This window comes from Eretmochelys imbricata, chromosome 1, assembly GCF_965152235.1.
Source record: "Eretmochelys imbricata isolate rEreImb1 chromosome 1, rEreImb1.hap1, whole genome shotgun sequence".
Lineage (NCBI taxonomy): Eukaryota > Metazoa > Chordata > Testudines > Cheloniidae > Eretmochelys > Eretmochelys imbricata.
Genome location: NC_135572.1, coordinates 220,948,064 through 221,077,899, shown reverse-complemented (window position 1 = coordinate 221,077,899; position 129,836 = coordinate 220,948,064). Strand labels below are relative to the sequence as shown.

General features: G+C 46.8%; 1 protein-coding gene across 1 annotated transcript; it reads left to right on the top strand.

Moving 5' to 3' along the window:
• The first annotated feature begins 16,493 nt into the window (after positions 1–16,493).
• On the top strand, positions 16,494–88,167 carry LOC144269313 (scavenger receptor cysteine-rich type 1 protein M130-like). Its single transcript, XM_077824958.1, has 17 exons — positions 16,494–16,613; positions 16,836–16,873; positions 18,301–18,392; positions 21,904–22,218; positions 37,180–37,494; positions 52,930–53,244; positions 53,821–54,132; positions 58,067–58,384; positions 68,691–69,005; positions 69,989–70,303; positions 73,299–73,364; positions 74,990–75,127; positions 81,862–81,957; positions 82,970–83,041; positions 84,110–84,199; positions 86,697–86,849; positions 87,799–88,167. Exons 1-17 carry the CDS (start codon positions 16,494–16,496, stop codon positions 87,921–87,923), a joined length of 3,195 nt encoding a protein of 1,064 aa, XP_077681084.1. The 3' UTR covers positions 87,924–88,167.
• The last annotated feature ends 41,669 nt before the right edge of the window (positions 88,168–129,836 follow it).

The window sequence follows — 129,836 nt, the reverse complement described above, 5'->3', positions numbered from 1 at the left end:
AACTTGTCACAAGGAACACTCCCTAGGCAATGCTCTCCTCCTCCTTTGGGATGGGGACCTCCTTTACAGCATCCCTTCCTTGCCCCTGAAAAGTCCCACTGAAAATAAAAAAAGACAGAGCACCCATCATTTTGATCACTTCTACGTGGCTCAGACAGACCTAGTATCCTTACCTCTCACAGATGGCAATGTGCCCATCATTCCCTCTCCCACTCACTCCTCGTCTCGTCCCCCTAGAAGCTCTAACAGCCTTTCACCATCTAGTAGAGGGATACTCAAATGTAAAATTGCAGAACTACTAACTGTGGTTTCTAACCTCATTTAAATGTGCTTCTGCACCAAATGACTGGAGGATAGCTAACATGACGCCCATTTTTAAAAAGGGCTACAGAGGTGATCCCAGCAATTATAGGCCAGTAAGCCTGATTTCAGTACCACACAAACTAGTTGAAACTATAGTAAGAAACAGAATTGTCAGACACATAGATGAACATAATATGTTGGGGAAGAGTCAACATGGTTTTTGTAAAGGGAAATCGTGCCTCACCAATCTACTAGAATTCTTTGAGGGGGTTAACAAATATGTGGACAAGGGGGAATCCAGTGGATATAGTGTACTTTGATTTCCATAAAACCGTTGACAAGATCCCTCACCAGAGGCTTGTAAGCTGTCATGGAATAAGAGGGAAGGTCCTTTCATGGATTGACGGCTGGTTAAAAGATAGGGAACAAAGGGTAGGAATAGATGGCCAGTTTTCAGAATGAAGGGAGGTAAATAGTGCTGTCCTCCATGGGTCAGTACCGGGACCCAGTCCTATTCAAAATATTCAGAAATGATCTGGAAAAAGGGGTAAATAGTGAGGTGGCAAAATTTGCAGATGATACAAAACTACTTACGATTGTTAAGTCCAAAGCAGACTGCGAAGAGCTACAAAGGGATCTCACAAAACTGGGTGACTTAACAACAAAATGCAGTTGAAATTTAATGTTGATAAATGCAAAGTAATGCACATTGGAAAACATAATCCTGACTATACAAATAAAATGATGGGGTCTAAATTGGCTGTTACCACTCAAGAAAGAGACCTTGGAGTCATTGTGGATAGTTCTCTGAAAAATACCCACTCAACATGCAGCAGTAGTCAAAAAAGTGAACAGAATGTTGGGATTCAATAAGAAAGGGATAGATAATAAGAAAGAAATATCATCTTGCCTCTCTAGAAATCCATGATATGCCTGCATCTTGAATAGTGCATGCAGATGTGTTCGCCCCATCTCAAAAAAGATATATTGGAATTGGCAAAGGTTCAGAAAAGGGCAACAAAAATGATTAGGGTTATGGAACAACTTCCATATGAGGAGAAATTACTAAGATTGGGACTTTTCATCTTGGAAAAGAGATGACTAAGGGAGGATATGATAGAAGTTTATAAAATCAAGACTTGTGTGGAGAAAGTAAATAAGAAAGTGTTATTTACTCCTACTTATAACACAAGAACGAGGCATCACCAAATGAAATTAACTAGCAGTACACTTAAAGCAAACAAAAGGAAATATTTCTTCACACAACACACAGTCAACCTATGGAACTCTTTGCCAGAGGATGTTGTGAAGGCCAAGACTACAACAGAGTTCAAAAAAGAACAAGATAAATTCATGGAGGATAGGTCCATTAATGACTATTATCCAGGATGGGCAGGGATGGTATCCTGATCCTCTGTTTGCGAGAAGCTGTAAATAGGGACGGGGGATGGATCATTTGATGATTATGTGTTCTGTTCATTTGCTCTGGCATTTGGCCATGTTTTGTAAAATAGGATACTGGGCTAGATGGACATTTGGTCTGACCCAGTATAGCCATTCTTACGTTCTCAGTGCTGCCACACCCAATCACCAGATGGTTCCTCAAGTATATTTTAAACCTCTTTCCACAAACCTGGCTTCCCACTCCCACATGGGACTTAAAAAAGCTACTGAAAGGACTGACCACTCTTCCCTTTGAACCTGTGCCCCACTGTTTGCTTACTTACCTCTCAGTGAAAACGGGATTTCTGACAGTGATTACTTTCTCCAGGAGAATAAGAGAAACAGCAGCTCTGATGGCACAACTCCCCTGTATGGTATTCTTTCAGGACAAGGTTACACTCAGACAATATCCAAAATTCATTCCGAAGGTAATGTCCCCATTTCACATGAACTATTTGATTCACCTTCCAACCTTCTACCTCAAGCCTCACAGAGATAACAGAGAGGCTATATTACATACCATAGATGCCTTCTACCCAGACAGAACAAAGGCCTTCAGGAAATCCTCTCCATTTCATGTTTTGTAAGATACAAGATCCAAGGGTTCAGAAATGTCGGCCAAAAGACTTTTCAAGTGGGTCTCAAACTGCGTCTGGGAATCACAGTTTCATCGGACTAGAAAGGACCTCAAGAGATCATCTAGTCCAGTCCCCTGCACTCATGGCAGGATTAAGTATTATCTCGACCATCCCTGACAGGTGTTTGTCTAACTTGCTCTTAAAAATCTCCAAAGATGGAGACTCCACATCCTCCATAGGCAATTTATTCCAGTGCTTACCCACCCTGACAGTTAGGAAGTTTTCCCTAATGTCCAACCTAAACCTCCCTTGCTGCAATTTAAGCCCATTGCTTCTTGTCCTATCCTCAGAGGTTAAGAAGAAAAATGTTTCTCCCTCCTCCTTGTAACAACCTTTTCTCAACTTGAAAACTATCATGTCCCCTCTCAGTCTTCTCTTTTCCAGACTAACCAAACCCAGTTTTTTCAATCTTCCCTCAGATCATGTTTTCTAGACCTTTCATCATTTTTGTTGCTCTTCTCTGGACTTTCTCCAATTTGTCCACATCTTTCCTGAAATGTGGAGCCCAGAATTGGACACAGTATTCCAGTTCAGGCTTAATCAGTGTGGAGTAGTGTGGAAGAATTTCTTCTCATGTCCTGCTTACAACACTCCTGCTAATACATCCCAGAATGATGTTTGCTTTTTTTGCAACAGTGTTACACTGTTGACTCATATTTAGCTTGTGGTCCACTATGACGCCCAGATCCCTTTCCACAGTACTCCTTCCTAAGCAGTCATTTCCCGTGTTGTATGTCTGCAACTGATTGTTCCCTCCTAAGTGGAGTACTCTGCATTTGTCCTTAATGAATTTCATCCTATTTACTTCAGACCATTTCTCCAGTTCGTCGAGATCATTTTGAATTATAATCCTATCCTCCAAATCATTTGCAACCCCTTCCAGGTTGGTATCATCCAAAAAATTAATAAGTGTACTCTCTATGCCATTATCTAATCATTGATAAAGATATTGAACAGAATCCGACCCAGAACTGATCCCTGCGGTACCCCACTCATTATGCCTTTCCAGCATGACTGTGAACCACTGATAACTACTATCTGGGAAAGCTTTTCCAACAAGTTATGCACCCACCTTATAGTAGCTGCATCTAGGTTGCATTTCACTAGTTTGTTTATGAGAAGGTCATGTGAGACAGTATAAAAAGCTTTACTAAAGTCAAGATATACCACATCTACCATTTCCCCTCTATTCACAAGGCTTGCTACCCTGTCAAAGAAAGCAATCAGGCTGGTCTGACAAGATTTGTTCTTGACAAATGCATTCTGATTGTTACTTATCAACTTACTGTCTTCTAGATGTTTTCAAATTGATTGCTTAATTATTTGCTCTATTATCTTTCCGGGTACAGAAGTTAAGGTGACTGATCTGTAATTCCACAAGTTGTTCTTTTTTTCCTTTTTATAGATTGGCACTTTATTTGCCCTTTCCCAGTCTTCTGGAATCTCTCCCATCTTTCATGTGTTTTGGAAGATAATCGCTAATGGCTCAGATATCTCCTCAGTCAGCCCCTTGAGTAGTATAGGACACATGTCATCAGGCCCTGGTTACTGGAAGACATCTCACGTGTCTACGTAATTTTTAACCTGTCCTTTCCCTATTTTAGCCTCTGATCCTACCTCATTTTCATGGCCATTCACTATGTTAGATGTCCAATCACCACCAACCTTTATGAAAACCGAAACAAAGGTCATTAAGCATTTCTGCCATTGCCACATTTTCTGTGATTGTTTTTTCCCCCTCACTGAGTAACGGGCCTACCCTGTCCTTGGTCGTCTTCTTGCTTCTAATGTATTTGTAGTATGTTTTCTTGTTACCTTTTATGTCTCTAGCAGGTTTAATCTCATTTTGTGCCTTGGCCTTTCTAATTTTGTCCCTACATACTTGTGTTATTTGGTTACATTCATCCTTTGTAATTTGATCTAATTTCTACTTTTTGTAGGACTCTTTTTTGATTTTTAGATCATTGAAAATCTGCTGGTTAAGCCAGGATGGTCTCTTGCCATACTTCCGATCCTTCCTACGCAGTGGGATAGTTTGCTCTTGGGCCCTGACTAATGTCTCTTTGAAATACTGCCAACTGTCTTCAATTGTTTTCCCCTTAGACTTGCTTCCCATGGGATCTTCCCTACCAACTCCTTGAGTTTGCTAAAGTCTGCCCTCTTGAAATCCATTGTCTTTATTTTGCTGTTCTCTCTTCTACCATTCCTTAGAATCATATGGCCCACCTTGATTATCATACACATTTTAAAGAGAGTGGTCACTTTGGATGGGCTTTCACCAGCAGGAGAGTGAGTTTGTGTGTGGGGGGGCGAAGGGTGAGAAAACCTGGATTTGTGCTGGAAATGGCCCACCTTGATGATCACTTTAGATAAGCTATTACCAGCAGGAGAGTGGGGTGGGAGGAGGTATTGTTTCATGGTCTCTGTGTATATAATGTCTTCTATAGTTTCCACAGTATGCATCCGATGAAGTGAGCTGTAGCTCACGAAAGCTCATGCTCAAATAAATTGGTTAGTCTCTAAGGTGCCAGAAGTACTCCTTTTCTTTTTACCATTTCATGATCACTTTCACCCAAGCTGCCTTCCACATTCAAATTCTCAGCCAGGTCCTCCCTATTTGTCAAAAGCAAATCTAGAACAGCCTCTCCCCTAGTAGTTTTCTCCACCTTCTGAAATAAAGAATTGTCTCCAGTACATTGCAAGAACTTGTTGGATAATCTGTGCTCTGCTGGGTTCTTTTCCCAACATGTCTGAGTAGTTCAAGTCCCCCATCACCACCAAGTCCTGTGCTTTGGATGATTTTGTTCGTTGTTTAAAAAATGCCTCATCAACCTCTTCTTCCATTTTTAATGTATAAAGCAGCAGCTCCTGCCTTTTTCCCCTGTCTCTCCTTCCTGAGCCAGCTGTACCCTTCCACACCAATATTCCAGCCATGCGTGTCATAGTTGTGTTAATTTACTAGCAATTCGAGTTCTTCCTGCTTTTTCCCCATGATGCTCGCATTAGTATGCAGACATCTGAGATACTGATTTGATGCCCTGCCCCCCGAGTTCTGTCTTGTCTCTCCCTTATCCCTGCTATAACAGCCCATGTTCCCCCTAAATTCTGACTGTTCCCCCAGGTGTCCTTGTTTTTGACTTTTCTGTAAGCTTTGGTCACCTCCCCTCTTTCAACCTAATTTAAAGCCCTCCTCACTAGGTTAGCCTGTCTGTATTCAAATATGCTCTTCCACTCCCTCGATAGGTGGACCCCATCTCTGCTTAGCAGCCCTTCCTCCTGGAACAGCATCCTGTGGTCAAGGAAGCAGCAGCCCTCCTGGCAACACCATCTTCGCAGCCAGGCATTCACCTCCAGGATGTATCTGTCTCTGTCTGGGGCTCTACCCTTGACCAGAAATATCGAAGAGAACACCACCTGTGCTCCCAACTCCTTCACGCTTACTCCCACAGCCCTGTAGTCACTTCTGATCTGCTGAGAGTCATACCTGGCAATCATTACTGTCCACATGGATGAGTAGTGTTAGGATATAGATATTCAGGCCTGTCTGTAAAGGCCTATACTCTAAGAATGTAGGTGTATTCTTATCACTTGGCTAGTTATAGAGGTATAAAAGAAAGAATCAAAGTCACTGTCTGCCGGTGTAAGAGCCTTCTCTTACTGTGACAGTCTGAGGCCCTGTTCTTTGGCTAGGGACTTTGGCTAAGCAACAGAGGCAGCCATAAGCTGTGAAGTGAACGGTCACATCCTCACATTCCAAACTAGTCACATTGAAAGAAGGTGCTATTGGGCTGTTAGGAATACACTCCTGTCCTGGTAATGCCTATCGCCTCCAGAGAAAGGGAAGTGCCTAGAAGATGTAAAAGGAAACTTAGTTTGATAGCATCCTGTCTGGCAAGAACTCACTTATCAATAGCTGGGATGTGAAATCCTCACTTCTGTATTGTTTTGTCATTATAGTTCCCACTTTACTATTGTTTGTCTGTATAATCTCTGTCTGGTTCTGTGATTGTTTCTGTCTGCTGTATAATTAATTTTGCTGGGTGTAAACTAATTAAGGTGGTGGGATATAATTGTTACATAATCATGTTACAATATGTTAGGACTGGTTAGCTAAATTTCAGGGAAATGACTGGTTAAGAATGATTGGTTAAGCTAAGCAGAATTCAAGTTTTACTGTATAGTCTGCAGTCAATCAGGAAGTGGGTGGGTGTGTGGGTGGGGGAAATGGGAACAGGGAATGAGGATGGGGAAATTGGAGTCAAGTTTGGCTAAGGGCAGGAATGGGAACAGGGACACAGGTGTATGGCTCTGTGGTGTCAGAGATGGGATGGGGGACACTAAGGAAGGAAACTGGAATCATGCTTGCTGGAAGTTCACCCCAATAAACATTGAATTGTTTGCACCTTTGGACTTCGGGTATTGTTGCTCTCTGTTCATGTGAGAAGGCCCAGGGAAGTAAGTGGGTGAAGGAGTAAGCCTCCTAACAAGTAGCATGGCGTAGTAATCAGAGGGCCAGATGATCCTCAACAATCCCTTCATAACGTCTTGGATATGGGCCCCTGGCAGACAACATATCTCCCAGGAGGCCATGTTAGGGCAACAGATGGGTGCTGCTGTCCCCCTCAGAAGAGAATCACCAACCATCACTACCCTACATTTCCTCCTGGGAGTGGTGGCTGTGATCCTCCCATTCTTGGGGGTACATGGCTTCTGTTCCTCCACCTTTGTGGGTGATTCCTCATCGCTCGTTGCCAGGGCAGCATATTGGTTTTTCATCAGCATGGTGGGTGGGTTGGGAGTAGGGGTGGAGCACTGCCTGCTGCCAGAAGTAATCAGCAGCCAGTGTCCTCCCTGTGACTGAGTCATATCCTTGTCCCCCGGTGGTGTGACAGCAGTCCTCTGTATCTGGATAGCTTCCTCAGCCTTGGATGTCTCCATGTGAATACTCTCAAGGAAATCCACGTGGGCTCGGATGCTCCTCAGCCAAGCCTCCTCCTCTTATAGCTCTCCCACCTGCTTCCTGAGAGATTCCACCACCAGGCACCTTTCACACTGGATGGTCTCTCCAGCCTGGCTTTCTGTGAGTGGGAAATGCAGGCCACAGTCTCTGCAAATCCACCCCAGGATCTGGATAGAAGCTCCCATGGTTAGGTTGTCTGTCTGGCTACAGGCGCAGGTGGAGGAGATAGGAGCAGCATTGGCACTGGTGATACGGCCCTTCCTAACCATAACGATGACATTACATCTCCCTCCCATTAACTCCCTCTCAAACTCCCCTGTTTGCAGTCCCCTATTCACTTCCAAGTTTGCAATAGGACCCCTCTGGATACTATTCATAAACAGTCCACAAGGTTTATCTTCTCATCTCTCTCCTTCTTCAAGAATGTCCCTGTCTTAGAGATCTGCAGAGTGGCAACAATTGGTGTCAGTCCACACCTTCGCAGAACTCCATGCGATCGCTGGAGACTCTGCCTCCGATGTCATTTTCAGCTTCACAGAACTATCATCTGTAACTGACCCGACTCCGAAGTTTCAGCCCCCCACATGGGGACTGCTTGGGAGTCACCTACAGTGAAACACCCATCGGGAGACTATTCAAAGAAGAAGTTACTCACCTTGTTCAGTAACAATGTCTCTTTGAGATGTGTGTCCATGTAATGGGGCACACGCCGTGCCCCTCTGGTTCAGCCCTGCTCTACCTCTTCTCAGAGACTCAGGCAGGACCGTCCTTAGGCTTATGCCCCATACATGGCTCAGTAGGGCACCCGAAAATTTGGGGCACCCTTGGATCTTAGCGTCCACCCTTCCGCCTCTTCCTATCACTGTTCTGACCCTTCCTGCAGTATCCCACAGCTAGCTGCTGCAGCTTGGTGAGTCTTCCTCCTGAGGGGATCTAGTACTTAAAAGTGAAAAAGTCTTCCAGCCTGCCAGACCTCCTTTAGCGCAACATTGAAACTGTTAAAGAGCCGTTCAAGTGGTAATGAAGCCATTTAACAGCCATTTGCCAACCCCCAGGTATATACTGTCAGTTTCTGAATTTACTGACAAAAACAGTTGGGCATTACTGTAATGTTGACTCAGAACATGTTAGTCTACAGGACCTTAGTTTAAAAGTTGCTTTAAAAATATTTTATTAGTGTGTTGCTGAAGATGAGAAAATCACATCTATAAAAAAAATCCTTGCATAGATTTTTAGATGCACAGACTGAGTATTCATCTTTAGGCTTAAATGCTTGGATTTTCAGACAGAGCATTTTTAATAAAAATCTTTCAAAAGACCACCCTATTTCTAAAATACACAATTTTAATTTTAATGACTATAGTACAAAACACTGCTTCCCAAGTCTTCCTGTCCTTTCTGTCCACCTCTTCTGCCTTCGTCCTCCTGTTGAAGAGAGCCTTTAAAGGGACAACACCCCTTTCCTACCAGATAGCTGGACAACTGAGTCTCCCTTTCTTTACTTCGGACTATTTGATGAACTAGTTTTAAGAGAACCTTCTAGCAAAATCAGTACCTTATTAAGATATAAAATCCTTTGTTATGCCTAAAATCTTTGGAAACACATTTTTTAAAGTTGGTGACATTTCATAAACATGTCTATGGTTATGGAGATCACACAAAGTAAATTAGTGTTCCCTTTTTTGAAAAGCAATGAACATTGTTATGAACACACTAAACTTCTGTGACTGATTAATTTAAAATAATGTCTTTGTTTCAGTGAGTTAAATATGTAGCAATCTGGAATGATTAGTTTATGAAGGCTTAGGAGTACATTTAAATGATAAAATCAGCTTAGAAATACTGATTAAGAAAATGTAAAACCGAGAAGAGCTGCATCATGTATTCCATAATATTTAATGTTGTATTCAGCAGGGCAGCTGACTTGCCCTTACTACAGAGTTTTTGCAGATAAATCTCTGACAAACTTCAAGGTATATCAAAAAACCCAGGACTGACATTTTTTACTCCCAAATTTAGTGTTTTTATTTAGGTACTTTCTGCATATCCAGGCTTCACCTTCTGGCATGCAGTGGCAAACATGCTCCATTTTCTTTCAAAAGAAATTGCAGAAGAGTGTTTTTTTTTTTCCAGTGTCATTTGCTTCATTTGGGTTCAGGGATTTGGCTGGAAGGAGGTGAGCAGGGAGGGAGAGGGAAGAGAGGAGGGAGACAGTGGGGAGAGGGTGAGGCCTGGCTGGAATGGGGGGGCAGGGCCTCGAGCAGAGCAGGGGTGGAGTATTGGTGGGGCCACAGGCAGAAGAGGGGGGCTGGGGAGCTAGCCTCCCCAAGTGGCAGCTTCACTCACTACCCATGACAGCAGGTAAGAGCGGGTTGGCTCCCGCACACCCAGCGCGCACTGCAGTCTCCTTAGGCAGGGACCGTATTCACAGAGCCGAATGCGTCAGCATTCTGCAGGAGGGAGAGTGTACGGGGGTCTCTGTGAGGAACTGTGACTCTCTGCTGCTTTGAGGTGGGCCGGGCGGCTTGTATCCTTTGCTGCCTCGTTCCTCCTCACCCTGGGCTGTGAGCCCAGGCTGCCGTTGGGCATAGGGGCACCAGTTTAATAATACTGCGTAGGGCCCCATAAATCCTAAGGACAGCCCTGAATTCAGGGACACTTCAGGCTGGTGCAACACCCATGCTCTTTATTTGTGATCATGTCCCCACTACCCCTTTCCAACTATTTACAGACTTTTTACAACAGCTTGCCCATCACAGGCCTGGCCAGCAACAGACTAGGAGACTCCCACCTCAGTCTGAGGCTGACCTTCCCCTCCTGGTCTCCACCGTTCAGCTCTCACTTCCCCCCAGCCTTGTAGCTCCTGATAACGAGGCTGGCAGGTGTGGTCAGTTACCAGGTAAGCATCAAGCTATCTACCCAGCCCCAATCCAATAACCCTGATTGGGGCTGGAGTGGCAGGAGCTGATTAAGGTCTCTCTAGCAGCACCCTGCCACAGTCCCTCTGGGTGCTCCACAACCCACCCTCCTCCCCTCTATTTCAGAGTTCTTGTCAATGACTCTGCGGTCGAGAAGGAACTGAGGACAGTTACCCCACGCGTGCTGACTAGCCTCGTGGTGCAGCACGAGGAGAGACAGCACGTGTGCGGGCCCAATGGACACTGCTACTGATGTTCTCCGATCAGCAGTGCAGAGATGCAAGCACACCTACAGTGGAGCACGCAAAGGGACACATCTCGAAGAACCATCCTTACTGCACAAGATGAGTAACTGCTTATTGCATAGGATACAGCGATTATAAGTGCATGCATCACTTTACAAGCATTTCATAAAGTCAAAACACAAAACACATTTCTATGTGGCCTAAGACCCTGTTGCATAGGCTCAAGGACATCAGCTGCAAGTGGATGAGGCCTGAGGCCAGGACAAGCTGGTCTAACTTGAGGGCCCTGAGCTGGGACCCAGGAAAGTGGGTGGGCCTGGGTTCCCCTACCAACCCCCTGACAGATCTGAGATCCGAGAGGGTTTTCAGGTTCCTGAGCAGCAGCAACAGACTGACAGCCCCACTGAGCTGAGGCAGCTGGTTCCACACCCTGCTTGGCCAGGTGGGACACTGTTGGACTGACACACTGACTCCCAGTGCCCAGTTTCCATTCAGACCCTATTGTGGGCATCCCACATTTATGCTCCAGGAGCTCACAGGCATGTGATATTTCCTCTTTTACACCATTCCAAGCTAGTGAGATCATTGCTGTAACTGGTAATGAGAGCTTGGGGTGGGCACTGGCGTTTAACAGTCTGCAATGCCCCCAGGGCTCTAGTGTCGATTGTCAGACTCTGGTTGCAGGCAGTCAGGCCTGTTGGTTGGAGTGGTGGTCGAAGCTGGATGTAGGGTTGGCACCGGGCTAAAGGCAGCGCTTTTGAAACCAGGATCTGGGGACAGGCTGTGGGTCAGAACCCATGTCAGAGTCCATAGACAAGCCAAATCAGTGTCAGAGTCAGAGTGCAGATGCAGGCCAAGGGCTGAAGCCAGATTGGAGTCACTCCCAGGGTCTGAAGGCAGAAGCAGGGCTGGAGCAGGTCAGTAACAAGGCTGGAGCAAAAGGTCAGAATAAGGCGCAGACAAGGCTCAAGTGAGCTGGAGCAAGGCTGGGACACGACCAGGAATCAGATCAAGGGCAGGCTGGAAGCCTAGGGACCCATCTGTGACACGGTGAGGCATCAGGAGGTTCCTGGCCAGGTAGGGCTGTTTCACAGACTAACTTGCAGCTCTGGCAGGGTCAGGGAAATACTTGGGCCTGGGGATCATCTGACCCATGGCCTGCTCAGGGATAGGCTGCTGCAGCATGCCTGAGGGCTGGATCACTGATGCACTGGGGATGGGTGGGTGTAAGCCTACCCACATCTAAAGGCAGCTCCCCTCAGCCTAGACATTGAATAATTGCACCCAGTCATCGAATAATTTCAGGGGTCAACAAATGAAAATCAGGGATGGGAGTGAGGGTCACAGATATAAGATCAGGGATCCAGAGGGGAACACTGAGCAGAGAACCCCAGACAGCGCCCACTGCTCCTCAAAGGCATCCAGGGAAGCAGTGGACACTTCCCAGAGGAACTCTGCCCTGAGATGTGTCTTGAGGGATGTTTGGAAATAGGCCTCACAGAAGCAGAGCACCCCCTTCTGTCCAGCTTCCTGGTGAATGGCCACCTTGGCCAGCGCCAGGCGGAGATTGACAAGGAGGTCTGACGATTTTCTTGGGCCAAGGATGGGGTGCATAAATAACAAGGTGTGGGGGAAAATTCAGCCAGAATCAGAAGAGGAAGTTCTGGAGGAGCCAGAAGAGGGGCTGTGAACTGGCACACTCAATATAAATGTTAATCGGGGTCTCCCTCACGGGAAAACAATCAGGTTTTGGGGGTAGTTGTAAACCGCGCCAGGTACTCGCCCGTGTTCATGGCTCCATGAAGGAGGCACCAACTAATATACCCACCTCGCTGTGGGACCAGGGTGAAATACAGACTGACCCACCAGGGTTCCCCACCCTCCTTGGGTGATAGGAGGACCCATTGTGACACTGCACCCCACCCCATATTTTTGTAGTGATATTGCTAGGAGATGATTATGACATAATTATAATGTATTTAATGCAAAACAGGTCATGTGAGATGTCATTGGAAAAGTTATGATTTGCTAATATGATTATCCTATTTGTATGCATGTATATTGACTATGTATCTGTATTTCAAATGTAGTTACACCTTAATAACGCCCACTTGACAAGATGCTTTCAATCTAGATAGTGGGTGGGGAAGGATTAGGGATGGGCCATTAGGAAAAAACAATAGGCCTTAGGAGAAGCTTATCCCCCACCTGGTGAGCCTTCCTGTGAGTGCTACAGACAGCCTGTAAGTAATGGCTGCTATGACTCTATAAGGACCACAAGTATCTAGACTCCATCTTGAGATGTCATTATTTTTCCAAGACTGGTTTGGGAACCCAGGGTTCCTGCCATATACAAAAGCTACATAAGGCAGGGAGTGACATCATCTGGTGTTCTTCGTTCCCCACACAAGAAGACTCCTGGTAACACCTGAAGAACAAAGGCTGAACTGTGGAAAGTGCTGGACCCAGGCTAAAGGGATTTTTACCCTGTGAATGAAACACCTGGGATTAAAAGCTGTAAAGCAAGGGCAGCTTGCCCATTAAGAAACTACAGCCTGATTGTATAATCTCTTAGGGTGGGAATCTGCTATTCATATCCAATCTATTTGTCATATTAAGCTTAGTCTGTGTTTTTTGTTTATTTGCTAGGTAATCTGCTTTAATTTATTTGCTATTGCTGATAATCACTTAAAATCTATCTTTTGTAGTTAATAAATTTGTTTTTGCATTATCGAAACCAGTGAGTTGGAGTGAAGTGTTTGGGAATCATAACTCAGGGGCAAAGGCTGTTGCATATTCCTCTCCACTTTGAGGGAGGAAGCGAATTTTATGAGCTTATGCTATACAGTTCCCAGTGCAGGGTAAGAAGGTATAATTTTGGGTTTATACTCCAGAGAGGGTGTGTGCGTGAGGAGCTTGAAGTTGCCTCAGGTGTAGCATTCCTATGCAGGGGCTGGTCAGAGAGCCTGCATGTAACTGTAGCTGAGTGTGTCTCTACCTGTATGTATGCTCGTGAAAGTGAAGGCTGGAAGGCTTTGCACCTTGTCATGGAAGTACAGTGTGAGAGGGTGCCCAGGCTGGTGGGTCAGAGGGATCAGTGATACTCCAGTTCCAGATGGAACCCTGGGGGGAACCCGTCACACCCACCACTTGGTGTCAAGGCAGGACACAAGGGTGAGGAAATGAAGGGTGAGGAGCATGAGTGCATAGTTGTCTTCTGGGTGCTGCTCAGAGACAGATTAGTTGCATATCTCACAGCCATCTCACATGGTACATAGGGGGTGGCCTGGGATGCTCGCGGGCCAGGGGGCCAGTGGTAAGGTCCTAAGGGCCATGGGTGAGGGGCAGAAATGGAGAAACCTTCCACAGGACCCACTCAAGGAAAACACAAGAGGTGGGTGGTAGGGCTGCTGGCGCCTCATGGAGCACGCAATGAGAAATGTGTGGGGTGGAGAACCCCATGCGCGGTGGAGCACCTTAGGGGTCCACCCAGTCCATCCGGTCATAGTCCAGGGGATCCTGGTTGCACCAGCTGGGACCCTCCTCCAGTGTCCCAAGGGGCACTCTGCCACCTGCACACCTAGGTAGTGACTTTGTAGCAGCGGCGGCCATGGACCTGGTTGCAAAGAATAGCTTCTAGGTCCTGAGGAGGTCCTGGAAAAAGACAAACAACTCAGAGAGGTCTCGCGGGAGAACCCTTAGGTGGAGATAGAAGAGCTGTCAATTGTATGGGAGATCTCAGAGGGGTCAGACAAAGGCATGCACTAGCATGCTCTATGCTGGACTACCTGCACCAGAAGGGAATCTGTGCAGGGCCTGAGGTGGAAGAAATGGACCTGACTGTGGAGGAAGAGCAGACCCGGTCTTCCCTTCTCCGGGGAGAGGCTCAAGACACCTGGAGAGACCCAGCGCAACCCTGGCCAGAAGAACTCCAAGATTTTTTTCTGCAGACCAGCCAGGGTGCCCAGGATGGGGTCAGGATATTGAGCCTGTTCCAGAGCATGGACAGGATCAGCTGGTTGAGCACCAGTGACCTCTCCTGTAGGGAAATGCACCGGAAAAATTCCCCACACCTCCGCAAACTGTCAGCCCCCCTGGTTTTGAGAGCAACCCTGTTCTCAAATGTGGAGGGATCAGTGTGGGAAAGATAAATTCCAGATAGATCAGTGGACCTGCTCTGCACCAAATGGCCTGCGGTGAGTCAGTGCAGCTGAGTGAGAAGCCTTGGTCTGGCTGTGGGTTTGCCTCACATTGATACTGAATGCTCAACTCAGAGGCGGGTCAGGCTGTTCTGGGCTTTAGGAGCAGAGGCGGTGCACCAACGGGAGTGTGTGCCCCAGGAAGCCACTGAGAATGCTTTCCTACATTGCCCTCTCATCATGGCCCCTGTTCCCAGAGGGGGAGGGCAGGATCATGATCATGTTCCCCTGTACTGTACTGAGGTTGATAGTTCCATTCCAGCAGGAAAGATCCTGCTGCTTCAGCCTCCCAGCTGGGCTGGGGAGCACAACACAGCCAGGCCTGAGCCAAACTGAGAGCTACTGGCACCATGTGTCCCCTCCCTGCACTACACCATGATTGAGAGAGAACTGGGACTGACTCCCTGCTGACAAGTGCGAGTCCTGGAGACCAGCCCCCTCCAGATTCCTGGCCAGGAGTTTGGAACTACCAAATAAGAGATGGACTCAGAAGTTCCAGCTCGGCTCTTGTACTGAGCCCTACACCTGGTGGGAGTTTCTTATGCAGTGAAATCACTGAAGGATTACGGGGTGATGGTGACACAGGGAGAGGATCTGCCCCCTCCAGCCTCAGTTACTCCCCCATGAGCAGCAGAGACCAAAAATGAGGAGTCAAGCATAGGAACGTCTCAGGGGTCACAATGAAGGTGGTGCTGCTGCGTTCCCACAGCCTCCTCCACCCTGGCCCTCCTGCGCTGTGAGTGTTGGGGAGATGGTCCAGTTCTCCTTTCTGTGGTCTGCACCTTCAAATGGGAGGAGTTTCCCTGCCTTCCTCACAGATTGAGCAGGCTGGGAGCAAAGCACGGACCCCACACTGTGCCTGTCTCTCATGGGGACTCCATACTGATCCCTTTGGTGTTTTCCATACTGTGAAATAAACCGAGACTAACAGGGCCTTTGGGAAAGCTTCTTCTCTATCGGGGGGGGGGAGCAAATCAAGGCAAGTAGTAAAATATATCACAGTACAGGAGTAAATAGGAAATTGAAACAACAGGAAATGGTACAGCACCCAGTCACAGGGACAGAAGCAAAATTTGTATTACTCCCTCCACCCCCAACATACACACATGCATTCTCTATGTGGGGCAAAGCCAAGACACTTCCTGGTTTAAGTCATACCCTAAACTCAGTGCAAGTCATGAAGCCCAGTAGCAGGACCCTATGGATATTCTGTGCTTTCTGGCAGTGGGATTTAGGAGGTCTCAGGACTTCTCCCCAGACTTCTAACCCCAGATCAGTAGTGTCACAGGGTGCAGTCTGGCACAGGCCCCCGTGGTGTGGAAATGTGGCCATCCTGCCTCTGTTTCCCCTCTGTCAGTTCCCTAAGTTCTTACACCCCAGAGGGGGCAGTTAAGGTCCCCTGCCTTGGGGCAGTTACACCACTGAAATGTATCCCCTTCTTCACCTTCACAGCAGAGATCTCCCACCTGCTTCATCAAGCCCCTCCCAGCTACACAGGGGCAGGACCTCACCACCCCACATGGCCCTTTCTGAGGTCTCCACAGCTACTCCTCATGTCCAGACTTCTGATCCCGTCCTCTCACCTCCCAGCCACAGGGTCGCCTGCCCCACTCCTCGGGCTTCTGCTCCAGCTTCCCTCGGGTAGGGAGCTCTGCTGGCCCCACTCCAGACACGAGACTCTGAGCAAAGATCTGCCCCAGGACTTTCCCAGCCCCTTCCCCGCCACTCGCTGGGCAACAATCCCTGCCTGGCTGTTTCTGTCTTGCTCGTGGGATCAGCCACGTGACATGGTCACCCCCAAGGAGCTGCAGGACCCACCCAGGACACCTGTTCTGAAGGGGACGGCCTTGGAGCAGCTGTCACAGCACCGCCAGCTCTGGCAAACTGCTCCTGGTGATGGGATTTTGGTGCGGTGGGGCCCAGTCTCCAGATAACAAGAGAAGCTCCAATCAGCTAATGACTTTGAGCCTTTGATTGGCTACCTGCCTCACTTGTCCACCTCCTGGGGCAGAAAAACCAATCAGAGCTGTTGCAAGGAGAGCTCACCCCCTCTCCCAGTAACATTGCCAGCACCTTCTTCCATTATCAGTCAGTTCTTCAATTCTCTGACCTGTGTTCTGGTTATTCAGGGTCAGGGGCTGCACTGTGCTGTACTGGCCCTGGCATGGTGAGCCGCTGACAAGGACTGTAGTTAAGGCAGAGCTGGGGTAGCTGCCGCATGGTTCCTGGTCTTTGCCGCTCTCTGGATGGGTGAGAGAGAACTTCCTGTGCTGAGTCAGAGTTCTCGCCGCTCACCAAGATGGCTTCTGGCTGGGGAAATGCCATGTTGTTCATTGCCAAGGAGCTCACACTGTGGCAGTTTGGCCTTCCTGAGGTAGGGGCCGCAAAGTGCCAGAGATGCCTGCGTTAGAGCTGTTTCCTGCAAGGCCGCCTTTCTGTTTGGTACCACAATTGCTGCAATGGGCTGATTTCAGATTCCATTCTAAATGCCTCTGTTAGGCCTGTTCTAACACACACCTACACGTGGCTCTTTCAGGCTGGATTTTACCTTTGATTGCCCCCTCCCCCAGCTGCTTTTCCACTCAATGTCGGCTATGTTGTTTTCCTGGTTAACTTGCTGCTGTCTCCTGGGAAGCTCGTGTCCTAAGGCCAAAGTGCTGCTCTTCACTGTAGAGAAGAGACGGGTTTCAGCTGCATGGACTATTGTGGAGATTCTGTATTCAGACAGATGGAAATGGCCAGGACCCTGCGATTCTCTCTTGCTCCCAGACTGACTAATGCAGCCTGTGCTGCCTGGAGTTACCACACAGGGCAGTCCTAGCACTGGCCTGGGCAGAGAGTCCTGGAGTGGGTTGCTACCTACACTATGGTATGCGAGATGGTCACTCAGAACCTAGTCAGTCAGTGTTAAGAACAAGCTCTGACACGGTGAATGGGAAGCCCTCTGAGACTCTGCTGCCACTGATGGTCACCACTGAAGAAGGAAGCTCCATGACACACTCCTACCACTAATGTACCACTGCCATTCAGGAAGCCCTGAGCAGTCTGGATTCCACAAAGGGAGCAGGGGTTGGTCCCTTCTCCTTTGGATACAGCTGACCCCAGTGGTAACATCCCAACTCTGTGGTTTTAGTGGCCTAGCTACAATTGGACACACACAGCTCTGAGGGGTTCAATTTTAGAGGTTTCTTTTTTTCCACATTTGTTTTCATAATTAGTTTGTCAAATTAGCAGCATTCTAGGCTCTAGAGTTATTTAACTAATCAGACAGAATCATTTTTCACAGAGTTCTGCCCTGCACCAAGGAGGGCAGTTACATGATGATCCGAGACTGAAGCAAAGATGACATCAGAAGCGGACTCGTCACTCATATATGGTAAGAGCTGGAGTTTTAGAATTGTATTGGATGTTTTAGTGGCATAAAAATTTAGATAAACTCTCTGATAATGTCTAAAAAGGTGAATATTGTTTCTATTGGTTCCTTCTGGCAGCTGATGCCAGCATCTGAATCTACATATTTCCCTGCCACTGCTTTGTTGTCACTTGTCAGACACAGAGGAGCCCTGGCAGAGTGTTTCCGTGCTGGCTGTGCAGTGTCAGGAGGGGACGGCAGGTCCGTCTGGCAATGAAGGGACATCTCTCCACTCAGCTGCTTTGGCTTCTCCTCTTTCTTCAGGACACCAGGGGTAAGTGCCTGCTTTATTTCACTGGATGAGCTGGACAGACGAGAAGTAGGAAGAAAGTTTTAATCCACTAGAAATAGTGTTTTATTCCAGAAGTCAGTGAAGCAAATGGAAAGCAGGCAGTTTGGGTTAAAGTAAATTTGTGTTTCTGATTATCTCCCATTGGTTATTCTGAGAGAGGAGGTTTATATATTTGCAATAATCATAGATTTGGCCCTGTCACAATCTGTGTGCTTTATAAAATACCCCAGTCTTGTAGCACTGTGAGCCCAGAGTTGCTTTTAGTGAACTAATGGCTTCAGTGCTTAGAAATTCCTGATAACTAATCAGAAGAAAAGCAGAGTGGGCTTCTATATTATGACTTCCAGCCTCATCGCCCGTCCAGCTCTGTGCCTGTGTATGGAACCTGTGAATAATTCCAGATATACACTCCATGCCATTTAAAATAACACCGCTGTCCTGTGTGCATCAAACGTGCCGGGCCAACTTCAGCAGGGTTTGAATGATGCACTTCTCAGGACACTGAACTGTTCAGTAACAGCCTATTTCTGTGAGTTGCTGCAGTCTGAGACGCTGCTGTTCTGTAGCTGCAGTGTGAACAGGTCGAAGCTAAAGATGAAAGTCAGATTTTAGAAACCTCAAATATTTAGCTAGAGACAAACTGCGGTACCACAGCTGGTAGGTAGAGATCGCAGATAGCTCTGCAACGTCTCTGTGCCTCGGAGGTTAGGTGCTGAGGAGTCCGGAGCAAGGACATTTTCTGAAGTGGGGGTTTGTACCTGAACTTCCCAAGAAATTCACACGGAATTAGCTGGAGTTTGATCTCATGATAAAACTGACCTTTACCAGAGTGAAAACGCAGAGAATTCCACTGGGATTACTGGGTAACCAAATCTCCATGGCATGCGCCATGTGAAACCATGGGGCCCTATTCTCCCTGCAGGGTGGAGTGATTCCCATTACCTACAATGGGTGGAACTCGTACCCTGCAGGGAGAGAAGGTGGCCCTGGACTCCATTGGTCAAAAGTCTGGTCAGAGTAATAATAGAGGCTGGTTTCGACCTTCCTTTTCTTGTCTTTAAATTTGACTCCATGTGGAACAGGAATGTCCCTATCACACTTGTGTCCAGTTAAAAGCTCATAACCCAACAGACCATGAGAATGTTTATCAGCTGGATTTAAAAGCAGCTTAGAATGGCTGCTGAACTCCTTGCCACCCTTCCTCAATAATGGGGCACTTTACAATTCTACAAATGGACACCTACGAACGGGCTGGATTCTGATTCCACCCAAAAATTTCACAGTGGTGAAAACGACACTCCAGCAGGTTAACGTTTTCATCTTTGATTGTCAAAACTTTTGGAAAACAAAAAAAATTGCAGCAGAACACAAATGGTTTTGTGAAATCGTTGCCCATCTTTCCTCCTGCCATTGCTGAGCCCTCTGTGACAGGAGCAGTCCCAGGGAGGCCAGTGTAGTCAGTGGGACAACTCCTGGGAGTTCCACAATCTGGACTTAAATAAAAAAGAGTCTCAAGGAGGGAGGGGACTCAAATACAGCCAGGGACTACAGCACAAAGGGATTTAAAAACAACAGGGACATCTTAAAATCAACCCATCACTCTATAGGAGCTAATGTACATTATAAGCTCCCTTCCAACAAAACAGTTAAATACGAACTTAACATTAAGTACATGAGTTAGTTCCCTGTGACGAACAGCCCTTGCTGGTTCAAGGCCATAAAGAGCACAGGGCAGATGTAACATGATGGTGGCTGCAGAAATCAGAGCGCAAACACGCTGCAGTGGATATGCCCTTCTGGGAAAGGCACTAAGAGGAAATAATAATAATTAACCCCCAGTCACTGCTGTGGTGAGGACACCAAGGAATACGAGTCCACAGTCTCTGCCCCTGTGTAACTTACAGATGGTTCTATGGTGAAAACCCTGCACTGGGAATCTGGCGATTAGTGTCGGGTTTTGACTCTGCCACAGATATAGTGTGTGACCTTGGGGAATCTCATTTCATTTCTCACTGCCTCAGGTTCCCTTTTTGTGAAAAAGGGAACAATACCTACCTGTGTGATTGAGGGTGGAGAGATAATGTGGGGATAAAATTCACCAGACAGAAAAAAATGTTAAATAAATGAAAATGAACAAAGTAAACTCTTTTGTCCCAAGCCCAACACGTGGGTTCCCGCAGAGTGGGGAAGGGTCGGAAGAGACATCAAATTTCTTAATCTTACTCAGTGTCACAGAATGAATCCCCTCAACAAAAGGGATGTGGAGGTGGGTCCAGAGCTCCTGGACTTCCCATAATAGTCACTATGCTCTGGGGAAGGGGTTTGTTTTCACCATGAGATTATATGGAACAGTGTCCCCCCCCCACCACCACACACACACAGCTCCCCATCAATATACAGCTGTAATTGCAGCTAGTGGGAGCCCTCTGCTCTGAGGGTCCTGATGTCCCCTGACTCCCAGGATGGAGTTACAGCCCCTGTTACTGGAGAGGGAATGTGCTTTATGAAAACAGAGTATAAAATACTCATCACAGATAAATCTGCAGTTACATTTTGTAACCAGCAGGTAAATGCAGATGGGGAAAAACATTTTTTTCTAATTCCTTATGAGAAAGATTTGTAGCAAGCGGGAGGGGACAGTTCTGGGAGGAGCAGTGACCGGGTCAGAGGAGGAAGGCAAGTAGCAGTGAGTGGCAGAGGACTGCATAGGGGGCCATGACACTGAATGGGCAGAGCAGCAAGTCTGAGGGGAGGGGGAGCAGGATAGTGGGATATGTCTGGCTCTCCATGTTATGTTCACAGCAGAAACACAGAGAAGTTAGATAAACATATGAAATACTCTTTCTGGAAGGTTGCAACGTAATGTGACTCTATTATTTAGAATGCAGAACCCTCACACACAAGAACCCCAAAACAGAGAGAGACAAAGCAGGCTGCTCAACAAGTCAGAGAGGCACAACTTACCCCACCTAGGTTTAGGTGGGCTCTCTGCAGTCTGTCTGCTGAAGGCCCGGACTGCCGCTTCCTTACAAAGTGCTTGGTTCCTAGCCTGCAAACAGGACCAGGAAGTCCCTTAATCTTAAAGTGGCAGCAGGTTGTCATTTTAACAGTTTTCAATACACCACACTCCTTTCCAGGCAGGAGAGGTTGCTGGAGATGTTTGGAGGAGCTGGTGCCAGGGAGAGGTGGGGTGGGGGAACATGTTTTCAAGTGAGTGGTGGGGGAGGAGGGTCAAAGGAAGGAGGTGATGGGTTGGTGAGGGAGGGAAGGATTCTTTGAGGGCACTGCTGCTGTGAAACACACAGCAGTGACGCTGCTCAGCCAACACCAGCCTAGAGAGCTCTGAGGGGAGGAGATACCTCATGCTGCCTCCCCAGTGACAAGCCTGACTGGGGGATCAGGGAGTAAAGCCCAGGGCCCTTGTGTGATACTGTCCAAGACAGAGGGGATGGGCTCTGCGCTGTCTGCAACTCTGCTCTTTGTCTCTTTGAAGGTGCTGATGAGCTGAGGCTGGTGAATGGAAGCAGCCCCTGTGCTGGGAGAGTGGAGGTTAAACACCAGGATCAGTGGGGGACGGTGTGTGATGATAACTGGGACATGGAAGATGCTGAGGTGGTTTGTAAGCAGATGGGATGTGGATCTGCTGTCAGTGCCCATGGCCGGTCTTATTTTGGAGAAGGATCTGGACCTACTTGGCTGACTGTAATTGATTGTGATGGTGACGAATCAGCTCTCTGGGACTGCAGACATAGCGGATGGGGTAAAATCACCTGCTATCATTATTACGATACTGGAGTGATCTGCTCAGGTAAGAACTCGGTCAACCTGCCCCTGTAGGAACCTCCCCATAAGGGAGAGGGCACTGAACCCAAAGTGTGTGACATTCCTGGTGACTCAGAGCTGGAGGGTGCCCTGCACTGAGGTCTGTGTGGAGCTGACCAGTCTCTCCCTGAGCTCCCCTGGGCAGACTGGGGATGAGCAGGCTGTGCCATCCTCTGGGCAGGTCAGGCAGCTGTCATGGAGTAAGGATGAGGTGGGGGGCATCCCCAGTAACAGGTCTGTGCTGGTAGGTGCCTGTGTATGGAAGCCCAGTGTCTCCCCAGGGCAGCAGCAGCAGCAGCTGTGACCCTGCCTGTGGCTGCGGGAGCTGGGATAGGAGCCAGAGGGGTGAATGCTGTGGAGTTTCCCCAGAGTTCCCTGAGGCAACAGGGGAGGAGCCCTGAGCCTGACCCTGGCAAGAGGGAGAGGCCAAAACAGCTGGGGGTAGGTGCTGAGGGCAAAAACTGGCTACACTGTGCCACATGGCTATCCTCCTTCCCCGAATCCCCCCACAGGGTCAGGCAGAAAACTCCCACACGGTGTGTAGCTCTTTGTTCCGCAGCCTGCCTGGCAGCCTTTCCATCAAGGGTGAGGTAGATTTACCCCCCAGGGTAATGTCGTGGAGACTGCACCTGAATCCCTCTGCACTCTGCATCTGGGAAATAAATGTGTAGGTATAACCTGGCTTCATCAAAGCTTGTGCTGTTAAAATGGCTGTGTTTGCACACAGGTCTAAAGAGAGTGAGTACGGCCTGGTCTACACTAGGGGGGAATCGATCTAAGATACGCAACTTCAGCTACGAGAATAGCGTAGCTGAAGTCGACGTATCTTAGATCAACTTAGAATCACTTACTTCGCGTCCTCGCAGCACGGGATCGACGGCTGCCGCTGCTCCCCCGTCGACTCCGCTTCCGCCTCTCGCCGTCGTGGAGTTCTGGAGTTGACGGCAGAGCGATCGGGGATCGATTTATCGCGTCTACACTAGACACAATAAATCGATCCCCGATAGATTGATCACTACCCGCCGATCTGGCGAGTAGTGTAGACGTGGCCTAATGCACTCTTAAAACAGATCTGACACAATTAATACTAAGCCTTGGTCTACACTACAGAGTTAGGTTGATGTAAGGCCAATTTCGCCAACCTAATTCCATAAGCGTCTACACTAAAATGTAGCTCCTGCCAGCGTAACTTGCCTACTGCACCGACATAATAACTCCACCTCCATGAGAGGTGTAGCACTTAGGTCGATGTAGTTAGGTCTACGCAGTGTCAGTGTGGACACTGCATTGCTTACATTGACTGTTGCTGCCTTTCTGAAGCTGTCCCACAATGCTCCACACTGACAGTTAAATTGATGAACGCATGGGTGGTGGGTATGGCAGGCCAGGGGAAGCTGAGCTTCCCCAAATAGCCAGGCAGGGGCCCACCCATGCTACACCCCAAACCCCCTCCTGCTTCCTGCCACTTCCCCCTCGCCTCAGTCCAGGGGGGTTGCTTCTCTTCCCCAAGGGGGCTAGGGCTTGGGCGTCCCGGCCTGAGGCCCAGGACTCGGGGCAGGTGGGGCCCCTAGTGCTCAAGTGCGGATGCGCACCACCAACACAAGGAGCGTACTGTGGACACACAAAAGCGATATAGTTACTGTGGCGGTTAGATATTCACATAACTTAGGTCAACTACATTTTGTACTGTAGACTTGTCCTCAGTGTAGGACATTGGTCGCTGCAGCTGTCTGAACAGTGACAACACCTCTTTGTTCTGATTAGCTCAGTTTGCATCTCTCTGCAAATCCCTGATCACCACCATTGGTGAAGTCACATTTGATCACTGGGGTCAGTGCTTTGTGTGTCACCCCTCACACCCTGCCACTCACTGACTATCCTCAGTGACAGGATCCCCAGAAACTGTGAGGGAGGTAACCCCTCCCCTGTGCCCTCTTGGCCCTGTGTCAGAACACAGGGGTCACAGTCACCATCAGCCCCCTCCTTTCCCTCAGAAATATGCCTATCACAGTGGGGGCCTCCTCAATAGGTCCGAAAGTGGAGTAACTCTCAGCACATGGAGACGCATTGGTTCTCATCTCAGTCCTGTGCCAGGTTCAGCACAGGTGCATGGATTTACCGGGGCCGAGGTGAAGGGTCTCTCTCTGGGTTTCATTCTGGGTTTCCCGTGTGCAGTGAGCTCTGCAGCTTCAGTGTCTCAGCTGAGATGTAACTGACTGAGCTGCACCATCCTTATTTCCACTGTTTCTATACCTGAAATGCACAAGTGCAGAGAGGAGCTCCTTTGCGTAATGGAAGGAGCCAAAATTGGAGCCTGGCAGCCACACCCCCATTCTCTGCTATGCCTGTAAGCAGCTGCAGCTCTGTGCTTGTAAATCCTGAACATCTGGGCTTATTCTTCCTGCTTGGAGGATTTGGGGAGTATCCAGAGGGTACCAAGGAACTCGACCGGCTGTCTGGGAATTAGGCACAAGCATTTTCAGGGTAAATGCTGAATAAACGTGAAATGGAAACCTACTTGTCTGAGAAACCCTCATTCCATCCATCCTGTTCCAGTGTACCTCCTGTAACTCATCTTGGTACCGAAGCGACCAACGAGCCACATGTACCGATGTCCCCCCACAGTTATTATTGACAATTATTTACCTCAGGAATAAAGAATCGTTGCCCTGAGCTTACAGAAAAAGACATTTACACTAAAGGAAAAGATTCCTTGGCATTTTAAGTTCCCTGCATGAATGCTCAGTGTGTGGCCTTCATTTTGGGACTTTATCACACAATGGTACCACATTTGGTTCTTGGTAGATTGAGAGCTCTGCTCCCCAGACACAGCTGCTGTAAAGTTGCCCTGAGTCTGTGCTAGGGCAATGTTCACATGTACTAGCCTGCACAATGACCCTCCCCATCCCTGACAAGCACTGGCTGGATGTTGAAAGGCCCCACTTTACTAGTCAATAATCAGCTCAGTTGCTTTGCCACTTTCCCTCTCTCCCACCTCTCCTGTCTCTCCCATGGCTTTCACAACCTGCACCCACACAAAACCTATCTGGCCAATTACCTGTACTGCACCAAGGGAAATGCATCACAATTCCCTTCATCTACACACCAGGCAGCAACCCCTGTACACACCAGGAGTACAGGAGGGGAGCAGAGAGGCCAACACGCAGCATGGCGTTGTTAGATATTGTTATTGAATAGGATCCCTGTACACAAGCTTTGCACTTCTCTTTAGAGCAGCCTCATGGTTTGTCCGGTTTACACCATCCATTTACATCCAGGCTCTCATCTGGAAATAAGCACAGTATGGATTTTGCTAACAGCTCCCTTCTGGAGAGTGCCTCTCATCTCACAGAGCCAGCTGGTCTAGCTTCAACTACACCTATGTTTCACTGGCAACAATCAGCTTAGAGGTGGCAAGTGGGTGGAGTTGACTAGCGGTGATGTGTAAGGCCCACTTTACACCACAGTTACACTGGTGCAGTTGCCTACATAAAGCACTATGGAGGACAGAGACCTCTGTATGCACATAGACCTGCAGTCACTGCTAGAGTTGAACATTTCTCACACTATTTATTGTCACTGGTGCTCTCAGAGAGAGGAGGCCGTTGTTCATTCATTCAATGAAGGCCAGACTCTCCTTACTGCCTGTGGACAGACAAAAAGAAAAGGAGTACTTGTGGCACCTTAGAGACTAACCAATTTATTTGAGCATAAGCTTTCGTGAGCTACAGCTCACTTCATCGGATGCATACTGTGGAAACTGCAGAAGACATTATATACACAGAGAACATGAAACAGTACCTCCTCCCACCCCACTCTCCTGCTGGTAATAGCTTATCTAAAGTGATCACTCTCCTTACAATGTGTATGATAATCAAGTTGGGCCATTTCCAGCACAAATCCAGGTTTTCTCACCCTCTCCCCCCCAAAAAAACTCACTCTCCTGCTGGTAATAGCCCATCCAAAGTGACCACTCTCTTTACAATGTGTATGATAATCAAGGTGGGCCATTTCCAGCACAAATCCAGGTTTTCTTGCCCCCCCCTCCAAAAACCACACACACAAACTCACTCTCCTGCTGGTAATAGTTTATCCAAAGTGACCACTCTCCTTACAATGTGTATGAAAATCAAGGTGGGCCATTTCCAGCACAAATCCAGGTTTTCTAACCCCCCCCCCCAAAACACACACACACAAACTCACTCTCCTGCTGGTAATAGCTTATCCAAAGTGACCACTCTCCCTACAATGTGCATGATAATCAAGGTGGGCCATTTCCAGCACAAATCCAAGTTTTCTCACCCCCCCACCCCCATACACACACAAACTCACTCTCCTGCTGGTAATAGCTCATCCAAAGTGACCACTCTCCCTACAATGTGCATGATAATCAAGGTGGGCCATTTCCAGCACAAATCCAGGTTTTCTCCTCCCCCGCCCCCATCACACACACGCACACACACAAACTCAGACTAACACGGCTGTTACTCTGAAACCTGTGGACAGACAGTTTCGCATGTCAGTGACTGTGGAATTAAGTTAAAATTCACTAACAAAAATCCTCATTAATGCACCTAGTGGGAGATGAAGGCAGTCTGTGTTTTTAATGATGGGTTTAGCTAGGTTCCTGGGGCTCTGTATGCTAGTACCTCAGGGAGAGACACTGTACCTGGGAATCAGGGGTCAGACTCAGAGTGTGTGAGGCAACCAAGAGGGAGAGCGGAGAGACATTATTTAGAGTGATAGGTGCCGTGTCAGGTTGGGCAGGATAGCAGTTGTGTCTGGGTGGCCACCAGCCCCCTGCTCAGAGGAGGGGCCATGTCTGAGAGAAAGGAGCGGGGCAGAGTCAAGTGACTGACAAGAGAAAGCCTGGGAACACGTGCTAGTCTGACCATTAGGAAGTGAGATGCCCAGCACTGGAGAGAGGAGAAGCCAATTTGGAGCAGTCTGGAGACAGCTATGGAAAGGTCAGGACTGGCTGTGTGGTGAGTCCCAGACCTGCATGCAGGGTCCCCCCGAGAACTGGCCTCAGGGGAGCAACAACCCTCAGCCTGGGCCTTTCCCTCTTCAAGGCGACTCCTCGGTTAAAGAGTTTTGTTGTGAATATTCCCCACCCAGCCAGGCTGAATTAGCGCTTCATCTACCCACCACCACACGGCAAACTTTGCTCTGATTGAGAGTCCACACTGCCTGCATGCTGCGAGTTTGGTCTGAGCACTAGGGTAGGAGACTAAAGTTAGGATTTTTAGTAGTGTTATTGCAATGTGCACCTTGAGCCCTGCACCCCTTTGTGATGAGGGGAAATCCCGGGAGCAGAAGCAGCCTGACTCCTGCAAGAAGAGGATGCCTGAGAGCAGCGATCATCAGCCCCCGTCCAGAGACTGAGGAGTTTAGATTCATGGGAAACTAATGGGTACTATCAGCATGGGCACCAGTGATCCTGAGAGCAGTATTTTACCATGTTATGGTATATTTACTTCCTGTTTAATATAACTATTGTGTTGAATATATTATATGTGTCTGCTTTATTTCTTGGGAGTCTCTAACTATCTGGCAAGTAAGTAGGGGTTACCCTCTGGTTAGAATTTTCCTTCTAACTGCCCTGGGACCCTGCTAGGAAGGAGTGAAGAGGGTGGAAGCACTGCCAAATAAATTCATATGGAAAGAAAATAAGGAAGTTGCACCCTGCTGAGCTGGAGATGAGAATCAAAAGAATCCAGGCTTGGCCATCAAAACCTGTAAGGAGATTGGTGATAAAGGAGGTATTTGGGTGGATGGGGGTGCTACATAAGGATGAATGGGTTATAAGAGGATTTATACAGGGTAGGTGGTCCCTGTGGATAGGCTAGGACAGCTACCCTGGACCAGAGTAGGTGAGCCCAATCCAGCCAATTAAAGAGAGCTGGGCTTCAGCTGGCTCTGTAAAGGGCTGCTCGTAGGCAGTTTGGGAAGGTGGACTGAGACAGGCTGCATCCTGAGGAGGGGAAAACACACCAGAATGGAGTTAGCTCCTGTGGTGTATCCCTGCAACAAAGGGGCTAGGGGCTTAGGGAAGCAGCTAGGGGTCAAGAAGGGAGCAGAGCTGACTGAAGCTGGGAAGGTTCCAGGAGCAGCAGTGCCAGAGACCCCTGTGTGGGGTGGCCCTGAGACCAAGGTATGGGGAAAATGTTTGGTTTTTTTTGTATTGGTTTGCTAATCTCTGTTTTAAAATAACAAAACAAAACAAAAAATCCCATAACACCCCCACAACCTTGCAAAAGACTGGGTTTGGCAGTGCATTCTTTGGAGCTGGGGGAGAAGCATGACTGGGTGAAAAGGGTGTAAAGGGGCTGTGAAATTTAACAGGTGTGTGGTTCTTTCTGGGGACTACACTGAATATTTGAGTGTAGGACAGATGTAGGGTTGTGAGTATAGGCTGTTCAGTACCGTTCACCTAAAAACAAGTTGTATCTTAACAAAGAATATGCATTTGCTTCAGTGATACTCTCAGTCATGTACCCTATTCCCTGAGTGATATTTTCAAAGGCAAAGTGTGCATGTTTGTCCTATGACTATATTGGATCACAGCTCAAAGAGGGGAGTGTTAATGTTGCATGTGTGTGCGCACCTTAACGTTGTGTTTTCAGAGGTTTGAGTTTATTGAACTCAGTATTCTGGAAGAGCACAAGATACCTCTGGTCAACCTTACCCCTGCACTAATGAAGGTTCCTGTCAGTGAATTTCTTAATTTTTGGTTTTTTTAACAAATGAGAAGTATTTGTTGTCAGAGTCGGTGGTCATTTAGACACTTGTAGTTCTCACCTAGGTTTGCAGTTGATATGAACTGTAGCTAGGTAATGACAAAAAGACCTAACTTTTATATAGCCCTTTTCATCAGTAGATCACAAAAAGCTTTACCTCACTATCCTGTTATTCAGATGGGAAACTGAGGCACAGAGCAGTAAAGGGATTTGCTCAAGGACACTTAGAAGTACAGAGGCAGAGCTAGGAATAGTTGCAGTCCAGGGGTCTCTATACTAGGCCACATAGGAGCACTGAGGAATCACCAAGCAACCATCTGCCTTTGTACCTTTTGTCACAATGGAATGGGGATATTGGTTGTGCTTTGAAATGTGTGCAATGGGTATTTGCTAAGAGGGTCAGTAAGAAAAATTCCATCTATCCCAAAAGCTTGAAAGTCATTTATTACGTGGCTGTTACAGTAACTTCTACACCCCCTGCCCCACCAGTCTCTGTAAAATTTAGCCCTCCTCAACATGTCCAGCTCCCCCTCCCCTTCCTATCCCAGTAAGCCATTAGTTGGCACTCTAGAAGCCATTAACATGTAAGAAGTTGTTCCTTGATGTCTCCTGCCCTGTGCTGCTGCATAAACATATCACAGCTGCAGATCACTGGAGGGCTCCACTCTACCTTGGTTATGGAGCCTGAGCTACACACTGAGCTGGGCCCCCCATTCCCCTTACTCACCTGGGACTCCTTCCCCAGCCATGCCCCAGGCCAATCCACTCCAACTCCCTCCAAACTGCCTCTCCCTGCACCCACACAATAATGACAGGTACATTCACTAATCATTTCCTATATTTTAGAGGTGGACCAATTAAAGTGGAACAATTTCAACAGGAGACATTGAGAGCATTCCAGCCTGGAATAGTTCATGGCCTGGTGATTAGCATACTCACCTGTGGGTCAGGGATAGAGTACCTGAATTGAAGCCCCTGCTCCTGAGTCAGGATTCAAACCAGTGTCTCCCGTATCCCAGAGAAGTACCCTAATCATTGGACTAAACATTACAAGGGGGAGCACACACAGTTTCTGTATGACCCACAATGGACTCTTCTGATTTGTGACAAGTTCCAAACAGTTTCAGGGCTGAATCAAATGTTTTTTTCTGATTTTTTTGGTTTGCTGTCTGAAGCAAGACAATTACTGTCCTGGCTGTAGCTAGGAAACACGAGAGGGATGGAGGCTGTGATGAGGATCGGTGTGGAGGTGGAGAGGCTGAGTGGGTGTGACACTCATAACGTCCCAATGCCAGGAGGCAAGGGCCTCACTGGTATCAGGTAATGAGTTTCAGATGGCCTGACCAGTTCAGTGTCCCCCAATTCACTGAGGTCATAATCTGTGTCTGAGAGGTGGCATGTACAATATTGGAAAACTAATAAGTCACTGATATTCTTACACATTGTATGTAAGAAGTGTGTACGAGGGTTATGAGTACAGGCTGGAATAATGACTAAAGTGTGTTTTAAACCGGGCATGTCAGGGGGAGTTGGCAAACAGGTCTGCCAAAGGAATGTGTTTGCTTCTTTGACCAGCCTGGTCATCAGGTAGAGATGAAAAAGGTCAATTTGCATATTAGGAAAACAAAACTATCAAGCTCCAAGTTGGGGAGGAGACATCATGTCATCTACACACAGGAGGCGAGAGAAGCTTGGTCTGAGTTTTACTTAGAGTACATTGCAAAGGTTTACTGGGCTATACAACAGGGGAGCTGAACCTCAAGCAATAAGCAATTGAATCAACTGATCGTATATAATATTATGTACCGTATTACTATATTATGAAAGTGTATTGAGTAAGATCTTCCATGAAAGCCTATGCCACACATAATATCATCATGGCATCTATGTATTATAACTATATTAAGAATTATGGCTTCTCAGTGATATTGTGATTTAAAGTGTGTGTCCAAATAAAAGGTTTCTCCTAGGAAGGAGGGAAGGCAACTATCTACCTGTCCCCAGTGAAATTAAGCAAAGAGTCCCCCAAAACAAGGGAAGCTCTATTTGCATAGAATCAGCAGGGGGATGGGAAGTCCACAGGAAGGGAAGAACAGCGTAAGGTCATCCTACCTCTGGAAACAAGATCATTGAACTTTGGAAGATATATGCAAGAACAGAAACCATAGTTGCCATCCATCACTAGACAAACACAAGACAACAGTTGAAATTTGACCCAAGTGAAAACTAGACAATGGTTAGGCTGTTGGGGTACTGAGAGCACAATCTGTCATGCTGACCATGTACTCCCCTGTCTGTCTCCATCTGTTTCTTGTCCTTTACTTAGATTGTAAGTTCTTTGGGGCAGAGACTTTCTCTTCTGTGTTTGTATAACGCCTAGCACAATGGAGTCCTGGACCATGAGTAGGGCTCCCAGGTGCTATGATACTACTATTAATGTGCCTAGTATGATAAGTGCCTGTTGGATTTTACACAATATCTGTGAGACCCAGGTTGAAATCCTAGAGGATGGATGGGGGCAGGAACTGAATAACACTTCTCAAAATTATGGGAAGCCAGAGAGGGCCCCCCTGAAAAATGATCCAAGTGATTAAGGGAAGAGAGTGGGGGTGCCTTGTGCTTCTGCTAGGATGCCACAGGAAGTTGTAGCTAATGAACACTCTGTGAGCAAGGAAAGGAGTTTTGGTTTGATTACATTCTGAATTAATAGCATGGGGTGGGAGGTATTATGCCATTTATGGGCTGAGCTCTACCAGATTAAGGTTTTCAGACAAAATGGTAGCCAACAGAGGAGAGCAATAAAAATGATTAAAGGTCTAGAAAACATCAGCTAACAGGAAAGATGGAAAAAATGGGCTGGTTTAGTCTGGAGAAGAGAAGACTGATGTGGGGACATCCTAACATTCTTCGAGTACATAAAAGGCTGCTATAAATAGGAGGGCACTAAATTTGTTCTCCTTAACAACTGAGGATGGGGCTAGAAGTAAAAGGATTAAATTGAAGCAAGAGAGATTTAGATTAGACATTGGGGAAAACTTCCTAACCGTCAGACTTGTTAAGCAGCAGAACCAATTACCTAGGGAGGTTGTGGAATCTCTGTCGTTGGAGGTTTTTAAGAAAGGGCCAGACAAACATCTGTTGGGGTGGTCTAGATAATACTTAAGCTATGTCTACACTGCAGACCTTACAGCGGCACAGCCGTAAGGTATCCTGTATAGCCGCTCTATGCTGATGGGAGAGATCTCTTCTGACCGCATAATTAAACGAGCCCTAACAAGTGGCAGTAGCTATGTCAGTGGGAGAGCGTCTCCCGCCGGCACAGCTCTGTTCATACCGGCGCTTTTGTCAGTGAAACTTTTGTCAGTTGGGGGTGGTTGGTTTTTTTTCACACCCCTGCCCGACAAATGCTTCACTGACAAATGTGCCAATGTAGACATAGGTTTAGTCCTACCTTGGTGCAGGGGACTGGATTAGATGACCTATTAGGTCCATTCCAGTCCTACACTTCTATCATTCTATGGAAATAAACTCAATAAATTCATCAAAAAAAGTTACTGTCTCTCTAAGGGGTGTGAATTTTTCACAGCCATGACCCATGTAGCTAGGGCGACCTAAGTTTTAGGAGTAGACCAGGCCAAAGGAATGTGGTGCAAACTGAAAAACTTGTGTATTGAGGGAGAGCCCCACCAAGAAGTATTCACTCCTGAAGGTGATGCATCAGAAAGTGTTCTGCGTCCCCATCTCCTGTGGGATTGAATGCAGTGGGAAGGAACTGTGATAAGGTTGTTTGGAATTGTGCTCTCAGTATGGTGCATTCTCCATAGTTTGCAGGACATTGGAGCATTGGGGTTCAGTGCTTGGTTTTTGCAGCAAAAGGTGCTTTATCACAGTTATTTGCCTCTGCATTGTCTGCATCGTGTCCCTCCCAAGGGCTGTGCGCTCCATTCTGAGCTTTTGTGCATGCTCCAGGAAACCTTTCCAGCTGCTTTCAGGGCCATCTATTGGGATTAACTGTATGATCATGGAACAGATCATCTACAGGTTTTTCTTATTTTTCTTGAGATCTGACAGCCTCTCTGCACGCTACGACTCCCCTCTTCACACAGTTACAAGTGCACAGGGAAATAAGAAAAAGCACAGTCATTTATGGTCCCATTCCTCATCGTCTCCATGCCAACAATGATAAAATGTTCTTGTTCCCATAATGTCGGAAGGACTTTCCCATCTTCTCTTCCAACTCCATGGTTTCCTTTGAGATAGTAAGATATTCCCCCATTTATTTCCCATTCTACAGACCTTCTGTACTTTAGCTGAGTGGTGCACACACGTGTGTGGGGAGGAGGGGACAGGCTTTGTGTAGGGGAGTTTTTTAAAATTTGTATGGTTTGGACCTGTTGGGGGCTGGATGGATGTGTCTTTTCTTTTCTAGGGTGAGTGGAGGAGTGGCAGGAGCAGGTTAGTGACTGCTTGTGCCCTTCTGCAGGCTTTACTGACTACAGCTGAGTAAATCATTGATTTTTTTCAGTTCAGTGCCCAAACCAAAAAAACTGAAAAAAGAACTGATTCATTTAGAGCCCAAACTGAATGTTTTGGTTTTTTCTTGCAGAAACAAAGCATAAAAAAACTTTCTGATCTAATGAAAGATTTGAAATACGATTTTAAAAAGACATTTAAAAAGGAACAAATTTGGGTGGGAAGGGGAGAAATTTCAGTTATTCATTCAGCTGTACTCAGGACGGCTTGTAGAGAGGCACGTGCAGTTACTAACCTGCTGGAGCTCGTTCGCTGACTCAGTACCAGATTCAGAGCCACCTCACTTTCATTTTCTCTGACAGTGCCCTGTAGACGTCTGCATTCTGGTGACTCTTATCCAGAGGGAACTGTACACGCTTGTCTCCAGACAGGCCAATCAAGTCTTGGGCCTCTACATGGGTCCACGTGGAAGCAGGGGGGCCATGGTTGCTATGAGAATGTGAACTCACCTGGTACCGAAAGGAGGCGCTCCTGGCTGCCAGCCAGCATTTAACCAGAGAGGGTACATCTGGTCAAGATGACCCCAGAGCTGTGGAGAGAAAACAGGCACAAAGCAGGTTGATCCAGGTATGAAGCAATGCAGTATGGGACACTAGCTGGGGGACTGTCAGCAGCATTAGCATTAGGAATTATTTCACAGTAATCTTACAATGAACAAACTGTGAAGTGGAGCTACTCCTTCTCCAATGAGGATTAGTTACGGCAACCTAAGATGCCAAATAAATTGCTCTGAGAACAGGGTTCATGTGGACACAAGGTATTTAAGGCGAGCTAATTAAAGTTAATATGAGGTAACATCCCCTGTAGACAAACAATAAAGGTTAATTGAGAAGGGCTTCACACTGGAACCGGTGTTCCATGTGTCAGGCTCTGTTGGCGTGAGGCCGACACGTGAGATCCTAATTCCAAGCAGTTGGAGCAGCTCTGTTATCTGGCATCATGCGGAACATTCCCCTGCTTCCTTCCCACTAGTACTGTATCTAGTCTGTTCTAGACTATCTTCAATCACAGTGACTCGGTCACTTCCCCTTTGTGTCTATCCCACTCTACTCCTTCCACTGCTGGGGACTTATTCCTCCTCTCTTCTTTTTGCTTTTCCCTTCTGTACTCTCAGCCATTATTTTAGTATTTTCAGATAATATGAATTATGAAGCTCCTCCCCTCCTTGTTCTCATCTCTGTGCACAGGGCCGGATTAAACTTTTGTGGGCCCAGGGCCAAACATATTTGTGGGACCCCATGGGAGCAATGGAACATGGTGCGGGGGGGTTGGTCCCCAGAATGAGGGGCTGGCCAGGGGCAATGGGGCATGGCAGAGGCGGCCCCGCTCCACCCAGCCCAGTGCGAGGGCACTATTTACAACCTGGCAATTGCCAGACACACAATGACCCATCCAGCTCTGTGCTGCCAGCATAACCCTTCCCCTCAGGCGTGGGTCCATGCTGTGTCACCCCCACCCTCTGCTGAATACCGGAAAACCCTCCTGATTCCCTATGGCCAGAACCCCTCCCCAGGCCTGCTATGCCCAGCATCCCCCCCCAGACCCTGCCACAAACGCACAGCACCCTGCACACCACAACCCTTGACCAGTGCCCTCCTGCCCACAGCCTCACCACAACTGCCCAGCACCCCACACAGAACCCCCACTCCCTAATGCCCCAACATGTAGAGACCTTCCCTGGCCCCTCACAGACCAGCACCCACCCAGACCCTCCAGAGACCCACTCCCCCATGCTCTGCCTCCCGGCCGCACTCACCAACCTTGCTGGGAGGCGACTGTGTCTGCCGGGCTGAACCACCAGTGCAGCCAGAGCTGGTGCCGGGGTGGGGAATCACTCTGGCCCCTTGGGAGTGGTGCGATCAGCCAGGCCAGGGCCTGCCCTGGCCGGGCTCCCTCAGGACTCTGCCAAGCCCCCCACACTGTCCCCCCTCCAGCTGGCTGAGACTGGCCAGGCTTCTGCACCAGTCCCAGGCAGCTCAGCTCCAGGGAGATATATGTGGGGCCCCACAGGTGGTAAGAAGCAAAGACTGCCTGGAGCTGGAGGTGCACTGCGGTCCGGCCAGGAGACAGAGAGAAGCCGGTGGGTGGGGACAGGGGGTGGAGAGGAGCCCTCGGTGGGCAGGCCCGGGGGAGGTTCTGTAATTCTCCAATGTACTGCTTGTGTCACTTGTGATCGTATACGGAACTCTACTTCTCTCTTCTGCAAGTTCTCTCCCAATGGAGCTTTCCTGCAGGACCTAGTTACCCCAGGTTCTTCCAGCCCCAGAACCAGATGAACACACACACACATTAACAGAGCATGTCTGAGAGGACCAGGTTAATCAGCACTCCGAAGCTGACCCCTTATATGTCCCTGGACACAGGAGACTGGGTCGAGCAGCACCTCCAAGCTGTCACCCTCCTATGCCATGGGCACCGCACTGGAATAGAGTATGCCCGAGCAGGCTGGGTTGAGCAGCACTTTCAATCTCCCACCCTTATATGCCCCTGGACTCAGCAGGCTGGGTCAAGCAGCACTTCCAAGCTGCCATCCTCATATGTCCCAGGTTCAGCACATCCCTATCCCCACTTTCACGTGACAATTGTTCTGGTAGTAACTCACTTGATGAGCAAACCCCACAGGATTTTTGGGTGCTGCAGGGATCTTTAGCTTAGGTCAGAGGAGTGTTGCTGCACAGTGAATGAGGAAGCCAAAAAACCACCAATGTGGGGGGTGAGGAGTGGGAGAAGAGGAAGAGAGAGAGAGCGAAGCAACCAGCTTAACCATGAACATTATTTATTGCCAGGTAATAACCATAGGGGAGCCAAACAAACCAGTGATAATATTAAATCTAACTTAAATTTGATTATAAAAGTCACGTTTAGAAAACTGTAACTGATCACACAAGTCAGGGTCAGAAGGCTATCCCGAGAGAGAGAGAGCTGGGTTCTTACCAATCCATGAAGCTTGAATTGATTGGGGTTCCCAAGTGATGGTGGTAACTGAGGGTCCGGATTGCTGGAGACAGGCAGAGCCCCCAGCACGATCAGTCAGGAGAAGATGACGTCCCAGTGAAACTGTTCTGATGCCTGTATCCAACATCTTCATCACTGACTTCAGCGTGGGTAGGGGGGTTTATAGGGAAACAACAATGGTTCAAGGGAGTACACTAGATTTGTTTATGGGTAAACTGATGGCTCAAGGGAATATACCAAAGTTGTTGTGTTCAGGCTAGACAATAGGGACTGCTCATTCCTGGCTGTGGGCGGCGTTCCTTGTAGGAAGCTCACAATGCAATTAGGGAGCTTCAGTATTTTGGATACCAAGAACGGATTTATTATTAGAATTGGTCTGATAATTTCTGAGCTGGGTGTGTGCAGGCGTGGGTTCATTAACATCTGGAGCAGAGATCCCCCATCATTTCTTCTGATCGGTTTTGGTTCAAGCAGAGGCTGCAGGAGAAGGTCTTTCATGAGTCAGACAGGCTGAGTACTGCACCCTGATTCCCCAAGAACACAGAGGTGACAGGTAACAACAGGAACTGGCATATGGAGTAAAGGGCTCCTGCTTATTTAACAATGTCTTTGCTCTTGAGAGAAGAAGGTTCCCTTCATTTCATCCCCAGGAAGGCCTGGGGAAGGTTATGGGATGTCAGTATAACCAACACTCACTGATGGATGCGTTGACTCTCTAGGTCGTATTGAGGTCCGGCTGGTTGGAGGGGACACTGCCTGCTCAGGACGTGTTGAAGTCAAACATGGACAAATGTGGGAGACAGTCTGTGATTCACACTTGGATTTCAACACCGCTTCTGTTATCTGCAATGAATTAGGGTGTGGACAGGCTGTAGCCACCTTGGGAGCAGCTCACTTCGGAGAAGGTCATGATCTGATCTGGAAGGAAGAGTTTCAGTGCATGGGGAATGAGTCTCTCCTTCAGAAATGTCCCAGAATGTCCTGTCCTAACGACACATGCTCCCACGCTAATGATATCGGCATATTGTGCTCAGGTAAGAATTCAAACTGATGAACCACTAGCTGAGCCCCTCAGTCTCTTTTCTCTCACATCCACATATCCCTAATGTAAACCCACATCCCAGAAAACTTTGCATTTTTGAAAGTTGCTCCAAAGGATTCCTGTCTGCTACAGAGGGTGGCTCCACTCTTCCACGACCCGGGGGAGCCAAGAAGAGATAGTGGGAAACCCCATTATCTCTCTCATATTCCTCTCTATTTCAAGTGTCTCCAGTAAATGGGGACAGTTCTATTTACCTTTCTCCTGATATAAGGATAGGGTCCCAGCAGAGCTCTGATTTCCCTTATCCTCCACTAGGGATGCATGTTCTCCACTGCTGAGCACTCTCCTCCCTACTCAGATACATCTGTAAGGGGCAGGGTCTAGTGGTCAGAGCACAGAACCAGACACCGGGAAACAGGGGTTTTATTTCCAGTTCTGGTTCTGTATTCAATAATGCCTTGTGCCCCAGTTTCCCCATTTGTGAAACAACAATTAATTTCCTACCTCACAGAGTGGCTGTGAGGCTTAACTTCACTTGTGTTTGTAAAGTGCTTTCAGGCACTTAAATACATAGTGCTATGTAGGGGCCAGGTGTTATTATTTTAAAACTTTCTTGATGGAATTGGAGCAGTTGTGGCCACTTTTATGTTATTGCCCTGCAATGGGGGCTTGCTTTGTGCCACCCATTCATACAGATCTGATTATTAGATACTAGCTGAAAACCCACGCTATGGCATGGGTGTAATTTGTAAAGTCCTGTGAAGCAAGAGTGGCTGCTGGAAGAAAATATTAAGCAAAAAAACATAGAAAGAATATGAATGCAAAACATGTACATTGTCAAATTGCAATGTAGGCACATGTCACTGCTTTGTCTCATATCATCTAACCCAGATATACCCACCTCCCTCCCAGTTGTTTTTTTTAAATTACTTAGGACAGTTAATGTTTTCACGGAATTTTGAACCACCCGTTTCATTTTTGTTGAAAGCATGCAGCCATTTTCATTCTGAGGCAGACATCAATTGAAAGACAAGTGCTTGACAACTTGAGCGCCTGACAGCTCTCTCTGATTTGAAAATGAGACTTACTTATTACCAAGGTGCCTTTCACCAAGCTGAGTCTATCAATGTATCAATACTGTATTTATTGCTAATTAAGTTGTCACCCTGGTCTCTTTTTGGACTTTTTAACTGCCCTCTATTCCCCTGCCAGTGTGTGTGTGTGTGTGATAATTTCAGGTTGAAAAGTTAACCTTGTAATGCACACACAAAACACCCCTCTCCCTGGCTGCTCAGCTGGAGACTGCAATTGCCCTCTTCTCACCCCTGAGTTGGGAAACTGCCCTTCATTTCCTCTTCACCCATCGCAACACTTCCCTGCCTCCTGCTGCCCTGGGACACCACCTAGGACCCAGCTACATCACTTCCCTGACTCCCCCACTCCCCTGCCTCTGCGGCAAGCGGGCTTCTCTTCTGCCTGGGTCCCAGCAGGAACAGTTTCCCAACTTTGCCCTCCCCTGTCTCTTGCTGCCCCAGGACCCTCTCTCTGCTCTAGGGACATACACGAAGGCAGGGCTCAGTGGCAGGGCAGGTCTGTGTCCTCAGCCCTGAAGCTCTCGCACAGAGCTTGGTCCAGCCCTGAAAACTGGAGTGTTAGAGGAGCTTCTTGTGTCATCACAGCAGCTCCTCTGATGCTTTTGTAGGCAGCCAAATCCCATTACTCCCAATCAGCTTGTGAGATCTGGAAACATGGCAAGACTGCCTTCCCCGACTGCTTGGAGGGGACTCCCCACCTCCACCACCAACCCAAGGCTGGGGATCTGCCACCTAATCCCCTTCATTTGTCACTCCCATTGCTGTCTTCTGCAGCCCCCTCAGCCTCCCTGCACTTCACATCCCCCTACGTCCCTCTCAACCTCTCTTCCACCTCCACCTCCAGCTGCCCTCTGCCACCCACGTCCCTCTGCCCCCCGCAGCCTTCCTCCTGCCCCACATCCTTCTCCATGCCATTCCACTAAAACCCATAAATCTGCCTCCTGTCATCCCCCGCCTGGTTCCCTGCTCCCTGAACTCACCCCCCGCAGCTTTCACAGGGCCTTTGCTGCTCCTGGAACACGTTTATCCCCCTCAGCCATAGAAGAGCAGCCATGTTTCCTGTGGGCTTCAGTCTCATTGAAAACAGTGGTAGGTGGTAGCCAACTTTACTCAGGGTGCCCTCACTCTCACATGCCAACAGACTGTAGGCAGATGGCGGCATCTCGCTGGTTCAGCCCTACTGACAGTGACAGGCGATGGCACCATTTGGAATAAGGGAAATTCAGAGTTGGAAGTGGCTTATAACTTAAAAGTTGGATGGCAAGTGACCGTGAATGCCAGTGATGAATGAATCTGGTGATATTCTGAAGCAGAGGAGCTCTCAGCCAGGCTTGTAGCTTCTCCCCGCATTTCATGCTGACTCAGCACACATCCCAGGCTTCAGAGGGACACAGAGTGACATTCCTGGGATCTTCTCATATGGGTAACAAAGGTCACCTTCTTGTCAGGGCCAGGATTTTCTCAGAACACAAATCTAAATGGATGAGCTAAAAGAAGGGCGGGGCCACCTAGCGAGGTGCCTTTCCCAACATCACTGCAAATGGCAGAGCCTGGAAAGGATCTGCACTGCCCACTAGCCTGCCTGTGAAACACACCATGGGCCAAAAGCCCAGTCCACGGCAGCCAGCAGGATAGCCTGTCACTGTGTCAATGAGGAGATCTGGCTGGCTGGCCATGATTATGCTGCCAGGTTGGGTATTAGGATGGGCTGGGGGAAATGGAAAACAGAGAGGTCTTTTTCCTGAAAAGGGAAGTCCTGGAGAGAGGAAGCCAGGATTGGAGAGGGGCTGCCTTTCTGTATAGGGTGGGGTTGCCACCTCCAAGGCACAGAAAAACTGTCCCATCTGTTGGCAGGCCCAGATCCCAGGGGCGGTGTGGCTGGTCTGTGGGCAGGACCAAGTCCCAGGTCTAGGGGCAGCATGGGGAGAGGCTCAGTGCTCAGAAAGTTATGGGAGGTTTGGTGGGATTTGGGGTTGGGAGTGTGGCACTGCTCTCCCATTGACTGGTGTCCGCCTTGGCACACTGCACACATGCAGATCAGGATGAGTGTGCCAGCCGGGAGGCCATTGTGTGTTTCCAGCTATGACATGCTGTCAGGGTTCCTTCCCCACTTTGAACTCTAGGGTACAGATGTGGGGACCCACATGAAAGACCCCCTAAGCTTATTTCTACCAGCTTAGGTTAAAACTTCCCCAAGGCACAAAGTCTTTGTCCTTGGATTAGGTAAAATGCTGCCACCACCAAGTGATTTAACAAACAATCAGGGAAAGGACCACTTGGAGTTCCTATTTCCCCAAAATATCCCACCAAACCCTTACACCCCCTTTCCTGGGGGGGGGGGGGTTGAGAATAAACAAGATGAGCACAGACCAGCCTTGGATTTTTAAAACCCAAAAACCCCAATCAGATTCTTAAAAAAACCAAAAAACAAAAAACACCCAGAACTTTATTAGAAGAACAAAAAAAATAAGAGAACAACTCTGTAAGATCAGAATGGAAGATAATCTTACAGGCAGTCAGATTCAAAACATAGAGAATCCCTCTAGGCCAAACCTTAAGTTACAAAAAGACACAAAAACAGGAATACACATTTCCTCCAGCACAGCGAATTTCACAAGCCAAAACAAAGACAACCTAATGCATTTTCTAGCTAGATTACTTACTAACTTTACAGGAGTGGAGGGCTTGCACCTTTGTCTGTCTGTTCCCGGTAAAGGTATCACACAGACCGACAAAAGCCTCCTCTCCCCCCTCCAGATTTGAAAGTATCTTGTCCCGTCATTGGTCATTTTTGGGTCAGGTGCCAGCCAGGTTACCTGAACTTCTTAACCCTTTACAGGTAAAAGGACTTTGCCTCTGGCCAGGAGGGATTTTATAGCACTGAATACAGAAAGGTGGTTACCCTTTATATTTATGACACACGCATAGCTGCAATTCTGAGATCACTGCATGCCCAGGTGCATTTGTACACGGCTTTGAAATCCTGGCAACACCAACCCCTCCCCTGCCCCCAGCCAATAACACCTTTGGACCAGCAACTGGCAAGTCCACAGTAAAACTAGCCAGGCTACTGAAAAACCAGCCAGGTAGTATAAGGCTGGTGGCGGGAAGAGAGGGAGACCTCAGCCCCATGGTGCTCATTCCTACAAATTTCTTGCTGTGAGCTTCTAGTGATGATAAAGCTTTCACCTCCCCATGCCCCTTCCCTCTTTATCTCTTCAATGGTGTGTTGAACTCACTTTGGGTCTGATCCAGAAGTGGCAGCTGAGGGTGCTCAGCCTCTCACAGGATCCACTCAGCACCTTGTGGGATTATGCCCTGTACTTGGGGTCCCTCCCTTGCTGAACTCAACACTCTGGAGGTACCCAGGGTATCATTGGGTAACCTTAACTCTGCATTAATTGTTTTTTTACCATTTAATTCCACTCAAACTCTGCTCTGAATTCCCAATTTTACCCACAATCTCAGAACAGCTCTACAACTTGGGGCAGGGAGATAGTCACCAGTGTTTGCTTTTTAACTGTCCTCAGAAAGCCCCAGCTTGAGCACTGTTGAGTTGACTGAAGCAGTTCACAATTCTTAGAGTTTCTGTTTCAGTGCCACCAATGGAAGCCCCAAGCAGCTCTTCACCAAGGGATCCTCCTGGAGCTGGCAATAACCATGGGGCTTATCTGCTCTCCAGCTGCAGTCACTGCATTAGGTGTGGCTGTACTGAATGGTGGAGGAATACGCTGGAGTAGCTTGGGAGAGCTGTGGTTGTAATATGAGGAGATCTGGGGATTAGTTTGAGGAACATCAGAGAGCTGTGAATGTGATATGAGGAGAATTGGGCTTGAGTGCTCGCTTGTGTGTTATCAAAGGAAAGATGGGCATATGGCCCTTGAGGTTGCAGTCGGCATCATTTGTGTAGGCTGTGTCAGGAGCAGGGCACAGGGTTCATCTTGCCATGGGTACTGTCAGTAGTGAGTTGGGACATGAGAGCTGGGTGTGGATTTAATGATGGGTGGGGGAAAGTATATGTTTAGGTGATATCTTGTGTTGATGTGTCAATGGGTGGTAAAAGGGCGCTTGTTATATTTTGCAAGTGTGGTATGCTCTCGGGGGGCAGGCTCAGTGTTTGAGCATAGGGAAAGTGCAGGTAGTGCCTGTCTATTACAATGAACAGGCAGAGTGCGAGTGTGTGTTATGGGTGTTGTGAGGCATTGCTTGAAGATAGCAGAGTTAACACTGAATGGGTGTTTGTCTGAATTCTGTGTTTCCTGGTGTTCAGAAGTTTGAGTTTTGCTGAATCCAAAGTTCTGGAAGCGCATGTGCTATCAACAGGCAACCTTAACTCTGCATTAACAAAGATTGTTGCCATTTAATTTCCTAGTTTTTTAAACTGAAAGAGAAATGTTTGTTGGTAGGAGTCAATGATATTTAAACAGTTGTAGTTCTCACCTAGGTTTGCAGCTGATAGACTACTGCGACGAATAATCTAAAGACGTAGTTTTTATATAGAGCTTTTCATGAGTAGCTCTCAAAGTACTTACATCATTATCCACATTTCACAGATGGGAAACTGAGGCAGAGAGCAGTGAAGTATCTTCAAAGAATCATAGAAATGTGGGGCTGGAAGAGACCTGGAGAGGTTATCAAGTTCAGCCCCCTGCACTGGGCCAGGACCAGTTCAATCTAGCCAGAAGTTTATCCATCCTGTTCTTAACTTCCAGTGATGTGGATTCTACAACCTCCCTTGGCAGCCTGTTCTAGAACGAACCTAAACTACCCTTCCAGTTAGGATGTTTCTCCTAATATCTAACATAAATCTCCCTTGCTGCAGGTTGAGACCATTACTTTTTGTCCTACCTTCAGTGGACAGGAAGAAAAAATCACCCTGGTTCTCTGTGTAACAGCACTTAGTATATTTGAAGACTGATATCATGTCTCCCCTAAGTCTTCTTTTCTGAAGACTAAACATGCCAAGTTTTTTTTTTAACTTCTCCTCATAGGTCAGGTTTTCTGGACCATCTCCAAATTTGTCTGTATCTTTTCTAAAGTGTGGCACCCAGAATTGGACACAGAACTCCAGCTGAGGCTTCACCAGTGCCCCGTAGAGCAGGACAGTTACCTCCGGTGTCTTACATATGACGCTCCTGTTAATTAATACACACCAGAATGATACTAGCATTTTCAAAATTGCATCACACTGTTGAATCATATTCAATTTGTGATCTACAGTTACTCCAGATATATTTCAGCAGTACAGTTATGCCCCTTTTTGAAGTCATGCATTTGAATTTTCCTTTGTAAGTGTAGTACTTTGCCCTTTTCTTTATTGAATTTCATCTTGTTTTCAAACCTGCTCTGCAACTTGTCAAGGTCATATTGAATTCTAATCCTGTCCTCCAAGTGCTTTCGATCCCTCCCAGCAAATTTTATAAGCTTCTTCTCCATTCCATTATCCAAGTCATTAATGAAAATATTGAATAGTACCAGACCCAGGACTGACCCCCATGGCACCCCACTAGATACACATTCCTAGTTTGACAGCAAAACACTGGTGTCATAAATATAAAGGGAAGGGTAAACCCCTTTGAAATCCCTCCTGGCCAGGGGAAAGCTCCTCTCACCTGTAAAGGGTTAAGAAGCTAAAGGTAACCTCGCTGGCACCTGACCAAAATGACCAATGAGGAGACAAGATACTTTCAAAAGCTGGGAGGAGGGAGAGAAACAAAGGGTCTGTGTCTGTCTGTATGCTGGTCTTGGCCGGGGATAGACCAGGAATGGAGTCTTAGAACTTTTAGTAAGTTATCTAGCTAGGTATGTGTTAGATTATGATTTCTTTAAATGGCTGAGAAAAGAATTGTACTGAATAGAATAACTATTTCTGTCTGTGTATCTTTTTTGTAACTTAAGGTTTTGCCTAGAGGGGTTCTCTATGTTTTTTAATCTAATTACCCTGTAAGATATCTACCATCCTGATTTTACAGGGGGGATTTCTTTATTTCTATTTACTTCTATTTTTTATTAAAAGTCTTCTTGTAAGAAAACTGAATGCTTTTTCATTGTTCTCAGATCCAAGGGTTTGGGTCTGTGGTCACCTATGCAAATTGGTGAGGCTTTTTATCCAACATTTCCCAGGAAAGGGGGGGTGCAAGTGTTGGGAGGATTGTTCATTGTTCTTAAGATCCAAGGGTCTGGGTCTGTAGTCACCTAGGCAAATTGGTGAGGCTTTTTACCAAACCTTGTCCAGGAAGTGGGGTGCAAGGTTTTGGGAAGTATTTTATGGGGGAAAGACGCGTCCAAACAGCTCTTCCCCAGTAACCAGTATTAGTTTGGTGGTGGTAGCGGCCAGTCCAAGGACAACGGGTGGAATATTTTGTACCTTGGGGAAGTTTTGACCTAAGCTGGTAAAGATAAGCTTAGGAGGTTTTTCATGCAGGTCCCCACATCTGTACCCTAGAGTTCAGAGTGGGGGAGGAACCTTGACAACTGGTGACTCCTGTTTGAGTATGTGTTTTTTAACCAGTTGTGCACCCACCTTATAGTAATTTCATCTAGATCATATTTCTCTAATTTGTTTATGAGAATGCCATGTGCCACTATATCAAAAGCCTAACTAAAATCAAGATATCTCCCATTTACTACTTCAGCCCTATCCATAAGGCCAGTAGCCCTGTCAAAGAAGGACATTAGGTTGGTATGGCATGATTTGTTTTTGACAAATACGTGCTGGCTTTTCCTCATAATCCCATTATACTGTAGGTGCTTACAAATTGATTGTTTAATAATTTGTTCCTTTTGGGTATTGAAGTTAAACTGACAGGGTCATCTTTATTCCAGCCTTTATAGATAGGTACTTGCCCTTCTACAGTCCTCTGGGACTTCACCTGTCCTCAGTGAGTTCTCAAAGATAATTGCTAACAGTTCCACCAGTGCTTCAGCTAGATCCTTAAGTATCTTTGTGTGACAATCAGGGTCCAGACACCCCAAGGGGAGAACAGGGGTCTGAAACCCAAAGAATAAGCAGTTGAAAGAACTGATTGTATACAGTATTATTGTATTATAACAGTGTATTGGGTAAGACACAAAAAATAGAGACATGCTGGTTATGGATATTATTGTGTGAGGTAGATACAGAATGTGAGTAGAGTTATGTCTGTGTGATGGAAATATGTTTCTAAAATATATTTTGGGGACAGATTTGATAAGCAAGTTTGTCCTAGACAAAGGGTGTTGTTTTGCCTGTGTCTCCAATGTAAACTGAACAAGCTGATGCCAGAGACCATGGAAATTACTTTACATATGAAGTGGGGTTTTTACCCATGAAAGCTTATGCCCAAATAAATCTGTTGGTCTTTAAGGTGCCACGGGACTCCTCATTGTTTAAGAGGGGAATGGGAAGTCACCAGTAAAATTTCATCTCCTTTGCTATTTGACTCTATCTGGGGAGGCACTTCAGACTAACACATTTCAAAAGTTTACTAGAGTATACAAAGAAGGGGAGAGAACTCCTTAGTTACCCATCATTTAGCAGGCAAAGGGGACAGCACCCTCCAATTCCGTGAATGTTGGATCCTCCTGCCAGAAGGCTTGGAGATGCTGGTAGCTTGATGTGAGAATGATGTTGAGGCAAAAATCATAGTTTGCTAAAGTAAAGACTCTGGCATGTAGGAACTGAAACAAGTCTCATAGAATATCAGGGTTGGAAGGGACCTCAGGCGATCATCTAGTCCAACCCCCTGCTCAAAGCAGGACCAATCCCCAACTAAATCATCCCAGCCAGGGCTTTGTCAAGCCTGACCTTTAAAAATATCTAAGGAAGGAGATTCCACCACCTCCCCAACAAACTGTTGCATTCTCTAAGTAGCTCTTCTCTAATTAACAAAAGAACCAATGGGAAGGTTAGAACTTTTTAAAATTGAAAAAAGACTCCCCTTTTGTTTGTCTGTCTGTCTGTTCTCCTGGGGAGAGGCAGACAGGGCAGAGCTCTTCATTTATCACAGCTCCAAAGCACACTTTCTAAATATTTTTTTTTTTTATAAATTTTCTTTGGATAAAGCACACAGCCCATAATAGCCTCTAATAGGCTAATAATTTCTGCAGCAACAGCCAATAACAATGCATTATTTTTTATTAGCAAAATATTTCTAGTTATAACAATGATAAAGCTTATGTGTTAGAGGCACCTAAAACCAAGGTTGGTTGCCCAAACATTTTTTTTCTATTTTTACAGTACATTTTTTTTTTTTTATTTTATTCTTCCATTTTGATTAGAAAAACTGCAAGCATGTAGCTATTTGGCCTTGCCTCTCAGGGTTGCAAACTATTGTTAGCTTTGTGATGTTTGGGATTCAGCTGGCAGTGGTTGAACGTACAAAATGACTGACTCCAGTGCTTTCCAATTGTGGGGTACATGCAGGAATGTCAAATACAAGGCTACAGGCTAGTGTGTGTACTGTATCTCTGGGGACAGTAGATTTAGTAATTTCTGTGAGGCTTGCATTCCTTCCCCCTCATTGTTAATGTTAATTGTGTTTGAGTATTTGGTCAGCGTTAACCTGTTTAGTAAAGATTAAAGCAAAATAGGCATTAAACACCTCAGCCTTCTTCATATCATCCCTTATTAGCTCTTCTTTGCACTAATTAGAGGACCTGTACTTTACTTCAGCTTTCTCTTACTCTCTAATGTATTTAGAGAACTTCTTCATATTGTCTTTTTTATGTCCCTTGCTGGGTGTAACTCGTATTGTGCTTTAGCCTCTCTGATTTAGTCCCTACATGCTGGTGCTGTGGTTTTGTGCTCATCCTTAGCAACTGCTTCACATTTCCACTTTATGTATGATTCCTTTTTGATTTTCAGTCCTTAAAAGAGCTCCTGTGGAGCCATATTGGTCTCTTACGATTCTTTCTGTTTTTCCTTCACCTCAGGATTGTTTGCAGTTGTGTCTTTAATATTAAGAAATTGTCAGGTCTCCTGACCTCCTTTTTCCCTAAGATTTTCTTCCCATGGCACCTTATCTACCAGTTCACTCTGTTTGTTAAAGTCTGTTGTTTTTTTTTTAAGTCCATTTTCCTTTTTCTGTTCTTTCACACCTTCCTTTCCTTAGAATCATGAAAGCTATCATTTCTTGGTCACTTTCACCCAAGTTGCCTTCCACCTTCAGATTCACTAACAATTCCTCCCTCTTGGTCAGAATCTAGTCTCAAATGTCGGTCCCTCTGATTACTTCCTCTACTTTTATGGAACAAAAAGTTTTCCCCAACACATTCCAAGAACTGATTGAACATTTAGTGTTTTGCCTTATTACTTTTCCAACAGATGTCTGGGTAGATAAACTCCCCTGTTACTGTCAGGTCTTGTGTCTTGAATATTTCTGTTTGTTGTAGAAATGTCTCTGTGACGTTGCACTCCATATATTTTATGGAAATATGCTAATGAGTGTGACTACAATGTAACTGGAATGTGCTTTATGCAAAAGGTCTCTTGCAAAGTATCATTACAAAGTTTATAATCTACTGAGTTTCATCCTATTTGTATGTATGTATACTTCTTGTTTCTAAAACTAAAAATATGAAGTATAACTCTGAAGTCCTATTGTAATTATGCAAAGTGTGGGCCATTAATGGTGGCTTGGAATTTTGATGGCTCCCATTAACTAGGACAATTGACTGTAGATGGTTCTGTTTACCTGCAAGCCTCCACTGCATATGTGCGGGCCAGGCCTAAAAGAATGGAGGAGCACTTGCAGGACATGTGAATATGTCACATAATATTGGAATCCATCTTTTACCTGGTGCTTTTCCATTTAGAAGGAAGGGTGGGAATCCAGAGAGAGATAAAGGATTCCCGTCTTGTGCCAAAGATATAAAAGGGGGTGGAATAGAACAAAAGGTGACTGCCAGTCATGAGAAATCCCCTAGTTACCACCTGAGCTGGAACTAACAAGGATTCTACCAGGGGAAAGGATTGGGCACAGACTAGAAAGGAGTCTAGTCTGTGAAAGAAGCTTATTGGAACATCTCTAAGGGTGAGATTTACCTATATTCAGTTTCTTAATGTATTAGGCTTAGACTTGTGTGTTTTCATAGAATAATAGAATATCAGGGTTGGAAGGGACCTCAGAAGGTCATCTAGTCCAACCCCCTGCTCAAAGCAGGGCCAATCCCCAATTTTTGCCCAAGATCCCTAAATGGCCCCCTCAAGGATTGAACTCACAACCCTGGATTTAGCAGGCCAATGCTCAAACCACTGAGCTATCCTTCCCCCCCCTAGTTTTGTTTTATTTTATTTTGCTTGGTAACTTACTTTGTTATGTCTGTTATTACTTGAAACCACTTAAATCCTGCTTGTTGTACTTAATACAATCATTTTTGTTTATTAATGAACCCAGAGTAAGTGATTAATACCTGGGGGAGCAAACAGCTGGGCATATCACTCTATCAGTGTTATAGAGGGCGGACAATTTATGAATTTACCCTGTATAAGCTTTATACAGAGTAAAAGGGATTTATTTGGGGTTTGGATCCCACTGGGAACTGGATGTCTGGAAGCTAGAGACAGGAGTACTTGCTGAGCTATTTTCAGTTTAGTCTTCATCTTTGGGGGCGTGGTTAAGACCCTGGGTCTGCGTTGCAGCAGGCTAGTGTGTCTGGCCCAAAAAGACAAGGTTCTAAAGTCCCAAGCTGGCAAAGAAAACTGGCTCAGAGGTACTTTCAGCACATCAGGTGACAGTCCCAAGGGGGTCTCTGTGACCGAACCCATCACAGCCTCCTCCACTCCTTCTCCTGGTTGGGTGGTCAATGGTAGATGTCTACCATGACATCACCCCTGTTTTTCCCTCTTTGATCTTTGCCCAGCGGCTTTCCGCTGGTCTGCCTCTCACCGTCTTCGGGGTCTCAGCACTTCAGACTTGCCCAAGGTCAGCCAGCAGGCCAGTGGCAGAGCTGGGGATAGTCCCAGTCCAGTGTTTTTTCCACGATGCCACAAGGTTGCTATGTGATTCCTCAGTGCTCCTCCCCATCCTGTACATTTTCTTACAATACAATGGAGATAATTGTGGACCCTGAAATCAACTATACAACCACCAAGGTGTAAGGCTCCCCTAGATTGCAGCACACACACACGGAAGGGGAGAATTCATGACTGATGTGCCTTACTTCAACCCCCCCACACCTTTTTCTGCTACCCTTCCTAATTTGCAACCCGTCCTGTCTTCTCCCCTCCTCCTCCAATCCTCAGTTTCTCCCCCTCAGAGCCCCCCCACAACTTCTTCTCTCCCCTACCACCCATTCCCATTTGTTTTCCTCCCCATAATAAACACATCCAGGGTTGATAAAAATCAATGGTTTTAAAAAACAACGCTCCCCCAAAATGGATTTTTTTGATAAAAAGGTTTTTTCCTCAAAAAAGCATCTCAAGACAGTTTTAATTAAGATGCATTATAGCTCAAAGATATTTATCATGGAATAGGGATTATAAACTCTAAATCTATAGTATGAGACAATATATTCATGTAATGTTTAAGAAAAGATTTGTAAATGAGTTCCTGTAGTTCATGGATTAGGGACCCAAATTTATGGGGTTCCAGGGGCTTCTGTATAGATTATTTAGGTTAATCTTTCTATCTACCCAATGGGACTCAGTGCTCAGTCTAGAAGATACCATCAGAGATGCTGAGTTTTGCACTTCTCAAACTGTGGATTTGTGTTTCCAGAGGTAACATGCTTGTTAACAGCAAAAATGTTTTTAAATGGATAATATAGAGAGGTGAGAAAAAACAGACCTCAACCCTATTGTCCCTCTGCAAATTTGTGTACAGAGTCAATCCCTAACCTCTCTCTAAAAGTGCAAAGTTTCCAAAAGTTCAATGAATAGAAGCTTGTTGGGGGTGGAATAGATCTGGACAAGGAGAAGAAGTCTGGAGATAAATGTGAGAAGGGAGGGACAGTCAGTAGAAACAAAACTGAAACTGTTTGAGCAGCATATTCCAGTAGTCTTGAGGTCTTTCTGAGTGTAGCGTTCATAGATTTGAGATCTACCATACCATTCTCTCACTAGAAGGGGAAACCTATAATGGCAGCAGGCCCTAAAAGAGATCCAGTTTGGGAATAAGAACCATTCAAGAAATATGTTTGCTGCTGATCTTTTAAAGAAAGTCACACCAGTGAAATGGTGGAAGTCACTTAAGCACTTGGATTCAGAGACTGTTGAATTGATAATCTCACTTTTAACAGCAGTAGCTTCTTCTGCCGGAGTAGAAAGAATATTTTCTTCCTTTGGACTAATTCATTCCAAATTGACAAATTGTTTGGGACCTAAAAACAAGCTTTCCTGCTTTTTTCCTTTTCCAGATTATGAACAAACAGGAAAATGAAGGTGAAGACGACTGAGTTAGCTGCAGAAGCCAATATTTTAAGTTTATCATGTTGACCTGGCTGACATAGTTGATTTAATTTTTTTTTAATATTTCATTTAACTGTTTTAGTTAAAAACAATTTTAACAAAAACAAACCTGATTTTAAAAAACTTGAATGTTTAACTAAATTTAAAAATTCATATGCTTGTTTTGTTAGATTATGTTTGTTGTTGAAGAAAAAAAATCCAGAATACATACAGTTGTTGTTTTTAGTTAACTAAAACAATTTAAATGTCTGCCTGGTGATGTTCTCCTCCTAATACAGCATGGCAAGAAAATCCTCCAAATATTAATGATTAAATTGTTGAACTGGAGATAGTTCACCTCCCAATGACTTCATAAATATCTGCTTCAATTACCTTTGGTAAATGAAACACAGTCCAAACAATCATTCATTTTCTGATATAGCTGTAAAACTCATCTGAAAAGTTTTCAAAATAAATCACTTTAAAAATGTATCGTGTATACCTTCTAAAAATGAAACCTATATCTATCTCTGAGTTGTGAAGAATATGTATTAACGTTATAACAACCAACAAGAATGCACTTTTATGTAGAAATCCATGATTAAATTGAGTCTTCCTGACTACTGATTTAAATCAAATCCACCCTGAGCACATCCCTAGCTGCAAACACAAACATTTCCCTCTGTCAGCACATACTCTTGCACCCCTGATCACCCTACCCCTCTCAGTCAGCATTCCCATTTGGAAGTTGTTTTCTTTCAAAAGCAGTTTCAGCACATTCTGAATATTTTGCTGCACTCAGATTATGTTTGCACCAAACAAAATTCCCCTTTGAGAGAGACCAATTGGAGCAATAAACCTGTTTTTTTTTAACATCAATTTTTTTTTTCTGGGCTGGAGTTGTACTCATGGTGCCAGGGGTGGGGGTGCCTAGCTGTAAAGGCCACAATTTTCCCTCAAAGCCACCCACATCTCATGCTGGATTGTCGGGTTTCCAGAGAGCTATCCTCTCTCACTGCACATGCTCAGTGGAGTCCGTTAGATGTGTGTGTAGGTGCACAATCCTTCGCAAGCCCCTAACTGGAGAAGCAGGCTCGTTTTGAAATAACATCTGAATTTGATTTCCCCCAAAGGCTGGTGGATGACATATCCTCTGTTGGGGGTAACCCTCAAGTGTCTGAGACCCTGGTGCAGTGATCTGAGCCTTGGTTTGATCTCTACCTGTGTGCAAAAATAAAATGCCAGAATCTGTCAACTTTAAGACAAGCTGGGTTTCTTTTTCCTGATAGTTGTATCTGGGAAACCCCTTGGTAAAATGGTCCCAAATTTTGATTACTAATACAACCCTGTGCTCCTATGTGAAATACCGCATTTCAATACAATTCAATCAATCAGGCAGACATTAGAGCACTTAGAAAAATTTAGCTTTGAAGGAAAGCTGGTCTCAACCTTAACTGTTGCAGAGCTGTCACTGAGCTAGAATATCACCACTGTGTATTTTGTCCCCAGTCAGACCCCTGAGTGCAAAGGTTCTGATTCAGTAAGCTTCCAATAACCTAGGACTCAGCACCCTTGAGAACCCCAGTTTCTTCACATGGGATTTGTGTGATAACTTAGGGGCATCCGCTCCAGACTCCTGACCAGCACTCTGGAACCACCAAAGCAGAGACTGGCCTCAGCCAAAGACAATCTGTCCCAGGCATGACCCTGACCCCAGAGTGGTACATGCCGGGGCAGAGTTTGGTGGGTGCTGTGTGACCCCTCACAAAGGGCAGACATGGGCAATAATGCCTGCTCTGTAAGAACCTGATTATCTTGTCTGAACATCCTGATTTACAAAGTGCCCAGTAAACTGAGAAATAATTATTAATTAATTATCCCTGGTCACTCTGGCTCCCTTGTCACATCTCTGTAGGCAATTGTGTAAGAGAAATGTCCCTCTGATCTCCCTTCTCCTTCTTCTCAGGGTATGCTGGGTACAGGCTGGCAAACGGCAGCACAGAGTGTTCAGGGAGAGTGGAGCTTCGCCACGGAGGTGCCTGGGGAACCCTCTGTGACTCCCAGTGGGATTTACAGGCTGCCCACACCCTCTGCCAGCAGTTTGACTGTGGATTTGCCCTGTCGATGCCAGCAGGGCAGCTCTTTGGCACAGGAGATGGGCCTGTCTGGAACGGCACATTTGGCTGTGAGAGGAACGAATCCTGCCTGAGGGACTGTCCTGTTACTGCGCTGGGCACAACTGAGTGTCCCCCTGGGAGTGAAGCCAGTGTGGTGTGTTCAGGTGAGCAGCTGCCAGGGGAAAGAAAAGAATTGGGGATTGGGGAACATGCATCCGATGAAGTGAGCTGTAGCTCACGAAGCTTATGCTCAAATAAATTTGTTAGTCTCTAAGGTGCCACAAGTACTCCTGTTCTTTTTGCGGATACAGACTAACAGCTGCTACTCTGAATCCTCAGCCAGATCTTCACAGTGTGACAATCTGCCAAGCTCCATTGGGCTCAGTGAGGCTATGCTGATTTACACCAGGTGGGGACCTGGCCCATAAATTGGCACCCTGTCCCTGCACCAGCCAAGTCTGCTGGAACTGATCCCTCAGTGAAATGCTTGTGGTGCCTTGAGTATGGAATGTACCAAGGAAGCCAAATTCTGGTCCCTGGTCCTCCGTTCGAACTAACAGCTGTGGATCAAGTATAAGTTTGTGCATGTGCTGGTGTACAATAGTCCCATAACCCCCACAGAGTAACTGCCAGCATTGATCACGAGGAACAATCCCTTCCTGTTCCCCACTCCCCTCCCTGTCGTTGCCATTAACACTGATCACTGCACCTCCTCGACACTCACTTTCCCTTGTGCTCAGGGTGCCCAGGCGGCAGGTTGGTGAACGGCACCGAGTGCTCTGGGAGAGTGGAGATCCGACATGGAGACACATGGGGAAGCCTCTGTGCCTCCCACTGGGATTTGCAAGATGCCAACGTCCTCTGCCATCAGCTGAACTGTGGATATGCTGAATCGATCCAGGGAGGAGCCCATTTTGGGGAAGGGAGGGGAACCGTATGGAGCGACACTTTTCATTGTGAAGGGACTGAACCCTGTCTGTGGGATTGTTCTCGCATGGCCCTGGGCAACCCAGCCTGCTCCCCCAGAGACACAGCCAGGGTTACTTGCTCAGGTACGTTTAATATAGACGTGTATATGTTAGTTACAATGCAATGTACTGCCCAGATTAGGATCTTCATGAGTAGTCCCATTGACTACAGTACTCAAGGTAAGTAGGGGTATCGGAGTGTTGCTCTCTTTGTTTAAGTTCCCCAGATCAGAGACGCTTCCGGGTGCGGGGAGGGGTGGTGAGGTGGATCCTAGCACTACGCTAGAGTGAACCGGAGAGAATGGCTCTGTGCTATAAACCTGGGGTTTGTGATTCACTGATTCCCTCAGTCCCAGCAGGGCTGATTCAGCCCTTCATCAGGTTGAGGTTGGCGTTGCAGAAGCAACCTATACGCAGAGATCTCTTTCATGCTGTGGGCCCATTACAATCCCATTTCACTCTCTGGAAAAGTAAGTGTTTGCCCTGGTGTTCCTGGCCAAAATGCTTCCCCGTTGCCCATCCTCGGTTGTATGCTGGTGGGCTGCAGCCCTCACCTACAGAGCTTGCTCAGTGGGTGTGTATGATTGTAGATCGTTAATGCCCCACAGCACTTCATAGAAATAGTCATCTCTTTGTGAAAGATCCCGGTTTTCAGGAAAGTGTTCAGATGGCTCCAGAGCTTGGCTTCTGAGCCAGCTGGGAACTTTCACAAAGATCCTGCTCTTAGTGAGAGCAGCTGGCGCTTTGATGAAGATCCTCTTCTACACTGCAACACAAACACTGCAGGGGTCCTTTTCCCTGCAGGCTTCTCCAAAGATCTTCAAAGGCTTCCCCATGCCACACCAGAGAACTGCCATAGCTGATAGATGGCAAGTCATCTGATGGCTATCCATAGTAGCTTTGGCCCAGATTTTTACAGCTCTTTTGCTGTTGCTCCATTCAGTATGGCAATGCCTAACTGGTTTAAGAGCCTACATTTCATTTTCAGTAAGAATTTAGGCACTTAGCAGCCTTTATCAGTGAGATCAATAGGAGTCACATCCCTGAGTGACATAACCATGCCAACCTTACCCCCAGTGTAGACAACAATAGAAGAATTCTTCCATTGATCTAGCTACCACCACTTGGAAAGATGGATTATCTACAGCAATCGTGAAACTCCTTCTGTCAGTGAAGGAAGCATCTACACTACAGCGACATAGCTGCAGTGATGTTCTGTGTCACTGTAGTGCCCACAGTGCAGACATGGCCTTAGTGAAACAAACATTTAATGCACACAGAAAACACTGTAAATAGTATTTGGAATACCATGAATAGCTTTTAAACAAAAGCTATTAGACAGTAAATCTTCCGGTTCTCCTTATACAGACTTTCCCCCTTTTGTTTCTCTTACGACTTAACATGTTCTATACTCCAGCATACACATCCAAACACATTCCCCACTGATCTTCTCTTAGAGATGATTTCTCAGTGTGGTTGTAATATGTAGTGGGTCTTCAGAGCTTGAGAAATGGCAGTACCTCAGCTGTTTCAAACACTTCAGAACTCGGTGAGCAACAAAACAGTCTGAGGATCTTAGCAGCTAGCAGCGCTCCAGACCTAGGCTTGGGTTAAGAGTTGACTGGGTGTCTCAGTTGCTGGTGAAACAGAAATCTGTAGCCTGTATTCAATGTGGTACCAGGATTGGAAGCAGCCTCTACAATATCTGTTCCCTGGATCTCTGTAAGGCTCTCACTCCATAGAGCAGTCTTCTCCCCATCAGCCCAGCTAAATCAGGCAAGAATTCACAAATCCTCACCTCACCAAGTGCTGTCCCGTTCTCTCTCTTTAACTGAGACAGAATCCCAATTTAGAGCAGTCAGCTGATAGCTAAATGTAAATTCCATAGTCTCTGTGGTCTCCACAGCAACAAATACTGCCCCAGCTCTCCCTCTACGTCCACAGACCACACCATGGTGCACCAAACATTATCCCAATGGAGGGCTTCCTTAGAAAATAGAGGACATAGCACTGCTCTGTATCCACGGTGGTACAGGGGTTGGGATCAGCCCTCACAGCAGACATCTCTCAGTGCTGCATCTTTCAGCCACTGAGTCCACAGGTCTGTCTTCGACACGGTATACATTAAAAAGCTGAGTTGACCCAGCTACGTCACTCAGGGGTATGAAAAATCCACACCCCTGACTGAAACAGTTAAGCCAACCTACCCCTTCCCCAGTGTAGACAGCACTAGGTAGACAGAAGAATTCTTCTGTCAAGCTCGCTACCACCTCTCAGGGAGGTGGATGAACTATAGCAATGGGAGAACCCCTCCGGTCGGCATAGGTAGGGTCTACACTGAAGGGCTACAGAGGTACAGCTGCAGCTGTGCCCTTGAAGCCTTTCAAGCGTATAAAAGCCCTTCAACTCCTGTATTTATAACCTTCCCCCACCCCCTTTGCACTCTAGCTCTGCCCTCAGAGGGTGACTAGGGTGTGACCTGCCAGGTGGGTTGCCCATAATGTAACAGAGGCTGTCAGGGTTCCCTCCCCACTCTGAACTCTAGGCTACAGATGTGGGGACCTGCATGAAAGACCCCCTAAGCTTATTTCTACCATATTAGGTTAAAAACTTCCGCAAGGCACAAATCCTTCCTTGTCCTTGGATGGTATTGCTGCCACCACCAAGTAAGTTAGACAAAGATTCAGGAAAAGAACCACTTGGAGTTCCTGTTTCCCTAAATTATTCCCCCAAGCCCCTTCACCCCCTTTCCTGGGGAGGCTTGAGAATAATCTACGAACCAAATAGGTAAACCAGATTCTTAAAAATCAGAACTTTATTATAAAGAAAATAAAGTAAAAGAAGCACCTCTGTAAAATCAGGATGGAAGGTAACTGTTCAGGGTAATCAGATTCAAAACACAGAGGATTCCCCCTAGGCAAATCTTTAAAGTTACAAAAAATCAGGGATAAACCTCCCTCTTAGCACAGGGAAAATTCACAAGCTAAAAACAAAAGATAATCTAACATGCCTTGCCTTATTTACTTACTCTTTTTGTAATATTGAGACTCTTTTTAGGATGATTTTAGGAGAAGGAGTTTTCTGACCTGATGCTTCTCTGCTTCCCCAGGGAACACACAAACAAAGAGCACAAACAAAGCCTTCCCCCCTCCCCCAGATTTGAAAGTATCTTCTTTCCCCATTGGTCCTTTTGGTCCGGTGCCAACCAGGTTATTTGCGCTTCTTAACCCCTTACAGGTAAGGAGGAATTCTAGGCTACCCTTAGCTTTATGGTTATGACAGAGGCCCAGAGTATCCAGCTAAAATCTATGCCCCCTCCCCACCGCATCTTTTCCTTACTGTTAGAGAAATTAAGTCAAATGCTGCAGTACAAGAAATGTGGGTCATACGGACACAGAGATTCTGTGCAGGAAGTAAAGGGAGATTACACTGGGCCCAATTCTTACTAACCCTAAGGGCTCTTTACACCTTCTCAGAGTACAGGAGCCTTAATGTGAGACTCAGACCATACATAATTTGAATAAAAAACAGAGTAGTTGAATCCCTGTCTTAAGTGCAATATTAATTTCATCTTTAAATATAGAGTCACTACTGTCCTCTGTATGTATATTCTTATAACTCAATATATTTAGGAAGATCTGATTGGTTTACAGATCATATTTTGGGAGCACTTTGGCTTCTTTGAAATGTAAGGTACCAGATACACTGTATAAATTTCCAATGATCTAATCACCAGATAGGGTCTTGGCTTCTCCCACAGGGAACTTCAACACCTTTAAGTGCTCACAGTGGACAGTTTTAAAATGAAAAAAAACTTTCCCTCCATCACTACCTGCATTTCTGAGTAGAGAGACAAATGAAACCCTTGAGAGAGGTTGTTCCCTGTATCACTGTACAGCGGTGAGGGTTACCTTCCACTCAGCACAGAAACCTGTGTTTCACATCACACCTGTGTATTATTTCTAATGCAGTACCAGCAGGGAGTGTTATTCAGCATTTTGTGTCTCTGTGAGCCAAGGTCGTTCTGAGGCGCTCAGACTGTTGAATGGAGAGAACCGATGCAGTGGGACAGTCGAGATTTCCCTCCATGGAGTGTGGAGCAGAGTCCTGGATGACCAGTGGGACATGAACGATGCCAGCGTGGTCTGCAGACAGCTCCAGTGCGGAGTCGCTGAGAAAGCTTATAACGCCCCTATGTCTGAGCGAGGAACGGGCCCTGTGGGGCTAAAAAGTGTCCGATGTGGAGGAAATGAGACTCGCCTGACTCTCTGTGACAGCTTCATGTCTGAGACAGCTCAGGCAGGAATTGCTGAGGATGTCGGTGTCATTTGCTCAGGTGACTTAGTGTGAAAATCTTATAAATATCCTGTCCTTGTTCAATGGGAACATGACCCACCTCAGGGCCTCCACCCCACCTTGTGCTGTGATCGCAGCAGTCCTTGAAATGATGTGGATCTGAGGTTCAAACTGTGACCCGTTTATAGTAAAAATATAATATATGCAGAAAAGAGCATAGCCATGTTACAGGGTTAATGTACTATAACAACTTCCCTCCCTCTTTTATATTTTTATGTAATACAGCTGTTCAAAAAATTTCATCAAAACTTCTTTCCTGTGAAAAATGTTCATAAGAAAATTACAAATTTTAACAAAAAATCTGTTTTCATTGAAAATGTTCAGATATCTGTTGAAAAACTTGGGCTGTCGATTAACCACAGTTAACTCACATTTAACTCAAAAAATTAATCAAAATAAAAAAAAAATCATGATTAATTGCAGTTTTAATCGCATGGTTAAACAATAGAATACCAATTGAAATGTATTAAATATTTTTGGATGCTTTTCTATTTTTAAAAATATATTTATTTCAGTAACACAGAATAGAAAGTATACAGTACTCACTTTATATTATTTTTATTACAAATATTTGCACTGTAAAAATGATAAAAGAAATAGTATTTTTCAATTCACCTCATCCAAGTACTATAGTGTAATCTCTTTATTGTCAAACTGCAACTTATAAATGTAGATTTTTTTTTTTACATAATTGCACTCAAAAATAAAACATTAAACTTTAGTGCCTACAAGTCCACTCAGTCCTACTTTTTGTTCAGCCAATCATAAGAGAAACAAGTTTGTTTACATTTACAGGAGATAATGCAGCCTGCTTCTTATTTAAAATGTCACCTGAAAATGAGAACAGGCATTTGCATGGCACTTTTGTAGCCAGCATTGCAAGGTATTTACATGCCAGATATGCTAAACATTTATATGCCTCTTCATGCTTCGGTCACCGTTCCAGAGGACATGCTTCCATGATGATGACGCTCGTTAAAAAATATTGAGTTAATTAAATTTGTGACTGAACTCCTTGGGGGAGAATTGTATGTCCCCTGCTCTGTTTTACCTGTGTTCTGCCATATAGTTCATGTTATAGCAGTCTCAGATGATGACCCAACACATGTTGTTCATTTTAAGAACATTTTCACTGCAGATTTGACAAAATGCAAAGAAGGTACCAATATGAAATTTCTAATAAAAGCTACAGCACTCGACCCAAGGTTTAAGAATCTGAGGTGCCTTCCAAAATCCGAGAGGGACAAGGTGTGGAGGATGCTTTCAGAAGTCTTAAAAGAGTAACACTCTGATGCGGAAACTGCAGAACCCAAAGCACCAAAAAAGAAAATCAACCTTCTGCTGGTGGCATCTGACTCAGATGATGAAAATGAACAAGCATTGTCCGCATTGCTTTGGATTGTTATTGAGCAGAACCTGTCATCAGTTTGGACACATGTCCTCTGGAATAGTGGTTGAAGCATGAAGGGACTTATGACTCTTCAGCGCCTCTGGCACGTAAATATTTTGCGATGCCGGCTACAAGAGTGCCAGGCAAATGCCTGTTCTCATTTTCAGATGACTTTGTAAATAAGAAGCTGGCAGCATTATCTCCTGCAAATGTAAACAAACTTGTTTGTCCAAGCGATTGGCTGACCAAGAAGTAGGACTGAGTGGACTTGTAGGCTCTAAAGTTTTAGAGTGTTTTATTTTTGAATGCAGGGTTTTTTTGTACATAAATCTACACTTGTAAGTTCAATTTTCATGACAGAGATTGCACTACAGTACTTGTATTAGGTGAATTGAAAAAATACTGTTACTTTTGTTTTTTACAGTTCAAATACTTGGAATAAAAATAAATATAAAGTGAGCACTGTACACTTTCTATTCTGTGTTGTATTGAAATCAATATATTTGAAAATGTAGAAATCATCCAAATATTTAAATAAATGGTATTCTATTTTTGTTTAACAGCACAATTAATTGTTTTAATCTATTGACAGACCTATGAAAAACCCAAATTTATTTGCAAAACATGAAAAATATTCACGGTCATTCATATTTTGTAGGGAAAAGGATGAATTTCCAAGCAGCTCTAGTGTATATAGTGGCTTCTTTATTTTAAAGCCTTAAAAACCCTGCTGTCTTGAATCAGAAAACAATCGTAAGAAAAGGAAGTCATATGCAACCTGTTTTGACCAAGACTGCCATGGATAGTAGCTCTGGGCTAGATCCCCGAAGGGAGTTGGGCGTTGCAAGGCCTGACTCCTAGGTGTCTTGCCATCGAATCGGATCCTCAGCCCTGAGTCATGCGCCCAGCTCCCTATACAATGCATGGGGAGAGTTAGACACCAGAAGCTAGAAAGTTGAACAGGGAATCACCTAAACTTAGAATTAGTAGGGGAATCAAAAGTGGATGGGAACCTGGGAGGCAGTGACTATGAGACGGTCAAGTTCAGGATCCTGACACAGGGAAGAAAGGAGAGCAGCAGCATACAGACCCTGGACTTCAGAAAAGCAGACTTTGACAACCTCAGGGAACTGATGGGCAGGATCCCTTGGGAGAATAACATGAGGGGGAAAGGAGTCCAAGAGAGCTGGCTGTATTTTAAAGAATCCTTATTGAGGTTACAGGGACAAACCATCCCGATGTGTAGAAAGAATAGTAAATATGGCAGATGACCAGCTTGGCTTAACAGTGAAATCCTTGCTGATCTTAAACACAAAAAAGAAGCTTACAAGAAGTGGAAGATTGGACAAATGACGAGCGAAGAGTATAAAAATATTGCTCGGGAATGCAGGAGTGAAATCAGGAAGGCTAATTCACACCTGGATTTGCAGCTAACAAGAGATGTTAAGAGTAACAAGAAGGGTTTCTTCAGGTATGTTAGCAACAAGAAGAAAGTCAAAGAAAGTGTGGGCCCCTTACTGAATGAGGGAGGCAACCTTGTGACAGAGGATGTGGAAAAAGCTAATGTACTCAATGCTTTTTTTGCCTCTGTCTTCACGAACAAGGTCAGCTCTCAGACTGCTGCACTGGGCAGCACAGCATGGGGAGGAGGTGACCAGCCCTCTGTGGAGAAAGAAGTGGTTCGGGACTATTTAGAAAAGCTGGACGAGCACAAGTCCATGGAGCCGGATGCGCTGCATCCGAGAGTGCTAAAGGAGCTGGCGAATGTGATTGCAGAGCCATTGGCCATTATCTTTGAAAACTCATGGCAATCAGGGGAGGTCCAAGACGACTGGAAAAAGGCTAATGTAGTGCCCATCTTTAAAAAAGGGAAGAGGGAGGATCCTGGGAACTACAGGCCAGTCAGCCTCACCTCAGTCCCTGGAAAAATCATGGAGCAGGTCCTCAAGGAATCAATTCTGAAGCACTTAGAGGAGAGGAAAGTGATCAGGAACAGTCAGCATGGATTCACCAAGGGCAAGTCATGCCTGACTAATCTAATTGCCTTCTATGATAAGATAACTGGCTCTGTGGATGAGGGGAAAGCAGTGAACATGCTGTTCCTTGACTTTAGCAAAGCTTTTGACACGGTCTCCCACAGTATTCTTGCCAGCAAGTTAAAGAAGTATGGGCTGGATGAATGGACAATAAGGTGGATAGAAAGCTGGCTAGATTGTGGGCTCAACGGGTAGTGATCAATGGCTCCATGTCTAGCTGGCAGCTGATATCAAATGGAGTGCCCCAAGGGTTGGTCCTGGGGCCACTTTTGTTCAATATCTTCATAAATGATCTGGAGGATGGCGTGGATTGCACCCTCAGCAAGTTTGCAGATGACACTAAACTGGGAGGAGCGGTAGATACGTGGAGGGTAGGGATAGGATCCAGAGGGCCCTAGACAAATTAGAGGATTGGGCCAAAAGAAATCTGATGAGGTTCAACAAGGATAAGTGCAGAGTCCTGCACTTAGGACGGAAGAATCCCATGCATCCTGCACTAGGGACCAAATGGCTGGGCAGCAGTTCTGCAGAAAAGGACCAAGGGGTAACAGTGGACGAGAAGCTGGATATGAGTCAACAGTGTGCCCTTGTTGCCAAGAAGGCCAATGGCATTTTGGGATGTATAAGTAGGGGCATTGCCAGCAGATCGAGGGACGTGATCGTTCCCCTCTATTCAACATTGGTGAGGCCTCCTCTGGAGTACTGTGTCCAGTTTTGGGCCCCACACTTCAGGAAGGATGTGGAAAAATTGGAAAACGTCCAGCGGAGGGCAACAAAAATGATTAGGGGACTGGAACACATGATTTATGAGGAGAGGCTGAGGGAACTGGGATTGTTTAGTCTGCAAAAGAGAAGAACGAGGGGGGAATTTAATAGCTGCTTTCAACTACCTGAAAGGGGGTTCCAAAGAGGATGGATCTAGGCTGTTCTCAGTGGTACCAGATGACAGAACAAGGAGTAATGGACTCAAGTTGCAGTGGGGAAGGTTTAAGTTGGATATTAGGAAAAACTTTTTCACTAGGAGGGTGGTGAAACACTGGAATGCGTTACCTAGGGAGGTGGTGGAATCTCCTTCCTTAGAAGTTTTTAAGGTCAGGCTTGACAAAGCCCTGGTTGGGATGATTTAGTTGTGGAATGGTCCTGCTTTGAGCAGGGGGTTGGACTAAATGACCTCCTGAGGTCCCTTCCAAACGCTGATATTCTGTGATTCTATAGACTTGCCAGCAGTGAAATGCCAAGGAAGGGAGTAGGGCCTAGATACACAAAGTTATTTAGACACCAAACTGCCATAGATCTAAGCCTCAGGCCCCTGACACACAGTCATCTCTCTCTGCTCAGGAATCTCAGTCATGAACCCACTCCTGGAGCTAGGCACATAAGCCAGGTCAGCTCTCTCATCTACCCGTTTTACACATAACCCAGTGGTTAAAGCACTCAACTGAGATGTGGGAAATCCATGTTCAATCCCTGCTCTGCCTGATTTGGTGCAAGGACGTGAACACAGGGGAGTGCCCTAGTAACTATAGACTATAGGCTATGCTGGGGTGGATCACTCCTGCTGTAAATGTTCCACTTTGTACACATAATCAGTCACTGAATCAAAAAAAAAAAAAAAAAAAACAAGCTAGAGATTGATTCTAGGTGGTGGCCAGGTGTCAAGGTTCCTTCCCCACTCTGAACTCTAGGGTACAGATGTGGGGACCTGCATGAAAACCTCCTAAGCTTACTTTTACCAGTTTAGGTTAAAACTTCCCCAAGGTACAAACTATTTTACCCTTTTGCCCCTGGACTTCCACTGCCACCACCAAATTTTATCTGGGTTCCTGAAACAACTTAGTTTGGAAACGTCTTTCCCCCCAAAATCCTCCCAACTCTTGCACCCCACTTCCTGGGGAAGGTTTGGTAAAAATCCTCACCAATTTGCATAGGTGACCACAGACCCAAACCCTTGGATCTTAGAACAATGAAAAAGCATTCAGTTTTCTTACAAGAAGACTTAATAGAAGTAGAAAGAATCACCTCTGTAAAATCAGGATGGTAAATACCTTACAGGGTAATTAGATTCAAAACATAGAGAATCCCTCTAGGCAAAACCTTAAGTTACAAAAAAGACACACAGACAGGAATATTCATTCTATTCAGCACAGCTATTTTCTCAGCCATTTAAAAAAATCATAATCTAACACATACCTAGCTAGATTACTTACTAAATTCTAAGACTCCATTCCTGTTCTGTCTCCGGCAAAAGCATCACACAGACAGACCCAGACCCTTTGTTTCTCTCCCTCCTCCCAGCTTTTGAAAGTATCTTGTCCCCTCATTGGTCATTTTGGTCAGGTGCCAGCGAGGTTACCTTTAGCTTCTTAACTCTTTACAGGTGAGAGGATTTTTCCTCTGGCCAGGAGTGATTTTAAAGGGGTTTACCCTTCCCTTTATATTCATGACACCAGGGCACTCGCCTGGGATGTGGGAGAGTCAAGTCTCTGCTTCAATAAAGATGTAGTGATTTATACATTATGTTTTTTATAAAGAGGCAGTTAGGTAGCTATGTACCTTTGTGGATCTAACCCTCTGTCACTTAGGAAATACATCAAAGTTGCAGTTTTAATGTGACCTTGTTAAGTTCTAATCCTATAACTGTGCAATTTTCCTTCATTTAAAGAAAAAGAAGGAAAAAGGAATCTGATGGGATTTTTCATTGTTCTTGGTTGTACATGACTATTGTACAAGATAATTCTATTGTTCTTTTTGCTGGTATATTATTTACATTAAGGTTCCACTGTAAAAGTAAACAAGTAACAGATATTTTAACTATGTCCCTATATCATGCACCGTATGTTACTGCACTGATGTCATTTTTCATGCCCATTCCAACTGCAGGGTAACTACAGCACATTAAGGGCATATTTCCATTCCCATTGTGTCAGTGGGAGATTCACAGTTGATTTCAGCAGGGTAGAATTAGGCCTTAAGCGTCTGGCACTTGATTGGAGACGACTGGATCCAATTTGCCTTTCTTTCCCTTTATCTGTAAAATAAATTGGTACCAAGTCCACTTCTCTAATATTCTGGTACCTCTCATCATGCTGTCTGGAGTGGCTCACCACTGTAAGTGATTATCTCAGGGTAGATTAAAAAAACAAGGGCAGATACCCCAAACTGGTGGTGTGTTCTATCATTAGATTTCACCAAGCCAGTCACAAACATGACTTTCTAGATTATACAAGTCTCACCATGGAGTCACAGACAGTGCACTTAGGCTCTCCAGCCAAACTTGCCACCCAGACAAACTGAAAGCTGTGATAAAATGTCACTTGATGTGGTGTGACATTAGGATTAAGTTCCTCCCTGTCCCAAGGGACCAGTCAGTCACTCCAGAACTTCCTCCAAAGATAACGCTGGCAGCCAGTTCTATAGTAAATAACTAAAGATTTATTAGCTAAGAAGAAAGAATGAGGGTTGAGAGGCTAGAGTAGGTAAAATATAACAGGTAAATCAGTTTGTAAATCCAAATGGTGGCAGTGGTGTAATAAACTGTCAGTTTCCCCCAAAGTCTTTTACAGGGTGTCATGAGATACGCAACTCACTGCCGTGCTGGCATCTCTTCCTGGTCACTCTGGGGATTAGCTCTCGAAGCCAATGCCCCATCCACGGTTTGCACACCATTGCTCTCACTCTGGTCTGCAGTGCCTCTTGCTCCAGGACCCGCAGCATCCTCTTTGTCACTTAGCCCTCCAGCTAGGTCACTCAGTGTTCCCCCTTACGGGATTCAGTCCATCAACAGTCCTAGGCCGTCTTCCCATTCACTGCCCTGGTGCCACTCCCTCAGTGGCTAGTAGGGGAACCCAGACCTGCCCTCTTTTCTGGGATCCAGTCCAGGGACAGCTCAGCAGTTCTGGGCTTCCTCCCTCTGCCCACACTGCTCCTTCCCTGGACTGATTTAGTTGCAGTTAGTCCTGCTTTGAGCAGGGGGCAGGACTAGATAGCCTCCTGAGGTCTCTGCCAACCCTAATCTTCTATGATTGCTTCCTATACTCTGGATCCCCTCCTAACTCTGGGTTTTCCAGCCCCAAGAATCCTCCTCCCAGGGAATAACTACAGACTATCTCCCTGCAGTCCCAAAACACTCCTCCCTCTTCCCAGGACATGACTGCAGCATTTCCCAACAGCCCCAGCCTGTAGCCAGATTCCTGCCTGTATAGGCCCCGCATGTTGCTGCACAGTTGAGTCTCTCTCTAACCAGCTGATTCTGGCCTAAACCTCCACCGTTTGCAGCGTAATTAGCTGATTGGGCCCACGTGGCCCAACCCAGCTCTTACAGGGCTAGTGTGGGGAGCTCACCCCATCACACAGGGCTACCCAGAATAACTCTGGGGTTCTCTGTCTTCTCATTCAGTTCATACAATCATAGAATCATAGAATATCAGGGTTGGAAGGGACCTCAGGAGGTCATCTAGTCCAACCTCCTGCTCAAAGCAGGACCAATCCCCAATTAAATCATCCCAGCCACGGCGTTGTCAAGCCTGACCTTAAAAACTTCGAAGGAAGGAGATCCCACCACCTCCCTAGGTAACGCATTCCAGTGTTTCACCACCCTCCTAGTGAAAAAGTTTTTCCTAATATCCAACCTAAACCTCCCCCACTGTCACTTGAGACCATTACTCCTTGTCCTGTCATCTTCTACCACTGAGAATAGTCTAGAACCATCCTCTTTGGAACCACCTCTCAGGTAGTTGAAAACAGCTATCAAATCCCCCCTCATTCTTCTCTTTTGCAGACTAAACAATCCCAGTTCCCTCAGCCTCTCCTCATAAGTCATGTGTTCCAGACCCTTAATCATTTTTGTTGCCCTTCGCTGGACTCTCTCCAATTTATCCACATCCTTCTTGTAGTGTGGGGCCCAAAACTGGACACAGTACTCCAGATGAGGCCTCACCAATGTCGAATAGAGGGGAGCGATCACGTCCCTCGATCTGCTGGCTATGCCCCTACTTATACAGCCCAAAATGCCATTGGCCTTCTTGGCAACAAGGGCACACTGTTGACTCATATCCAGCTTCTCATCCACTGTCACCCCTAGGTCCTTTTCTGCAGAACTGCTGCCTAGCCATTCGGTCCCTAGTCTGTAGCGGTGCATTGGATTCTTCCGTCCTAAGTGCAGGACCCTGCACTTATCCTTGTTGAGCCCCATCAGATTTCTTTTGGCCCAATCCTCCAATTTGTCTAGGTCCCTCTGTATCCTAAGTTATTCTTCTCTGTTAGAATCCAAACAGTCCAGAGATACAGGATCTTTCTTTGAATCCATATTTATATCTTCTTCTCACATAAGAACATAAGAAAACAAGCTCACAGAAAGCAAGCTGACAATCTACCCCGTGGGCTTTTCCTTTGATCCTACTGGGATCCGGGAAGTGGGCGGGCAAAGCCCGCCCACTGCTAAAGGATCCCCTCCCAGCCTAAGAGGGGGATCCACAGGACCTGGACACCAAATAAATCTGGGGGACAACTAATGAAATTAAAAGGACAGGAGTGTGGTCAAAGGGTCAAACGAAGGAAACCGGACAGGAACACCAAGCAGAGAACCCCGGACAGTGCCCACTGCTTGTCAAAGGCATCAAGGGAGTCAGTGGATGCCGCCCAGAGGAACTCTGTCCAGAGGCGTGAACGGACCGGGGATCGGAAATAGGCCCCACAGTCACAGGAGACTCCATCGGTCAACCTCCTCACTCTGGCTTTATAGATGGCCATTTTAGCTAGGGCTAGAAGAAGGTTGACCAGGAGATCCTGTGACTTTGTGGGGCCGCAGATAGGGAGTGCATAAATAAGAAAGTGAGGGGAAAAGTGCAACCAAAAACGTAATGAAATATTGGTGAGGAGCCGGAATAGGGGCTGCAGCCTGGCACACTCCAAATATATGTGTGCCAGGGTTTCCCTCATGTCGCAAAAGGGGCAGGTATAGGGGTGAACCGCACCAAGTACATGCCCGTGCTCACGGCTCTGTGAAGGAGCCGCCAACTGATATCCTGGGCGGGCCTCAGGACCAAGGTGGAATATAGGCTGGCCCACCGGGGCTTTTTCTTTGATGACAGGGAGTGAGAAATGCACTTAGATTTTTGACCTCAGACCTTCTTCATAATGGCTTTTTCCTTTGAAATTAGCATTTTCTGTTAAAGTCCTTAAATCCTCCGCATTTCACAAAATTTATTTGATGTGTTATTTAGCTACATGTATATTTATCATGTAAATGTTTGGCATTACACTATGACAGGAATAGACACACGGAAATAATATCCAGAACATTCCACTGGTTTTCATAAAGTTTAAACGTCTGAATACACACATATACATCTAACCATTACTTTAATCTACACAAGTGAACTGATCTAACTACACTCTAGCATGACCTGGTCAGCCAGTGTCACCCCCTCCCCATTCTGTAACAACTGAAAAGAATATTTGGTTTTGGGTAAATTAATTGCCTAATAATTCCTTGAACACCTTGATGCTTATCATTTAAGAGTTGTTTGAGAATATTCAAGAATTTGAGTAAGGGCTGTTTCCGCTAATGCTTAGTCTCACAAATAGTTCTGACTCATGTGACGAGTCCCTTAAGGACTACTCCGATGAGTATGGAATTCAGAATTAGGCCCTTACACTCACATGCTGTTTATCAATAGTGCTCTGTAAAAAGTATTCCTCATTTCCTTACTCAGCTTTTCTCCTTTTCTGTGTTTCTTGTTAAAGACAGATTTTAAAAAGCATTTCAATATCTCAGCCATTGTAGCATCATCATTGATTTGCATGGAAGCTATTTAATAATCATCATATTGCATATTAACAGCTGGGATCTATCCCTGCAGGAAGCAGGCGGATCAGACTGGTGAATGGGGCAGGTCGCTGTGCTGGGAGAGTGGAGATTTATTATAATGGCAGCTGGGGGACAGTCTGTGATGATTTCTGGGATCTGTCAGACTCCGATGTCGTTTGCAAACAACTGGGATGTGGACGCGCCATCAATGCAACTCTGTCTGCTCATTACGGGCAAGGATCCGGGCAGATCTGGCTGGACGATGTGAACTGCTCTGGAAACGAATCCGATCTCTGGGCGTGTCCTTCCAGGGGGTGGGGCCAGCACAACTGCAGACACAAAGAGGACGCGGGAGTTCTCTGCTCAGGTCTGGTCCGGGAATGCTCACGTGAGCCTGGTTACCAGGGGATTTAATGGAGGGGACAGACATTTGAGGAGAGCAGTGAGAAGGATAGAGCCTCTCCCTTACTGTCTTTTCTATAGGGTGTCCATACAGCACGTTTTGGCCAGGACACTCTATTTTTTAAGCCTGCTCTGGCCGTCCCGACTGTTTTGGCAAAAATGGGCATTTCTCTCGTTTCCTCTTGCCAACGGATCACGAGTTGGGAAGAGCAAATTGGACACATACACAGTTTTGCCAAAAAAGTGGGATGCGCCCCCTAGCGGAGTGCGGAGGAACATGTGGGGGGAGGGGGGACAGTGGTAAAGCTAGCCCAACCCGGGAGGACAGCAGGGGTCTTCGGCCACTGCGTGTGCAGGATGGAAGAATGGGGCCTCGCACTGACTCCGCACAGGTGGGTGGCAGGGGGGCTCAGGCTGGCCCACGTGCTGAGGGGAAAGAGGAACCTCAGGCTGTCCCTGTGTAGGTGGGAGGTAGGGTAGGCTCAGGCTGGCCCCACCTGTGTGGGGGAGAGGAAGGGAGGTTTTGGGTTTGGGCACCCCGTGGGGTGTTCCGTTTTCCCTTTGAGAAAATATGGTCACTCTACTCTTCTACCTACCAACTGGGGTCATGATTAGAAAGTCACCATTTCCCATCGGTTCCCACCGAGGAGTATTGGAGATATCGCAGCATTTCTCTAGTGTTGGCAGGGCAGCCACTGCTGTATTGCAGGTGTCTGTGTGTGTAACTGCTGGGAACTGATGACTTTTCAGAGGTGACCATTATATTTCTAATAGTCCCATGGTGTCCACGAGAGTCTCTCATTCTTAGAGTGATTCTCTCTGACACTTGCTCCTGCAGAATGATGTGGCTATACTTTTGGGATGAGCAATTGCTGGGATTTCACTCTTCACTCCAGTTCATTTCAGAATCAGACAATTTAAATTCCCTTTTTGTGCACTTCCTTCTAGAATTCACAGATTTGAGGCTGGTGAGCGACCGTGATTGTGCTGGGCGGCTGGAGCTTTTCTACAATGGGACGTGGGGCAGTGTTTGCTCTAATCAGATGTCTGGAGTCACCCCAGCAATTGTCTGCAAACAGCTGAACTGTGGGGATGGAGGGCAGGTTGCAAGAGACTTTGCATATGGAGCAGGTTCTGGTCCCACATGGCTGGACCATGTTGCGTGCAGTGAGCAGCACAGGTCCCTTTGGCAATGCCCATCAGGCATATGGAAACAGGACTCCTGTGATAACCGAGCAGAAGAGACCCATATTTCTTGCAGTGGTAATTCTGAAACTCTGTGCACACACCCACTCCATCTTTTACTCATTGAAAGGGTGTGATAGAAATTTTGAATGTATTTACTTTTCAGTAGAGACAGTTTTACATTCACAGTAGTGACAGACATATTTTCATTGTCATATCTCAATACAGCACCTGGAAAACAAAATGGGAGTTATTCATACAAGCTGTGTGTTACACGGTGCAATCATCTAGTGAGAGCCTACTAATGCCCATAGGCATGGGAACTTGGGGTGCAAGGGGTTAATCAGTTTGCATGGGGTCCTTGCTACAGGCCCCGCGCTCCACTGCTGGTCCCAGACACGGGGTCCCGCTACTAGCCCCACAAGATGTGGTCCCAGCCTGAGTCACCTTACCCCGATCCACAGCCCAGTCCTGGCCTCAACTCGGGGGAGAGGGTGCACAGACAGGGTAAGAAGGGGCAAGGTAAAAAGTTTGGGGACCAGACTTTCAGCACCCCAACTGTAAAAACTGTTCCAGCACCACTGCAAATGCCTCCCATTAGCAAGCATCATTTGGGAATCTCTGTGGCTGTACTTTTGGGATGAACAATCAGAGATGGGCCCAAGCTCAGTGAACAGGACGTGAGTGGTCATGCTGAGTGGTTGGAGCAGGAGTCATATCCAGTGGTTAGAGCAGGAGCTGGTAGCCAGAAATTGGAGCCAAGGGTTAGAGCCAGAGGCCAGAGCCAAAGGCAGAAATCAGAGCTCAGGGTGAGGACCAGGTTACCTGGAGCAAGGCAAGGGGTAAGTCTGGGGTCAAGGCAACAGCAAGACTGTGAACAAGACAGGAAAATGAGATATCTTAGCTGTGGGAAATGCTCTGAGCAGTTGCTGAATGCTGGTGTGGCTGCTGGACTCAAGAGCTGGACTGCTGACCAATCAGGCAGTATGACCAGTCAGGCAGCCTGATACAGTCCAGCTGCGCTCGTTAAGTAGCCTGGAGACTAGCTCTGCTGCAGCCCCTGCTTCCTGACACCCAGGCTGTGAAATCTGGGTCAGGATCAGAATTCCCAAAAAGTGGGTCTGTGCGTGTAGGTGAGCGTCTGTTTCAGATCTAAAGTCTCATTGAGTCCTTGTAACCGGGGCGCAGACTCACCAGCGGCGCCTGCTGCTGGTTGTCCTTGGGATTTAGCGTTCCAGCCGCCGGAGCGCCCTCTTCAGCCCTGTCTCGCCTTGCTGCTGGCTCCCGTGTCCCTCCCAGGACCCTGGTGCCCCTTTCACTGGGTGCTGCCCCCTGGCGGTACCCCACAGTTCTGGGTATCCCCCTCCCAGGGGAACCCCCCCACCCGCTATCCCTAACTCACCTCAGTTGTAGGCTCCTTCTAGTCACCAGCTAGTCCCTGCATCCTGGGGCAGACTGCAGTATGAGCCACTCATCACCGGCAAGGTTGGGTTTGGACCTGCTGCCTCTGCTGACCCGTGGCTGCCCCTGAAACCCCCGTACCTAATAGACCTTACCAGGCCCGCAGCCTGGGGCTTTCCTCGGCTGGAGCTCCCCAGTTCCCTTGGCCTTTCCCCAATCCTCCTCCAAACTAGGTCCTCTATTCAGGTCTTTGCAGCCAGGTCCCTCCATCTCAGAGCTAGAGGAACCTAGAGAGTGCTCTCTCTCAGCTTCTGGCTCACTGCCTATAGAGAGCCAGCTAGGCCCTGATTGGGGCGTGGTCCTCAGGTGCCGCCACTTCCCCCAGTCAGCTGGGGTTTTACTTCCTTCCCCAGCCCCAGCCCTCTGCAGGGCTTTTCCAACCCCTTCAGGGCTCGAGCGGGTGTCCACTTCCCATAACCCAATAGGTACAGTCCTCAATTCTAAGACCACCATTTCTTGTCTCTGGATCCTCACAATGATGTGGGTGTGTTTCAGCTGACAGATCTGTTTACCTTCAAACAGGGTCAAGAGCAGCTGTACACAGGGTGGATGGAAAAGACTCAGATACCCACAAACGCGCACACACCAGCAGTGAGCTGAATAAAGATTTCAACATCCAGTGAATTCACTGAGGAACGAATCCATTAGCTATGAAACAAAATAGATTTTAGATTTAAGTTTATAAAATTGCTGAAATTTAGGGGTTTAATATACAGATAAGCCCTACTCTCTCCTACATCATACACTCTTCTCGGTCCGTTCACTTAATCATTTTCTCTGCATAGGAGAAAAAGAGAAACCACCTCAGACCCTGTTTGCCGACTGCCCGAACTCGACAAGCTGCACAGGTATCTCTGCTTCTCACTGTCTCCCTCTTGGTCCCGAAGGACTTTCCCAGCTGTCCCAGTAACATGTGAGGTTTCTGCATTTTCAGACCAGGAGAAGTTACGCGTCGTGGGAGGAGAGGACAGATGCTCGGGGAGAGTGGAGGTTTGGTACCGTGGCTCGTGGGGAACAGTTTGTGATGACTCCTGGGATATGGCGGATGCTAACGTTGTGTGTAAACAACTGGGCTGTGGATCTGCTGTACCAGTCCCAGGCGAGGCTGCATTCGGTGAGGGGACTGGTCCCATCTGGGTAGAAACGTTGAATTGCAGAGGGACGGAGTCATCTCTCTGGGACTGTCCTGCTAAGCCCTGGGGTGAGAGCAACTGTGGTCACAAGGAAGATGTTGCAGTGAATTGCTCAGGTGAGTGACAGGAGATGTTTCTGCTACATGCTGTAATTTTCTGGAAGGAGGATGGGTCCAATTACCTGCCCGCCCTTGGTCACAGGCCAGGCCCTTCTTTCTCCTGTGTGCAGAAGCATCATGGATGCTGTGGGGTGGAAGCTTTGTGGGGCCATATTGGCTCAGACATCAGCCCACATAACCCCTGCGTCCATCACAGACCCCAGTGTGCTGGTTTGTTACTAGTCAGCATAGGGGGACGTGGGCCCTAAATCACTAACAGACAGACCCTGTGCTGCTCTGAGGGAGTTTGTAGAAGTGATGTCTGGAGATCTGAGGGGGACGCTACCCAGTGACAAACACATCAGCTCCCCCTCGCTCCAGACTCCAACTCTCCTCCCTTTCCCTTTGCAGGTGTGACAGAGACGACAGCATCACTGAGTAGAACAGGTAGAACATCCCCCGCTCCCATCAAGAGTTAAAATTTACCTGGTGCTGGGTCACAGAGGATGAGCTGCAAGCTGTAGCCTAAGGACAGGAGCTCCTTTCCATGAGTAAGCAGGAGAATGGTCCCGCTTTTGTGGGGAACTTTCCTGGCTTATACACTACCCCAGTGAAATGGGCTAGTGAAGGGATCTGAGTCCTCGCTCCCCCTTCCTTTACCCAGAGGCCTGCCTGACATCAAGGGCTCCCCTTCCACGCACCTGTCTGGCAGAGTCCTCGTAACCCCGACAGGGCTGGGCCCAGGATTCCTGGGGGGTCGACCCCCAACCCTGTCGTGGTCACTTAGGGCAGGGGCTAAGGTGTCCCCACTCCCAGATGCTCTCTCTGCACTGGATGCTTCCCTGACCCACTGATCATTACATGCAGTTCAAAGGAAATACAGTGTATTAAACAGCAATCGATTTTAAAAAATAAGAAAAAAGTGGGAAAGGTTAAAGGAAAACACGTCACCCTGCTCTATGGCACGGGGACGTCACAACCAGCGTCTCTGGACTGTAAGGGAAGTTCAGTCTGTTCCTCACACGTCCCAGGCCTCCTGCCCAGGCCCTGGCTGTGCTGCAGGGATACTGCGGGTCGGACGCTTGCTCTGGGGGTGGTCATACGCCTTCAGGCTGAAGGTGGCAGGACCCTTCTTCCCAGCATTGCCCCCGCCCAGTCGGGGTTACGATCCCCCTCCAAGTCTGGCCTGCCAGGCCTCTTGGCTGGGGGCGTCTCCCTGCTCTGGGCCCGCTGCCCAGGGTCCCCCTCGCTCTCCTCAGCTCCTCACCGCGCCTGGCTTCAGACTGCTCCAGCCCCAGCCCCAGCTCCAGCTCCTGCTCCTGCTCCACTCTGCCTCATCGCTGCTGCTGCTCTGCCTCCAGCTCCCTGGGCTGCTTTTTGCGGCCCCTCCGGATCTGGTTGCTGCAGCTCTGCTCCCAGCACAGGTCTCCTGTGACTCTGCTCCCAGCACTGACCTGCTCCCCGGGGCTGCTGCTCTGGTTCTCTCTGGATCTGGCGCGGCTCTGCTCTGCAGCTCAGCTCAGGCCCCTGCTCTCTCCGTAGCTTGGCCCCACTCTGTCTGACCCAGGCAATCCAGCTCACAGGGAGGACAGGACCCACCTTGTCCTCCTGACTCCCTGATTAGCCTGCCCGCCCTGTCAGTCAGGCTGACTTGGGGCATTGGCCTCTCCCCATTGTTCCTGGGGACTGTCAGTCTCAGGGTCCTGCTTTCCTATCAACCCTTCCCCTTCCTTCTGGTCCTGGGAGCTAGCCAACCGAAACACCCCCACTGAGTTTTAGTAAGGGGCCAACAGTCCCCTTACACATGCCCTGTGAAATCTAGGGGTGAATGACACCTGGGTGGGAGCTGCAGGCCATGCTGAGCCAGAGAATTCCTGTCTGCTGGCTCCAGCTGACAGGGCAGGGCCCATGATTTAAACTGCAGCCTGTGAGCTGCCCCCATGGCACACAGACTGTGTCCCAGCCCGTTACCCTGCTGTCCTGGGCCCTGCAATGAGTGACTGGGGAGATCCCTGGGCCCCCCGGATTCTCACAGGATAATCTCTCCCTCTTCCATGTTCATTTCCATCCAGCTCCCCCGCGCCGCCCTCCGACTGACAGTGGAAGAGTCACGGTGCCCATGGTCATCTGCATTATCCTGGGAGCCCTGCTCTGCCTGGTCTTAATCATCCTGGGGGCGCAGGTGCGAAGTGCCAGGGCAGAGCGCAGAGGTGGGTCCTGCTTGGTGTTACTGTGTGAAATGCCTCTGAAATAGCAGGTGGAGCTGTGCCTAATGGGGGGTGGGGCGTTGGCAGTGTAGTGGAAGGTTAAATTGTATTATACTGTTCAGCCACGAAATGGTGTTGCATGTAACAACTTACATTCGCGAACCTCAGCCATGCCTGGCAGAGCATTAAGGGATCTTATTGTGAATACATCTGTTGAGTATCTCTCCGGAAAGGAAGCTCTGTAGGCAGTCCATATCTGATACAGAAGCCTGACCTGCTTATAGCAGCCTTGCCACCTACCATGTCCAAGGTGTATGTGACATGGTGCCCTAAGTTAAGCAGTGCCAGAGGAGAAGAAAAACAGAAGAAAGAGAGCAACAGAAGTTGCAGACAGAAGGAGGAGCAATGCAGGATGGAGACAGGAAAAAAAAGCAACACAAGTTGCAGGGTTTCATCAACATCTCCCTCTTCGTTGACCAGAGAACTTCAGCTTTGACAAACCTTCACAATTGACAGACTAGAAGCAGCATTTTGCAAGATTTCAGATTGCTACAAAACTCCATAAGGAAACTGAAGCTATACAGGTATGGTGTTTACCTTGTGCTATTTGGAAGCAAGCAGAGCATTTCTTTCAATCCTTTGATTTTCCTGAAGACTGGCACAAAGATGACTATGAAAGGGTTCTGGCTTTGTTTGATGCATACTTTATACACTGGAACCTCAAAGTTACAGAACTGACCAGTGAACCACACTCCTCATTTGCAACTGGAAGTATACAACCCGGCAGCACCAGACACCAAAAAAAGAAAGAAAGAAAAAAAAAGGAAATACAGTACAGTAGTGTCTTAAATGTAAATGACTAAAAACATTAAAGGGAAAGGTTAAAAAAAGATTTGACAAGGTAAAGAAACTGTTTCTGTGTTTGTTTCATTTAAACTGAGATGGTTAAAAGCAGCATTTTTCTTCTGCATAGTAAAGTGTCAAAGCTGTATTAAGTCAATGTTCAGTTGTAAACTTTTGAAAGAACAACCGTAACATTTTGTTCCGAGTTATGAATGTTTCAGAGTTATGAACAACCTCTATTCAAATGTGTTTGTAATTCTGAGGTTCTACTGTACCCTCAGAGAAATGTGGTTTATGAAAGGGCATGTTTTCACCAGAGAATTTAAGGACTAGGGGAAAATGTTGAATAGTTTATAAGAGCTCTGCATGCCTTGGCTGAAAACTGTGATTCAGGAACAGCAAACATGAAAACATCAGAGAGAGGCTGGTTATTGGGTTAACAGATAAATATCCTTCACAGGAGCTACAATTCAAAACAGACTTCACCCTACACACTGCTGTTCAAATGGATTAGAAGCTGTTAACAAACACAGCCTGAATGAAACAAGTTAATACCATAAAACTGGTGAGGTAATGAGGGAGAACTCCCTGGCTAAGAGGAACAAATTCCACTCAAACATTCAGGATATATTAAATGCACGAAACATGGACGTTTTGCAGTTGTTTGCCACATGAACGCAGTCAGGGAATTGATTCATATTCCAGACAGACAATCAAGAGCTATTGTGTCTTGGATCTATCCTGTGTGAAGATACAGAGCCTGCCTGGAGAGTGAAACTGATCATTCAGAGAAACACTATGGACTTTAAAATGGACTTAGGAGCAGATGTAACAGTCATCTCAGAAGGGCCTTACAATCACCTTCAACCCCTCCCAGAGATGAAGTTACCTGCCACAGCTCTGACTAAGACTGGAGGCATTCTGAATTGCATGGGACAGTTCACCACAGAAATCTCTTTCAAAGAGAAAAACTTCTCATTCAGAGTGCATGTGATCAAAGACCAACAGCGTTCTCCACCTCAGTGTGGCAGCCATGATGGGCCTCATGAGAAAAGCGGAAGAACTAGAAAGATGGATATTTGAAAGGAGACCCAGTACAAATAAACTCAAGATAAAATGCTGGAGCATGCAGTGTACTTCAGGAAGAAGAATCAACAGAGCAGACTCTACAGGTGGCAGATGCAGAACAAGAGGAAGAAAACTCAGAGATTCCAAACAGGCCTCAGGCAGTCATTGCTACTGACGGAAAGCCAGATGACCAAGTTGTTACGTGTTTGGGTTGGGTAATTAGAAAACTAGTACCACTGAGCGATGTTAGGACTTTTTCCCTCGCCCCTCTCTTGGTTCTTATCATGCAATCAGAAAGCAGAAGACCATAGTCCAAGTGCAGGCAATGCAATGTTTAGTAGGGTTAATCAGGCAAGCATATCCATAGCTCTGTATGCCACAGAGTTTTCTCTGTCCTTTTTCCCACCTTCTTTTTCTTAGCAGGTTTAATTATATCCCTTGGTCCCACCCATTACAATTTATGGTCATGTTCCGTTTTGGAGGATCGTAGTATGGGGACTTCGGTACTACCTCTTTTGTACCCTAGGGGTGGGGTAAGGAGTAAGGTTATATTTCAGCCAGGGTCACCTTTTCTCTGGCTTTTTAGTGTTTCTTATGTTTGCCCACCCTCCCGCCTGCCCCTCCCATCTGGTTGCTTGACCTTGCCTTGAGATAAGGGTCGAGGCAGTCTTCAAGTATATGCTTGTATATTAAACTCCCACCATTCCCAGCAACACTTTAACTCTTTTCCTTATTCCTTTTCATTGTGCTATACACCCCATCTGGAAGCAACACACAGTGTTTTCATTCTTTGTTCATACATATTCGTAAGGAGGATATAAAAGTATCAAAAGTCAAACCCAAAATTTTATCCTAGGCTAAAAGACAGACCTATATACTAACAAGAGACACTTAATAGACTGATCTGTGCTCAACTATAAAGATACCATGATAACGTAAATGTTGTAAATGGTAGGAATGTAGAACGCAAAGGGAGAGACGTAATGGAAGGTTAAACTGTATTATACTATTCAGCCACTAGGTGACACTGTGTGTAACATACCTTGTTTAAACTAACTTCAGCCATACCTGTCGGAGTATTAAGGTATCTTACAGTGAACACATCTGGTGTGTACCTCTCTTGCACAGAAGCTCTGTAGCCAGTGCATGTCTGGTACAGAAATCTGGCCTGCTTGTAGCAGCCCTGTAACCTGCACAAGGTGTGCATGTCAGGAAGAGCTTTGTGGGGGATCCAGGGACCATCTTAAGTCCTGTCATATCTAATATCTTCAGCTATGATCTGGCCATGGAAATGAACAGCACAGCAGTGACACTTGCAGATGACACTACATTGGGAGGAGTTGAAACTAGTGGGGACGACAGAGAAATAATACAAAGGGGAAATGCAGTGGTCCCTTGCTCTCAAGTGGAGAGGGAGCCGCTCCCTCTCACTATGTCAGGCAGCAGCACTCAGGCTCGGGTCCCACTTGCTGGGCTGATCTGTAAGCAGTCTAGAGTTGGCAGCCTCCTGTCAGAGCTGCCACCAATCAAGAGTCTAGAGCCCTGGCATTCTAGGCGGGGTGGAGTATAAACAGTTTTTAATCCTCAGCATCCTGGCTGGGACAGCCAGCAGTTCATGGTTTATAAGGGAAGCTCTGGACCTCTGGGCAGGGCAGAGTAGGAAGCAGGTTTTGCCTAAGCCTCTCGGCTAAGGCAGCCAGCAAAGACACAGTCTGGGGCTCTGGCTCTTTGGGTGGGGAAGAGCAGGGAGCACCAAACAGTCTAGGGATTCAGGCCCTCAGGCAGGGCAGAGCACCAAACAGACAGTTTTGATGACCTGGCTCTGGCCGACAGCAGACCTCTTGGCCTAACGTGGGGAGGCTGCCACCCCAGGGATGGGATTGGTAGCAGGGGATGGGGGGACCTTGGTGCACCTTACTCCACTGCGTCCCAGCCCGGGGCCCAAACACTGGCAGACTGTTCCGCCACTGGATCAACAGGGATCCAGCTAAAACATGTTGACTCGGGTTTTGACAGTGTAACGGGACCAAAGTCCAGTTTCCTTGGTCTACTTCCTACGAGCATCTGGGTGAGGGGTTCCATAGTGCCCAGGTCCTTGGTCTCGTTGGGGTACTTGGCCGATGGCAGTGCCAGCAATTTCTCTGCAGGGTCGGTCTCCGTTGGGGACACGATGCTGTCCGGTGCAGGTCTAGCTCCAGAATTCTGCAGCAGGCTGGAGACTTCTGTCTCCTTCCCTGGCTCCCACTCCAATGAGATGCAAGGCCCTCCCTTTATACTTCCTGTGCTGCCCTGGTAATTCCGGCGACGTGGGCAGGGCAGGTTTGGCTCTGCCCACCACAGGGAGTGTCGTGGTCCCTCACTCTAAAGTGGGGAGGGAGGCCACTCCGCCTCACTGGAGAAAATAATACAAAGAGACTTCAAGTATTCTTAGAAAAAATAACATGTTGAGATTCCATTTAGAAAAGTACAAGAAAATCCATGTGAGGGAAAGATCCGGAATAGAGAGATACAGAAGGAGGGAGGGTACGAGGAAGGAGAAATGCTGCAAAAGAGCTTGGGTGATAATGGCCAAAGAGATCAGACAGTTCTACTAGGCATTTAGGGCATATCTACATTGCAGTGAGAGGTGTGATCGCAGCACATGTAGAAATACCCAAGCTAGCTTTTACCTAGCTCGGTGAAAGCTAGCTGGCATAACAACAGCAGTGTAGTTGCGTCAGCATGGCTGTGACGTGGGCTAGCCACTGGAGCGTGCACCCGGGCTCCTAGGCGAGGCTGTACACAGCAGGTTAGCCTGTGCTGCTGCGTGTGCTGACACAGCTACGTGGCTAGCTCGATCAAAGCCAGCTCAGATGTGTTTATGCGTGCTGCAATCACTCCTCCAGATTGCAGTGTAGATTTACCCTTATATAAGAACAGCCATCGTGGGTCAGACCAAAAGTCCATCTAGCCCAGTATCCTGTCTTCCAACAGTGGCCAATGCCTGGCACTTCAGAGGGAATGAACAGAACAGGTAATCATCAAGTGATCCATCCACTGTCGCCCATTCCCAGCTTCTGGCAAACAGAGGCTAAGGACACCATCCCTGCCCGTCCTGGCTAGTAGCCATTGATGGACCTATCCTCCATGAATTTATCTAGTTCTTTTTTGAACCCTGTTATACTCTTGTCCTTCACAACATCCTCTGGGAAAGAGTTCCACAGGCATTGACTGTGTGTTGTGTGAAGAAATACTTCCTTTTGTTTGTTTGAACCCTGCTGCCTATTAATTTCATTTGGTGACCCCGAGTTCTTGTGTTATGAGAAGGAGTAAATAACACTTCCTTATTTACTCTCTCCACACCAGTCACGATTTTATAGTTTAATATCCCCCCTTAATCATCTCTTTTCCAAGCTGAAAAGTCCCAGTTTTATTAATCTCTCCTCATATGGCAGCTGTTCCATACCCCTAACCATTTTTGTTGCCCTTTTCTGAACCTTTTCCAATTTCAATATATCTTTTTTGAGATGGGGTGACCACATCTACACGCAGTATTCAAGATGTTGCATTTATCAACATTGAATTTCATCTGCCATTGTGTTGCCCAGTCACGCAGTTTTATGAGACCCCAGTGTATTTTTCGCAGTCTCCTTTGGATTTAACTACCTTGAGTAGTTTTGTATCATCGGCAAATTTTGCCACCTCCCTGTTTACCCCTTTTTCCAGAGCATTTATGAATATGTTGATCAGCACTGGTCCCAGTACAGACCCCTGGGAGTCACCACTATTTACCTCTCTCTGTTCTGAAAACTGACCCTTTATTTCTTCTCCTTTTTTCCCTATCTTTTACCTAGTTACTGATCCATGAGAGGACCTTCCCCCTTATCCCATGACAGATTACTTTTCTTAAGAGCCTTTGGTGAGGGACCTTGTCAAAGGCTTTCTGAAAATCTAAGTACACTGTATCCACTGGATCCCCCTCGTCCACATGCTTGTTGACCCCCTCAGAGAATCCTAGAGGATTGGTGAGGCACGATTTCCCTTGACAACAGCCATGTTGACTCTTCCCCAACAAATCATGTTCATCTATGTGTCTGATCATTCTATTTTTTACGGTAGTTTAAACTAATTTGCCTGGTTCTGTAGTTTGGGTTATTGGCCTGTAATTGCTGGGATCGCTTCTGGAGCCTTTTTAAAAAATTGGCATCACATTAGCTATCCTCCAGTCTTCTGGTACAGAAACTGATTTAAATGATAGGTTACAGACTACAGTTAGTAGTTGTGCAATTTCACATTTGAGTTCCTTCAGAGCTCTTGGGTGAATATCATCTGGTCCTGGTGACTTATTACTGTTTAGTTCATCAATTTCTTCCAAAACTTCCTCTCATGACATCTCAATCTGGGACAGTTCCTCAAATTCGTCACCTAAAAAGATAGGTAGATAGTACTTTCCATTTTTAAAGCACTGCACAAATATTAGCTACTTATTCCCCACACAGTCTCTAGGCAGTACATATACAAGTACTATTTTGCCCATAGGTGTGAGCACCAGGATAGGAGAGGAATGATTTTGGGTGGTAGTAGGAGTAATAGGATACATTTATGAAGGGACCATTAAGGTTGAATATCAAGATAAACTTAATGACCGTGAAATAGCCAATAGAACAAACATGACAGGACATGGTCCTCATCACCTGGGATGCTGAAATCTAAGCTGGACAGAGCAGTGGGAATGTGCTGTAGGAACCAGTCCTGAACTGGAGTTGGGGACAGGGGCTGGATGATCTCATAGGGTTTCCCATGCCTAGCTTCTCTGAGCCTTTTCCAACCCTGCCCTTTGTTTTCAGGCTCCAGAAGATCCTTGGACCCTTTCTCTGAGGCCGTGTACGAGGAGATCGATTATAACCTGATGAGAAAGAAGCAGGAAATGTTTGATCGCTCAGGTCTGTGTGTGTCATTCCTAACAGGGAGAAAATCTCTAATGCACTCTGCCTTCTAAAGCTCTGTCTTAGAGCTAAATCTCTGCAGCCTTCAAGCCTGTGAGTCCTGGATGGCTGCAGATGCTGGGTCTGTGAAGAGACCAGCCAGTTACTGGACTGAGATGAATGAGTTTCCTCCCTAGCAGAGTCTGCTAGCCCCATTCTGAGGACAGTCAGGCCCATCTGTACATCCTGCAGCCGTAGGGGGTGATTAGTTATGGGTCAGGAAGATGACTGTTCTCAACATTTTGACTGAATGTCAATCAGGGGGGAAGATGCTGCTTTCAGTTTAGCACATTGTGGGGCACTCTGAGCATGGTCAGTGTTTCTCCCTGAGGCTACTTCTGAGATCCACATTCTCCTCTCTGCTAATGGTAGGAGCTGGTCACAGACTCTGATCCTGGGAGGGGTGTGGCCTTGTCTGGCAAAAAGGCGGGGGAGGGGGAGTATCTTCCAGAACAAAATGGGAGTCATGTCCGTGGCTGAGGAGATCTGGAGCAGCAGCCTCAGCCATAATTTTCTGCTGGATCAGGCCATGAAGCAGCAACATTCAGGAGGAGAAGATAAACATTCCCATCTAAAGATTTAGATTCTTACACCTTGAGTGTGACTCAAAACAGGCCAGCCAGTTCATGAGAAGGATTTGAATGAAACCCACAGGAGGGGATGCCATGGTAAAAGGCTCACTCAGTTCCTTCCTCACCTCATGAGGTCAATATGGCTCTTCCCAGCATCTTCCCAGTCTGAATTATCCACCCCAAAGCCACATTTACTACAAAAAACTGATATTTACCTTAGAAAGTCTGTGTCAGCCTCTCACCACTCAGTCGCTGTGAATTCAGCATCTTCCCTTGAAGAAGCAATATAGTGAGACCATAAATCTTGCTCTAGGACCCGGATGCATTGCCCATCAGCCAGTTTCACTGCTCTCACTGTGATAACATCCCATTTACCCTTTCTCCAGTTTCCTATTCAGATGACTCAGTGACAAAGCTGCAGTATTACATCGGGGACAACGAGGGGGAAAATGATCCTGGATCAGAACAAGGTAACAAGGATGGGGGTGGAAACAGAGGCACACAAAAGATTTCTGTCCAACTCTTGGTGGAAATGTGAACAAATCGTGACCCTTTCTGTGTGTGGTTGACTGTGCTCTCTCCCAGGGGAGGAGCTGCAGGGAACCTGGCAGAGAAATATTCACACTGTCTGAAAGAATCTGACTTCCACAGCTGACACGTGTCACTGTACAACCCCTGATCTATGCCCCATGACCTTAGCCCCCTGCCTCCTCGACAGGAGCATATAGCCAAATTCACGATCCAGCCCATATAATGTAAGGACTTTAAACCATGTCTTTATAGAGTTCAGTTGAATTCACAATGGTCAGCTCTGGTGTGGCAGCTACTATCTCCCAACAGCCTGTGATGGGATGTTAGATGGGGTGGGATCTGAGTTACTACAGAGAATTCTTTCCTGGGTATCTGACTGGTGAATCTTGCCCATATGCTCAGGGTTCAGCTGATCGCCATATTTGGGGTCGGGAAGGAATTTTCCTCCAGAGCAGATTGGAAGAGGCCCTGGAGCTTTTTCGCCTTCCTCTGCAGCATGGGGCACGGGTCACTTACTGGAGGATTCTGTGCTCCTTGAAGTATTTAAACCACAATTTGAGGACTTCAGTAGCTCAGACATAGGTGAGAGGTTTATCGCAGGAGTGGGTGGGTGAGATTCTGTGGCCTGCGTTGTGCAGGAGGTCAGACTAGATGATCATAATGGTCCCTTCTGACCTTAATATCCATGAATCTATGAAGCAGGTCCAGGGTTAGCTCAATACCAGCATAGATCCTGATCTCATTGAAGGGCATGACAAAGTTGGTATTGGATGCTGTGGGGCAGGGCTGGAGCTTAGTTATTTTTGAGGAAATAAAGGTGGCACAATTATTGTTTCACAGAATGTCCATGACTCTCCCTTTTCCCCTGGATCACCCTGTGACTTCCCCTGCAGACTCTATGATGAAAAGCCCAAACTCGAAAACAACAGGCCTTTAATGGGGAACTAAAACCTGCTGGGGAAATGGGTGTGTTCAGGGGAAGCTGACTGTGATGTTTGCTGTTCCAGAGGGAGCTTTCCCAGGGGGGTCTCAGTTGGATTATGATAATGTGGAGGAGCCTGCCTTGAGGAACGTCCTCCAGACTCCAGACAGCCGAGGTGAGCAATGATAAATCTGCCTCCTGGAAGCCACATTACCCCTTGGCTACTGCTGCTCCACCCCCTTCATTCCCTAGTCTGCCCTTTGATCCTGAGCTCAGGGCTGGGAAGAATTAACCCAAAGTAGCCTGGCTGGAGCCAGGGAAGGGCTGTCAGGGTTCCCTCCCCACTCTAAACTCTAGGGTACAGATGTGGTGACCCGCATGAAAGACCCCCGAAGCTTATTTTTACCAGCTTAGGTTAAAAACTTTCCCAAGGCACCAGTTTCATCTTGTCCTTGAACAGTATGCTGCCACCACCAAGTGATTTAGACAAAGACCAGGGAAAGGACCACTTGGAGTTCCTATTTCCCAAAATATCCCTCCAAGCCCTTACACCCCCTTTCCTGGTGTTAGCCGACGGCCAAGGATGTTTGGTGAGGTGCCAGCTATGCCCGTTTATACCATCCGTGACTTTAACCGCTAGGACGCACTGTCCCTTCGCGGCGGGCAGCCCGGGCTAGGCTGACGGATGCCCCAAGGTCCTAACCACCCGTGACTTTAACTGCTAGAGCTCAGAGCTCCTTCGCAGCGGGCAGTCAATACTGACTGACAGGTGCCCCAATGGCAGCACTAAGAGCCTCTCCACACCCGTGACTTTAACTGCTAGAGCTCAGAGCTCCTTCGCAGCGGGCAGCCAGGATTGACTGACAGGTGCCCCAAGAGTTTGCCCCGTGGAGGCGGCACAACTCAACGCTAGGCTCTTAGTACTCTCACCTAATGGCCAGGCTTTAGAGCCAAAACGGCTGAGGTTCTTTAATTGTGTTGGCTGCTTTACAGTAAACCAGAGAAAACAAGTCAGGCTTATGCATAAATGTTTACCAAAATTTATTAAGCTAGATTCTAATCATGTGGTTACAAAATTGCTAGTGCCTACTTATTTAAATGTAGAGATGTTACACACACAAACAAGTTACAAAACTGAAGCCACAATCCCAAAGAAAGAAAACAAAGTATAGAGCTCTATTTCAAAATATGTGTACACTAAAGATAGGAGATCAGGTGTGGGTGCTTCTTACCCTCCTTGCATCTCTCGATTCCAGCGGTGCCAAGCCAGGATCGGTCACTCAATTCCGCGGAAAGACGAATAAGGGACAAGGCATAGGGACCCTCCTAGCTGCAGAAGCCTTGGGAGGCTGTCACTTATCTGACCAGCAGATAGATAGTGAAAAGCACTCAAAAATCATGGTGCTGTAGGTCCCCTACTTATACCTCTGCACTCCTTTATTCTCTTTCTCCTTTCTTATGCCAAATTGAGGCTGGTCTGTCTGGGTGACGCCAGCTTTCGCAAGAGTAGTTTACACTTGCAAGGGAGAGAAACAATAAGTGTTGACTACTGGACATTTCTTTTATCAGGGTAAATATTTTCCCAACTAGGATGTTGGTGTGTGTGCATCACGCTATTTAGTAGGGGCTAAAAGCCATGTCTGTCACAGGGCCTCTGCCTGCTGTGAGCTTAATCGTTGTATCTGCCCCCAGAGGCACACCTGTGCTTTCACAGCTTCAAAGGCTGTGCTGGAATATATGTTAAGTGCCCTGTTCCGGCTTCCTCCTGTGTTTCCAGCAATGCTGGTCTGAGAGGGGGTGGGGGCTGGCTGTCTGGCTACACCTGGGGAGGCTTGAGAATAAACAAGATGAGCATAAACCAGCCTTGGATTTTTAAGACCCAAAAACACCAATCCGATTCTTAAAAAAAACCCAGAACTTTATTAGAAGAACAAAAAAGGATAAGAGAACAACTCTGTAAGATCAGAGTGGAAGATAATCTTACAGGCAGTCAGATTCAAAACATAGAGAATCCCTTTTGGGCAAAACCTTAAATTATAAAAAGACACAAAAACAGGAATACACATTTCCTCCAGCGCAGCAAATTTCACAAGCCAAAACAAAGAAAACTCAACACATTTTCTAGCTAGATTACTTACTAACTTCACAGGAGTTGGAGAGCTTGCATCCTTGATCTGTTCCCGGCAAAGGTATCACACGGACAGACAAAAGCCTTTCACCCCCGTCCAGGTTTGAAAGTATCTTGTCCCCTCATTGGTCATTTTGGGTCAGGTGCCAGCCAGGTTACCTGAGCTTCTTAACCCTTTACAGGTAAAAGGACTTTGCCTCTGTCCAGGAGGGATTTTATAACACTGAATACAGAAAGGTGATTACTCTTCCCTTTAAATTTATGACAAGGGTATTCCACAATTAACAGCTCCCCTCATTGTCGCCTTAAGGAGCCACGTCTTTGTTATTTTTATGTTTCCTGTTTGCTTCCCCTCCAATGTCCTCCTTTGTTTTTCCCTGTGCAGTCTGGCAGGATAATATCAAACAGCTAAACTGAGGTGTATGTGGCATTCATAAGAAATAATACACATAAGTCCCTCCTTTGCCACACCTGGCATGTAGCTTATTTCTCTATTCAGTGGAAAGCCTCTTCTCATTACCATTAATTCCCATAATTATTTCAGAGGTCCCTGCCCTGCCTGGAGATGACCCAGGGGACGGTTATGATGATGCCAGAGAAATTTCTGACCCTGAAGACGACCCTGGTTCTGGACCGAGTGCCCAGGAAGTCACGGGGGCCCATGGGGAAAGTGTCAGGAACAGGGATTCACGGACAGGTGAGTGGAGTGTACACAAGTCACCTGGAAGAGCCTTTACTGGCCACTAGGGGTCATTGTGACTGCACTGAATTGCAGTTATTGGTGAACTCTCAGCTGTGTCCCCTCCCTGACCTCTGCTAAACAGAGTTAAAAGGATTGAAATCAAGACAGAGAGAAGATTTCCTAGATAAGGTCCCTGATCCTACAAATACTAGATCCCATCTGTCAGTTTACTCACATGAATACTCTCTCTGACTTCAGTGGGACTGTTCAAATCATCAGTTACATGGGTCCATTGGCAGGATCAGGGACAAAGTGCCTTTCCCCAAATCAGGTGTCAGTGCCCTGGATGGTAATGGGAAGAGCAGGTCCCTGGAGTGGGGTTAGTTAGCGGCCTGGCTTTGAAATCCCTCTCTTCAATATGTAAATGTCCCCATTAGCACAGGATCAGAGCTGGGACCCAGGATTGCACTCCCACTTTGCACCTCAAAGGAAACTGGGTTGGGATGAAATGTGCATTTCTTTGGTCTTGATGGGAATAACGTGTGAATGAGCATTGTGTGGGTGGGTGAGATCTGTGATGTCCAGGCAAGTCCCAGGGGCTAGGGTCCCCACCCTGCTCCAGCCACCAGGTGTCTGCTGGCGTGTGGTCCCTTAGGGGCTATATCCGCTGTCAGGAGTTACAGCAGCTCCCAGTGGCCTATCAGGGAGTCGTCACCCCTCACTGCCATCCCCACACTTCTCCTGCACCAGGGAGGTCTCAGAAGAGAGAGAATCTGCTCCCACATGTTTTCTTTGAAGAACAGAGAGAGAGATAATGGTTTAAACATGTCAGAGGCCCACTAAGAGGAACTGTGGGTGGGGGCTGATTCACAGCCCATGCTGTATGTTGCCCATCCATTATGTGAGTGCACATGGGTGGAGAATGAATGTTTTGACTGTAATGTGACTTGCTTGCTATTTTCAGGCTGGAGTCTGCACTCGCTAAGAAGTGAAGAGGCCTCTGGGGCTGAGAGGGAAGCCCTGTCTCCACCTCCTCATGACCCAGGTTATGATGACGTTGATGATGGCGTCTCTGGGACATCAATATAAGAATGGCTGGGTTCAGATCAAATATCCTGTGAGGATGTAAATGCTGTATGGTTAGACTCTTCCTGTCCCAAATGCTCATTGACCCATCGGGGTATTGGAGACTATCCCTGCCTGGGAACTGCTTCAATTAGCTTTTTGATTTCAGTTTTGTTTAGATGCAAGAAATAAGTCTGACTGAGACAGGGGCTGTGATTTCCCCTCTAATTTCCCATTGATCAGACAGTCTGGAACTTCCCTGCTTTTTTGTCCCTAACACTTCTTCATTGTGAATTTTTGCTTTTTCTTATTAAAACCTTTTTGAAGATCTGTCCCTGGGCTGATGTTTCTCTCATGAGGTGTGTTGGGTGGCTCCATGGGGACCAGCAGGGAGAGAGATGGAGACTGATGTGATGGGTTCGGTCACAGAGACCCACTTGGGACTGTCACCTGATGTTCTGAGACTACATCTGAGCCTGTTTTCCCTGCCAGTTTGGGACTCCAGAACCCAGCAACAAAATATTCCTAACTCCAGAGAGCGCCCTAACCCCCAGTCCAGACTCCAGACTTTCCTCTGAAATCCAGGGGTATAAATGGGAGGTTATTTACAGGTATCTTAATGAGCACACACACACACGATTAGACAGTGACAAGAGGCCCCTAATCTCTTCTCTGCCCTACAAATGCTGATACTATGCCCTTCACTGTGGCATCAGAGCTTTGGATAGAGATGTATGAAGTGACATGATTTTCTTTCATCCCATGTGGGTCGTTCTCCATCCTTCCCTCTAGGGAAAAAGTGCATATGGATTCTTATGGAGGTTTATTTTATGACATGCTATGAGCTTATGCTACTGAAGGCAGATTTCAGAAGCTCACTTTCAAGTGGAACAGAAAAAGGGTTCAGGTGATTTTGTGATCCTGTTAGGTCCATAGTCTTGGATCAACCACCAAAAAAAGTGTCTCCTGAACAAATGAGCTTCCCCTGGCAGGAGACAGCTCCACTGTGCCTGAGGGACAATGCTGATCAATGCAGTCCTGGAATGGGAAGGAATCTTTCATTTGTTACAGGCCTAAATGCTGAAGACTCAGATCCTCAGAGGCATTTAAACCCCCTAATGTCCATTGATTTCAATGGAGCTTAAATACCTCTGCAGATACCTTAGTGGCTTGAAGATAAAGACTGAGACCTTCCATGAAACATGATATTCTAAGCGAAGGTTGAAATGCTTTGTTTAGATAAGGTTAGATTTGCTCACCTTTGTTTAAAGAAGGCATCTTTGTACTATTTTGACTCTTATGTTGTATGGTGCATTGTGGGTGTGGCACATCGTGGCAGTGTGTGATGGTATCCACGTGGTGGCGGTGTGTTATGTGATTTGTACAGAGTGTGTGGTGGTTGGGTGTTGCATGTGATCGTGTGTATATTATGTCGGGGAGTGATGCGCTGGAGTTGTATGTTGTTTATGTGCTGGGAGGGGTGTGAATGATGTGTGGTAAAGGATTGTGTTGGGCGTGTGGATGTGACTGTGGATGTGATGTGTGGGTGCTATGGTACAATTTAAAAGTCAAAAAGATAAAGTCAAAATGAAACTTTTTAATAATTTCCTCTCAGAAATGTTCAGGAAATCTATACTTCCTACAGAATGTTTTGATTTTGTGAAATCAGCATCTTCTGATGGAAAAATATTCCAATAAGAAAAAATGCAACTATCTGTCCTAGTTCTCTTTCTAAAAGACACACTTTAGGTCAACCAAAACTGTGGGCTTGATGTAGGAATTTTTATGTGAAATGTGTGTTATTCAGGAGGTCAGATGAGCTGATCATAATGGTCCCTTCTAAGCTGTGAAAGTCAAATATGAATCCCTGATGTGAGATAACATAGCCAGATCCACCCACTTCCAACAATCCAGGGAACCCTACAACACCCCTTCACAAAATAGTCAGACAACTATAGCAATGTCACTCATGAAAGAGCAAGCAAATGGCAGAAGTCTGCAGGAGATTAAAACAGCCCTACTGGGTTTTGGTTACAGTATGATCATGTCCACTCCCTGAGGGTAATAGAAAGGGGATGTACTGGAAGCAAAAACATACAGAGGTAAATAAGCATCCTGGCTGAGTTCTACAATATCTAGCAACTGAACCAGGACTGGATTAACTTTTTGTGGGCCCGGCCCAAAACATATTTGTGGGCCCCTCCTGGGGAATGAAGAGGCCAGGGGCAAGACCACAGCGGGGAGGGTGGATTTGATTTAAATCACGAGTCAGGAAGACTCAATTTAATCATGGTTTTCCACATAAAAGTGTATTCTTGTTGTTGGTTATAACCTTAATACATATTCTTCACAACTCAGAGATAGGTGTAGATTTCATTTTTAGAAGGTACACACAATACATTTTTAAACTGTGATTTATTTTGAAAACTTTTCAGATTAGTTTTAGAGCTATATCAGAAAATAAATGAGTGTTTGGTTATTTCATTTCCCAAAGATAACTGAAGCAGATATTTATGAAGTTATTGGGAGGTGAACTATCATTAATATTTGGAGGATTTTCTTGCCAGGCTGTATTAGGAGGAGAACATCACCAGACAGATATTTAAATTGTTTTATTTAACTAAAACAACAACTTTAAGTAAGTATTCTGGATATTTTTCTTCAACAGCAAACAGAATAGTTTAACAAAAAAGCCTATGTCCCTCACTTCTCACCTTTATCTCCAGACTTCTTTTCTTTGTCCAGATCTACTCCGCCCCCAACAATCTTCTATTCATTGAACTTTTGGAAACTTTGCACTTTTAGAGAGAGGTTAGGGATTGACTCTGTGTACACAAATTTGCAGAGGGACAATAGGGTTGAGGTCTGTTATTTCTCATCTCTATATATTACTTATTTATTTATTTAAAACATTTTTGCTGTTAACAAGAATGTTATCTCTGGAGACACAAATCCAGTCTGAGAACTGCAAAACTCAGCATCTCTGATGGTATCTTCTAGATTGAGCACTAAGTCCCATTGCGTAGATAGAAAAATTAACCTAAATAATCTATACAGAGGCCTGTGGACCCCCATAAGATTGGGTCCCTAATCATGAACTATTAGAACTCCTTTACAAAACTTTTCTTAAACATTACATGAATATATTATCTCATACTATAGAATTAAAATTTATAATCCCAATTCCACGATGAGATATAATGTACCTTAATTAAAACTATCTTTAGATATCTTTTCCTCAAAAATCCAATTAAAACAAAAAAATCTGATTATTTGATTTTTTTTTTAAAAAGTCATTGATTTTTATCCACCCTGACAGTTGGGCAGGGCGGGGGGAGGACTGGTCCCTAGCTGGAGCGAGGCAGGGACCAGGGGCAAGATGAGCACAGTGGGGCATGTGGGGAGGATTAGTCCCTGTTATCTCAATTGTCGGAGACACAAGGTCAGTCTCCCTTGTGGTGGAACTGGCAGCGGCGCATTATCGCCGAGGCCGACAAATTTGCAGGGGCGGCAAATTTAGAACAGCAGCATTTTTGTAATCGCGGCATCAGTGACACCGCGATTCTACCAATCACAGTGCGTATTGAAACCACCAATGACAGCGCAACGCCATTTAGTAAACGTACTCGCGAGAATCCTAAACTGCAGCGGACCCCCGCTTGAACGCGGGGTTTTGAATCCATGCGCGGTCCCGCGCTGAAAGCGAAATTCCACTATGCAGACGCGCGTTCAAGCGAGGGTCCGCTATACTTGTCATTTTATTTATAATAAAACTTGTAAATGTTCAATTATTTGAATGATATTTAGATTCATTTTAGTTCAAACAAATTTGTAAAAAAACTAAAACAAGTTCATATGGGGCCAGAGGTGGCCATTCTTTCAGGGCCTCGGGGCGGCAAAATCATTAATCCGCCACTGGGAACTGGGAATCAGAAGTGGGCCCCCTGCTCTCCTGCCCCCAACAGAATGTGTTGCCCACCTTGCATGGATGGCAGGCGCAGGATACAGCTGTCTGTTCCAGCGCACACAGCTGTTCACTGACCACCCAACTGCAGAGTTTTCCAGGACCTGCTCTGGCTGCAGGACGTGGGACCCTGGTGAACAGTGCAGCCCCAGAGCTGAGGTTTGTACGTGTAGAGCAGATGCTACAGTGGGCTGTGTGCTGGTACTGGAGGTGGTTAGTGAGCCCAGTGGCCACCAGGTCTATCAGCTGCTCCAGCGTAACCGGTCCTGGTCCCTATTCCTCTGGTCATGCTTGAGGAATTGGGGCCAGCATTCTCTCCTCCCACTGTGCATCCCATTCCTCCTTCGCCTTCTAGTACCCCGGGGTCATCAGTCTTCCAGTGCACAGTGATAAACATTTCCTCTCTGACCCTCTCCCTTTTCCCCTGCTGACGGAGGGTCCTGTCCCAAAGAACCTGAGGGGGAGGGTTGGTCCAGATGAGGTGGAAGTGCCGGCCAAGAGATGAAGGAGCATATGATTTTTCTGTCCGGGGGGGATGACGGGAATCCCTCATTTTACATTTTGCATCAAGCCAATGGCACAGGTTGGTCCTTTAATCACCTTGGTATGCTCTGATTCCATCTTTATTCACTGGCCGGCTGAGAAGCTCCTGCTAATCATGTTCCCAACCCACAGACCCACTATGGTAGGAATTGCAGATTAAATTCATCCAAAAAAAGAAAATGGTCAGTGATGCAATCCCATGCTCTAGGTGTCTCTAAACCTCTGAATGTCAAAAGTTGACACTAGACGACAGGGGATGGATCACTCAATAAATTGCCGTGTTGTGTTTCATTCCCTCTGAAGCATCTGGCATTGGCCACTGTTGGAAGACAGGGTACTGGGCTAGATGGACCACTGGTCTGACCCCGTATGGCCATTCTTTTGTTCTCTGTCTCTGAGTCTAGCAAACTACCTTAATGACTACTTAACCGGCTGAGTATGTGGTAAAGAGAAGACTCCAACTCAGCTATTTGCTTGCAGTCTCTGGCTGAAGGGCCTTCAGGTGTGAGGGTTGAGTATCAATTATTTGTTTTTCATGTTTCTATTAAAATATTTGTAAAATAGGGAAGATGTGTCCTGACCAGTGGAACTGGAGTTGGAGGGCCCGTGTTCCCTGTGGAGACTGTTACTGACATGACACCAGGGGAATAAGGAACATGGGGAATAAGGCTGGAAGCAACCCAGCCACATGGACAGAGCAGTGCACAGGGTTTAATGAAGTGTCATTTGTTCAATGTGACCAGCATTCAGCTTCACACTCTGCGAATGAAACAATGTGGGAATCCTATGAGGGGCCTGGCACCAGTATTGGTTTTAACATGATTTCAGACTGTGGAAGCCTTGCAGGCTGTTCATCTGCTCGAGGTCCCAGAGTGGAAGAGGGGGCTACGTTTCCAGGCCAGTGAAGGGATTCCATCTATCTATGGCAAGGAGATATTTTGGCTTCGGCTGCCTGAACAGAATATCAGTGAACAGGGAGGTTTAGTAAGTGAGAGGAGCAGCTGTTGCAATTTTGCCTTGCCTGGGAACCTGACCGACCAGACGTGGGGGAAAATTAGGGCAACCGTTACCAGGATGCTGGACGAGGGTGCAGAGGCTTCCTAACAACAGAGCAGATTCTCCCTCCTTCTCTCTTCCCATGCAGCCAGGACATTATGACACAAATGCACAGAACCAGAAGTTTAAACACTGAGGTCCAGAAGGAGCTATATCACTTAATCTGGCCCCGGGCTTCATAATTCCTGTGTCTGGGGTGATGCTTTCATGCCAGTAAAGGTATAAATCTATAGAATTACATTGGAGTGACTGTGTTACCAGGGAGAGCATGCTCGGTCTGTACCCCTTTAACAGGGAAGAATTGCAAGGGTAGTTAGACAGAGTCACTCGTCGTACGTTCAGATTTTTTTCCTCCACTTGGAATCCATCTTGGGTCAGACCTGGGGAAGAAGGGGAGGAAATGGCTGCCAGGGCAATTTTGTAGCTTACACCTTCAGCCAAAGCTAATCCCTTCCTGTTGCTTTCAATATCCCACAAAGCAATAATTTTATTGCTCACCACTCTACAACCAAGATGCTGAACAAGACACAGTGCTCAGCTTTCAGATGTACATGGTGTTTGATTAGGTTTGTGCACCCTGCTTTAGTAGTAAGGATGTCCATGTAACAGTTAGGATAACCTCACTGGCACCTGACCAAAATGACCAATGAGGAGACATCAAAGGGTCTGTGTCTGTCTGGGTGAGGCTTTTGCCGGGGACAGAACAGGAATGGAGTCTTAGAACTCAGTAAGTAATCTAGCTAGATATGCGTTAGATTATGATTTCTTTAAATGGCTGAGAAAATAAGTTGTGCTTAATAGAATGAATATTCCTGTCCGTGTGTCTTTTTGTAACCTAAGGTTTTGCCTAGAGGGATTCTCTATGTTTTGAATCTAATTACCCTGTAAGGTATTTACCATCCTGATCTTACAGAGGTGATTGTGAGCAACAAATACAGGGGCATTTTTTCACAATTTGGGATTCTCTAGTTACACATTTTTGCAACATCTTCTTGAATGGATGGTTAAGCTGCTCTATCAGGCCATCTGTTTGTGTGTAACAGAGGGTTTAACCAACTGAAATTTCAGGAAAACTCAGACCTTGTGTGTTAACTGGGATGTGAAGGCTTTTCCTTGACCTGTCAGGAGCATTGCTGGAAATCCTATTCTAGCGAATACTTGCATTAATTGGGTAGCTATTGTCCGTGACGTTGCTGAGCACAGAGCTACTGCTTCAGGATACCAATTGCCATAATCAACAATCACCAGAATAAACCAACAGTGGCTTGAGTTGGGTCCAGTGACCCCATGCGGTCTACCCCAATTCTGTGAAAAGGTCTGCTCATCAATGGAAGAGGACTGAGGGGGCCCCATGGGCTGGCTGAGGGCCACCACTTGGCATTCTGGAAAGGAAGTACAATGATCTTTGATGTCACCATAAACCCCTTGCAAAAACAACTGGGCCTGTATCTTCTTTGGGGTCTTCTCCGCTCCCACGTGACCAGACCACAGTACATCTTGGGCCAGTTTTAACTCCTGGTTCTGATAAAATTTTGGGATCAGGAGTTGTGTTTGGTGGGCCCCATTTTTTTTGTCCCACATCACCCTCACAAAGAGATCCGCTTTGAGTTCAAAATGGGAGTACTGGACATAATTGTCAGGATCAACCAGCACCGCATTTGCCCTAGTCAACCGGCCATGTAGCCGACTGAAGACTAGATCCTCCCTTTGATTTTGGATGTAGTTGGGCCCCTCCTCTAAGACGAGTGGGTTGTCCCTAGGAGGAGGCTGTTTCTGTGACTTCTCTGTAGGGAGCTCCAAACTACACTGCACCGCGACACTATGGGCTTAACACTGATCCCTGCAGGACTTTGGTTTGGAACTGGACAGCTCGGGGCTGGAAAAGGGGGAAATTTCTTTTAGCTTAATCGCTCCTTGAGTCCTCAAGTTGAGTGCCAACCCTGCCTTCCCAGCCACCCTCACATGACAGGTTACAGGACTCCAGCCCTGCATCAATACTGTCAGGTAGGCTAGGTGTTGGGCCATGACCACCAATATTTTGCTTTCATGCTCCTAGGATAGGGCCAAATGTCCCCATGAATACATCTTACATGCACAGATCTAGAGATCTGTAGAGCTATTAACTGCTCTTGGAGGAACATCTGCCCCAATCTGTGTCAGACAAGCCCAGCACCTCATTCCCTTCCCTGTAACAGGGACTACATAAGCCTTCAGCCCAAGCAGTTCTCCACACATTTCTGAGGAACAGAAATAGCCACAGACACACTGTCTATAAGGGCAATCTTAGTGCCCAGGGCCATCTTGACCCAAAATGGAACAATCTAGGGACCCCCCACCCCCATCTTCTCAGCCGGGTCTCCTTCAGCGGTCGGCCCTCATTTGTTACAGCTGGCCCATTGTAAGGGCTTGGCCTGTGTTTCAGTCTCTTGGGATACCACAGGTGCACACTCTGGCCCAATGTAGCCCTTCACAAGGGGTTTTCTGAGGCCTGAGGCCCCTTCCCCATTGGACCCGAACCACGGATGTTCGATTGCCCCGGTTTCCCCAGAGGCTCATTCTCTATGTCAGACTCAGGAAGTTCTCTGCGAAGCATACTGCCTACTTAGTGGCGACAAACCCACTCCTGGGGCTCTGCTGGGAGAACTCAGCAAAACTGTTCTAATGTCACCATTTCCATTGGTGAACAAGTCTCTGATTTCAGCCAGAGAGAACACAAATCCCAGAGTTGTTGCTCTATTGCCCTCAGCTGGGAGGCCACAGCCAATGGTTCATGCCAGGGTGGCTGACAATAGCATCTTCACCAAGCCCTAGGCAGACTAGTATGGTAGCTTGAGTGTCCTATAGGCCTTTGCTGCCTCTATCCCTGGTGTACGATATGCTGGCTTGGCCTTTCCTGACATGTAGAGTTTAATCACTGTGGCCATTCCTCCCGGGGCCACTGGTATTCCCCAGCCACCCACTGAAGAGTCTCCAGCAAAGCCTCAAGGACTTCTTCTAGCGCCATTTTGGCGAGGACTCCTCCCTCCCACACAGGTAACCACAGCCCCGCACCCACCTGGGGGCTCCAGTTCTCCAGGGTTAATAGGCAAAGCATAAACGGCTGCTGCTCCCTGCTTCTTTTGCTGGCACGGTTGTTGTAGCTGAAGCTGCTGGGTCACAATCTGCTGCCGCTGCTGCTGTTCTAGCTATTGGTGTTCACCCATACATTTCAATGGGGCTTGAGGATCCATGGGTATCCTGGGCTGTGGTGGAGAATGCAGGCAACGCCTACGAGTCAGGTGGGCCTGTCCTCCAACTTGGACAAAACAACCAGCCTCACCCAACTCTTCTTTAGCCTCCTCTTCTACACAAAGACAAGGCATGTAGAAAAGTCACAGAAGTGATAGTCCTGACCTGGGCTGATACTGCAGGATCCTCTAATTTCCTCCCACCCCCGTCTCAGGGAGCCACAGGGACAGCCTGACCTGTTGTAGCCTTCTCCTGCTGCTGCTGCTAATACCTTGTCAAGGTTCCTTCCCCACTCTGAACTCTAGGGTACAGATGTGGGCACCTGCATGAAAACCTCCTAAGCTTACTTTTACCAGCTTAGGTTAAAACTTCCCCAAGGTACAAATTATTTTACCTTTTGCCCTTGGATTTCCACTACCACCACCAAACTTTATCTGGGTTTACTGGGAAACACAGTTTGGACATGTCTCTCCCCCCAGAATCCTCCCAACCCTTGCACCCCACTTCCTGGGGAAGGTTTGATAAAAATCCTCACCAATTTGCATAGGTGACCACAGACCCAAACCCTTGGATCTTAGAACAATGAAAAAGCATTCAGTTTCCTTACAAGAAGACTTTTAATAGAAGTAAAAAGAAAAGAATCAGCGCTGTAAAATCAGGATGGTAGATACCTTACAGGGTAATTAGTTTCAAAACATAGAGAATCCCTCTAGGCAAAACCTTAAGTTACAAAAAAGACAAACAGATAGGAATATTCATTCGATTCAGCACAGCTATTTTCTCAGCCATTTAAAGAAATCATAATCTAACATATACCTAGCTCGATTACTTACTAAGTTCTAAGACTCCATTCCTGTTCTGTCCCCAGCAAAAGCATCACACAGACAGACCCAGACCTTTGTTTTTCTCCCTCCTCCCAGCTTTTGAAAGTATCTTGTCTCCTCATTGGTCATTATGGTCAGGTGCCAGCGAGGTTACCTTTAGCTTCTTAACCCTTTACAGATGAGAGGATTTTTCCTCTGGCCAGGAGGGATTTTAAAGGGGTTTACCTTTCCCTTTATATTTATGACAGGGGCACAGTTTGTACCCCAGGGATCCCTTCACCAGGAGTTGTCCATCCTTTATCTCCAATCGATTTGACATGAACACGGTCACCAGATTCTAGACATGGCTATACTCGAACTGAATGACATCTGTTGCAAAAGTGTTAATAAGCTCTTTTAGCCTTTTTATCCAAGTTTGGCTACTTTCTTCATGACTGGCCACTTTGGAGACAGATTCTTTTCCAAAGTTGGAACAGGAGTTCTGAGTTGTCTTCCCATTAGGATTTGTGCTGGACTATATCCAGTAGCGGCTATTGGTATAGATCTGTAATTCAGAAGAGCAAGGAATGGATCTTACTGCTGTAGGATATTCTTGTCTATCTGTAGAAATCTCTCAGCCTCTCTATTTGCTTGTGGGTAATGTGGGCCACTAATAATATGATGAAAATCATATTTCATTCAGAACAACTTCAATTCTGCTGCAGTGATCTGTGGTCTGTTGTCTATCAGTAGTTCTCCTAAAATACCATAGTGAGCAAAAGTGCACTTCTGTTTCTCAACAATACTGTGGCATGTTATGTCTTTCAAGTACATTCTTTCTATAGAGCTGGAAAAATAGTTCACAATGACTGTGATGTCCTCTGAATTTGCATAAATCTGCAGTTAGTGTTTTCCAATGTCTCCCAGGTAAAGTGTTATTAAAGGGTCTTTGTGTTGGGTTGATCTGTTAGTTCTACAGTGTTCACATGCAGATAATTTATTGTTTATTCTTTCTTTCCACACTGACTGGTTGGCACGTTTGTGGCATTTAGTTAATCCTTAATATCCTTCATGGATGAGGTTTAGGATTTCTCCTCTTACTTCATTTGGAATTATGATACATTTGCCTTTAACCATGAGTTCATTTGACTTGCTATATTGTCCACGCTCCACGAATTAGTCTCTTGTCATTTCCGTAGTGTCCTTTAGATACTTGGGCCAGTCACCCCAATGAAACGTAGAACTTCCTCTAGTTGCGTATCTGTCCAGATTGCTGTTTGTAGCTGGTGTTGTCTTTTATCTGACACTGATCTGTATATGTCCACAGCATCTGTGTACACCTTTATGGCATCTTCGAGCTCACAGGTAATTGAGTGTGATTCCAGGGAATGTGACAGAGTGTCTGCTACTACCAGATTTCCCCAGGAACATATTTATCAATTGGGTTAAATTGCATTAACCTTATCAAAAGACATTAGCATCTGATCCAGGTTTTTCCCATTGATGAAGATTACAAGCAGTTTATGGTCTGTTATCAGTGTAAATGAATCCAATCCACACTAATATCTGTAAAAGTTCTCATATGCCCATACATTCCCCAGGCACTTCTCTTCAATCTGTGCACATCGTTTTTCTGTGTCTATGAGGGCGCAAGAGCAAAATGCAACTGGCTTCCACTCAGAGTCATGTTGTTGCATCAATACACCACCCAGGCCAGACCTGCTTGCATCTGCATGGACCACTATGGCTTTGTTCACATCACAGTACTTGAGAACTGGAGCCATTTGGATAATTTATTTTATCCTTTTTCAAGGCAATTTCTTAATTTGGCCCCCATAGCCAAGATGTGTTGGATTTTAACAGTGGTAATGCAGTGGTTTTGTCATTGTAGAAAGGTCTTGTAGGTATCCACCACGGTAATTTACCATTCCCAGTACATGTCTCAGTTCTGTTACATTTGCTGGTGCATTCAATTCTCAAATTGGACTGATTCCATCTTTGTTTAGTGTCTGTCCCAAAAACTTGATTTAGGATAGGCAGAAAGTGCATTGTTCCTTGTTTGGCTTCAGTTAAGACTGAGTGATTAGGCTTTGGACTTCACTGACGGCTTTGCTGTTTCCTCTGGGGAGGAAGTCATGAAGTGTTCAGAGATTTTTTCTCTCACAACTGCTTCATTACATTTTTTAAGATCACACATTTGTTTTTTTCCCCTATTTTGTCTTTCTAACTGACACTATTGGGGAACACCATGCTTTGGAGATCTTCTTGGGTATGTCATTCGGCTCCATTCTCTTTAACTCAGTTTCCACTTTATGAAGTAACCAGATAGGAATCCTACAGGGTGTATATACACTTATACATGTTCAGTATTGTTTTTTAAGGTTATTTGTACTGGATCCCCTTTCAGAAGTCCAATATCACCAAATATTCTGTCAAGTTCTTCCACCTTTCTCACTAGGCCCATCGTGGCTGCCATGCTGGGGCTGAGAAAGCTGTTGATCTGTATTCCTTTGATAACATGCATCTAAATTCACAGCTTTTGGGCTTGTTTACAATACAAAATTAGATTGACTTAAGTTAGGTCGACCTACAGCCACTGTAGTAATTAAAGCATCTGTTGGTGTCTACACTACCCTCTTTTTGCCAGTGATGTGTGTCCTCACCAGAAGCGCTTGCACTGAGTGAAGTGGGGCATTGTGATGCACTGACAGCCAAAGTGTGAGGCACTGACAGCCACACAGAGCTCACAGACAGAGCTCCCCCTGCCACCATCCTTAGGCTGATTTTCTGTGAGCCAAGCACAAGGTTCAATTACACAGCAGGGAGCCTACCAACAGTTAAATTGACATTCTTGTCAGTGTAATGGCTGCTATTAGTTGACCTTTGGTCACCAGCTCCAGTTGTCAGCCCCCGTGGGGCTCACGGCTGGAGCCACTCCCTGCCCCAGGGCTGATAGACTGAGCTGTCAGCCCCATGCAGTGTTCAGAGCTGGAGGTCAGGGAACTCACCTCACAGGCATGAGGCTCAGGTTCTAGCCCCCTCTCTACCTAATGCAGAGAAGGTATTTGAGTTCAGATCTCCTGCACTACAGACAAGTGTGCTGGTCTGAATTCTTCTCATTTTGAAGCTGTTTCACTTGTAATAAATAACTTTAACAGAAGTGAAGAGAAAAGCTGAGTATGCTCAAAATGGACACACCAGTGTGCCATCTTGGGCCTAGCAGTTAGAGAAGGAACTCCTACACACTCCTAGCCTCAGTGTCTGCCAGGAGGAGGCACAGGGAACATGTGTGGGCCAAACGGAAATCTCCAATCAAGGCCTCGAGAGATGTACGTGCACCTGGAGTGGAGCAACCATAGGACATTACTTGAAGGACTGTCAGGTAGTTTCATGGTTTTGGGGTTGGGGGGGGATTGCCCCCCCCAACAGAGGTGAGGCATGGAGGGGCTGTGGGGTCATGTGGCACCCCCTCATTTATGCGAACGTTGAGCTGCCCTGCTCAGCCTGCTGGGAGGGGGAGGTGCCGCACTGCACTGCTCTTTCCTTCCCACACTGTGACCTCCTCTTTCTTCAGCATGTTTCCTGCTTCCTCAGCCCCCCTCCCCTGCAGCTGGGCCCAGGAGGAGATGGGGTGGGGGATGAATGGAGCTGCTTTTCTTGCTGCTGCCTCCTGGAACCTAGTGTCCTCCAGTTTCCTGTACAAAGGCGAGTGCCCATACGGGAGCAGGACAAGGGGGTGGATCTGGGGGAAGGGGATGGGGTTGTGGAAGAGACAGTAGGGTAAGGGGGTGAGATAGGGTGTGAGGCGGGGGATGGGATGGGGCAGAGGACAGTGGGTAGGGGAAGGGGGATGGGATGGGAAAGAGAAAGGGAAGTGGGAATGGAGGTGGGGGAAGCATATGTTGTGCCCGCAGCCCCAGCCCCAGCTGGGAGGCGGTTGCAGCAGCACCAGAAGGCACCAGATCAGCACCATCACTGCAGCACTTGGTGTTGGGGTGGCTGCAGCTCCTATGCTCAGGTGACCACAGCAGCAGCTGGGGCTCCCCTGTTATGCCGCCCAACCCCCTCAGCACCAGCAGCCAGGTACCGCCCCAGGCAGGGGGAGAGAGCCAGTCAGCCAAGGAAACTGGGTTCAGCGTGCGTGTGTGTGTGTGTGTGTGTGTGTGTGTGTGTGCATATGTGCACTTTGCCCCCTCCCCCCCCCACACATCTAGCAATCAGACTACAGCTATGCATAGAGGGGAAGTGAGTAGACAGATGTGCCAGAAGATATGGGCGCAGGAAATTCTGGGAATGGCATTGGAGGATTATCGAAACGTGCGGCCAGGTCCATGCTTTTGCTGTCCCCACACTGCAAAGTGGGCAGGTCCGGGGGTAGGACAGGTATTAACATATGCTTTGCCCCATGCCACCAGCCAAGCACTCCGGCATGGATTCAGGGCCCTACATATGTGTTTAAGGGCTTTGAGTGTGGATGGTAGTGGCAGTTCGACAACACCACGTGGCATAACTTGTGGCAAGCCTGCAGTGTAGACACACCCTTAGGCCTTGCAACCCTGGGTGGAGAAACACCTAAATCCCTTTATAAATCTGGGCCCAAAGGCCACTCATTGTCCATTATTGGTTTTCAGCTGTTCACAAGCTGTTCTGAGCCATCCTACTGAAAGGTCATCGATCTAACAATCTACACAACTTAAGTTCCTTCAGCGAGCTGGGAATGCAGCAGATCTTGCTGAATATTAGTTATAAACAAAAAATGGTAGGAGTTTTGACTTTTAAATACTTGGCTCACCTGCACCAGTACATAAACATGTATTAAGTATTCCTAAGTATTCAACAGATGCTTTGGATGAACAACTCTTAGCATATGGAATGTTTCCCAAATGTTCACGTTGAGTATTTTGTATTCACTATTTCTGGTGTGTGACCGGTCCCAGAGTAACATGTCTGCTCCTTGACTTGATGAATGCAACTTTTAGAGAACAATACAAGATGAAAAGTGAATAATGACCAAATAATGAATTTCTGATACAAATTCATGTAACTTCTGGGATTTGGAAATTATTTAGAAGAGTCCCAGGCAGTCATCTGAATAGTCTGACCTCATGAACAGCAGCAAGTGGAATGAGAGAAGTTTGAGAATATTTGTAAATCTTTTTCATTATTCAAACAGTTCTACTCTGAAGCCTCCATTTGGAGAAATTAAGGTCACATGAGGTCACCAGTTCTACTGAATCAAATTTATCCAAGAGAATTGCCAAAACCAAGTGAATTCATAACAAGAGCCGACCACTGAGAGCCACATCCAGCCGTGCGGGGGATGGTCGTCATCTTGTGTGTTTTGCTGGTGGGGTGCAGAGCAACACCTGTGCTCCAGACTACAGTTAACATTGCCTGGGCATTTCCACTTTAAAGGGATCCTTTCCACCTCTTTATAACTTTTGTCTTTAAGGTGGAAGTTTTCTAACCTAGACGCTCCTAAAGGTGATTAAAGAAAAAAATCAGCCAAAACAGGCCAGACATTTGTAAACACAAAGAAAAAAAATACACTTTTTACCATTATTAAAACAAAACAAATCACACCTTACACTGAACAGCGATAGCATCTCTGGGGTTTGGTGCAGAAACTAGAAATTTAGCAGAGTTGTTGCAGATGCGCTGTTAGCACAGAGAAAAGCTTTTAGGGATTTGGCCTAGTCATAAGAGTTTTTTTTTTTAAATGGACTTTGTTAATGGCTTATTAATGTGCACGAGAAGCATAGAATCGTAGAATATTAGGGTTGGAAGAGACCTCAGGAGGTCATCTAGTCCAATCCCCTGCTCAAAGCAGGACCAACACCAATGAAATCATCCCAGCCAGGGCTTTGTCAAGCCGGGCCTTAAAAACCTCTAAGGATGGAGATTCCACCACCTCCCTAGGTAACCCATTTCAGTGCTTCACCACCCTCCTAGTGAAATAGTGTTTCCTAATATCCAACCTAGACCTCCCGCACTGCAACTTGAGACCATTACTCCTTGTTCTGTCATCTGCCACCACTAAGAACAGCCGAGCTCCATCCTCTTTGTAACTCCCCTTCAGGTAGTTGAAGGCTGCTATCAAATCCCCCCTTCACTCTTCTCTTCTTCAGACTAAACAAGCCCAGTTCCCTCAGCCTCTCCCCGTAAGTCATGTGCCCCAGCCCCTTAATCATTTTTGTTGCCCTCTGCTGGACTCTCTCCGATTTGTTCACATCTCTTCAGTAGTGGGGGGCCTAAAACTGGATGCAATACTCCAGGTGTGGCCTCACCAGTGCCAAATAGAGGGGAATAATCACTTCCCTCGATCTGCTGGTAATGCTCTTACTAATACAGCCCAATATGCCGTTAGCCTTCTTGGCAACAAGAGCACACTGCTGACTCATATCCAGCTTCTCATCCACTGTAATCCCCAGGTCTTTTTCTGTAGAACTGCTGCTTAGCCAGTCGGTCCCCAGCCCATAGCAGTGCATGGGATTCTTCCTTCCTAAGTGCAGGACTCTGCACTTGTCCTTGTTGAACCTCATTAGATTTCTTTTGGCCCAATCCTCCAATTTGTCTAGGTCACTCTGGACCCTACCCCTACCCTCCAGCATATCTACCTCTCCCCCCAGTTTAGTGTCATCTGCGAACTTGCTGAGGTGCAATTCGTCCCATCATCCAGATCATTAATAAAGATGTTGAACAAAACCGGCCCCAGGACCGACCCCTGGGGCACTCCGCTTGATACCAGTTGCCAACTAGACATGGAGCCATTGATCACTACCAATTGAGCCCGACAATCTAGCCAGCTTTCTATCCACCTTATAGTCCATTCATCCAATCCATATTTCTTTAACTTGCTGACAAGAATACTGTGGGAGACCATATGAAAAGTCAAGGAACAACACATCCACCGCTTTCCCATAATCCACAGAGCCAGTTATCTCGTCATAGAAGGCAATTAGATTAGTCAGGCATGACTTGACCTTGGTGAATTCATGTTGACTGTTCCTGATCACCTTCCTCTCCTCCAAGTGCTTCAAAATGAATTCCTTGAGGACCTGCTCCACGATTTTGCCGGGGACTGAAGTGAAGCTGACCGGTCTGTAGTTCCCTGGGTTCTCTTTCTTCCCTTTTTTAAATATGGGCACTATATTTGCCCTTTTCCAGTCATCCGGGACCTCCCCCGATCACCACGAATTTTCAAAGATAATGGCCAATGGCTCTGCAATCACACCAGCCAACTCCCTCAGCACCCTCAGGTGCATTAGATCTGGACCAATGGACTTGTGCACATCCAGCTTTTCTAAATAGTTCTTAACCTGTTCTTTCACCACTGAGGGCTGCTCACCTCCTACCCGTACTGTGTTGCCCAGTGCAGCAGTCTGGGAGCTGACCTTGTCTGTTAAGAGCAAGGCAAAAAAAGCATTGAGTACTTCAGCTTTTTCCACATCATCTGTCACTATGTTGCCTCTCCCATTCAGGAAGGGTCCCACACTTTCCTTGACCTCCTTCTTGTTGCTAACATAGCTGGAGAAACCCTTCTTGTTACTCTTCACATCCCTTGCTAGCTGCAACTCCAGTTTTGCCTTGGCCTTCCTGATTACACCCCTGCATGCTCTAGAAATATTTTTATACTCCTCCCTAGTCATCTGTCCAAATTTCCACTTCTTGTAAACTTCCTTTTTGAGTTTAAGCTCACCAAAGATTTCACTGTTAAGCCAAGTTGGTCACCGGCCATATTTGCTATTCTTTCTGCACATCGGGATGGTTTGTTCCTGCACCCTCAATAAGACTTCTTTAAGATACAGCCAGCTCTCCTGGACTCTGTTGCCTCTCATATTAGCCTCCCAGGGGATCCTGCCCATCAGTTCCCTAAGGGAGTCTAAGTCTGCTTTTCTGAAGTCCAGGGTCCATATTTTGCTACCCTCTTTTCTTCCTTTTGTCAGGATCCTGAACGCAACCATCTCATGGTCACTGCTTCCTAGGTTGCCTAGAATGAGACATATAGAGATATAGACACAAATAATTGAAAATAACTGTACCTATTACTGTAGTGTTCAGAAGCCGCAAGTCAGGATTAGGGTTCTGAACACTGTACATCGAGGACTGTACAAACATATATGTTAAAAGATATCCCATGCCCTGAAAACTCTTACAATCTATAAATATATATGAGTGAGAGAGAGCACACACACTCCAAGAGCCAAATTACCAGGGTTTCACAGTTCTGTTTATAACTGTACGTTTTTATGAGTGCACGTTTGATTTTCAGCTTCTATTATCTCTTATAAGGATGTTTATATAAGAGATGGGGCTAATAGTAGAGTTTACACAACGGGGAGGAAAGAGGGACATTGCCTGAGGAGAAATGAGTGGTGGGAAAGAAACCACTCAGGAAACCTCACTCAGGCCCTGAGGAAATATGAGACTTGTATAGACGAGGTACTGTGGTTTCTGCAGTTCCGTCTGAGTTTTATAAGGATTAATCTCTGTATCTTAAATGAGAGAATGTTGGGACCCTTTTTTTAAGCACACACCTGAGACAAATCTCTCTGGATCGGGGGTGTGTGTGGGCGTGCATGTTGGGCACTTTCCTGTATGCACCAAAGAGTCTGTTTCCAAAGGTTCCTCTGGTAGTCAGGAATGTACGGAGGGCATGCCTTCACTGGCAGAGTCACAACACCGGCAGTTACAGCACCGCTCAGAGTGCACGGAAGGGAAACCATTGTTGTGTGTTCACACTGTCAGCTGCCTGCACAATAGTGTGTTCACACTTGTGGCACTTGCAGCGGTATTTGGAGCGGTGCACTCTGGGCAGCTGTCCCACAGAATACCTTTTTCTCTTCTGCAGCTAAGACTTGTGGGAAAGCAGAGGGGGTCTTGCGGCATCCTGGGTCCTGTGCCAATGACCTGGGATGTATTGTTTTGCATCCCAGCAATCCCTGTGCTTCCGTCCGCATTTGGCACCATCTTTCAATGGTTTACGTACTGCGCGCCCTGTCTCTTCGGGCTGCAGGAATGGATCCCGGACTGTTGACCAGTGTGCTGCTCGTTCTGACCAATACGTCATGAGTGGCAGTGCAGTTATTCCTTAAACTACAAAGGCAAGAGGAGTGAGACATTGATCTCGCCACTCAAATAGCTACAAGATGAGATTGTTTGTGGCTTTCACAGAGGTGCTGACCACAGTGGAACGCTGCTTTTGGGCTCAGGAAACAAGCACTGAGTGGTGCAATCACCTCGTGATGCACGTCTGGGGTGACAAGCAGTGGCTGCAGAACTTCTGCATGAGGAAAGCCACATTCATGGGACTGTGTGATGAGCTCGCCCCAGTCCTGCAGCGCAAGGACATGAGAATGAGAGCTGCCCTGCCGTCGGAGAAGCGCATGGCAATTGCACTGTGGAAGCTGGCTACTCCAGACTGCTACTGGTCGTTTGCTAATCAGTTCGGAGTGGGAAAGTCTACCGTTGGACTCGTGTTGACGGAAGTGTGCAGAGCCATTAATTGCATCCTGCTCTGAAAGACCGTGACATATGGGCAGTGTGCGTGACATTGTAGATGGCTTTTCACAAATGGGCTTCCCTAACTGCGGAGGGGCGATAGATGGCATGCATATTCCAATTCTCGCACCAGACCTCTAGTACATTAATCACAAGGGGTATTTCTCAATAGTTCTCCAGGGGCTTGTGGATCACCGTGGGCGTTTCACAGACATTAACGCAGGCTGGTCGGGAAAAGTGCATGACACATGCATCTTTCGGAACATTGGCCTGTTCAGGAAGCTGCAAGCAGGGACTTTCTTCCTGGACCAGAAGATCACCATAGGGGAAGTCAAAATGCCCACTGTGATCCTGGGAGACCCCGCCTACCCCTTAATGCTGTGGCTTATGAAGCCATATATGGGGCAATTTGACAGAAGCAAGGAGCGGTTCAACAACTGGCTGAGCAAGTGTAGAATGATTGTTGAGTGTGCCTTTGGCCATTTAAAAGCCCGCTGGCGCTGTCTCTATGGGAAGCTGGACCTGGCTGATGACAATATTCCTATGCTTATTGCTGCGTGCTATAAGCTCCATAATATTTGAGAACGGAAGGGTGAAAGCTTCACTCAGGGCTGGACCACAGAGGTTCAGTGTCTGGAGGCTGAGTCTGAACAGCCAGAGACCAGGGCTATTAGAGGGGCACAGCGTGGGGTCATAAGGACCAGGAATGCCTTGAGGCAGCAATTTGAAGCTGAAAGCCACTAATATTTCTTGATATGCTCGGGAGTGCAGTGATTGTAATGCTAGGAGGCTATTGGTGCACATGATGCAATATGTGGGTTTAACATAATTGTTTTCAATTGCTTTCAATTAATAGAATAAAGATTGCTTTCAGACCAACACAATTCTTTTGTTAAAAGACAACAACTGAAGGAGAGAGTCAAACAAAAAAAAAACCCATCAGCAGTGAGGGGGATGGGTCCCGGAACAGCTAAAGATTTGTGTATGTCCAGGGATCATATCCAACCTTCTCCTTTGGAGTACAATGCAGTGGGTGCTGTACTTCATCAGGGCCAAACTGCAGAGGGATGGGTGTTGAGTGCAGTGGGCAGTGGGAGTCAGCAGTGCTGGACTGTGAGCAGGGAGGAGTGGAAAACTATGGGTATGGACTGCAGCCAGGAGGTTGATAAGAGTGTGTTGGCGGTGTCTGGGGGGTGCATGGGAAAGAGTTTTGTGACGGCAACTGCAGGGGAGGGCAGGGACGGAGCTGTTCGGTTTGAAGAACTAGCATCACCTGGACCGTGTCTGCTTGGCACTCCATAACCTCTAAGAGCTGTTCTGTGGCTTCATTCTGGCGTGCCATGTTCTCCTTTTGGTGCCTCTTCTCACTGTCCCTCCACTCCTTCAACTCCTGTTTTTCAGCTGTGGAGTGCATCATAACATCACGCAGAAAGTCCTCCTTATTTCTTCTTGGCCGCTTTTTAATTCTCTGAAGCTGTTCAGCCGCCAATTAGAAAGAGGGAGGCTGGGCTCCCAAGGTCATCTCTGTGAAGTTGAAATGCAACATTTTACAGAAGCAGTATTGTTTGCAACACAGAGAACACTGATTCAGTGATTTAAAACACAGTACTCACACATCTGTCACTAACTGGCTGACCCCAGGCAAGCACACATGAGCCACAAGACCCCCAAAATGGTGAGTAGCCACAGGGGCAGGGTAAATCACTCTTCCTGAACCCTGCTGTGCACTGGGCACATGGCTTTTGGGGAGAGCCAGCACTGTAGAGAGTCCTGATAATCATTCCTATCCCCACACTTTCCACAAGATGTGATCATTATGGAAGATATTTCACTGCTGACGGTGAGCAGGGAATCAAGAGAGGGTCTTCTCCAAGCCTGCGGCTTCTGTCCTGGCTCCTGTGCAGCTCGCCTATGTGCAGCAGTGGTCCCCCCCGCCGCGTGATGGCACAGGAAGGTTACCGATAATGGGGCAAGAAACAAAGCAGCTCTGCTGAAGAACCTGTGGGAGTGGGCTGCCCAGTATCTCCATGAGAGTTTCCTGGAGATCTCTGAGGGAGATTCCCATGAAGTGAGGGAGTCAATCATCAGCCTGTTTCACTGCTCAGACTTGCCATGCGGTGGGAGACAAGCCTGATTTCTGCAACCCTTTTGCCCCCAACAATTCACTTCAGCGATTCCCAAAATCAGTTCCACTTACCAGGGGCCTCCTCTCCTGTTTGCGCTTCGCCAAGATCTGACTGCTGTGACTGGCTAGCCTCCTCCGGGGTAGAAAGGAGCTCCTGTATGCATGCATCTCTGACATCGGAGTCATCCTCCGCCTCTGGGTACCCCTCCACATCCTCATCCAAGATTTCCTTCTCCTGGCTCGGTCCCCTCTCAATGGGCATGCAAGCCACCGAAGTATAAACAGTGATCTTCACAGTGGAGGTGGGGTCATCACCGAGTATCGCGTCCAGCTCTTTGTAGATCTGTCAGCTCATGGACACAGCACCAGAGTGGCAGTTTGCCTCCAGCGCCTTGTGGTAGGCATTCCGCAGCTCCTTCACTTTAACCCTGCACTGCAGTGTGTCCCGGTCATGTCCCCTTTGTGTCATGCATTGTGAAATCTGTCTGTAGGTATCATAATTCCTATGGCTGGAGCGCAGCTGGGACTGCACAGCCTCCTCTCCCCAAATGCTGATGAGGGCCAGCAGCTCGGCATTGCTCCAAGCGGGGGATTGCCTGGTGCGTGCAGCAGGCCTGGCCACCTGGAGAGATGCGCTGAGACCACTGCATGCATTGCCGAGCAAACAGGAAGGGGACTTTCAAAATTCCCAAGGAATTTAAGGGGTGGGGATGACGGTTGGTCACCTGAGGGCAGGGCAGTAGAGTTCAAACTGATGACCAGAGAGGTGAGAAGAGGCATTGTGGGACACCTCCCAGAGACCAATCACAGCGCTGTATCGACCACGGTGTGTACACTGGCACCGTAGCACTATGGCCCCAGCACAGAAAGCCGTAGGCCTCTCGTCGGGGTGGGTTTTTAAACCGCTACAACTGCGCAGTTTCTGTGCACTAAGAGGCTTGGCAGCCTGAGCACCTCGGGAGTTACAGCGCAGAAAGCAGCTTCACTGCGCAGAAACTTGCCAGTGTAGACAGGGCCTAACTCCTGCAAGAGCCAAGCACGTCAGGAGGATGTGATAAATGAAGCGGGGGAAGTGCGCGGGGAAGATAGCTCCCTTTTATGGACACCCAGCCAGCCAGTTAGCTATAGAGTCCCTCTCGGTAGCTGTTTTCTACTTTCTTTACCTGTAAAGGGTTAAAGTCCAGGTAAAAGGAAGGGAATAGGCACCTGACCAAAAGAGCCAATGGAAGGCTAAAACTTTTTAAAATTGGGGAAAAAGCTTTCCCTTTGTGTGCTGTTCTTCTACTCCGGGAAAGAGGGGAGCAGGGAGCAGTTATGCTGTGAGAAGCTGAAGGCCAGATATAAAAATCAGATCATATCTAGAGCGACTTATTTAACAAACCAGATTTTGTAAGTAAATCAGGAATGTTTAGAAAGATACGAGTAGGTTTATTTCTGTTTATTTCTTGTTGGCTTGTGGACTCCTCTGTGCTAACCCCAAATGCTTTTGTTTTGCTTGTAACCTTTAAGCTGGACCTTAAGAAGGGTATTCTTGATGTTTAATTTTTGTAAGTGGGTTTTTTAAATCTAGCAAAAGCCTAAGTTCCAGGTGTATTTTCTTTCTTTTTGTTTTTAATAAAATGTGGGTTTTTTCAAGAACAGGATTGGATTTTTGATGTCCTAAGAGGTTTGTGCAGATGTTGTTTAATTAGCTGGGGGCAACAGCTAATTTCTTTGTTTTCTTTCTCAGCTTGTGTGTGTGTGTGTGTGTTTGAGAGAGAGAGAGAGAGAGAGAGAGAGAGAGAGTGTTCTGGGTTCCAATGGGTTTTGCATTTGGGTGGTAGCAGCATCTACCCATCCAAGGTCAGAGAGAAGCTGTAGCCTTGGGAGTTTAATACAAGCCTGGAGTGGCCAGTATTAATTTTTTAAATCCCTGCGGGTCCCCACCTTCTGCACTCGAAGGGCCAAAGTGGGGAATCAGCCTTGACAGCTGATCAAATAGTTTTCTAATGAAAAAATATCCATCATTATTGCTGTTTTGAAGACAGCAAATTTCAAAGAAGTTTCCTTTTTGTGAAAAAAATCCAAATAGAAAAATTGACTTTTTTAATATTTATTTTCAAATATTTGATCTCTCCTTTCCGCAGGGATGATTTGAGAGGGATGAAGCCTGAGAGCATCTTGCCATCAACAACGGCCATGCTGGAGCTATTGCGCTTCCCAGCATAACTGAAACCAGAGAGATTGGATCAGTCTGGACCACAAATGAGGAGGAAACACGATACATTCTGCTCCAGAGCACAAATAGCCTGTGAAGACTTTTCTGATTTAACTGTTCCATTGTGATTACTTAATTACATCACGGAGAGAGAGAGGGTAGCAAAGGGCCCCCTGGAGCGATAGGCCATGAGAGGAGGCCTCTTAATATAGTACCTGGTTTCTACAGTGCTGGGTGCTCTATAAACATCTGGAAACAGAAAGGGTGTTTCCATGAAGCATGCTAAGTTTCATGCAGGATGAGGGAGCTAATGTTCCAGGTGTTTGACTAGGACCATAGTACAGGGACCTGATCCAAAATTATTGGACTTGGTTATCTTGGGGCCACTGAATACAAATCACATTTGCAGACAGTTCCCAGAATCAGGAACAGGCAACAGGAGTCTCAGCAGGAGGAAGTGCTTCAGGGGACTCAGGTGTCACAGGGTTGTGTCTGGAGTAGGGTGGCCATATTTCCCAAACGGAAAACAGGACACTGCATGGGGCTGGCGCGAGCTGCTCTCCTGAGCCACCCTCCCTGTGCAGGGCCGGGGCCGCTGCTCGCTCAAGACCTGCCTGCTTCCTGTACGAGGCTGTCGCTGCTTACTTGAGTCCTTTCTGCCCCCCCATGTGAGGCTGTTGCTGTGCACTGGAGCCTTGCCTACCCCCTACCTGAGCTCTGCCTCTCCCCCTGTGCAGGGCTACCATTGCCCCTTCCCCGCATCGCACCACAAGAGCAAATGGGACAAATGCCCACTTTTGCCAGAAAAGTCAGGACAGCCAGGACAGGGCTTAAAAAAGGGACTATGCTGTCCAAAATTGGACGTATGGTCCCCCTAGGCTGAAGAGAACCCAGTGTACTTACAATGGCTGCTGCAATGTGGCAACTGCCATGTAAATTATTCATTGGTCGTATGCATGTTGTGGTTTGTATTCATCTCTGTAACAACAAGGTGGCTAAAGGGGTGCAGGGAGCAAACGTGAATCAACCCCACTATAAAACAGCACTAACACTGCATTCAGCTGTCAATGCGCCCTGCAGGGCATTGTTGGGTGGAACCAGAAGAGCTTAGCTGTAGGCCCTATACTGCTAACAGCTAGTGGAGAATCTCCTTTAGCTCCAGTCATTGAGGCCTGGGGTTTATGGGGTAGGAGAAGCCAAGTCTTATGTGCACAGTAACAGTGCAGCCCTGACGGGCCATGCAGTGCAGCAGAGTGACAACAGGGACGTCTTTGGGTGCCACAGATTTGTTCTAATATTTATAATCGGTAATCCTGTTTTAAACCCCTATCCGCCCCCATTTCCCAGTTGGCTGATTCTTGTCATTCAGGGAGCTGGGGCAATGGTGGGAAGTGACCTGGCTGAAAGGAGCAGATCAAACTTTGCTGCAAGGCTGGTGTGCAGGAAGCATTCACTGTCTGCAGAGAGAGATTGAACCCAGATGTCCTGACAATAAAACCCCAATCATTCCCATCCTGCATTTAACACAGAGGCAGTTCTCAAATGCCTTTCAGACAGATCTGCCTCTATCCTCTATTTTTCACATCATTAATTCAGATCAGATTCATTTCTGACTCAAATACTACAGCACAGAGACTCCTCCAGGCAGATGCATTATCTGCAATGGACACACAATCCATTGCTGTTAATGTCCCTCAGAAACCTCACTGCCTGGGAAAGAAGAAAACCATAGAGCTCAAGAGGATGCAATTGGCACAGATTTCAACTGGAAATGCATGTACTTTTCTGAGCAGGATGATTGAAAAGGATGTTGCCATCATGGAGAAAACTTACAATGGAGTCAAATGTCTTGCTCTGGGCAGACAGCAGTGGGAAAAACGGTTTGCCTCATGTGCCACTAGGAGACTCTAAAGCTAAAGCGAGGAGATGCTAAAGCTGGAAAACAAAGCTATGCCTCTGAATGCAGAATTGGACTGAAGAGGCTTAGGACAAAGAGTTCCCTCCGAACGGTGAGGGAAACACGGGAACACCAGACATGAAGGAATGAATAAAGAATGAAACACTGCAAAAGAAACAAAGAAAAGAATCAAAGAAAGAATGACTGTACCAAAGAATGAAAGAACAAAGAAGAGGCAGACACAAGAATGATTCATTACTGGCTGGAGCTGCCCACAGTGAGGGGCAGTGGGCTGGGGATCTCTGAGCTGCACATAGACACAGCCATGGCCATTCATATACACTGTGTAATTCCCCTGAACATCAGGCAGGGCAGTCTGCTGGAGCAGCAGGCTCCTTTTGAAGGATTTGCTGGAGTGGATTTTCATGGAGTTTTGGATGTCCTTGGTCCTTAGTGTGGATGTAATATTAGGGGAAGTGCAACATAACAGGCGTTCACAGTGTTTTGCCAGAGAGTCCTAGGTATCAGTTCACACCCAAGGGTTTGTTTTACATGGGTGTATCTGAGCATATCATGTTAGCTGTGGACTGAGGGAGATGCTGCAAATTCCCTCCCTTTGCTGCCCTCGCTGCTGGTTCTCGTCTCAGTAGTACAGAATTTGGAGAGATGCCCTTACCTTTTGTGCAGACGAGGGCGCTCTGGGTCACCTCCTTTTTGATGTCTTCAGGCTGCTCAGCACAGAGGGGGGAAGACACAAGCAGATGTGACTTCATGAAATGCTAAGCATGGTGTTCTGGTCTACCCTGGCCTTGGTGCTCCCTATGGGGAATGGGGGACCACAATAATATACAAGCTTACACACAGCAAGTGGCATTATGGTGGGAGAGGAGACTAGAAGAACTGGCTGTGAGGAACATCTGCCCATCGCTTAGCAGGAAGGGGTCAGGCATGCCCATACTTCTGAGGCCAACCCCCTCCTGCTCTGTGGTTGGAGACTGCAAGGTCCCCAACAGACCATGTTCCTCACATTTACCAAACACTGGATCTCCTGAGGAGAAGGAGTCTTATTTGGGGTCCACCTCAGCTTTGTTGCCAGCTTTACTCATCCCCAGCTGAGCGGATTTCAGCACAGGTAGGAAAAATCCTAACTAGCTTCCAGCCATCATTGGGATGAGATAGAAAGAATGTTCCCTCTTCTCAGGGGTCAGGGCTTTCTACCATGCCTCAACCAACAGGGGATTAATCAGGGTGTCCTTCTGTCCTATCTCCAGCTCCTGGGATGTCCCATTCCCACAGGCTCCAGCATTTGGCTTCGTCTTATTTGGTGTCGTTCACGATACCTAAGATAATTGCCCATGTACCAAACCAGAGTGAGAGAGAGAATTAAATCCTGAAGTCACTCAAACTAGTACTGGCTTCATGCTAAACTGATCAGACTCAGCCCTGGCAGAGAGATTTTCATTCACAGGGCACTGCACAGACATTACCCATCCTTGTCATGTGAGGTAGGGAATCTGAGCTCTTCAGCCAAGCAGGCAACGTCAAGGACTACCAGCAATGTAGCTCCGAGCCCAGCCCAGACTGACAGAGTGGGGAGGGAGCTCTTGTGGCATCCAGCATGCTAAGAGTCAGTCACAGGTAAACAAATGGCACTGACAGGAGACTGGGGCACACACAACAAAGAGAGGGACAGAGCAGGTGACTGTGCGGGGTCAAGACAGAAAGAGAGGGAGCGTGAGCACCAGACACTCAGAGCTTACCCAAAACCGTAGGTGAAGTAGTCCAGATGTAGTTTCTCCTCTCACACAACCATTGTCACCCTTTGGGGAGAGGGGCTGGGCCTGGTAACCTGGATACTGGCCAGTAAAGTATTGACCTGAGAGCAGGAGAGACATACTGGTGTGGTGCAGACTTCATGTGACACAGGTGCTGCTGGAACGCAAACACATCCCAATATTAAGTGGTACCTGAACACCCTGCTATCAAGGATGGTACAAAAACATTCCCCGAGGATAACACGAACACACTGACCCCTCCTAAAAGATAAGGTCAGGATAACAGCATGTAATAAAGATATTTTAATCAAACCAACATGTACAAGGTGATGGGTAATAACTAGCCACATCAGGGGGCAGTAACTAACTATGCCAGAGGCAATACGTAACTTGTTTGTATCAGGGTATAAAAATGTTATACCCTGATACAAACAAGTTATCTTTTTCTGGCTTAGGGAGGAACGGAAATTCCTGCCATTCACTGAGCTGGTCCATTGTTATGGGCAAACAAGTATTAGTGGTCCAGTAGAGTCTGTGGGGTACCAGTACTGTGCTTTGTCAACAATTAACCTGGTTGGGTGCCTTCGTCCCTTAACAGACCTTGTGGTCATTGGGCAGTTTGCTCGAGGTCTGCCATGCCAGCTGTCTGTGCAGGGCTGGGGCAGCACACAAAAGGAACACACAGACACAGCCAAACATCGATCAACATCTAACCACACTGGTGACCCACGACCACTGATCTGGTAAGTAAGCGAGCTGTCCTCTGTAGGAATTGCGATCTAACATGACAGAAAACTATGGGCTAGGGAACTCCCTTATTCCCTCAATGCAAATCCCCATAGAGTTTGATGAAATTTCAACCCCCTGGATTTCCAGCAAGGGGGGGTGGGGCATATGAATTTAAAAAAGGAAAAAGAAAGTGGGGAAACATGGAGAGATGTGTCATTCTGGGGAGAGTTCTCCTCCTCTTTCAGCCTGTGAGTGACATGAAACCCTGGATGGACTGGCCAAATCCAGGAACATTTGCCAGGATTCCTTCAGCCTGAAGAGAGGAGCCTTCATCTGCTCCCTCTATAAGGCTCCAGTCCCAGGCCCTAGGCAGCGTCAGCAGCCTGTGTTCCCTGTTGAAGCACAAACACCCACAATGGGTCCACTTTCTCTCTCTGTGGTCATTGCCTTTGTCCCACAAATCTGTCTTGAGGACACAGCCCTTGGAACAGGCTAGCACAGCCCCTGAGATTTCCCTCCTCAGTCGTCAAGGTTCAGTATGCCCTATTACACATCTTCCTACTGTATTTTTATTTTTCTCCTTTCAAAAGTAAATTGTTGTATTTCTCTCTCTTTATGTGACTCCTGGCCCTGCTGAATGCAGATGATTGGAAGCACCTTCTCTGGACATTTCTATTTCCAATCTATTCTTCTACAGATGAAGTGACCCAGCTGAATGGAGGACTTGTGGTAAAAACTGAAGATTTCCTGGACAGATATCAGGATATGCTTCTACGGGCACAAGGTTCTGAAGATTCAGAGCAGGCTGCGCAGTGGGGACAGGAGGACGGTGAAGAAATTTGGCAACATGTGACCTCCAGAAGAAGAAGGGGGAATGTCCATATACCAGCAATGCAGATACAGGTAAGTAACCGTTTTCATGTTCTTTCCATAGTACCATTGTGGGGAGTGGCCCAGATGATATGTCTGGGGGAAGGAAGCAGAAGGAGACTCCACCAGTTGAAAGGCATGAGATGCACTATCCTAAGGTTGGGGGTTCCACGACCACCACTCCCAAGAGAAGGAGGCGGGTGGTGGTGGTTGGGGACTCTGTCCTCAGGGGGACTGAGTCATCTATCTGCCTCCCTGATCGGGAAAACAGAGAAGTCTGCTGCTTGCCAGGGGCTAAGATTTGCGATGTGACGGAGAGTCTGCCGAGACTCATCAAGACCTTGGACCACTACCCCTTCCTGCTTTTCCACGTGGGCACCAATGATACTGCCAAGAATGACCTTGAGCGGATCACTGAAGACTACGTGGCTCTGGGAAGGAGGATAAAGGCGTATGAGGCGCAAGTGGTGGTCTCGTCCATCCTCCCTGTGGAAGGAAAAGCCCGGGGTAGGGATCGTTGAATCGTGGAAGTAATGAATGGCTACACAGGTGGTGTTGGAGAGAAGACTTTGGAATCTTTGAGCATTGGATGGTGTTCCAAGAAGGAGGAGTGCTAGGCAGAGACGGGCTCCACTTAATGAAGAGAAGGAAGAGCATCTTCGCGAGCAGGCTGGCTAACCTAGTGAGGAGGGCTTTAAACTAGGTTCATCGGGGCAAGGAGACCAAAGCCCTGGGGTAAGTGGGGAAGTGGGATACCGGGAGGAAGCACAAGCAGGAGTGTGTGAGAGGGGAGGGCTCCTGCCTCATACTGAGAACGAGGGGTGTCAAGGTTCCTTCCCCACTCTGAACTCTAGGGTACAGATGTGGGGACCTGCATGAAAACCTCCTAAGCTTGCTTTTACCAGCTTAGGTTAAAACTTCCCCAAGGTACAAATTAATTTTACCCTTCTCCCTTCGATTTCCACTGCCACCACCAAACTTTAACTGGGTTTACTGGGAAATGGAGTTTGGACACATCTTTCCCCCCAAAATCCTCCCAAACCTTGCACCCCACTTCCTGGGGAAGGTTGGGTAAAAATCCTCACCAATTTGCATAGGTGACCACAGACTCAAACCCTTGGATCTGAGAACAATGAAAAAGCATTCAGTTTTCTTACAAGAAGACTTTTAATAGAAGTAAAGGAATCACCTCTGTACAATCAGAATGGTAGATACCTTACAGGGTAATTAGATTCAAAACATAGAGAAACCCTCTAGGCAAAACCTTAAGTTACAAAAAAGACACACAGACAGGGATAGTTATTCTATTCAGCACAGCTCTTTTCTCAGCCATTTAAAGAAATCATAATTAACACATACCTAGCTAGATTACTTACTAAAAGTTCTAAGACTCCATTCCTGTTCTTTCCCCGGCAAAAGCAGCATACAGACAGACACAGACCCTTTGTTTTTCTCCCTCCTCCCAGCTTTTGAAAGTATCTTGTCTCCTCATTTGATCACTTTGGTCAGGTGCCAGCGAGGTTATCTTTAGCTTCTTAACCCTTTACAGGTGATAGGATTTTTCCTCTGGCCAGGAGGGATTTTAAAGGGGTTTACCCTTCCCTTTATACTTATGACACGCCCCCCAAATCTCAGCTAGGGTGAAACACTGGTTGGGATTTCTTCCTGGAGCGCTAGGAAAAACAGAGTTAATAATACACATGCACCTCTAAATATACTACCAAGTACATAAAGACTAACAATATTTTCCACATCTCAAGGACGATTTTAACCAGTTGATTCTGGGAAACTTTCACGGGAGAGTGCATCAGCCACTTTGTTAGAAGCTCCTGAGATGTGTTGGATGTCGAAATCAAAATCTTGGAGAGCTAAACTCAACCGTAGAAGTTTTTTGTTATTTCCCGTGGCGGTATGAAGCCACTGTAGTGCAGCATGGTAGGTTTGCAGGTGGAAACGCCGTCCCCAAACATATGAGCATAGCTTTTCCAGGGCATAGACAATGGTGTAAAATTCTTTTTCACTGACTGACCAGTTGCTTTCCCTCTCAGACAGTTTTTTGCTGAGAAACACTACAGGGTGGAATTCTTGATCAGGTCCTGTCTGCATTAAAACTGCTCCCACACCACTCTCAGACGCATCTGTGGTTACTAGGAATGGTTTGTCAAAGTCTGGGGACCTTAGTAGAGGGTCAGACTGAGTGTTGTTTTAAGGTGGTTAAAGGCCTTCTCACACTCTTCGGTCCACTGAACGGCATTTGGCTGTTTCTTTTTGGTTAGGTCTGTCAGTGGGGCGGCGATTTGGCTGTATTCTGGTACAAATAGTCTGTAATAACTGGCCAAGCCTAAGAAGGATTGCACCTGTTTCTTTGACTTTGGGACAGGCCACTTGTGGATAGCATCCACTTTGGCTTGTAGGGGGCTGATAGTTCCTTGACCCACCTGGTGTCCAAGGTAAGTCACTCTGTTTAGGCCTATTTGACACTTCTTAGCCTTAACAGTTAGTCCTGCCTCCCTTATGCGTTCAAGGATTTTTTGTAGATGTTCCAGGTGTTCTGCCCAGGAATCCGAAAATATGGCCACATCGTCAAGGTAGGCGACTGCATATTCTCCTAATCCCGCGAGGAGACCATCGACAAGTCTTTGGAAGGTGGCGGGTGCATTTCGCAGCCCGAAAGGGAGGACATTAAATTCATACAGCCCAAGATGTGTGGTGAAGGCTGACCTTTCCTTGGGGGATTCATCTAGCGGTACCTGCCAGTACCCCTTGGTTAAGTCCAAGGTAGAGATGAACTGGGCCCGTCCCAGTTTCTCTAATAGTTCATCTGTGCGTGGCATTGGATAGTTGTCTGGGCGAGTTACAGCATTTAGCTTACGGTAGTCCACGCAAAAACGTATCTCCCCATCTGGTTTGGGAACTAGAACCACTGGAGATGTCCATGCACTTCCAGAGGGGCAGATTACACCTATCTGTAACATATCCTGGATCTCCCGGTCTATAGCAGTTTTAGCTTGAGGAGACACCCGGTAAGGTTGGACTTTAATTGGGTGAGCATTACCTGTGTCAATGGAGTGGTATGCCCATTCAGTCAGTCCTGGGGTGGCTGAGAAGGTTGGCGTGTAGCTAATGCACAGCTTCTGGATCCGCTGTCGCTGCATACGCCCAAGGGTCATGGAGAGGTTCACCTCTTCCACACCACCAGCACTTTTCCCTTCGTAGTAGACACCTTCAGGCCACTCAGCGTCGTCTCCTCCCTGGGCTGTAAACTGACAAACCTTTAATTCTCTGGAATAAAAGGGCTTTAGAGAATTAGTATGGTACATCTTAGGCTTTCGGTTGGAGGTGGGGAATGCTATGAGATAATTAACAGCTCCCAGACGCTCCTGGAAGGTGAATGGCCCTTCCCACGATGCTTCAATTTTATGGGTCTGGAGCGCCTTTAAGACCATGACCTCGTCCCCTACTTTGAAGGATCTCTCTCTGGCATGTTTATTATACCAGGCTTTTTGCTCTTTTTGAGCATCCAGTAAGTTTTCTTTAGCAAGGGCTAAAGAGGTTCGGAGGGTGTTTTGTAGGTTGGTTACAAAGTCCAGAATGTTAGTTCCTGGAGAAGGTGTAAATCCCTCCTATTGGTGCTTCACCAACTATAATGGCCCCTTAACCTCACTGCCATATACAAGATCAAATGGGGAAAACCCTAAAGTGGGATGTGGTACAGCTCTGTAGGCAAAAAGCAACTGCTGCAACACTAGGTCCCAATCATTGGAGTGCTCATTTACGAATTTACGTATCATGGCCCCCAAAGTTCCATTAAACTTCTCCACCATGCCATTTGTTTGATGGTGGTAAGGAGTGGCAACCAAGTGATTTACCCCATGAGCTTCCCAAAGGTTTTCCATAGTTCCTGCCAGGAAATTAGTCCCTGCATCTGTGAGGATGTCGGAGGGCCAACCTACCCTGGCAAAAATGTCTGCTAGTGCCTGGCACACACTCTTAGCCCTGGTGTTGCTTAGAGCTACTGCTTCTGGCCATCGGGTGGCAAAATCCATGAAAGTCAGTATGTACTGCTTTCCTCTGGGTGTTCTTTTTTGGAAAAGGACCCAGAATATCCACAGCTACTCGCTGAAATGGAACTTCAATGATGGGGAGTGGCTGGAGAGGGGCTTTGACCTGGTCTTGGGCTTTTCCCACTCTTTGGCATACCTCACAAGACCGGACATAGGTAGAAACATCCTTGCCCATTCTTTCCCAGTGGAATGACCCCCCCAAACGGTCTTTGGTCCTGTTCACCCCAGCATGGCCACTAGGGTGATCGTAGGCTAAGCTCAAGAGCTTGGCCCGGTATTTAGTTGGAACTACCAACTGTGTCGGAGGATGCCAGTCTTCCTGGTTTCCACCAGAAAGAGTTTCCTTGTATAAAAGTCCTCTTTCTACAACAAACCTGGATCGATTAGAAGAGCTGAGAGGTGGTGGGTTGCTCCATGCCTCCGTCCAAGCTCTCTGGAGGCTTTCATCTGCTTCCTGTTCGATCTGGATGCTGGAGACATCCGTTCCCCATTGGATTGTGAACCTATGCTTGGTCCCTCTGGAAGCGATGTAGGGGATGGGGCTGTTTCCGTTGACTGTGAACCGCTCTCTGCTGGGACACTATGTTGGGGTTCAGGCTCCTGCTGAGCCTCTTGTGTAGGGTTATGGGCTGCTGCCAGTTCATGTTCGGTGGGGCCCTCTGGTGTTGAGGTTACATGTACTGGATTCAGTGCTGGCAATGGGTCTGGTGCTGGTTGTTCCGCTGGTTCCGGTTCTGGGACTGGTTCCGTCTGGGTCTCTGGGACTGGATCCACTACTGCTGTTGCAGACATTGGCCTGGGGTCCAGGTCCATCACCTCTGACCAGGTCCTGATAGAAGTTTCCGGAACAGAGCTAGGTCTCACGGCTTGTTTAGCCTGGCTGCGGGTGACCATTCCCACCCTCTTGGACCGCTTCACATGATTGGCCAAGTCTTCCGCCAACAGCATGGGGATGGGATAATCATCATAGACTGCAAAAATCCACGCTCCTGACCAGCCCTGGTACTGGACAGGCAACTTGGCTGTAGGCAATTGAAAGAGTTGGACTTGAAGGGTTGAATCGTCACTTGGATCTCTGGGTTGATTAAATTGGGGTCCACTAAGGAAGCATGGGTAGCTGACACTTGTGCTCCGGTGTCCCTCCACATGGTGACCTTCTTCCCGCCCACACTCACAGTTTCCCTCCGCTCCAAGGGTAACCGGGAGCTGTCTGGGCCTGCGGATCTTTGGTGTGATTCCGGTGCAATGAACTGTAATCTGTTGGGGTTCTTGGGGCAGTTGGCCTTTACATGCCCCAGCTCATTACATTTAAAACATCATCCAGCTGACAGGTCACTGGGGCGAGGTGGGTTTCTGGAGAACAGGGTAGTGGGATGATAAGGTGTCTGGAGGGTTCTTTGGGAGGTAGGTGGGGCCTTGGGTGGCCCCCGGTAATAGGGTGTGGTCTGGGGTTGTCCCTTCTGGTCTCTGCTCCAACTGAGACCAGTTTTCTTCTTCTCTGCCACCTCCACCCACCTGGTTCCAATCTCTCCTGCCTCGATTACAGTTTTGGGCTTCCCATCTAGGATGTATCTTTCTATTTTCCCAGGAACACCCTCTAAGAATTGTTCCATTTGCATTAGGAAGGGCAAATTTACTGGAGATTCAACACTTGCTCCTGATATCCAGGGGGCATTCCAATGTTTCACAATGTGGTAGACATGTTGGGTAAATGACACATCTGGTTTCTACCTTAGGGCTCTGAACCTCTGACGAGACTGCTCGGGTGTTATCCCCATTCTGACTCTCACCTTGGATTTAAACAGTTCATACTTGTTCATGTTTTCTTTAGACATTTCAGCCGTCACCTCAGCTAAGGGTCCACTGAGCTGCGGCCTCAGCTCTACCATGTATTGGTTGGTAGAGATGCTGTACCCAAGGCAGGACCTTTCGAAGTTTTCTAAGAAGGCCTCCGTATCATCGCCTGCCTTGTAGGTGGGGAACTTTCTGGGATGGGAAGTGGTATCTGGAGAAGGATTGCTACGGTTTGTTGGTATATTCTGCTGAGCCTTTACGTTCTCCATCTCCAGTTCATACTTCCTCTCTTTTTCCTTCTCCTCCTCCACATGCTTCCTTGCCTCCATTCCCTCCTGTGGGCAGCCTCCTGTACCTCCTTCTCCAGCCGCAGAGTTCTATCTGTCTTTCATGTTCCTTTTGTTTTTCCTCAGCCTGAAATCTGGCTAATTCCAGCTTTTGTTGAGCCATGGATTCTGTCATCCTAACCTCTCTCTTTTTAACTAACTTTACACCCGAGGTTTAGAAATAAACAAACTAAACTTGGCTGTAAAATTTTGCTGTGCTGGAATAGGATACCTATTCTCTGATAGTGATTGTCAGCCTACAGAAAAAGACAATTTCCTTTGTCTCTGCTCTGGCCTCAAATCAAAGCAAAAAACCTCCAATTACTTGGAAACCAGCAGCCCAAAAGAAAAAAAATTCCTTTTCAAACCTGTGCTCCTTGTAAAAAAAAAAATCAAAATCCTAAAAACAAAAAAAACCCTGCCACTTTTGTCTCCAGGCAAATGGGTAGAACCCCCACCCCACCCCACCCCCGTTTACTTTTAGGGGGAAAAACACCTCTGGTTTGCGAAGACTGTAAATTTCCCTGCATGAGATTAACTACTCTGCCTCCAGGCAAAGAAAACCTACAATTCACAAAGATAATCCCCTTTTGTCTCTGCTCTGGCCCCAAAGCAGAGAAAAAAATAGCTACTTTCAGTTGGACCTCCTTTCCAGTAGCCCCAAAGAAAAAAAAAATCCTTTTTAAAATCTGTTTTTCTGGTTCAAAAAATCTCAAATTGATCTCAAAAGGATTTCAGGTTAATCCCACCACTCTGCCACCATGTCAAGGTTCCTTTCCCACTCTGAACTCTAGGGTACAGATGTGGGGACCTGCATGAAAATCTCCTAAACTTGCTTTTACCAGCTTAGATTAAAACTTCCCCAAGGTACAAATTAATTTTACCCTTTGCCCTTGGATTTCCACTGCCACCACCAAACTTTATCTCGGTTTACTGGGAAACTGAGTTTGGACACGTCTTTCCCCCAAAAATCCTCCCAACCTTTGCACCCCACTTCCTGGGGAAGATTTGGTAAAAATCCTCACCAATTTGCATAGGTGACCACAGACTCAAACCCTTGGATCTGAGAACAATGAAAAAGCATTCAGTTTTCTTACAAGAAGACTTTTAATAGAAGTAAAGGAATCACCTCTGTAAAATCAGGATGGTAAATACCTTACAGGGTAATTAGATTCAAAACATAGAGAATCCCTCTAGGCAAAAACTTAAGTTACAAAAAAGACACACAGACAGGGATAGTTATTCTATTCAGCACAGCTCTTTTCTCAGCCATTTAAAGAAATCATAATCTAACACATACCTAGCTAGATTACTTACTAAAAGTTCTAAGACTCCATTCCTGTTCTGTCCCCAGCAAAAGCAACATACAGACAGACCCAGACCCTTTGTTTGTCTCCCTCCTCCCAGCTTTTGAAAGTATCTTGTCTCCTCATTGGTCATTTTGGTCAGGTGCCAGCGAGGTTACCTTTAGCTTCTTAACCCTTTACAGGTGATAGGATTTTTCCTCTGGCCAGGAGGGATTTTAAAGGGGTTTACCCTTCCCTTTATATTTATGACAAGGGGCGACCAGCGGGTTATCTCAAGTGCCTATATACAAATGCACAAAGCCTGGGAAACAAGCAGGGAGAACTGGAGGTCCTGGCAAAGTCAGGGAATTATGATGTGATTGGAATAACAGAGACTTGGTGGGATAACTCGCATGACTGGGGTACTGTCATGGATGGGTATAAACTGTTCAGGAAGGACAAGGGGGCCAGAAAAGGTCGGGGAGTTGCGCTGTATGTAAGGGAGCAGTATGACTGCTCAGAGCACAAGTATGAAACTGCAGAAAAACCTGAGAGTCTCTGGATTAAGTTTAGAAGCGTGAGCAACAAGGGTGATGTCGTAGTGGGAGTCTGCTATAGACCACCGGACCAGGGGGATGAGGTGGACGAGGCTTTCTTCCGGCAAGTCACACAAGCTACTAGATCGCACGCCCTGGTTCTCATGGGCGACTTCAATCATCCTGATATCTGCTGGGAGAGCAATACAGCGGTGCACAGACAATCCAGGAAGTTTTTGGAAACTGTAGGGGACAATTTCCTGGTGGAAGAGCTGGAGGAACCAACTAGGGGTGGAGCTCTTCTTGACCTGCTGCTCACAAACTGGGAAGAATTAGTAGGGGAAGCTAAAGTGGATGGGAACCTGGGAGGCAGTGACCATGAGATGGTCAAGTTCAGGATCCTGACACAAGGAAGAAAGGAAAACAGCAGAATATGGACCCTGGACTTCAGAAAAGCAGACTTTGACTCCCTCCGGGAACTGATGGGCAGGATCCCCTGGGAGAATAACATGAGGGGGAAAGGAGTCCAGGAGAGCTGGCTGTATTTTAAAGAATCCTTATTGAGGTTACAGGGACAAACCATCCCGATGTGTAGAAAGAATAGTAAATATGGCAGGCGACCAGCTTGGCTTAACAGTGAAATCCTTGCTGATCTTAAACACAAAAAAGAAGCTTACAAGAAGCGGAAGATTGGACAAATGACCAGGGAAGAGTATATAAATATTGCTCGGGCATGTAGGAATGAAATCAGGAAGGCTAAATCACACCTGGAGTTGCAGCTAGCGAGGGATGTTAAGAGTAACAAGAAGGGTTTCTTTAGGTATGTTGGCAATAAGAAGAAAGCCAAGGAAAGTGTGGGCCCCTTACTGAATGAGGGAGGCAACCTAGTGACAGAGGATGTGGAAAAAGCTAATGTACTCAATGCTTTTTTTGCCTCTGTCTTCATGAACAAGGTCAGCTCCCAGACTACTGCACTGGGCAGCACAGCATGGGGAGGAGGTGGCCAGCCCTCTGTGAAGGAAGAAGTGGTTCGGGACTATTTAGAAAAACTGGACATGCACAAGTCCATGGGGCTGGATGCGTTGCATCCGAGAGTGCTAAAGGAATTGGCGGATGTGATTGCAGAGCCATTGGCCATTATCTTTGAAAACTGATGGCGATCAGGGGAAGTCCCGGACTACTGGAAAAAGGCTAATGTAGTACCCATCTTTAAAAAGGGAAGAAGGAGGATCCTGGGAACTACAGGCCAGTCAGCCTCACCTCAGTCCCTGGAAAAATCATGGAGCAGGTCCTCCAGGAATCAATTCTGAAGCACTTAGAGGAGAGGAAAGTGATCAGGAACAGTCAGCATGGATTCACCAAGGGCAAGTCATGCCTGACTAATCTAATTGCCTTCTATGACGAGATAACTGGTTCTCTGGATGAAGGGAAAGCAGTGAACGTGTTATTCCTCGACTTTAGCTAAGCTTTAGACACGATCTCCCACAGTATTCTTGTCAGCAAGTTAAAGAAGTATGGGCTGGATGGATGCACTACAAGGTGGGTAGAAAGTTGGCTAGATTGTCGGGCTCAACGGGTAATGATCATTGGCTCCATGTCTAGTTGGCAGCTGGTATCTAGCGGAGTGCCCCAAGGGTCAGTCCTGGGGCCGGTTTTGTTCAATATCTTCATTAATGATCTGCAGGATGGTGTGGATTGCACCCTCAGCAAGTTTGTGGATGACACTAAACTGGGAGGAGTGGTAGATACGCTGGAGGGTAGGGATAGGATACAGAGGGCCCTAGACAAATTGGAGGATTGGGCCAAAAGAAATCTAATGAGGTTCAACAAGGAGAAGTGCGGAGTCCTGCACTTAGGACGGAAGAATCCAATGCACTGCTACAGACTAGGGACCGAATTGCTCGGCAGCAGTTCTGCAGAGAAGGACCTAGGTGTGACAGTGGACGAGAAGTTGGATATGAGTTAACAGTGTGCCCTTGTTGCCAAGAAGGTCAATGGCATTTTGGGGTGTATAAGTAGGGGCATTGCCAGCAGATCGAGGGACTTGACCGTTCCCCTCTATTCAACATTGGTGAGGCCTCATCTGGAGTACTGTGTCCAGTTTTGGGCCCCACACTACAAGAAGGATGTGGAGAAATTGGAGAGAGTCCAGCGAAGGGCAACAAAAATGATTAGGGGTCTGGAACAAATGAGTTATGAGGAGAGGCTGAAGTAACTGGGATTGTTTAGTCTACAGAAGAGAAGAATGGGGGGGAATTTGATAGCTGCTTTTAACTACCTGAAAGGTGGATCCAAAGAGGATGGATCTAGACTATTCTCAGTGATAGCAGATGACAGGACAAGGAGTAATGGTCTCAAGTTGCAGTGGGGGAGATTTAGGTTGGATATTAGGAAAACTTTTTCACTAGGAGGGTGGTGAAACACTGGAATGCGTTAGCTAGGGAGGTGGTGGAATCTCCTTCCTTGGAAGTTTTTAAGGTCAGGCTTGACAAAGCCCTGGCTGGGATGGTTTATTTGGGATTGGTCCTGCTCTGGGCAGGGGGTTGGACTAGATGGCCTCCAGAGGTCCCTTCCAACTCTGTTATTCTGTGATTCTATGATTCTATGAAAGACAGACATTTCTGTGAAAGAGTGATGTACTCTCTGTGCGTTCTGGTATTGATTTCACTGAGAACACTTTCATCAAGAGAACACTTCTGGCTTTTCCACTGGTCAGTACTCAGCTCAGCATTGATTTTAAACTATATTTGTAGATTGTTATGGAAATAAACATGGCACTGTGTGAACATGATCGGTTTTACTGGGGTTTGTAGTAACAACTCAGTGACTTGTTACTACTTGTAGCCTTATTGGTTCAGTGGAAATCTAAGTTCTTATTAACCCTCCTCTTGTCATTATTTTCTACAGAATTCATTTATTGTCCTAGCAGAAATAGTCATCCTCTGCATTTATTGCTAATCGGGAAATCTGTTCAGTTTGTTTAACTTCAGGTGTGAATTACCCTGGGAGAATTTTCCATTTATCTCCTTGGAATCAATGAAAGTTTCAAATCTGAATTCACTTCAGGAACAACCATGTTGCTCATCTCAGAATGTTCTCTACCTGGTTTCTCACTTTTACCACATGTCTGATGTATAAACCCACCCTGCTATCAAACAGCTAGCCATATCAGAGGTGGCCTTCCCTTGTCTCTTGGTTTGTTTAATATCAGTGTCTCCCTCTGCTGAGCCCTGGAAACTGCACAATTCATCTGGCAAGAAAAACTTTCACTAAGGGGAAGACTTTCAGAAAAGATTTAATATAAAAAAGGCACAAAGTCAAGCTGAAGAAATTATAGGCATAAAACAGCAGGAAACTTCCACTCCCTCCAAACAATGGAAAATTATACAAAGAAAGCTTATGAACCTTTTCCCCACTCACTCTTGTATTTCCTGCAACTTCACACAAATCATATAAAAACACCGGCTTTGTCTATCAACCAGGAAGGGACTTTCTCTGGGCCATCATTTCTGAGAGAAAGAGGTGAAGCATTTACATCATCACAGGGTTAGTTTGTCCAATTAAATTGTTATAATATTGAACCCCCAGAGTCACCATGTCCCACATCATCATAACCTGTGTCTCCAAGAAGCAGGGACGGGGTTTCCTTCTCCATCCCAGAGACAACTTCACTCCTTAGCGACTGCAGACTCCCACCTGAAAATACCAAGGGAGACAGATACAGTCAGTGGATCTATTCTATGGTTATGTGTGGCTGCAGAGCAAGGTGGAGTGCACTTTACAGCTGTGGTTCTCAAACTTATTTGATTGTGGCTCCTTTCTTTGTCTCCCTAGTAATAGACACTTCCCCTCCCCACCACACAATTACGTAGACCCATTTTAAAAAAAACAACATGCAACTTTCACTAAATATGAAAACCAGTCGGGCATTGAGTCACAAAGAGCCATATCAGTATATAGCTCTCCAGACGCCCCGCTCGATGGCAGCACTACCGCCAGCAGCAGTGGAGAAATAAGAGTAGCTACACCAGACCATGACATCTGTACTTCTGCATTGCTGCCTTCAAAACGGGGCACCGGGACAGGAGTCACCGCTCTCTGCTCTGGCTTCTCATGCCGCCTCAGAATATGTTCTGTGCTGCCCAACTTGAGAACCTCTGCTCTACAGTACAGATTGGGAACCGTTCCCCCTTCAGTCTTGGGTCTATGACAAGCTCTAATCCATCATGTCTATACAGTAACTCCCCACTTAATGTTGTAGTTATGTTCCTGAAAAATGCAACTTTAAGTGAAACCATGTTAAACGAATCCAATTTTCCCATAAGATTTAATGTAAATGTGGGGTTAGGTTCCAAGGAAATTGTTTTGGGGCAAACAAAAGGCATTATATACTGTACAGTACTGTCCTGTCCTGTGGTTGGGAAGTGCCCCTGGCTTACCCCACATAGGCACAGCCCCCTGCAGGCAAGGATGCTAGGAAGCACCTTTGCAGCAGCAGTGGCAGTTACCCAGAGAAGAACAGGCACTGACTTTGCCTGCCTCTTCCCATCCCCGCTCCAATCCAGGCCTACCTCTTCCCACCCCCACTCCACCTCCTCTCTGGAGCATGTTGCATTCCCGCTCTTTCCCCTGCCCCCCCCCCCAAAGTCCTAAGCACCGCCAAACAGCTGTTTGGCAGCACTTTGGACTTTCTGGGAGGGAGGGGGAGGCGTGGAGACACAGTGCTTTCCTGCTCCTCCCCCTCCCCGACAGAAAGTCCTAAGCTGGGTGCGTAGGACCCAGGAGAAGCGCTGGGAAGGAGTGGGAGGAGGCGGAGAAGAGGAAGTTGTGCAATGCTCCCTTGCAAAGTCGCTGTTCTTCCACAAAATCTTACAAGCAGTGGACAGAGCAGGCAGCCAAACGACGTTATAAGGGAGCATTGCATAACTTTAAAACAGCGTGTTCCCTAATGGAGCAGCAATGTAACTTTGTAACAATGTTAAGCGGGGGGGGACCTTCAGTGAGGAGTTACTGTACATAGTCTGGAAATTATAACCTTTGGTTTCCAGACTAGGTAAAATTGCCTAGTGCCAGCTATAGCTACCTGTCACTTCATGTACAAAACCCAAGCACTTACCAGCAAGGAGCGCTTAGTTAAGAACATCATAACTTTCACTCTGCCCTAGCAATGAACATTAGCATGTTATTTTTATGAAGTACTAATCAATATACATTTAATCACCACTGCACTTCCTCTGGGGTGG

Bases quoted from the DNA above. Each gene is read 5' to 3' on its own strand.
- LOC144269313 (XM_077824958.1), top strand. From the start codon at position 16,494: ATGGTCACCCCCAAGGAGCTGCAGGACCCACCCAGGACACCTGTTCTG. The intron at 70,304-73,298 runs GTAATTCTGAAA...CCCTCGCTCCAG, and splicing joins GACCCATATTTCTTGCAGTG to ACTCCAACTCTCCTCCCTTT. The intron at 81,958-82,969 runs GTCTGTGTGTGT...TTTCCTATTCAG, and splicing joins GGAAATGTTTGATCGCTCAG to ATGACTCAGTGACAAAGCTG.